The sequence below is a fragment of the Xenopus laevis genome, chromosome 9_10S (assembly GCF_017654675.1).
Source record: "Xenopus laevis strain J_2021 chromosome 9_10S, Xenopus_laevis_v10.1, whole genome shotgun sequence".
In the NCBI taxonomy this organism is placed as follows: domain Eukaryota; kingdom Metazoa; phylum Chordata; class Amphibia; order Anura; family Pipidae; genus Xenopus; species Xenopus laevis.
Window position 1 is genome coordinate 101,221,592 of NC_054388.1, and position 124,145 is coordinate 101,345,736.

Here is a 124,145-nt window from a genome sequence, read left to right on the forward strand (position 1 = left end):
AGTGCAGGCACAAGTCACATGACTGGGGCTACTGGGAAACTGACACTATGTCTAGCCCCATGTCATATTTCAAAATTGAATATAAAAAAATCTGTTTACTCTTTTGAGAAACGGATTTCAGTGCAGAATTCTGCTGGATCAGCACTATTAACTGATGCGTTTTGAAAAAAACATGTTTTCCCATGACAGTATCCCTTTAAGCTGACCTTAAAGGGGAACTATTGCGAAAATGAAAATTGAATATACACTTCCTCATACCGAAATAAGAAACTTTCGAAATACCATCAATTAAAAAATCTGCTTTGCTTCTGAAATAATCAAGTTTATCTTCACTATTCCTCTCTCAGCATCTGTTTCTCTTCAGTCTCTTCAGTCTCTCTTCATGCAGCAGTTGAACGATCCAATATATCTTATATGGGGGCTCCTTTCCCAGCAGATGAATTAGAGAATGTGTGGTCAAGAGGTTTTAACTGCCAGAAATGTGTTTCGAACTTTCATAACCTGTCAAATTTTGTAAAATGGACGTGTTAATTAGGGGGTGTGGCCATACAATGGCAGGTTTTTGTCCCTCTTTTCATTTTTCAAATGTTGGGAGATATGTGTACTTGTGCCACAGGTAATGGTAGCAGGCTAGGCTGAAAGGCCTGACAGGTAGATTCTCTTTCCCATGTTGAGTAGACCAACGCAGACCAACGCAGACAAGCGTAGCTTAAACTGATTTCCACATGACACAAGGTTAACGATAGGACATCCTGCCTAGTATGACAAGCACTATTTTTATCTTATTCCAGGGTGTCTGCATGTTCTCATGAAGAACTGTAGTATTTTAGACATCAATTTGAGGAAGCTATTTTTACATATTACATATTCTCTGCAGAAGGAAAATTCGCTGCCTGGCTGCTTCTCTTCTGCAGGCAGGGCAGATTTTGGTGCAAATTATTGCTTTTTTAGCATCGAAATCCACCAAGTCTGCCTGCACCTGAGCAGAGACAATGCTTCCTGGTTCAGGCAGGGCAGGAGCAGAGGAGCAGCTGGGGAGCAGATTGGCCTGTGTTTCTCCTCTGGCCGAGATCCACAATCATGTGACCCTAGCCTAGGGGCCCTCAACAGACCTGTTGTGGGAAGACAATGGGGCTCATTTATCAACACTGGGCAAATTTGCCCATGGGCTGTTACCTATAGCAACTAATCAGATTGCTGCATTCATTCTTGCAGCTGGCTTTAAAAAGATGATCACTGATTGGTTGCTATAGGTAACAGCCCATGGGCACATTTGCTCAGTGTTGATAAATGAGCCCCAATGTTGACATCAATATGGTCCTTGCACAATGGTTTTTCCAGCCTTCCTGATCAATATCTGGGTGAGCCCCAGTAAGCTACCAACTTGAGTTGTATGGTCTTACTGCTGCTATATTTGTGTAATTTTATTGTGTTCAATTAGTCACTATGATAAAGATATAAAATATTGCACTGTGAAACGCACTACTATTTAGGTGTATGGCACATATGCAGGGTCGGCGGGACACCAGGAAAAAACTTGGTGGGCCCCGCCAGCCCAGATCCGCAATTTGCAGGCTCCTTCCTGCAGCAACCGCCCAAAAAATGTAGTGTATGTGGAGCAGCGGCGCAGCAGGGAGCACCGATGCGCATGCAGCCGGTGCAGCAGCGGGGTCCAGAGGGGGGCCCTGGACAGCAGCCCCAGTGGGCCCCAGGCCCCCCAGTCAATCCTTGCACATATGGCATTTTAATTGCCATTATCCCCTTGTATTGCTTCAAGTTCACTTAAATAAGAAACACTGGGGCTCATTTATAAACACTAGGCAAATTTGCACCTGGGCAGTAACCTATGGCAACCAATCAAAGCTTTGCTTTCATTGTTCAACCGGCAGCTGCCTATAAAAAGCCAGTTACTGATTGGTTGCTATGGGTAACTGCCCAGGTGCAAATTTGCCCAGTGTTTATAAATGAGCCCCATTGTGGGTTGCCCAGCATCTGTAAACAGTCCTCAAAACATGTCAGAATTATACTTCTTATATTAAGTTTAAGACTTTTAGCATATGTTTAGGGGAAGGTTGCTTTAGGGAAAGTGTTCTGCTTTTGCTTTCTTAAAGGAGAAGGAAAGGCTAAAATTAAGTAAAGTTAAGTAAGTTATGCTGCTCTTTTAAAAAAAACACCACATTTCTTTCCTTCTATTGTGTATACATAGGTTTCCTGTTTTCAGCAAAAACCTCCAGGGCTGGGCTTGGGCATGCTCAGTTTGCTCCTCTCTGCTTCCATTTTCCTCCTCCCCTCCTTGCTATAATCTGAGCCCAGTGCTATGAGTGAGCAAGGAGAGACTCAGGCTGGAAGTGATGTCACACCAAGCTAATATGGCAGCTGCTATCCTAAACAAACAGAGAGAGAGTTTCTAGAGCTGTTTATTCAGGTATGGTAAAGCATTCTTCAGAATAAATATAGTGTTATAGCTTTCACTATTGTGGTTAATCTATTGCTTTGGTAGCTTTCCTTCTCCTTTAAAAAAATATTCAGTTGGGCAATTTAACTGACTACAAATGGGATGTGCTTGGTTGATAGACTTGAGGCTATAGAACTTATATTGGTAAGGAACTTCTGTCCACAGTTTTTGTTTTTTTTTAGGAAACAACCTTTAAATAAACACTATTTTGGTAACTCAATGATGCATTTACAAAAGTAATACAATATTATATGACAAGTTTTTTGGTAGGGGAAGACAACTCTCATGGTGCGACTACAAGGGTAACAGGAAACACAGGTAGATATATATTGTATGATATGGAACCAAAAAGAGATGGCAAATTTGTTTTGACAAGCTCAAACAATTTTATTTGAAGAGGAGAATCAGTCCAGAGGCTCATAATAACAAACTGGAAGTATAATTGATGATAAAAAAAAATATTGGATTCATTATTTGGACCAAGGAAGTGTCATCTGCTGCTTACCCCATTCATTTATATCTAAATCTACTTTATATTAATCCAACAAGTGCTGAAGGGGCCTGCGGGGACTTTGTAGGAGGATGCCAATAATCAATGCTTCCATGACGGTTTTTGATAACCCCGTCAAAATCTTCCAGAAGGAATATCTCAATTAGCTCCAGATGTATCTCAGTATAGTGATCCTCCTGCAACAGGCGCAGGGGCCTTCAGCATGTAAGCGATTAACTAAACTTACAGAAAATCACACTAAAGTCAAAACAATTAGAACTTTACCCTTTTTTTATACGCTAACCGTTAACCTTCCAGCCTCCAACTCAAATATCTGACATATATTATCCTGATTGATGTCCTACTAAAATTTAAAGGGTTAAGGTATCCCTTGAAGAGGCTGTATTTCCTTTTATTGAAACCATTTACACTATATTGTTTAATGGACATTGTGCAGCTATATTATAGCAGCATTACTGTCTGGTACATGTACTTATTTAGATTTACACTTAACAACACATTCTTAAAGGGACACTGTCATGGGGAAAAATGTTTTTTTTCAAAATGAATCAGTTAATAGTGCTGCTCCAGCAGAATTCTGCACTGAAATCCATTTCTCAAAGGAGCAAACAGATTTTTTTATATTCAATTTTGAATTCTGACATGGGGCTAGACATATTGTCAATTTCCCAGCTGCCCCAAGTCATGTGACTTGTGCTCTGATAAACTTCAATCACTCTTTACTGCTGTACTGCAAGTTAGAGTGATATCACTCCTTCCCTTTTTCCCACCAGCGGCCAAACAAAAGAACAATGGGGAGGTAACCAGATAACAGCTCCCTAACACAAGATAACAGCTGCCTGGTAGATCTAAGAACAGCACTCAATAGTAAAATCCCATGTCCCACTGAGACACATTCAGTTACATTGAGAAGGAAAAACAGCAGCCTGCCAGAAAGCAGAATATAAAAAAATCTGTTTGCTCTTTTGAGAAATGGATTTCAGTGCAGAATTCTGCTGGAGTAGCACTTTTATCTGATGTGTTTTGAAAAAAACATGTTTTACAATGACAGGATCCCTTTAAAAAAAAAATGTTACTGTGATTGTGTGCAGTTGTGGCAAATTGAAGCACATGAACAAAGACCATGCATCTTTATGTGTCTAACTGGCACTTGTGCATACAAAAATCTATTAATAAATTGTCAAGCTGTTGATACTACTGGTGCATTGTAACATGCTTAGATGGCCTTGTAAAGATAATAGAAAGCAGCATTTTTGACTGTTGCTTCTTCAGTATTTGTGAGATTAGAGGTTGCTAAGGAACAGAACAGCAACTGGTTAAAATGGTTAAAAAAATGGTAAAAATAAGAAAAACAGTTTCAAAATGCAGCAGGGAGACCTATGTTTTAAAAAAAATAAAAATATACGCATACAGACAGTAATGCTGTTTTAAATATAGGCAGTTTAAAGGGAGCCATGGCACACATACATAGGATAAACTCAGTACAATTTTGGTAAATTGAGCATTGCTTTCCCACCCCAACAGTTTCATATAATTTTAGACTATTGTATTGCCTTAATAGGTAGTTTATAGCAGATCCACAAAACGGAAGCCCTCGTGTTGATATCTTAAATAATTAAAACCTACCAATTCACTGGTTGCTTCAGGGAAGACTTTGTGTTCTATAGAAGATTGGTTTAGACATGGAGTTTACATATTTACAATGATGGACCTTCATAACGTAAAAAAGGCATATTTAAACATTTCTCTGATTTGGGATTTTGCAATGCCAGAAGTATCAGAAGAGACTGCAGTAAATTGAGATTTCTCACTTGCCCTAGCCATCTTGGTCTCAAAACAGAACAGTATGCAGCTATTGTATTATTGTTTTTTTTAATGAAATGTTTGTGAAGTTAGAAACCTAGTGAGAAAAAAGTGAAATCCTAATTTGCTGCAGTCTCTCTGAGAGTCCCATCAAGAATATCAGACTTCCTTTTAGATACCTCAAGCGCTTTCCTTAATTCTTTACGAATGACCACCAATGCATTGATCTTTTCAGCACAGAAGGGTTTAAACAGTATCATCTTTGCAACACACCTTGAGGACACATTGTAAGGAGGGCAGAGTCCTCAAGGTCTTCTGGAGCTGATTAACTCCATCACTGAAAGATCACGGGACCTTGTTATGGTGCTGAAACACTTTGAGATTGTTTTGGTGATTATGGTATCTTGAGGGAAAGCAGTTAATGTTTCCTGTAGCGATTTTTTGGAGCCTCTCCGCATCCAGTTACGTCACAGTTGAGTGCCCCGGGTTTTTTACCGAGGCCAATGCTGCCAAGAAGATCTGGTAGCTCATGAGTGATGGCTTTCTCAATCTTGTCTAAAAGACAGCCACCCATGTAGGAGCACTGCTGGGAAAGGAGTTTAAAGCTTGTAATTGGGTTGACCCCAAAGAAATCTTTGTAAGCTTCTTTGTTGGGGAGATCAAACTTGCTGACATTGGTCTTAGCGAGGATGGATTTAAAGATGAAATATTTGTCAGGGTCTTCAATAATGTCCTTAAATACTAGCTCTCCGTCACTAAAAAATGTCATCTTGTCTTTATAAGTATGAAGATAACGGTCCACTAGAAGAGCATGGATGCGAACCCTAATAGCATGCTGCCGGATGAAAGCAATCTTGTTTTCAAGACGATTCTCAATGACCTGTTTGAGATCTTCTAAAAGGGAGATCTCCTCCTTAAGGAAGAGTTCCTTGTGTGTGTCAGGGTGGTAGTCATCTTCCCAGAAAGAGCTGACATAGACTCTTGGTGGTTCTGTTACATTGATCAGAGGAGCCAAACTCCAGAATAGTGCTCCATAAACCCTCATTAGTTCTTGAGTGGCCAAGCTGTCAGCCTTATTTAAGATTATACGGATTTGGGACTCTCGTCCTTTCAGCTGCCGGAACAGCATTTCCAGCTCCTGGCCAACATCTAACTTGGTTGGGTCAAAAACCACAAAGATCAGATCAGCTCGATCAATGAACCACTGGCAAACCTCATTAAATGGGTAACCTACAAAAAGATATTTAAAATAGAGGTTAGACACTATAGAAGGTGTAATTGGCTCTTATGTACTTGTCTAATTGATTTGCTATATTGTATATTCTAAAGATGAAGCTGTAGTCTTGTCAAGGAAGTAATGCTAATTGGTTTCTTTTGTAACATGAAATATATAACTATTTCAAGATACAAAAAAGAAATGTTTAAAATGTTTTCTGTAATGTTATTTTTGAATATTTAAATGGCACTCTAGAAAAAAATGCTGATAATTTAGGTGAAATATTGAGCCATGCAAGAGGAACTATATCACCAACCTCTCTCCTGCTGTTTACGGTTCTCAATGATCCCAGGAGTATCCACAAAAGTAACTCTTTCCAGAAGCTTGTGAGGGATCTCAATCCCGATCAGTTTCTCCAGAAAATTCTGTCCAAATTTCTCAAGTGGGGAAAAAGAGCGGGAACTATCAGCTGCCATGACAATGCCCTCAATAGTCTTCATCTTTGGCCCATGCATCAGGACGGTAAATTCAGAAGTGGTGGGCTCAGCACCTATGAGAGTGATGACAAGGGCACAATAGAAACAAAATTAAGTAGTGTTTATGTTTACATATTACAAATTATTTCTCTGAGATAAAATATACACCCTAAACAAAATTTACCTTCAAATAGTAATACAGATTGAGTATATTAGATGGAGCACAATGGCTTTATAAGCTATATTGGCCTCAGCATCTTCTTCTTAGCATTAAAATGTTATTTTAAATGTGAAGTAATGTGTGACATAAGTGCTAATTAGACAATTACAGATTTGTGTTCATAACACAACAAACATCATTTTGTCACTGGAAAGAGCACAGTTTATTTCTACTGATCATCATGCTTAAAGGAGAACTGAACCCCCTTCCTAATAAAAACTCCTATGCCCTACCCTCCATACGAGGGGTAATTACCGGCTTAGGGGCATTTACTTGTGTTAACACCTGTGTGGGTGGGAGCAGGGAGGGGGGACTATGGAGGGTAGGGGGCAAGGGGGTTTAGATCTCCTTTAAGAGAACATCAATACTCTTACAATAGACTCCATAAATAGGGAAAAACATCTAGAGATTCATCTCTACATTGCTTCAACCACTGATACTTTCCATTGAAGAGTTAATTTCCATTGAAGAGTTGTTTTTTTTATTATAAAAGTGTTATCAGAACACCTGGTTGGGCTTAAACATATACAGTTATGACTACAAGGCCGTCAACTTACCTGTGTACAGCTGATATGGAGTATCATCCAGTCCCAAGAGGTAGTTGACCATGGTGGACTTGCCCACACTCCAGGGACCCAAGAAGAGAACCATTGGTTTGGAAGTGATCTCACCATCTGGTGATGGAGGAAAAAGACTGTGAGCACAAAACCAGGGTGGATATTGGAAATAAAAAAAAAGAACCACAGCAATCTATTCATTTCAGCTCAGTTATTTATTTTTAACCAAGCCCACATATGATAAATGTTAACAGTTGTTAACAGATTTTGCAGAGAAAACTCTCTGCTGAGATCCTTGGACGATGAGATTGATTCATATTACTCCCCATTAGATAGGCAATGATACCATGGAAAAAAAGTGGCTCAGATTGCATCCAAAGACTTCTTAAGGTTGCATCTCGACCTAAACAGTGTACAGTAGGAGAATGCTTATAGGAGAGACCTTCCTTCTGTGTTTACAGACAGCTAGGTAAGAAAATGTATTTTCAAGTAAATACAACCTTTCCATTAAATGAAATGGGGGGCTTATATGCATATAAACTTTGAAGGATAAGACTTGACACTAGTTAGCCTCCAAGCTGTGTTTTCTTTACAGTAAACTATGTTTATATTAGAGAAAGAACATGGGCGAAAAACATAACAAATAAGCAGGAAGCATTTATAGTCTGATTATACCTCATCTACTACATATACAGTATATGGAAGGTTTTATGTATATCTTTATATATAGGGAAATATATAGCTCTATTAAGATACACCATAAACAGCGGGGGGACCCAGTCTGGGGTCCAGAAGCATAGTTAAAGGCTGTTGATTTGCCTACATCAGCTTGCAAGCTTGGAATTAAATTGTTTTTTTTTATTGTTACAGTTATTCTATGCTTGACGTTCTGTGATTTATTCTAAAAAGAATTTAGCACATCTTCAAAAATTTAGTTTGGGGAACCATTAAACATGTGTTGTTACAATATTATAATTTTATATCCAATATATATAAATAAATATATATATACTGTATATATATATATATAGGGCCGCCATCAGGGGAGCACTGCGGGGGGGTGACAATTGTCCCAGGCCCAATGGCTTCTATATTTTAAGGGGGGCCCGGCCATGCTGCGTTTCCTGGTTAGCCGGGCCCCCTTGAACTGCCGAAGTAGGAGCCAAGTTATGCCGAACACCAATTTTTTTTAAAACACGTTGGGCACAAATTTTATTTTTAACTTGGGGGGGCTTGGCTGCTAATGTTTTTTTTAACTTGGGGGGGTCTGGCTGCTGATGTTTTTTTAAACTTGTGGGGGCCTTGACCACAAATGTTTTTTTTCACTTGGGTGAGGGCTGGCCACCATGGTTTTTTTTTATTATTTGTACCGGTCCCTGGCCACCAATGTTTTTTTTTTTACTTGTAGGGAGGTCCAGAAAATGTTGTTGTACGGGCCCTGTGAATTCTGATGGTGGCCCTATATATATATATATATATATATATATATATATATATATATATATATATATATACAAGATGCATTTACAGGTTTCTGTAACACTGTAAATGTAAATCCATGTTGTATATACAAGTATCCCCACCCATTACAAGTTTATAAACTTTTCTCCTTTGTATCTTCTTCGCAGAGGCAACCTTTAGACCCCCCTACAAGTCAGGAATAGAGAAATGTTTATAATAAAAGGACCTTCTACTTTGTTAGTCTAGTTGTGTCTCACATTGGGTGACCATGTTCATTACTATTAGACATCAGGTCCAGTGTATTCGTGTATCCATCTTCATATGGCTTTTCAAAAAGCAACTAGTGCGATATAATAATTGTATTTATAAGTTCATGCAGTTGTTCACACCAGATGAATATTCTGCAGTTCTCTTCAATTGCTGCATATTTACACCTAAGCATTCTACATCTTTCTCTGTCGCTCAAATGTTTCAATTAAATGCTTCCTCTGGTCAATTTCAATGTATAGTGCACTTTGCTTCAACAATGTCTGTAGTTTAAAAGAAGCAGATGTTCCATTGTTTTTTTCTACACAAGGGAGAACATAGAACTTATCTAATCAAAGTACAGACTTCAGAAGCAAAACATTATACATTCTGTATGTTTCATGCACCTTACAACATATTCTGCATTACTCTACATTTATTGTGTTGGTTAAGCATTTTGCTCTTTAGTTTGAAGCTAATTTATTGTTAGTATAGCCCACACCTATTTTCTTTTGGTTCTTTTAAAGCAAAAAAGCAGCCTCAAGGAGAACGAGTGGAGCACAGGTCGAAGGCCATGGTTAGTAATTAAAAAGAAGGGCCAGCCAGAAGCAATATAAAATGATAGCCGTTGTTCACAAAAGTGAAAAGTATGAGGCCAGACACACAAGCTGAGAAGGCCAGGCTGGATACGTGCATCTCTGCAAGATATACCCACCTGCGGCCGAGTCAGCAAGGGTACGTCCTTGATAAGCTGTTAGCAGAGGGGAGGGAAATGACATGTCAGCATACAGAACAGCGAAGAATGAGTAAGGTGTGCAATATGGCAGAGGTGTCCTTAGGGCCAATCTAGTCATTGTTGTTTGTGTGTTCCACTACACCAGTGTGCCTTACAGTTTAATATCCAGTGAGTGGAATAACAGAAATATAATTGGGACAAGCAAGGAGCTGAGAATATCCATCTAGTGACATAATAAACTGGAACGATATATAAAAGATAATGTACCTGTCTGATAAGCATTCTGCAAATGAAAGGGGGGTCATATATATATATATATATATATATATATATATATATATACGCTGCAAATAGTTTCCGCACTCTCAGGACTTATAATTATTTAAAAATTATTTTATTGCAAAGGACTAATGTTTCAGCCTGTCCCCAGGCATTTCTCAAAAGAAAAGGCCTGGGGACAGGCCGAAACGTTAGTCCTTTGCAAAAAAATTATTTTTAAATAATTATAAGTCCTGAGAGTGCGGAATCTTTTTGCAGCGAATAGAGACTTTTTGTTGACTTTGCACCCAGGCGTATCTATCGTCTGTATCGTGAGTGCCGGCAACCTGTGGAACTATATATATATATATATATATATATATATATATATATATATATATATATATATATATATATATATATATATATATATATATATATATCACGTTTGAACAAAGGGATACAGTTTCCCTTATTATCATTTTGAACTTCTACGTATGTCTATAGGTAATGGATATTTTATTTGCAGAGCAACAGTACATTATATTTTCATTACTTTAAAACACTGAATTTTTGTGTTACTGTTCCTTTTAAAGACGCTTATAATGAGTACAGGTTGGGGATGTGCAATGCTGGTGAGGGTTTTTTACGTTTTCTGGAGTTATAGAAGGAGTAAAGTTCAAGCTTGAGTTTTGCCACAGTTTCTTGGTCACAATCATGTTTATTTTTCCACGATTGCAGGTTTTTGCCTTTTTTGTCAATTGTGGAGTTTATCTTTATTGAAAGATAATCCTGCCAACTAAATCCTGCCCAGATCAAGATCGCCATAAAATATTTTGAAAGTGAAAAACAAACAAAACACAATTGTGATGTTACGCTGCAAATCGAAGCAGAACTCAAACACGAACATTATAGATCAGCCCCTAAGTCATAGGGGTATATTTATCAAAGAGTGAAGTTAATAGTTAAGTTCCGCCACTAGAGTGAAATTCCGCCACTTCCCATTCATTTCTATGGGATTTTTATAGGCGTATTTATCAAAGGGTGAACTTTCACTTCACCCATTGATAAATACGCCTTTCAAAATCCCATAGAAATGAATGGAGAGCTGCTGAATTTCACTCTAGTGGCGGAACTTCACTCTTTGATAAATTTACCCCATAGTTTCTCAACCACCCACAGCCATCTGTCCATACTTAATATGCATGCATGGTTAGCATATGTACTTTCTACCTTAAGGGGTAACTATTCTGATGGACATTGCAGGCCTCTATAAAAAAATATATCACTTAAAACTAGCGATACACCGAATCCACTATTTCGGATTTGGCCGAATCCCAGAATCCATCTTGGAAGATTCGGCCGAATAACGAACTGAATTCGAATCCTAATTTACATATGCAAATTAGGGGCGGGAAAGGAAAAAGTGGAACAAATTGGTTTGCTTCCTTGTTTTGTAACAAAAAGTCGCGTGAAATGCGGCCCCCCTCACAATTTGCATATGCAAATTAGGATTCGAATTCGGTTCAGCCAGGCACAAGGATTCAGCCGATTCCGAATCCTGCTGAAAAAGGCCGAATCCCGAACCGAATCCTGGATTCGGTGCATCCCTACTTAAAACAACCCATTTCATAAAAATAAATGCTTTTCATGAAAAATTTACATTTCTGATAGTATGGGATATTGGAAAATGCCAACTAGAAAAAATAGTACCAACGTATAACTTGTATGAAGCAAACCAAGGACAGACAGACATGCAAGGGTACATCAGACAGAATAATTTATTAGTTAGTTAACTATTCATTGTGCAGATATTTGCTTTCTCTGTATGTGAGTTATATTCATGAGAACATGCTAGTTATAGCATAGGTATAGTGAGCTAGGGTATAAAATATCGATATATTAGAAGTCATCAAGGAGTTTGGCTGAGTGCCATCGTACAGGTCATGGAACTCCAAGGTGACATTTAGTATCCTGATATTTTGCAATAGGGGTCCATTCTTTTTTATAATACACATGTTTCAGAGAGTCATATGGTATATGTGATACAAATGACATCACTAAGCACCGTGATGTACGCCCTGTTGTAAAATATGTGGATATTATAAGTCACAGAGGAGTGACCATATAAAAGCACAAGGCCGAAGGCAGAGGTCACTCCGAGGTTACTTCTAATATCCTCATATTTTCCAACAAGGGGTGCTTAGTTTATTATAACACACAAGTTTTAGTGAGTCATGTGACAAAAATGACATCACAAAGCTCTGTTTATAACCGATGACATCACTAAGAGCCATTTATAAAGATAACATTTGCAGGATATTCATGGCTTTTGTGTATTATATAGTGAATAAAGTACCCCCTCTTGTAAAATATAAGGATATTATAAGTTACCGAGGAGTTTCATGACCATATAAAAACACGAGGCCGAAGGCCGAATGTTTTTATACAGGTCATGGAACTCCAAGGTAACTTATAATATCCTCATATTTTACAACTGGGGGTACTTTATTAATTATAATACACAAATTTTAGTGAGTCATGTGACAGAAATTACATCACTACTCACCGTTTATAACTGATGACATCACTACTCACCGTTTATAAGGATATAATTTACAAGATATTCATGGCTTTTGTGTATTATATACTTATATCCGGTAAATGATATCATTATAAACAGTCATTAGTGATGTCATCAGTTTTATATGCCAAGATCCTGGGTGTTATAATAATACCATTTTTATTCATATGAATTGCTTCTGCAGCCCTGACCATACTAAGCTTATTTTTTTATGTATGTGTGCCTGAGGCAGAGGGAGATTGAGTGTGTTGACTTGCTTTAAAATTAATTGACATGGAAATGTAACTAAGGCTCCATGAATTAGAGGTTACTTATAAAGAGAATACTCCCCCTTGAGATTTGTTTTTTTAAAATAATGTTTATCTTTAAGTTTACATTTCCTAGACTTCAGCAGTGTCAGACCACGTAGAGCCCACCAGAGAAGCTGACATTTTTATGGCCAAACTCTCACAACAATTAGATGGAGACCAAATGGTGCCAAATGGTAGAGAGGTTATATATAGACTTATGGTGGAAATAACAAAGGGCTAATGGGAACTTTTACAATGGTGGGCAATGGTCTTGACAATGGGATTTATACTATACTAGAACAGAACAATCTGATACTTTTTGAACAAAGTGTTGCTCTGTAGCCTCATAGAGATATGTGATTGCAAAGGTTCATCAAAGTCTCTGTTTTTAACAGGACAACTCGATGGCTTTCAAATTCAGACCTTTCCTGAAATTATAAGCATTCTTTCTTTTTAATTTTACTATTTTCAGGTTTATGTACCTGCAGTCAATGTATGGCCTGTAAAACAGAGACTCAGAATGTTGTTATAAGAGTTTGTAATGGACAAGTATTTTACCTGTAATTTCATGCTGTCTCAGCTCATTGTATTTATAAGACAGTTCCAGAGGTCTGATGGCATTATGATAAATTTTCCTTAGCCGCTGCAGTGCCCCTGTAAGGAGAAAAGATTTAAAACTGTAAAAAAAAGGTTTGTTAAAAAAAAAATGGTGTACAAGCAGCCATTGTTGACAATGGAATAATCAAAATAGTGATGCACTAGGAATCACTATTTTCTGCACCCTAAAAGATGTCCCTACTGCTGTCACTAAACATGGTGGCATACTTTGAAGCTTTAGAATAGAATAGAATATAAAAAGCTTCAAAGTATGCCACCATTTTTAGGAAGCTTTAAATGTGACATATATGCCTGCAACAAGTGGACAATGCTTTGTATAAAATGTTTTTAAAGATTTTTTAAATGCAATGCACAAGTTGAAACGGGTTGCTAGGACAACCGTTACGAATCCTGAAACAGGAAGTACTCCATAGCCGTTGCTATGACAACGGAAAAAGTAAAAGGCGCACTTGCGCAGAGACATTACTGAAGCCTTGAGAAAGTCCGTCTGAGACGAAACGCGTCGGCTGTGACGTCATCCAAGGAGGCCCGGACACCACACGCTGATCTTGCCGGCAAACCAACATCTTTATACAGCGGAACAAACCTGGTGGAGCTGGGAATACCTTGGAATGACTTTTATACGTGCATACTTCAAAATTCCTTTGTGAGTGTAATTTTAACTTTTTAAATCTATTGTAATAAATTGTTTTACACGATGTCAAGCATATGTCCTTAGATGCCAAACGAGTGGAACATCAACTTCAAACATCTTTAATGCGAGTAAATATTTAAAACGTCTGTAAGTATATTTGTATGTCAGACACAGACGGTGAACCAACATATGCTGGTGAATGGTTGCGGGGTGATTGAACCGCACAGGTGGAGAGACACTTCTTTATTCCCAATATACACAGGGGTGCCATCTACCTAATAAGGAAATACTACACTATATATTACCATTTCTTCTTTTCCCCGAGCTTTTTAGCGCTGGTTTTCCTATACATAATTCTTATTAGAATACATTTATTAAGGTTCCCTGGCCTTGTGTAGTGTAATGTGTTTGCTGCTGCATATACGGCCATTGTACTTTAATTGTACGCCGTATGCTAATTTTCTTTGCTAGCGTAACTTCGAACCACTGATCGTAACATCGCTAGCGCAACTTCACAAACGATTGGTAACTTGTGCTTAACTTCGGATTGTCGTGAATTTGCGCAGCCCTGTCGAATCTACGCCTGCCGAAGTGCGGCAAAGCCAACGCTGGCGCAACTTTGAAGGTCAGTAAATTTGCCCTCATTTGCCCATCATTGTTATTGCCTCATTGTAATATAATAGTAATAATATCATCATGCTCCTTGGAATCAATTGGACCTAATATGAAGTACTTCTGACTAAGGAACTTTCTTGAAAAAAAATTATTTTGTACTGAAATGTCAGACCAAATTTGTGCAATTTTAGATAATAAAATGAATACTATATTGTAATTTTGTAATGTTTGGGTTGTGGGACAGTGGGCAGGTTTTGGGTGGGTTGTGGGACAGTGGGCAGGGTTTGGGTGGGTTGTGGGACAATGGGCAGGGTTTGGGTGGGTTGTGGACAGTGGGCAGGGTTTGGGTGGGTTGTGGGACAGTGGGCAGCGTTTGGGTGGGTTGTGGGACAGTGGGCAGGGTTTGCGTGGGCTGTGGGACAATGGGCAGGGTTTGGGTGGGTTGTGGGCAGGGTTTGCGTGGGCTGTGGGACAATGGGCAGGGTTTGGGTGGGTTGTGGGACAGTGGGCAGGGTTTGGGTGTGTTGTGGGACAGTGGGCATGGGTTGGGTGGGTTGTGGGACAGTGGGCAAAGTTTGGGTGGGTTGTGGGACAGTGGGCAGGGGTTGGGTGGGTTGTGGGACAGTGGGCAGGGGTTGGGTGGGTTGTGGGACAGTGGGCAAAGTTTGGGTGGGTTGTGGGACAGTGGGCAGGGTTTGGTGGGTTCTGGGACAGTGGGCAGGGTTTGGTGGGTTGTGGGACAGTGGGCAAAGTTTGGGTGGGTTGTGGGACAGTGGGCAGGGTTTGGGTGAGTTGTGGGTAGGTTTTAGTATAATGGGCAGTGAGGTAAATCAGTGAAATAGCCATGAATTCTATTACTTATTTCCGTTAATAAGTTACATGTCTGAATACCTCTACTCCAGTTTGTATGTGTTTCACTTACCTGCGTAATCATCTTTTGGACTATCCTCTGTGAGTTTCAGAGTGCTGTCTATGTGGGTCCGGTCCCTTGTAGTTATTTCTTCTGCTTCATTCACATCATCTGTAAGGAGGAGAAGAGGAGGCATTCATGTAAACCTCCATGTAATACTCTGTCAACTGTATTTCATCAGATCCATTTAAACCTCCTTTGTATGCACTAACATGCAAAGTTTCAGTGCCTTCCCCCAACAACTTTTCCCCCTGGGAAAATGCAGTTTTTTTTTTTGCTCATTCAGTAGCTCAAACACACTCTTTGTTTGCCAGAGCAAGGGATGAGCTTAGCTGCTATATACAAGCATTAACCACATATTGCTACTAAAGACAAAAAAGACCTTTCCATCCAACCTTTATACGGCTTTGATCCATTCCACCCAATATAAAATAGCAAGTTATGTCTTGAATTAATCATGCTTTATGAATACCTAGAACTGAAAAACACTACACGGTGGAGATCAACTTGTGAATTTGTCTGCCCCATACTAGGGTTAGTTATAGAGAACTGTGTGGCACTCCATCATTGCATAATTTTCCTGAGCCAAACTTACCCCCAGCTCTATATTTCTTAAAAGATAAGTAAACCTTTAAAATAAGTGAATGTAAAATTGACGAGGGTACTATTCTAAGCACTTTTGCAATGTACATTCATTATTTATTTTTAATTCCAAGATATTAAGGGATACATGTACTGTTAACATGAATGAATTTTGTTACATGGCCACCTGCTGATCAGTTTCTGACCATTCTGATCACCAAGTAGTCAAGGAAGTTGTCAGGAGAAAGAAAGAGGCTGCTCTGAAGTTCTTCTGGATAGGAAAAAAAAATTAGAAATCTTTCTCACATCTTTCCTAAGCAGAAGAACATCAGAGCAGCCTCTTTCTCCTGACAACTTCCTTGACTACTTGGTGGTCAGACTGGTGGGAAACTAACCAGCAGGTGGAGCTGTTGTAACAAAATTCATTCATGTTAACAGTACATGTATCCCTTAATATCTTGAAATTAAAATGAAATAAATCAATGAACAGCATTCTTATCAATTTTACATTCAATTATTTTAAAAGTTTACTATTCTTTTAAGTATACAGTATCTGCATGGGGTGATTCATGAAAGATTTGGCAGATATATCCAAATTAGACACCTCTTTTTTAAACTAGCTGTGCAATTTTAATGAGGGCTTAATATAGATGTGTAACCACTACCCTAAACTAAAGACGGGAGTCTCAGTATCACAGCAACAGAAATAACATTCGATGCAATATTGTTCCTAGCATGAACATATAAATAGGATAACTAAATATATTAACCTTATAATATACTGTAGTATTAGAATTAGTATCAGTATAGTTTGAGTATCATCTTAAAATGCATTAAGGTGATAGTCACTATAGTTTGCATTTCATTAACTTCATTATACAACAGTAAACAATATGAGACAGAACGTATGCATATCCTGTGATGATAATCAATGACATTGAAAGCTCTGTTCCCAGCCATCACCTACTACACCCACAAATTAAGTGATAATTTGCTGAGATTCAATTAACATTGATACATAAGATTCCTAGGCAAGGAGATTAATGGTCTGCAATTAGTTATTCGTCATCGATGATTAGTGTTTTTTTATTCCTCTGGTTTCTTCCGTGGACAAAGAATATTCTAGACACTTCCTTCTGGACAGTCCTCTCTCACATATCCATATAAAATGCATCAATAATAGCTTGGTTGCTATATTTTAGCCTTGGGTTTTCAATATCAATACATTCAAAAGTGACTCTACTAGTTCACCCTTATATGATGTCTCATCTTCTTTGCTATTCTTTTGGTCATCAGAATTCATAAAGGCTTTCTCTGGCTTTGATGGTGGGTCATTAACCACTGTGTTCTCTGGCCGAGATGGTGGATTGTTATGTAATTCTGGTGTGTTAACAACATTTGCTTGATTTAAATTGTTGCTTCCATCTGACTCTGGAACTCCCTTATTGTTGTCTTTTAATGATGAGACATCCACATCATCATTCTTATTACCAAGGGGCCGATTCACTAAGCTTGAGTGAAAGATTCGAATGAAAAAAATTCGAATTTCGAAGTATTTTTTTGGTACTTCGACCATCGAATTGGTTAAATTCGTTCGAATACGAACGAAATCGAACGAATCGAACGAAAAATCGTTCGACTATTCGACCATTCGATAGTCGAAGTACTTTCCCTTTAAAAAAAACTTCGACCCCCTACTTCGGCAGGTAAAACCAACCGAAGTCAATGTTAGCCTATGGGGAAGGTCCCCATAGGTTTGCTAACCTTTTTTTGATCGAAGGATTTTCCTTCGATCGTTGGATTAAAATCCTTCGAATAGTTCGATTCGAAGGATTTAATCGTTCGATCGAACGAAAAATCCTTCGATCGATCGAACGAACGTTTAGCGCTAAATCCTTCGACTTCGATATTCGAAGTCGAAGGATTTCAATTCGAGGGTCGAATTTCGAAGTATTTTTTACTTCGAAATTCGACCCTTAGTGAATCTGCCCCCTAATGTAGTATCCAAATCTACCTGCTTCTCTTCTACTGAAATATTCTCTTCTCTCAGATTATCCTCACCGTGTACCATTTTTCCTTTTGCTGCTTCCTCTTCTGAGGATCCATTATTGGTATTTTCATTCACAGGATCGTCTTTTGCCTGAGAGCCTTGATCATCGCTATGAAGCACCTTTACATCTTTTTAAATTCCTTTGTTTTCTTTATTATGCTGTTCAATTACCACTACCTCCTTCAGATCATCATCCACAGTCTCCATAATTTCCTCCATAATCAAGGCGGTTGTTATTTACAATATCTGTGTTACTATCTGAGGTAGAAGGATCTTTGACTTCTGATAAACCATCTTCCTTATAATTTATGTCATTTTCTGAAAATGTTCGCTCCCCGACAGCATTTACCACTTCATCTTCTGAAACTTGGCGGTTTTGATTGTCAGTGGTAAAGGGTGATTCATCTCTCACTAAATGAGTATCAGTTACATGCTTTGCAGAATCGTTCTTTTATGTTTTTTTTAGACTTGAGATTTTTGCTTTGGAAAACTTCATGGGGTAAATTTATCAAAGAGTGAAGTTCCGCCACTAGAGTGAACTTCCGCAGCTCTCAATTCATTTCTATGGGATTTTGAAAGGCGTATTTATCAATGGGTGAAGTGAAAGTTCACCCTTTGATAAATACGCCTATAAAAATCCCATAGAAATGAATGGAGAGTGGCGGAATTTCACTCTAGTGGCGGAACTTCACTATTAACTTCACTCTTTGATAAATATACCCCATGTGTTTTCCTGCTTTGGTCCACTTGATTCTCATTATGGGCACCTTCTTTATGTGATCTTATTTTCTTCAAGTGGAGAGTTATCCAATTTAACCTGTTCTTCAAATTTAATAGCAGAATCCACTTCATCTGTTTTTGAGGCTTCTTTTTCTTTGGAGCTAACACTTACTGGGTCACAAGAAGGTACCCTTTGCGTAATATTGGGCTGTTTTTGCCCTTCAGCATGTACCTTCATTTCTTCCCCACTCTCTGATGTGTAGTCCTGTTTCATATCACCATCGCTTTTATTAAGGGTAGAAGCAGGTTATTTTCAGCTGGAATTTGTTTAGCATACAGTGTCTGGTCATCCGAACTACGGTCCACAGAGTCTGCTTTGCTCCCCACAAAAGTCCCTGCATCATGGTTTTGAGGATTGCAGTTCTAAACAGAAGACCATCAGTCAGTCTCCAAATGTAGAAGCTTTCCCAAGAACACCAAGAACATGGAGAATTGCTTCTTCGGTTTGGTAGCTGCTGTTGAGATCCATGATCCTCCTGCTAGAGCAGTTGTGGGTTCTTAACCAGTTACTCTAGTATTGAGCAGGAAAATATGCACACGGTAGATTGGGTTCAGCAAAAGATGCTTCCCTTCTCACTATGTTATTAGTTAGTGATATATTAGTCATGGCCAGTTAGAGCACAGTGACAGAACATTGCAGTGGCAGCCAGGGTTTCAAAACCAGGTTAAGGGCAGAGACACACGCTCAGATTCAGACTCGGAGGAAACTTCGGGCGACTTCGGAAAACGAAGTGCTCCGAGTGCCATCCTGCCAGCGATTTACATTCTAGCCAACTGGAAGGCACAGGAAGGCAGTTCGGGGAGATTAGCCACCCTGAAGAAGAGGCGATTTGTCGCCGGGCATTCTGGGCAACTAATCTCCCCGAATCTGAGCGTGTGTCTCTGTCCTAATAGAAAAGCAAGCATGTGGCCAAATAACTAGATGTCCCGGCGTGTGATTCATATAAACCTGTTAAATGACCAAAGAAAAAATTTGATCTGAAAGAAAGATATGTAATAAAAAAAGGAATAACTATCTATCCTAACAATCATTCTGCCATAGTCATTGATAACAGACACAAGATCATTGAAATTACAGTTTAGGGATATGCAAATGGGATAGACAATAAAGGTGTACTATACAGTACTGCTTAGATCATGTTCATAAACCTTAATTAGTTAAAGCTAACATTTACATGTTCATGGAAAAATGGTTTGGCTTGGAATCGTCAACATGTGTCTGCCTTTTTTTTTTCTAAATTGAGATTCTGATTTGTCAGTGACAGCCCCCAACATGCTACTACTTTGCTGATCCTAATGGATTCCTATAGCCAGTGGCATAAATAGATGTTACTGGACCCCACAGCAGATTCATTTTACGGCCCCCAGCATATTCAGATGTTATCCTGTTTTACCAATACATTTTGAAATTGTTCAATAATTTAATAATATTCATGGGGCCCCTATATTATACACCTGCTAACAAAACAGTCACAACACAGGAGTGAAGGGAGTGGTGCATATTGTTAATATAATTATCTCCCTCAAAAGGTAAAGTAGAGGAGCTTCAGGGGTATATTTATCAAAGAGTAAAGTTAATAGAGAAGTTCCGCCACTAGAGTGAAATTCCGCCACTCTCCATTCATTTCTATGGGATTTTTATAGGCGTATTTATCAAAGAGTGAACTTTCACTTTCACCCATTGATAAATACGCCGTTCAAAATCCCATAGAAATGAATTGAGAGCTGCGGAACTTGGCGGAACTTCACTCTTTGATAAATTTACCCCTCAGTCTCCCTCTATTTAGCAAAATAATGCTTAGAAATATACATTTCTTCTTATTAAAACAATAGAGAAAAAGTATGTTCAGCACAAGCAATATTCTTGTTGAACGAGGGAGTATACTTCCCCTTTAAAATCATTGCTGCTCTTATTCTGTAAGATGACTTGGGGGTGGCCTGGTCATCTGTTTTACCCCCAGCTGGTAAATGCGGTCAAAATGAGAATAAATGCTTTTTATATTTGCTTCTTTACTGATGTGTGCTGGCTCTTCTGATTGGCTGATTAGACAGCCATGTGCACCAGCAGGAAAAAAAAATGGTTTCCTCTGCAGCAGGAAGTAGCACATGTTATTCTGGAAAAAAAAACAGATTATATAGTGAATAAAGTACCCCCTCTTGTAAAATATAAGGATATTATAAGTTACCGAGGAGTTTCATGACCATATAAAAACACGAGGCCGAAGGCCGAGTGTTTTTATACAGGTCATGGAACTCCGAGGTAACTTATAATATCCTCATATTTTACAACTGGGGGTACTTTATTAATTATAATACACAAATTTTAGTGAGTCATGTGACAGAAATTACATCACTACTCACCGTTTATAACTGATGACATCACTACTCACCGTTTATAAGGATATAATTTACAAGATATTCATGGCTTTTGTGTATTATATCTAAATAATGCCCGAAGGCTTTACAGGAGATAGGAAAAAATGCTGTAAAACTCAGCTGTATTAAAGGCTTTCCATTGTATTGCCAGCTGTGATTGTATCCAATAACACAGAGTGACAGGAGGTCCTTGTCATACCTTCCTTTTGGAAACATATTGCAGCTGTTTAACTCATCATTTACAACTGTCCTGAGCTGCATTTGGTGGCCACAAGGGATATTTAAAGCGACCAAGGTTTTTTGAACATTCTGAACCGCTCTGGAAAATATGTTGCTAAGGTTATAGTTCAACATTCCATGTTAATACAGATAGAAGTCCCTTTAAAGCTTCCAGAGTTGCTGAACAGGCTAAATAAGCCGTATTCCAATATATGTAATATTTTGATTAAAATAGAGCAAAGGTGAAAAAAAAATATTCTTAAAATGCCTTGTGAGTGTCTGTCTAGGTACCCATTGTACTAACATTGCAGGTTGAAGCGTTGTATTGCAGTGCCCATTGGCCGCTTGTAATTATCATTATCATTGGAGGTATGCTTAGGGTGTAATGGGAAGTGTTGGGGGGGAACAGAGTGTGGTCAAGGCATTCTAGAGGCTTGGCCAAAATCTCCCTATGGGAGCTTGATTCTCTGATATGGTATGTCCATACACTATGACAGGGGGTGCAATAGAATAATTAATAATAATATTTATAATTAGCTTTCCCTTTAATCTCAGGAAAAATTTAAGAAATTATATATAAAAATAAAGGGGCTTTATATACATAGAATACATTATTAACTTTTTCTACAAACCTTATGTCCTTATAAATATGGATAGAAGCAGGCCGGACTGGCAATCTGTAGGTTTTGGCAAATGCCAGAGGGGCTGCTATAAGGTGCCACAGAAACTCAGTATTTAGTGGACTGGTGGTGGCTGTTTGGGCCTCTGTGTACCTGAAATGCCAGGGCTTATTTTAATTCTCAGTCCGGACCTGGCAAAAGGCAAAAGTCTTACAGGAGAAGGAAAGGTTAAAAGTAAGTAAGCTTTATCAGAAAGGTCTATATAAATACACCAGTAATGCTGCTCTGAGTCCTCTGTCAAAAGAAACACTGCATTTCTTTCCTTCTATTGTGTACACATGGGCTTCTGTATCAGACTTCCTGTTTTCACCATATACCTCCAGGGCTTGAGCATGCTCAGTTTGCTTCTCTCCCTCCTCCCCTCCCTGATGTAATCTGAGCCCAGAGCTATACGTGAGCAGGGAGAGACTCAGGCAGGAAGTGATGTCACGCCAAGCTAATATGGCAGCTGCTATCCTAAACAACCAGATAGAGCTTCTAGAGCTCTTTACTCAGGTATGGTAAAGCATTCTACAGAATAAATATAGTGTTATAGCTTGCATTATTGTGGCTTATCTATTGGCAATAATCTGCCTCAGTAGCTTTCCTTCTCCTTTAAATTGACCATTCACAGGCTGAAAAAAGCTACCTGACTGAGTCAGCAATTTATTGGCCCTTGTATGGGGCCAGCAAATGGGTCTCGACACATTAATGTGGTCTAATCATTGGCCACCTGGCCTGGCTAACAATTAAATCAGCCTGATTTGGCCCACGTTTGTGTAGCCAAATCGGGCCCAGGTTGTAAAAAGAGCAGATCTTAGTTGGTAAGCAGCAAACCTCTTGCAATCATTGGAGAGAAAGGACCATGGCCATACAAGGCTCCTGAACATCAAAGGGGCTTGTCCTCGGAGTACAATGCTACAGGCTGGAGGCCAGCTGCCACATAGCCCTATCTGTCTAATCTGCCAGCTAAACTAATAACTGCAAAGATTTAATTAGTCTCATCTAGTACATAAAAAATGTGCATGGTCTTCCTGTCCCTTTAGGTCTTCTTTCAGAATTGAATCAGGCTTTACAGGCTTTACAGACCTTAAAGGGCCCATTTGACGTCCCCAGGTATGCGGATACAACTCATATTCCTGTGTGCTAATCATAGGAGGAAATGTGCTGCTGTGCAAGTCTAGCGGACAAGCATCTGCCCTTTACCAGTGTAAAAATACATTTCAAATGTGCTAACTGGTGTTCTGCCTGTTACACCAGCTAAAGGGTATAGGGATAATCCTGCAAAGAGAGCTGACATTCATGTGTTCTGATATTTTAACTGAGTTCGTTGTGGCCTTCCCATTACTTTTTCCCTTTATCACATTATTTTGTGCTGCTGACATCAAAAATAAGTGTCTCTGCAAACAGGAGGCTTTACACCATTTACTTTCAGTAGAGGTTTGGTCATTAAGCAAAACCACATATGTGACCCTCTATATTTCAACTCCTGTTAGAACTTCAGGCTGCCACTTAGGGCCAATCCCCGAATACCTAATTCCAGACCTTTAGGTTTCAGATCCCCACGATCTGCTGCTTTGGGTGTCGCTGGGAACTTCTGTAGTAAGGGTATGTAGTAAGGATATTTTATGCACTTCCAGAGCTGTGGTACGTTCCCCATATCTCCCAACATTTTGGAAATAGGAAGAGGGGAAAAAAGATTGACCATGCCCATTTTTGTGGCCACATCCCCTAACTGCCATGTTCATTTTACAAAACTTGGCAGGTTATGACAGTCTGAACACATTTCTGTGGTTTTTGAGTTATTACATTTTTTTTGTAATTGCCCCTTAAGCTGCAAATCAGTTTCCCCAAGAGACTTGCTTATCTTAAATTGTTACAACAGTATCTAAGTGCACCTGCCAAGTATTCTGGGCTCTCTGCCAAAAGTCAATTGAGTTTTAGAAACTTTGTATCTTTTGCTGACTGTTCAGTGCAGGTGAGTCAGGACATTTCAGTAATAACCCTGGACTGAGGGTTCAGCTGTCAAAATTTTGATTGTCCCACGAAAAACGGGACAGTTGGGAGGTATGCCTTCCCATGTGCAGATGATGCACCTTAAACTTATGTTATGACTGCCAGCTGTATGCCTGCAGTGAGAAAAAGGACAGAATGGCACAATTGTGGCACCTACAAATGACTTCTGCAAATGATTCATGATTTGCCTGAGCACAACAGTAGGCCCTTAAAATAGAGACATTTTGAAGCATTCCACAACCAATAAACAGGTCATCAAATGAGCCAATCTTTGCTCGAATTGGCCACTTGTAGTTAGCCATAAAAGTCTATTCTAACCTGGGTCAACTCTTGGAGGATTACATTCTTGGGCAAATTTAGTTCTTCTTATGGGAGTTATTTATTAAACTCCAAATGCCAAAAACCCGAAAAACTTTTTGTTACTATAAAATCTGACTTTTTAGTGGAAAAATAAACACGAATTTTTAGGGATTTATTATACTCCAAGGATGGAAAAAGTCAGAATCCGAAAATTTGGCATCTCAGAACTGCTGAGGTTGCATATAAGTCGACAGGAGACGTGCCGAACATATCTTGAGTTTTCTGGTGTAAAATCCGAAAAATTCGTACGATTCATCTCAGAACTGCCGAGGTTGCATATAAGTCAATGGGAGAAGTTCCGAAGATATTTTGATCTGTTCTGGGTTTCTTGCAATAATCCGAAGTTTTTGGGAAAAAATCAGTATTCGGGTGAAAAATCCAAAAAATTCTTACGATTCATTTTTTTCACAATTTTTTCAGGTTTTTTCCCACACAGAAAATTTTTGGAAAAATGTATTAATAAATGAGGGGAAGAAACTTGTGCGGATTTGGTCTGAGTATTTTTCGGAAAATAATGAGATAAATTCGGACTTTGATAAATTGTCCTCCCCATATGTTATGTTGACACAACCAAAACAAGACACCATGGAAGAAATGTCTGATCCACCCCATAACTGTCCTGCATGGGCAGTGTCGGCCTGCGGTGTCCAGGGCTGCTGCCGCCGCTTTCGTAAGTGCCACCACTAGGGTTGCCACCTTTTCTGGAAAAAAATACCGGCCTTCCTATATATTTATCTTTTATACCTATTAATAACATTGGGATCAACCATCATTTTTACCGGCCAGGTTGGTAAAATACCGGCCAGGTGGCAACCCTAGCTGCCACCATCAATTGCAAGTTAAACCACCCCCCCAAGCACATATCTTATGCGTGCCGAGTTTGTGTCGAGCCGAGTTTGTGTCGTGCGAGTTTGTATCGTTCTGAGTTTGAACATGCTGGCTTGTGCTCGGGGGAAGGGCTAGGCAACAGCGCTGCACTTCCTGTAGAAGTTTCCAGCAACGGTTGGCAGGGGCCCACCGGGTTTTCGCCTGGTGTCCCGCCGGCCCAGTCCGACGCTGTGCATGGGAAGTGACAGGAATGAATGCCATCTGCCTGTCACTGCTTGTGTTTGCATTTTCTGCCCGAAATCTGCGTTGTGAGCACAATGACAGGCCAACCTCATTCATTCTTATCAGGGCACATATGAGACAGATCAGCCTTTTCTCAGCTGTCGTTTTCTCACTCACATACCTTAGCACAGTGACCTTCCCAGTGTGCCTTCCTACATATGTTTGTTATTACCAAATCTTTTCCCCGTAGTGCCTGATAGCTACATGTGGCTAAGAGGTTTTAGTGAGCCTCTGAGTACATCAGTACATACAACCTCAACCTCTAATAATACCACAACTCTATTGAAGCAAGCACAAAAACAAACAAACAGCGTTGGTTAAAATAATGGTAATTATGTGAGAACTTTATCACTTTAAAGCTGATTCAGCTGAGAGGAGCTCTCCCACCAGCCTAATGTGACAATCCATAGCAGGTGTCCGACACAGGAACAAAAAATAGCCTCGAAGAAACAGCAGGTCTGGTGTCAGACAGTCCCCGTTGTTGGCACCATATGGGTAATCCCAAACTCCTGTACTTTGGCTGCCAAAGAGTTAAACTGGCCAAATGCTTTAACACCTCGAATGCCAGGGGGTTAAACCTGCACCCAGGGTGACACATGCTTTACATTGCAAACCTATAGTATCAATGATTTTTATTAGCCTTTATCAGCCACAGTGAATAATGCAAAAGCAAAGAAAGATCAAACACAGCTTGTTTGTAATAGCTGATCTAAAGCAACTGTGTCATTGCATTAGTGAATATATATAAATATATATATATAGTCCCAAAGGTGCAAACCATTTACAGGATAGAATACCTGGGTGCCCGAGCCAGCAGGGTAAATGTATAGTTGAAGAATGGCGGCATTCACAGGATTTTCAGGCGAAATAAAGAAAAACTTTTTATTTAACTCGATGTTTCGATCCCTCACAGGGATCTTTCTCAAGAGTTTGTATACTCTTGAGAAAGATCCCTGTGAGGGATCGAAACGTCGAGTTAAATAAAAGGTTTTTCTTTATTTCGCCTGAAAATCCTGTGAGTGCCGCCATTCTTCACACACACACACACACACACACACACATATATATATATATATATATATATATATATATATATATATATATAGTGAAGCCTCAATTCTAAGTACCCGTTTAAGTTTTTCGGCATTTTTCATTTTGTATTTGTGGTCCCACCAATTTGTAATGCATTTCAAGTAATGTTTTCTCGGATTTTACATCAAAAGTTTGTCCTGATGTTCCCAAAACTGCTTTTTTTCTCTATTAATGTTATTTGTGAAATAAAGAGGTTTAAATAGTAACCAGATGTATATTTTGGTTCTGCCTGTAAATGGTGAATTCCAATGAGTCTGCCCCTTATACAGTCCTGCACCAATCACTTATTGCTTTAGGTTGTGTATGTGACTGAGAGTCTTGCACATGCCCCCCATAGTGTAACATTAACACTGCAATGCTTAACCCTTGTTATTAACACAGTAAATATTGTATCTCAAAATAAAACAGACTCCTGTGCTTATATCCTTCCAGTACTTGAAGAAAAAGTTACTTTAACACGTTTCCCTGATTTTACATTTTCCCAGATTTTACATAACTTTTCCTGGTCCCCTGAAAAATGTAAAATGGGGCTTCTACTGTATATCTGTATATATATATATATATATATATATATATATATATATATATATATATATATATATATATATATATATATATATATGATATAGTAGAGAACAGCACTCCATCTCATATGTTTAACCCAGGTGCACGGTAAGGCCTTGACAGAGGTCCCATCCTGGGCCGAAACGTCACGTCGGTTATACATACATATATATAATAATAACTTGATCACCATAGCTCACATTAGTTGATGTTCATACTTGGCTTTTAGATGTATCTAGGATAGCAAATGGCTATTCTCCTTAAATCTTACTCTTACTGGCCTTCACGATAATTCACTAAAATGTGAAGTTTTGTCTCGGCTGCTTAATGCTGGTGACTTTTGCTAACGTTAATTGTGCTGGGCGAGCATTTCATAGCGAATATTCACTAGCGTTCATTTGTGCCTAGCAAAACTTCGCTAGCACTCACAAAAGAGATCGTATAATGCCCTACACATGAGCCCACACTAAAACGACTGTTCCACGTCCCTCAAATGTCTGGGGAAAAATGTTAACACGAAAATCTTCAATAGTTAGGACTTTTGCAGGCAATCCCGCTTAAAAGAAGGACAAGTCGCCAGCGTTTTTACAACTTTAATGCATTTCCGGCAGACAGGATATGATGTCACTGACGTAAGATTGAGGACGATGTAGCTTCATTTTAGCAGTTTGCCTGGTCTGAGGTGGTGAAGGAAACTCTGGCGAAATAGGTAAAGTTCAGTAAAATCAACGTAAGGAGTAACCACGATTCGCCACAGTGGAAAGTCGCCTGGCGATAGAGTGCGAATGACCGCTAGAGATGGTCTCTTTCACTAGCGAATTGTTGTCTACGCCTGTTAGTGTATCAGCGATGTCCATGTGGAGGAGATTTCTGGCGAATTGACGCTAGCGTTAGCCAATTCGCCCTTTAGTGAATCTGCCACTATGACTACTGCTTTACTGATTAAGATAGGTGAGATGAAGAAATAAATAAGAATAATTATGGGTAACAAAATAGCAAGCCTTGGACTGGGCCAGCAGCCTTCATGGGCATTGTCAACCCAGACCTGCTGCCTCCCTGTAGAGAGATTAGATTGCAGCAGTCGCAGGTTTACAGAAGCAAGGAAGAAGAGGTATGTGATAGGAGGAGAAGGTATGCTGGGAGTGGCTGGGGGTTCGTGATGGAAGTGGGGAGCCTCTGTGGCTTGGGTGGTGGCACCTTGAGGTGGCAGACCCAGAAAGGACACCACAGTCCAACACTGAACTTAGCTGTTAGGAAGCAATGCCAGCTGGCAGTAAGAAGGGACATCAAGGTATTGGTACAGGGAGAAATATGGTCATGATTTCATTCACCAGTGGCTTAGGCTCCTGATTGGCTATCACTTTCCCAAGTGAACATGCATAAAATACCACCAAGGACAATTAGCTGGACCACAGACTGCAATTAATACACTCAGGCATCTTAATGTAGCCTACACACACAGTTAATCCTATCCTGCTAAATATGACTTACTTGTGAGTTGGTTCTCATTTACTTATGGAAAATATTCCATCACCACCTCAGCTGGTTTTGTGTCACTGGGAATTTCCCAGGGAAATTATGGGAAAAATAGGGGTCAAGGCTGACTCCTCACAGTTACATTCATTACACACTCTGCATTGGGAGAAAAAAATTATCCGAGTGCGTAGAAATACCCGTCATGCAGATTTAGTTCCTTTCATGCCCTTGTGGCACAGCCTGGCTGAAAGAGACACTGAGACAAAGGAAATGAACAATGATCATTGAAAGATCTATAAATGACGATTAATGACACAGTCAGCAAGGAAGGCTTTTAGTTTTTCTCTGGGTATTAGATGAAGATGCAGAAGGCGAAGAACATTGAGAATGTTGTCTTTGAGTGATGTTAGGAAAACCGAGAATGTCTATACATTTATGCTACCAGAAGGATCTAAGCTCCATATTTGTGACTACCACCCCCCCAAGAACTATATTCCACAAATACCAGGTGAAATTGCTAAAAGAGCAGAAACTTTAAAGGAATTGTTCAGGATGAAAATAAAAACTGGGTAAATAGATAGCCTGTGCAAAATGTTTCTAATATAGCTAGTTAGCCAAAAATGTAATGTATAAAGGCTGGAGTGATTGGATGTGTAACATAATAGCCAGAACACTACTTCCTGCTTTGCAGCTCTCTTGGTTTCCACTGATTGGTTTTCGGGCACTAACCAATCAGTGACTTGAGGGGATGCCACATGGGCCATAACTATTGCTTTTGAATCTTAGCTGAATAATAGCAAACTCTCTGAACAGTTATGTCTCATGTGACCCTCCTTAAAGTCACTGACTAACTCAGAGTTAGAGAGCTGCAAAGCAGGAAGTAGTATTCTGGCTATTATGTTACACATCCAGTCACTCCATCCTTCATAAATTACATTCTTGGCTAACTAACTATATTAGAAACATTTTTTATTTTGCACAGCCTATCTATTTACCTAGTTTTTATTTTTACACTGAACTGTTCCTTAAACGTATTTTTGGAGGGTGCAGTGGAGACCTTTTGGAAATATGTTTTGGAAGGGGGAAGCGGGCCACCTTCCTTATCGTGTTGGATTTTTCCACCTAGGAGCGGGTCATGTTTTGCATGTACAAAATAAACAATAGTCCTAGCTCTGAATGTTGCCATATAAATACTTGGTGCATTGTTTACTCCACGATGGGGCAAATGCAGATTATCTTTTTCATAGCTGCAACACTACTTGACATTACATTCACAACCCCGCAATGAACTGCTGTGTCACACAGTGTGCAAGTCATTATCCTCCTGTTAGTGTGAGTCAACACTAACATTTTGATGAAATTGGCAACTAACTCCATTAAGATATTTTAATGGTTCCTGGTTGCAACTGAGGAAGGGGTTTGTCCCCGAAAGCTTGTGCTTCTAATACTTCTGCAAATAAATGTGTTAAAGGCATTGCCTGGCTAAGCTGATGTGCTTCTTCCCTACTTGGATCATGTTATTATCCCCTTGCCTGCCAGGTACTTTTTTTCTTTCCAGAGGCCCCCATATAGATCAGAGAGCAACCTGAAAAAGTAGATGCGACTGCGCAAGCATTAAGGTCCCTGACATTTGGCGCCATAGAATTTATGATCTATGGTCAGCAAGCGGTTGAACCAGTCAGGTTAGAAGAACAAGTCTTAGATACGTGCATAGGTGACTGCACCCCCCATGGGAACTTTTTATATAGAGTGCCAAGTTGTCTCTTAATAAATCTTATCCATAAAATGACCTCCTGCATAAACAAGGTTTCCCTTTGGGCCCCTTGTGCACGCGTATGATTAATAGCACAGGCCGACGTTTTACAGTCTATCAAAGAAACAAATAAAATATTTACAAGCATTTTAGCCGGCACTAGAATGAAGTGATTTGCTAAGACCTGAAAACATTTATTACCATCTCACAAAGGATTGTCATTTATTTCAATATGGCACGCACACCCTGATGTACTGAGCTTCAACCTCGAGCTTTTGGCTGTGATAGGATGCTGGGAATTATAGACAGTAGTATCAGGGCCGGATTTACATAGTGGGCACCCCTAGGCCCACTCCCTTTCGTCACCCCTGTCCCCTCCAGGGGGACAAGAGCAATGGGGATTGGCGCATGGGAAATTTAAAAAATGATTGTATCTCCGGCGCATCCCCAGTGTTTTTGAACCAATGTGGGTGTGGTTGGGCAGCATGCCGCCCCCCTAAAATCCTGCTGCCCTAGGCCCGGGCCTAGGTGGCCTTTCCACAAATCCGGGCCTGAGTAGTATGGGAGACTGACAAACAAGTGTGCCAATGACATATATTTGTAATATAGTTAACAAATATATGGTTCAGCCTACTCGATACATACAGTAGATGATAATAAGTTGCTCTCACATCCTTGTCTTTTCCAGAGACTACGTTCTCAAAAGCAAGGCATATTGGTGTATACTACAGGCTGTACAGATCTCTTGGCACATCTTCAGATATTTTGGGACCCCATACCTTTAAATGGTTAGGTTCAATCCCCAAGGGCCCTTTGTGAAAACCTCCAGGAGCTAGATATTGCATTGCCTGCCTAGGGAAGGGTGTGCACAGTAATTACTGCTACTTCATGTATGCAACTCCCCAGTGAGATGCTGATCCAGTACAAGTTTTCTCCATCAGAGGTATAACGTCTAAAAGGATATTTTAAATGCTGTGGCTGGATAATTATCTCACTGATGACATGGAGTTAGTGTACCATTCTTTTGGTCAGATATACTTACCACATCCAACTGCAACTGTACATTCGCTAGGGATCATCCATAGCTATCATTTGCCATGCTCTGAGCACAAATGCCACCTAATACCACAAGGGAATACCCTTTCTTTAGCAAGAGCACATCTAACATATGCCAAGCTGTGGGGACCTCTTGCCATTTGCAAGGGATGTGCCACATATCCTGTTACATAATTACTGTTATTAAAACAGATGCTCATACCCAGAAGGAGGGGGTTCCCACATCCTCAGCACACTACAGTAACATCATCCTGCAGTTAATGCTGTGTTTGGGGGGAGGAGTGTTTTTTTGGGGGGGTGCTAGAACTTTCCATAGGGGAGTGCCAAAGAGGTAATTGCCCTGGGCAAAAATATTGGGGCAGATTCACTAAAGGGTGAAGTTGCTAATGCTAGCGACATTTGGCCAGAAATCCCATCCGCAGGGACATCACCAATAAACTAACGGCCGTAGGTTGAGAAGTCGCTAGTGAATGGGACTGTCGCTAGCTTTCATTTGGTGCGGAGTGTGGCTTGCTGGCGAAAATGCACCCTTTTGTGAATTTGTCTCAATGTTAGAAGACTGTGGGGTAGCAGGTACAGCAGGACAAGGTGCTGGTGATAGTAAAATAAGAAGACAACAGTAGAGCAAAATGGTGACTGCTAATAAACAGACCTGGATAGGGTACTTTTTAGGGTTGTAGGGTCTGCAGAAATGTATGTCAACTAAAGACAGAATCCTGGACCCCTCAAACGTATCTATTTCTTTTGAAGACAGCGCAACAGCATGAATAATGTCACAAGTGGAATTTTTACTGACAACACAGGGAAACTGCTACCACTATCGGTGACCACTGGCAACCCAATGCCTTGACTAATATACATCTGCCCACATGAACTGGGACGAAAAATAAGCTTTTGAATAAGGAATGCCATTGTAGCCAAAGGCCAATAATTGGATTGCCTTGTCAGATGGCAATAGCCAGTAAGCCAGCTTATTCCAACCTAGATAAACGTTTCATAGCATTGTTCCATAGCATCCTTTACCTATATCTTTCTGAACAACTCCAGCATACTCCGACATATTATTAAGGATTAAAGCAAGCTGTAGCCACTCAAGTACAGGGAAGGATTCTTAAATCAACTCTATATCTGTTGAGATTCCTACTGTAGTTATTCTGCAACCATCTGGCATTTTTTCACTTTATACAGTAAATATAAATCCTACCCAGTGTGGGACAGGGTAGACTAATATAATGACAGCAGGCAAATTCTCACTGCTTGTGCATTGTGCTGGAGATGCTTATTTTGAGCAAATACAGTAAATAAATGTTTATGTCCCCTTTAAGAATGAGTCACTCATAAACACTGAGGCAACCTCTTTCACCACAGGGTAATCCCACTCCCATCCACTGACAGGGATCCCCGCTGATTACAAGAGCTATCTTGGTCACCAGCACTCACCGGAAGACGTCTCACTAGCCAGAGCAGGTGTCATTAACAAGGTTACAGTAAGACCGGTGGGATAGTTGCCTCACCGAATGTTCGTGTTGTAAAGCCTTTAAATTTGTGAATGGGCAATGGACCGAACCCTTCAGGGTGAAAAGTGACCGTATCGGAGCTAAACTCATAGTCCCCCCACTTTTAAAGCAGACACAATACATGAATATGGTTCTTCCCATACATGTATCTTCCTGTAAGCTGTAGGTTGAGTTCAATGATTCCCAAACTGTGGCTTCCCTGGAGTGGTTTGGACAGTGACAGGGAGGGCTCAGTCTATATGCCAGTTAAATTGGCCCTAGACATCAACTAGCCATGGTATTCAACATATCAGCATGGGATCCAAATGGATGAATATCATAGACATATACATGATATGGCTGCCTCTCCACTGTTCCATTCATTCAGGCCAACATCTCAAACAATCTGAAGACGAATGACACATTTATGGTATGTCCTAAATCTGTATCCATATTTAATCTAAGGGGGACTTGACGTGAAAAAGGCAAACTATGGTCAGATTAATATATATCCATTAATTGTCATTTGTTCACAACTCAATATCTACTGAAACTAGTAATTGCAGCTTAAGCATCTCGGTTTTAACAAAGCTAAGAATTAGTTCATAGTGTGATATTTCCTCTGTACCTTCAACCCCCCTCCCAAGTGCCTCCATCATGCCTTTCGCATTACACCAAATTCACCTCTATTGACTTTTGTCTTTTTTTTTTCGCCAACCCACATGAGATACAAACCACTCAATGTTGATGTCAAAATACATCTGCTGTACTGGAAGGACAGACTATAGACCACCAAAAGGTTCAGCATCTCCAGAATAAGCCCCAGCTGGTTACTGCCGGGGAACATAAAGGCAGAGAGTGAAATATAACCTTAAAAGGATAGAGTCGGTGGCCACAAGTGTGCAGTATGACAGTGTGAGAAAAGAGCAGCTGTGGGCAAATGTGACTGTAGTAAGGGGGGGGGGTTTGAGTTTGTAGGATAAAGATACGTTGACCATGCAGGGACAGAGGAGGGAAGAACTGAAGCTGGGACTGGAGCATAGGGATGTGGTAGTGCTTAGCAGTCAGGTATCTGGTTACAGCAGTGTTTCCATTATTAGCCAGCTCACTAGAATCATTTGCTAGGCATCCTGAGCCCGGGGAACAGAGAGCAGCCTAAAATTAACCAAGGGCAAGCAAGGGTATGACCAAGCCAGTTAGGGAGGGAGAAGTAAGTTACAGACTTTCCAATCATCATGTTTTCTTTTGGATGCTCAAAATCATTTACAGTGAAAATGGCGAGTCTGGCATTTCAGTATAAATAGGGGATAGCCCAGCAGAAGCCCCCTTGTGTTATTTTACCTATTATGCAATAGGTTACAGTCTGAGAATACAGTATCCTGCTACATTGTAGTTACTGGACCCTACAAGTAAATTAGGTAGCCAAGCCTTGAGAACCATTATTAGATTTAACAACTTCACATTAAGCATTGGGGTCCCCTTTAAATTGTGCCACCCCTAGACAGACACAGGGTCTATCTTCTTGATTGACTATTGACTATCTTCTTTTATTGACCACAGGAAGACAACAGCAGAGTTCCAGGAAATATTAATGTACGGTAAGATGGCATCAGTAGGGCATGATGGCAACACAAACACTCTATATCATTAGATGCAGCCATAGATGGGCAGCTTTAGTTATATATATAATTAGGTATGAAAATGTGGCTATGATGATCTGTTTTGCCCTGGGCCCCACCTCTAGTAAAGACAGTCAGGGTATTATTGTAACAGAAGCTGCGTGCAGAAATTCCCAAACCTACATCTGACGCTTGCTCTTTGCAAAAGGTCAAAGAGCCCCCTTTGAAGCCCACCCAGTGAGGACGTTATTGGTTTTCTGTTTCAGGAGAATATATGGGTAGTGATGTATCGCTACACCATGTGGAAAATATATTCCTTTCCACATACCCCCCTACATTCAATAATCCCTGTTGGAATAAACTTCTAATTGATTGGCCAACGGCTTTTGCAGGCATGCTGGGTACTGTAGATGAGGAAACCATGCCGTCATGGGAAATCCTTACTGTCTTTAAATTCTATAAGAAATGTTGGCTCCTGACTTTCCAGTCACATGACTGACAAAGAACTGGCACTATACATTGCCTGGTAATTATAACAATTCACAATAAGCTAACAAACATTCATAATCATGTGGGGAAAAAACTGTCTGTCCCCCGCAGGTAATATATCATCTAAAAGTGGTGGGATCATCATGTAGAGGAAATGATATACATAATAAAGAATTTCCAGTATCACAGAAGTACGGTATAATCTATCAAACAGTAGAGGTCAGATCATCCATAAACCCAACCCCAAATTCTATTCCATGAACCATTAGTTCATAGCAATTTCTCTGGATGAACTAAAGATAGAATTTACTTTGGCAAAAGGTTTAACTTGAACCTGAAGTCAGTTGACTATACCTTGGGCGTGAGATTGAATACTTATACAAGTGATGCGCCATGATGTTGGGGAGGTAACAATACAAATTTTTAATAAAGCATCTGAAAATGTCTTCCTCGCTTACAGAAAATCGGGTTATCGATGCCAAAAGGTCAGTACACCAAGGAACCCCCACCCCAGAACACTAAGATTGACATGAATACAGTGTTCACTAAATATAAATGATAAATTTAACTCTAATACTGTCAAGTGATACCCTAAGCCTGGCCCTGATTCCCCTTTAGCCACAACTTGTGCCTCTCTATGAGAACTTCCTCTAGCATCTGTCATTTTACTCGACTGGAGTACGTCATCTTTCCATTATTATCAGCTGTCATATCCTTAATCCGTATCTTTCAGACGCCAATGTCAGACATAGCATTAAATCTGGCGGCAGAGAAAACTCAGATTTGCCTCCGTTTTGCTCAATTGTGCATTTTGCGGCTGGGGCAGTAGGGAGCCAAAAAGCTCTGCTTACCATTGGCCAAATTTAATTCTTCAAAAGAAAGCAACATGGCGACGGGAGAGCACTTTTTACATTGTATCAGGAACAAGAACATTTTTTAAAACTTTTTTTTACTGTCATTTAGTATTAACCAATTTTAAGATTTTATTTTCCATATGATCATATCTTAGAAATTTTGAGCTGCTGTAGATATATAAGTGCTACTCAGCATAAGCGGTGATGAACTGGTGATACAATTGTGTGAGCAATCATAGGCTTCTTCAGATCACTATAAGTACGCTTTTAGCCCATTTTCCTCCAGACTAGTCGATAATTTAGTCCAGCTTCTGTGGTACGGAGAGCAGGAATTTTTTTGGCCTATGTGGTGGAGGGCTGATAATAGAACGTTGGACCACACCCCTTTTAAACCACACTGATTTAAACCACACCCATTTTATCACTAGAACTTTTAAGACCATGTCTACATTAATGGCGATAACACAACAAAAAGCCAAATGGCTGGTGCTCACTGCAGGGCTGTAGGGATGTGAACAAAAGGGGTGTTACAGGTGTGAACAATGCAGGTTACAGTCTGACTTTAAGTTAAGGTTGCCCGGTTTTTGAAGGGCTGCCTTGGTCAAAACTGCCTGCCCGTTTTTGTTCAAATTAGGAAAACCGGCCAGGATTTCCTATAATTGACGCAGCGACTGGCCAATTGGCGATCACTGTGTCATAGCCCTGCCCCTGACATCACCGTCCCGCCCCTGCTGCATCACAGCCCCGCCCCCTGTCTGGATACCACGGGGCGAAAAGGTGGCAACCCTACTTTGAGTTGTAAACAATGCAGGGGCCAGTTAATCTCAATACTGATAACTTTTAAAGCTTAGACAAGGTAGTCTAGTCGATTTCATGATATAGGCATGTCCAATGTACGGCCCGGGGGCCAATTGCGGCCTGTTTTCAAATTTACACCGGCCCTCAGCCTCCATCATGAAATGAATAATAATGAGGCCCCCGTAGCACAGTGCGATCAGGAATCCCATAGCAGTAATATTTGGGCACATTAGTGAAATGATCTGCCACTTGGTCTATACAGCTGCCTGTGTGCTGAAGGTGTTAGTAATAGACACGTACTGGCACGTAGAGACGCAATGTTTTCGCATACTTCCTTAGGGCTGAAGGTGTCAATAGAGGTACTGACGTGCCGTCACTATGTGCCAGTACGTGTCTATTACTAACACCTTCAGCACACCGGCAGTAGTATAGACCAAGTGGCAGATCATTTCACTAATGTGCCCAAATATTACTGCTACGGCTACTCGATTCCTGTAATTTAATGTTAATGGTTCAAATAATGTCGGGCTGAATGGTTGGCCCCCACACATTTTCACCTCACCAAATCTGGCCCTCGTTGCAAAAAGTTTGGGCACCCTTTAGAAAACAGAAAAGCGGCACTCGAAACGCGTAAGGCAATGTGGATCCATCTCTTGTTGGAATAAATACTTCTTATTCATTTTATCCAGAGTGCCGCATATCTGTTTTCATATATCACTAAGGCACAGCTTGGGCACTGGTGGCTGAGCACCCAGTATTGGAGTGGAACCAAGTGGAGGAAGAAAAGGGGTGAGTTTGGAGCGGCTATTATCTCTGACAGTCTAGTAGTCGATTTGGTTGAACCAGTCTTGGCTATTCATACGCACCATTATATATTCACTAATCCTTTTAAATCCAGACTACAGCAATCACTAATATATTGGCTATAAATCTGTCTTTAACACTGTCCTGTCTCGTTCCTTGTGTCTGTGTTCTACAGTTATTGACCAAGTGGTATGTGCAGCCTTCTGTAATCTTAACCCAGAGGGCCCTAGTGAAGTGCATAGTGGGTGACATTGAAAGGGTACGAGTCTGTTATTGGTTGTACTGGAGAAAGGTGCTAGGAACGAAAAGGCTCTGCAGTCAGAGATGGATTAGTTCAGGGTCAGTTTGAGTAGATCCAGGGAGATCTGATTTCATGAGGTTTTTGGGGGGCATGGGTAGAGACAGAAAATATAATACCATAGTCTCTTGTATAAAGGCAACATGGTGAAAAATTCTATTATTTTCTCAGAGATTAAACAGCAACAGTTCAATGACATTTCAGAGCTTTGTGGATCACGTACCAAACTTACTTATGATATTCCTCTGAAGTGCTGCAATCCCAGAAATAGTATCTCTGTTCTACCAGGGGCCTTCATGCTTTCCAGATTTCTGACTGATAGCAACTGCACCATTTGTCAGGGGAATTTCACATAGACGTATGGGGGGGATCTGTGCAGAATTTAGTATGTGTCCTACTAGTGTTATGTCCCCTGAAACCCTCACCCCAGAATTATCAAATGGAAAATCATAATCAAGAGCTATATGTACAGGCCCTGGCAGACATGATCATTCATGAATTTTAACATTATTTTCCTTTTGCCTTTATAGGCAGGTATCTGCTGAGCAGCAATGGCAAAATGCATCATCAGTCAATTCCAATACAAGGTGGGAGGGGTCTTCAGACTCTTGACCTCTTAAAAAGTGCCCCAACCAACATTATGTGCCATCATTCTAAGGAAAACTCCTTCTGCCAAGAAGGCCTAATGATATAGGTACCGGTATGGGACTTGTTATTCAGAATGCTCGGGACCTGGAGTTTCCGGAAAACTGTATCTTTCTGTAATTTGGATCTTCATACCTTAAAGGGGTTGTTCACCTTCAAACAACTAGTTGTTTTCAGATAGATCACCAGAAATAACGACTTTTTTCAATTACTTTCTGTTTTCTATTGGTGACCCTTTTTCTAATATTGAAGTGTAAAGTGTCATTTTGCACCTTCTAAAGCAGCTCTGTGAAGGGGGGTCGCTGACCCCCCAAACTGTTCTTAATTGATACATTTAGTTGATACATTTCTTGTCTTTGTCCCTGCTGAGCAGAATCTCTGGGTTTCATTACAGGCAGTTGTTAGAATTGATACAATAGTTGCTAATACTCCAGAGATGCTGCTGAGAAATGTATCAACTAAGGGCTAGTCCACACGGGGAGATAGCGACGCGTTTGCGGTCGCGGCGACAAAGCACCGCGACAGTCGCCGCGACCGGCGCAGGCGACAGTTTTGTATGGGCGCCTATGTAAAAACGCCTGTGCTAACCACACGAGGCGATGCGCTTTTCAACAGTCGCCTGAAAAAGCCTGGCGAGGCATTTTCAGGCGACTGTTGAAAAGCGCATCGCCTCGTGTGGTTAGCACAGGCGTTTTTACATAGGCGCCCATACAAAACTGTCGCCTGCGCCGGTCGCGGCGACTGTCGCGGCGCTTTGTCGCCGCGACCGCAAACGCGTCGCTATCTCCCCGTGTGGACTAGCCCTAAATGTTGTAAAATTGTAACAGTTTAGAATCTGCACCTGAATTACTGAGCTGCCAGACTCAAACACCAGAAAGGGACATCAAACTTTAAAATTAGATTTTGGAAAAACAGCAAATAAAATAAAATAATGGAAAGCAATTGAAAAAAGTCTTTATTTCTGGGGAACAATCTGAAAACAACTGAACTGAAAAATAAATGTTTAGAAGGTGAACAACCCTTTAAGTCTACTAAAAAATCATATAAACACTAAATAAACCCAATAGGCTGGTTTTGCTTCCAACAAGGATTAATCATATCTAATGGTGGCCATAGACACACAGATCCTATCGTACGAATCGAGGATTCGTACGATTTTCGGATCGTGTGTGGCGTGTGCCGACATCTTTCGTCCAGCGGAGATCGGTCGTTTCGTCGATAGGTCAGGTTTGCTTTTGACCCGATCGATTCCGCCGGAACCCACGGCACATCGTGTCGAACAATCAGATTACACCCGATATAGCCATGTTTGTTAATGGCATATCGGGGAAAGATCCGCTCGTTTGGCGATGTTGCCAAACGAGCAGATCTTTGCATCTTTTGCCACCTTTAGTTGGGATCAAGTACAAGATACCGTTTTATTAACACAGAGAAAAAGGAAATCATTTTTAAAAATGGGGATTAGTTGGATAAAATGGAGTCTATGGGAGGCGACCATTCCGTAATTCGTAGCTTTCTGGATAGCGAGTTTCCGGATAACGGATCCCACACCTGTACAATCTATCTGTGATCAGAGGACACGCAAAAAGTGAGCTATAAAATCACTAAAATAATCATGATAGCCGTAGTAAAGGGGGTGAATCAAAGCAGGACAATGCGCAAACCAATATATGAAATATAACCAGGGTTGGACTGGGCCGGCGGGACACCGGGAAAAAACCTGGTGGGCCCCCGGCTCTAGTGGGCCCTGCCGGCCCAGATCCGCCACCTGGATTTCTTCCCGGGGCTTCTGCGTCACTGCCTCCCATCCTGCAACCCTCCCCCCACTGCGCATGTGCATACTCACGCATACGCGTCAGCACAGCTTTTTGCCGCAACCAAACAGTGCGCGCGCTGACGTGCATGGGCGAGTATGCACACGCGCAGCGGGGGGAGGGATGCAGGACGGAAGGCAGTGAGGCAGCAGCCCTCAGAATCTGGAAGGGGGCCCTGAGGCAGAAGCCTCGGTGGGCCCCGGACCCCCAGTCCGACCCTGAATATAAGGCATTAAGTTTGCCCAGAAGCAGTAACCCAGTGCAACCAATGAGATGCTTGCATTTAAACAGGCGACTAGTAGATTCTATCTGATGATTGGTTGCTATGGGTTATTGTCCCTGGGCAAACTTAGTGCCTTTTGTTACAGTACCCCAAAAATGTTTACATATAGAAGGACAGTAAGTGACCACTGTGCCGTGCTAGAATAAAATACACCTTTTCTTTTTAAAATAGATGGTTCAATATAAAGATTCTGCCATGCAGCACTATAAGACGCTATACAAACCATTTAATGCACCACTGCTTTATTTTAGAAAAAAATAGAATATAATCAATTACAGGTAAGTGGGGAGAGCCCAAAAGATGAACAAGATAGTCTATGTAAATTGCAAATTTATCAAAGGTCGGATTTATGTGATTTTTTTTTACTCTAATAAATTTGAATATACTCACAACTTGAATGGGAGGTTATTTAAGAAAAACGTCTAATATTCGAACAAATAGTCCCGACCAGAAAATTCAAATTCGAATCGAGTTGACCCTCCGAAAAAACTCTGTCAGGAAGGCAATTAACATATTCAAATGGTTCAACGGACCTCGGCCATTGACTTGTAAAATGAACTCGGCACGGACATTCGAATTCGGGGTTTTAAATGTGTCAAAAAAAATTAGAAGATTAGAAGTTGAATTTGAATATACTATTCGACTCTTAATAAAGCGGCCCCTTAATGTATCCATGGAAGGCATTGCCGCATGAAGAGAAGGGATTGCAGTGACCCCTTTGATATTGAAGTGAAAAGCCACAGTCCTATTGCTTAACTGAAAGCAGTCGGTCATTTAACACCTTCTCGCAGTTCCTACGGTTCCATCTGACGAATTTAATTAGCATTCTGCTGAGAATGTAAAACGCATACTGTTCAGGGTTAGGGGAAAGGACAACTGTAACGCACTTGTACTAAAGCGCCCCTGAAACCTTATACTGCAGTCCGGCCCAGAATTTCCAAGTGTTTCTAATTTCCTGGACAGTCCCTGGTTTTTTGACTTTCTGTCTCTGGTCCGAAAAAAAAATGATACTTGATGGAGATAAAATAGTTTTAAAACATAAGCTAACAAGGATAGGGAGGTCAGTACTTATTATCAGAGAAAATATGGCAACCCCACTAGATTTTTCATAAGAAAATGTAAAAGGTGCAGAAATTGCGACTAGTGATATTTTTCTTCATCTAATGATCACATTTGTGGGCAAAAATATTAAAGGTCATAACACAGATGGAATATATATTAAATATCAAAATTATATTTAGACAGGGCAGGTTTAGGATATTTCAGAAGAGGAATGGTGAGCCCCCATGCTAAGACCACAAGTATTTTTTGTATTATGCACCAGCTGTTCTCTGTATGTAAACTAGAGGCGTCCCAAATGCAGCCTTCTGCCTACTGAACTACAAGTGTAGACCTGAGGGCTGTACTGGGGATGCTGAGTATTGCAGTTTAACAAAAGCTGGAGGGCCACATGTTGCACACTGATGGATTATTAATTTAAAAAACGACCCATTATACACAGGTATACACACACACACACATACACTGCTCAGTAGAAATCCCCCTGCACCCCAAAATACTACAACTTCTTGACACAAGACTGATTCATCTCAGCAGAAAGCTCCATGCTCACCCCTTCCAATCACCCACACTATCCCTCTGCTTTAACGTTTTGAAACCACAGTGCTGAGAATTTTTTTTTTAATTTTCTTTCGTATGAAAAAGGAATGAATGATAAAAGGGGGAGTTCCTACCTGCACCCCCAAGCAGCAGAAGAGCTGTCAGGCAGCAGCAGAATAACCCTGGTCCTCTCATGGTGGCAGCCAAGAAATATGGGATGGTTGGCTCCTCTATATATACAACAGCTGACAGTGAGGGGTGCGGTGGTCACACACACACAAACTGTCACACACGTCACAAACTGTCACACAGGTGGCCACAACTCATTGACACAGACAGATCTCACCATTTGTGACCCTAGTCAGGAATTCAGGGCAGCCACACAGAGCCATATACATAGCATTATATGCAAATAAACACAGCACCACTAATATTAGGTGTAGATTAAGCTAATGCTGTGTATGGATGAAGCCCTGACTTAATTAGATCAGTTCTGACTGCTTGCTATGGGGTTTGCACTGGATGGTGGGCATCCTTTGTAGTGGTAGGTCTCTGAGTAAAAGAGACTTTGTATTAAATTGGTGCTACTAGTTTTGGTGCATCAACTACAACTCCCAGAAAACCCACTTTAGTGTGTATGTGACGGCGCCTTTATTCTAGGCCCATTAGTGATGGGTGAATTTATTCGACAGGCATGGATTCAAGGTGAATTTCCGCATTTTGCCACCTGCGAATTGTTCTGCAAAACTGCTACAAAAATCCTCCCGCGAAAAAATTCGCTGCAACAAAAAAGTTGGGCGTGTAAAAATTGTCGCGCCTCAAAATAATTTTGACGGCCATTGACTTTAATGCATTTCGACAAAAAAAGTGGCACGTGTAAAAATTGCCACGCACATAAAAATTGACGCACGTCAAAATAATTTTGACGCCCATTGACTTCAATACGTTTTGCAAATTTTCGCAAATTTTTTCGGAGTTTCACAAACTTTTAGGCAAATCGAAAGGACAGATTCGCCCATCACTAATGCACATGGGCATATGCAATGTCCACCAGACCGCAGCACACTGACAAATTGTTTCCATGAAGTTCTGTGATTTATTGGCTCATTATCGGTAGACAAAAATGAAACGTTTCGAGTCTCACAGGACCCTTTATCAAGGCTTGATAAAGGGTCCTGTGAGACTCGAAACGTGATAATGAGCCAATAAATCACAAACTTCACGGAAACAATTTGTCAGTGTGCTGCGGTCTGGTGGACATTGGATATGACTTGACACTTGATAAAGGGCTTGTCCCGAAACATGTTGTACACTCCCCAATAAATGGATTTTTTGCAGTTTGACTGCCGCCTTGGATCTGTTCCACATCTACACTACAGTTCTACATATGACTTGATTAACTCATGGCAGATTGGGTAATTGACTGCTAAGCACCTGGTCGCAAGGGAAAAGAAACGGAGGTGAGCGCTTCATTTTTGTGTGGAATAGTGCACATGGGCAGTGATGATTGACGGACTGAATAACATAAAATGGACAGTTGGGGCCCCCAAATTTTTTTGGGGGGCTGAAATGAACTTAGGCCACTAGCCAGCTTTACCATTTGCATCCACCTTGCCTTACTTTATCCCTGTTGTTCTATTATAAGTTATACCTCCATTCCTAGGAAGTCAGTCCTAGGTCTGGATCTCTGGGAAGGCCACAAAGGTCAAAGCCTGGGGTGGCAGGTTTTTAATGGGGACGCGCAGGAGATTTTTTTAAAGGGATCCTGTCATCGGAAAACATGTTTTTTTTCAAAACGCATCAGTTAATAGTGCTACTCCAGCAGAATTCTGCACTGAAATCCATTTCTCAAAAGAGCAAACAGATTTTTTTATATTCAATTTTGAAATCTGACATGGGGCTAGACATTTTGTCAATTTCCCAGCTGCCCCTGGTCATGTGACTTGTGCCTGCACTTTAGGAGAGAAATGCTTTCTGGCAGGCTGCTGTTTTTCCTTCTCAATGTAACTGAATGTGTCTCAGTGGGACATGGGTTATTACTATTGAGTGCTGTTCTTAGATCTACCAGGCAGCTGTTATCTTATGTTAGGGAGCTGTTATCTGGTTACTTTCCCATTGTTCTTTTGTTTGGCTGCTGTACTTGCAGTACAGCAGTAAAAAGTGATTGAAGTTTATCAGAGCACAAGTCACATGACTTGGGGCAGCTGGGAAATTGACAATATGTCCAACCCCATGTCAGATTTCAAAATTGAATATCAAAAAAAAAATCTGTTTGCTCTTTTGAGAAATGGATTTCAGTGCAGAAGTCTACTGGAGCAGCACTATTAACTGATTCATTTTGGAAAAATGTTTTTTTCCTATGACAGTATCCCTTAAATCTCTCACGCCAATCTACAGTGATCCAGACCTGACAAGCAGTGCTGTACTTAGGTCTGGTGCTGCCTTGGCACTGGACCTCAGCACCCCCCCCCATAGTCATGCGCATGAAAGGAGGTTTTTTATGGGAGGGTCAGCCATAATCCAGACCCTCAGTGATTAAAGTTAATGACATCATCATATTGAATGACATAGTGAATGACACATGCAGCGACCAATCATAGCAAAATCAACATCAAGTGTTCTCAACCCTAAAGGATACGTCGGTTTAAATTTTTCTGCAAAAAAAACTGTATTTGATAAAAACTTAGCCATGTTGACAGAAAAAAAAATCTCGGTAAATATCATAATAATTAGATTTCACAAGGCTGAAAACCGAACAGGCAGATGGGATACAGAAGATACAAATTGTAGGTTCGGTTTTGATCCGAACAGTTCGGTTCTTGTCAGGTCTGTTCGGGTTAAAACCGAACCTACAATTTGTATCTTCTGTATACGATAATTTAGTTACCACAGATAAAAAGATCCTATTCAGTATCTGCCATTATATAATTGCATACATAAAATATACAGTCATTTTTGGAACATACAATGCACTCACACATAATCACATGGGATACATGACTGAAATAACACATATGATTGTTGGGCGGGTGGCCCAGCCTGAGGGTGCCCCAAGTTGATATCCAGCCCTGCCTTTGACAAGTGGCATAAATAGGTGCTGGGCCCATCATCTTGTTAGGATCCACCAAAACGACGATTAAACAAACTGTTTCACAACTATACTGGCTGACTAAGCCCTCCAAGCATCAGTATAAACATGTCCAAAAGGAGAGCTGCCATATTGACATGCTAGAGAGATAGTCTACAGAAGAATGGTATTCCATTGAATCTCCCTGGCCTTGGGAATCAGCTTGGCATTTCCAAGTATATAACATAATCAGATAAGAAATGTTCTGCACATGTAACATGTATGTGCAGAGACAAGAGGAAAGATGCAGTACTGAATATAATAACAGGGCATTTTCCTATGAGAGGCATTTCCATTATGAATGCAAATAAGGTTACAGCACATTGATTCCAGCTGTCACTGGCTTAAGGGGTAATTGGACGGTAATTGTTCAATATCCTGGATATCCGCTAGGTGTCACATGAACACATACCAGAGTCTATACTGTATATAGTTACAGTGAGTCTGCTCCTGCCCCTTCTGCTGTGGTATACTGATTCAAGTCCACTCTCAGTGCCACTGGGGAAGAATTCTAGGTCTCAACATAGGATGTTGCTCTTTTTCCTGTCACAGTATTGGTGCAGGTTTCATAATTATTATTGCATTTTTAAAGTTCACTGGTGTGTTTGGTCTCAGGTTTGTTCTGCATCAGCTTTAATGGCAAGGTGTGTTTATAGATAGATACAGATACTGTAGATAGATAGATAGATAGATAGATAGATAGATAGATAGATAGATAGATAGATATAGATGATATATAGATACATATAGAGAGAGATAGATGATAGATCAATAGATAATAGATAGACAGACAGACAGACAGACAGACAGACAGACAGACAGACAGACAGATAGATAGATAGATAGATAGATATAGATGATATATAGATACATATAGAGAGAGATAGATGATAGATCGATAGATAATAGATAGATAGACAGACAGACAGACAGACAGACAGACAGACAGACAGATAGATAGATAGATATGATATATAGATACATATAGAGAGAGATAGATGATAGATCGATAGATAATAGATAGATAGACAGACAGACAGACAGATGTAGAGATAGATAGATAGATAGATAGATAGATAGATAGATAGATAGATAGATAGATAGATAGATAGATGATAGATAGATAGATAGATGATAGATAGATAGATAGATAGATAGATAGATAGATAGATAGATAGATAGATAGATACATATAGAGAGAGATAAATGATAGATAGATGATAGATAGAAAGATGATAGATAGATAATAGATAGATAGATAGATAGATAGATAGATAGATAGATAGATAGATAGATAGATAGATAGATAGATAGACAGACAGTCAGATAGATGTAGAGATAGATGATAGATAGATAGATAGATAGATAGACAGACAGTCAGATAGATGTAGAGATAGATGATAGATAGATGATAGATAGAAAGATGATAGATAGATAATAGATAGATAGATAGATAGATAGATAGATAGATAGATAGATAGATAGATAGATAGATAGATAGATAGATAGATAGATAGACAGACAGTCAGATAGATGTAGAGATAGATGATAGATAGATAGATAGATAGATAGATAGATAGATAGATAGATAGATGTAGAGATAGATAGATAGATAGATAGATAGATAGATATGATATATAGATACATATAGAGAGAGATAGATGATAGATCGATAGATAATAGATAGATAGATAGACAGACAGACAGACAGACAGACAGATAGATGGATGGATGGATGGATGGATGGATAGATAGATAGATACCATGAGGCAGTGGCGCAACTAAAGAAGAAGCAGACCCTGCATTTGCAGGGGGGGCCTTGAGAAAAGGGTGGCCTGGACTGCTTCCTCTATAGCAAACAAGAACCCCCCTCCCCAGCCACTCTCTTACCTGTGGTGGGTAAGTAGAGTGCAAGCCTGCATGAGGCAGAGAGTGGGTAGAGTCGGGAGGGGAGTGTGTGGAATGTGGGCGGAGTCAGGGCATGACGTGGGCAGGAGGATGGGGATCGGAGTGCGCAAGGCCCCTCTGAAGATTTTTTTGCAAGGGGGTCAGGCACACTCTAGTTACTGACGAGAGGCAAGCAATATGGCAGCATTTACATTATCTGGCTAAAAGTACGTGGACACCTTGTAAGGGGTAGGTTGTGTTACTCATGCCAAACATAAAGCAAATAGTATGTATCTGTATGTAACCATTGTATATTTACCTTTTAAATCTGTTTGATAAAGCTACTGTACATAAGGAAAATGTCAGTATTGTAGTCAGAAATGGTGTATATTTTAACATGCAATGTTAAGCAGTCATTATAAGTTATTTGTGACATATTTTCATTTTCTAATGCCTAGTAAAGAACAGCAGTGGGTAATGGCAGATATATTTCAGAGCCTTAATCCAGGAAATGTACTGAATAATGTACTGTATAACATGCCATCCTATAAAATGCAAACTGAACATTGGGAAGAGCAGTATTAGTGCTGTGGAGGCTGCATGTGATCAGCAGATGAGAGGCACATGGACAGACTGAGGACCAGCACATGCAAAGGAAGTGATACAGCAGTGACTGGAGACCTGAGAGGGTATAAAAGGAGTTACAGGTACCTGAGAGAGGGACTGTCTGGACCAGATAGCAGGACTGCAGCAGTGCAAAGACAAGCAAACAAGTTTCTGTGCAGGGAAAGGAGCAGAGCCGGAATAGCTGAGCAGCAGAATTGAACTGCATTGGTAAAAGAGCTGAGAGGCCTCCAGCACCAGAAGCAGGCAATGGACAGAGGATTATTTCAGGCAGCTGTGGAATACTAATCCTGATGGGTCCAGATAATAGGTGAGCAACTGTACCAGCTTGTACCCCAAGTCTTCACATTATCAAGGAATCATTAACCCTTGTTGTCCAATGAGATAAAGGTTTCTTCTAATCTCTTTTGCATGCATGCATTTTAGTCAGTTCTGGCCAGAACTTTGAACTGTCCTCCCAGCAGCATCCTTTCCTTTTCTTCTCAGATGGCCCCATCTTGGAACCAGTTAATGTGCCAATTACCCAGAGACAAGTTTAGCAATTCTTTTGCCAAAGTCTTCAATGGACACTAAAGTTTGCTAGGCACTAGGTTTAAGAACTCATTGTGGACACCACACTTATTAAGTGCCTCCTTCTGTCACAAAGACTGCCACAAACCCCTGCTGTTCTCATCTCATAACCGGAACCTCTTACAACCATTCGATTCAGGTCCCGCAACCCAAGTGACTGTACTAAGTGGGCTCCTGGGTGATGATGCAAATATATAATCCAGTATTTAATGCAGTTTGTCCTCTTATATTAAAGTTGTAGGCACAGGTTCTGTTAAGATATTTTAGGATTACTTTGTATTATTAAAATGTTGAACATTGTTATATGTTAATGAAAGAAAAGGGGTTATCTATAATTCTTCCTAAGTGAAATAAGAAATAGAAGCTAACTGCTATTCCGTGAGTTATTAAGCATGTTATGTATTGTGTCTATATAGTATATGGCTATATCAAGTAATATTATATGCACACTGTTCAGACACTGCTGTGAATGTTAACAGTGGAGGTTATGTCTGTTGGCTACATAAGTAAAATGGTAATTATTTTTTTTGTAAAACCAGTAAACTGCAGTTAAGCTTCCAGTGTTGTTCTTTATTTTTGGTATCACCAATCATTTGGTAAATCAGCAACTGTAAACCTAACAGGGATTCTTCCAACTCCATATTTGCTATAAGGAGAAGCAACATATAAAAGACAATATAAGGCTAATACATTTGACAAAGAAGTAAAGCATATTTGGTGGTGACATAGTCCTTACAACCTGCTTTTCCAACATCTCATTCCAAAACCATGAGTAAAAAATATGAAGTTGTTCTTCCCTTAACTGTTCTACTTTTCTGGGAAGGGCAATCAGGCCTGGTGGGCCCGGTGTTCCATTTCCTCACACAGTATTGCATTTTTACTGTGGTTCCATTATGTGAATCTGTTTGCGGAGATGCCAAACCTGATCTAAAGTGATCCGGGGAGGGGAACCGTGACCATGCTTATCACAACAATGACCCTGCCCCAGTTCCTCTGATGTACCACTATTCCGGACTATATTTATGCACTTCAGGTGATGCTTCTGTGTGTCAATGGAGTTGGTAAATTAGGTGCAAATTACTGTGTGTGTGACCTGCTGCTTGGGGTGATTAGTGGAGAGGGGCTTAAATCAGGGAGATAACCAACAGGGAGACATATCTGTGTATGACCTATTGACTCGCGACTGAATTGTTGACTGTCAATCACATTTGACGTGACCAGCTCTATCAGGGTGGAAATTTTATGAGCTGACAATCCATTCTGTTGCCAATTCTACTCCTGGTCAAAGCTAATTGCTGATTGGTTGCTATTGGTACTAACACTGCTGCAAATAGTGGCTTCATCGGTAAAAAGTTATTTTGAATTTCACATAAGTTTTGCCTTCGTCTTGTCTTACAGGAACCCAATCTGTAAATCAATAAATAGTGTGCGGAACCCCATATTGCCTTTTTGTAGAACGTTCCTTTTTTATATTTAGTAATAAGTTACAGTATATCAATTTAGTAAGCACCCTAGAGATCTGCAATACAATATTCTAATTCAATTACGCCTTGGAAGGGGCATAAGGCAGATGGAAAAACCAAGAACAACGCCAAAACTGAAGTTTATTTGACCCCCTTTCTCCTGAAGCAACTAAATTTCTTCTGGGAATTGGTTCCCGTACCTTATTTCTTATGAGATCTCTATTCATAACCATTCCCACTTCTTGGGCCACTTGAAGAAAGGAAATCAGCATAGCCGGGTGAAAACCGCTGAAACATGTTTTTACACTCTCAGGACAATTGCACATGTGTTTCTTTGTCTCTGCGTTTTTTCCCATAAGAAAATACAACAACAAAATATTGGGAAATGTCTAAAAATTTGCCCTTGATAGATAATGGGAATCCTAGGTTCTTCTGATGTTCATGAGTTAAAGAGGAACTTTTGCGAAAATGAAAATGTAATATTAGCTTCAGCATACTGAACTAAAAAACTTTCTACATTTTTCTAAATCAATTAAAAATTCCCAAACTGACCATTATTCATAGTATACTGAAACCAAAAACTGCACATTTAGAACCATAACTTTGGGCATCTTGAGTTTACTGACTTTTAGGACTAGGGCCCCTTTACATCCAAACATTAAGCCTGGGCAACTAGGCCAAACAGTCAGATTATCGAAGGAAATTGGCGCCGACAGGTCGTAGGACCGTATCAACTAGCTGATATGGTCCTTGATCGCAGGAAAAATCAAACCTGCCGATCGATATGACGATTTTTGGCCAGATATCAATCGGGGGGAGACCCATTGGAAGCCCACACAAGCGGAGATAAGCTGCTGAAGTGGTCTAAAGGACTGATATCGGCATCTTTTTTTTTTTTGAAAGATTATTTTTATTGATTTTATAAACATAAAACAAGTAAGAAGGAAGAAAGTAAAGAAAGAGAGAGAGATTGAAGGGTGGGCATTCCCATTATGATATCGGCATCTTTAATCTGCCTCTGTATGGCCACCTTAAGTGGGTTATTTATAAAATCCAAACTTATTTCATTATTTTCTGAAATATACTCCAACCAAATCCGCACAGGTTATTTCCCCTTACTTATCAATACATTTAACCGAAAAAAATTCGGTGCGGGAAAAAACCCGAAAAAACAGTTGGAAAATTCGAATCGTACAAATTTTTCAGATTTTTCAGATTTTTGCCCGAAAACAACAAAATCTTCAGATTTTTGCATGAAACCCAGCGCAGATCAGGAAATCTCCCATTGACTTATATTCAACTTCGGCAGGTCTGAGATGCTGGATATTCGATTCTGACTTTTTTCATTCTCGGGGTATAATAAATCACAAAAAATTTGAGGTTTTTTTTTCCACTGAAAATTCAGATTTTATAGTCAAAAAAAAATTGTTTGACTTTTTGGCATTCGGACTTTAATAAATAACCCCTAAGTGTTCCTCACAAATCTGACTCTAATTGACCATCAAGCTGCACTGCCAGGAGTATCCAAGATAACAAATAAACATTTTCAGCAAATCTCACTATATATAGCATTCCGTCTGGGCCCTTCAGGCTAAGGCTTTGGGTCAACCTAGGGAGTCCAGACACAGTTTGGGAACCACTGCCAAAAGGGATATTTCATCTGCCAAAACAGCCTTCAAAACTGTAATGTAATCTGCCCTGCTGAAATACACTTACAATGAAGTAAAGGTTTCACAAGTGCCCGGGCTGGACAACTGATGATTTCAGTTGGTGCCTCTGCCAGCGTTTCCTAACAAACACTGAAGACATCTGGGTTCTATAAAGAAATGCCTGAAGACTTTCTTTTCTTAGCCATTGCCTCAAGCCCTGTGTCAAATGCAATTTCAAGAAATGCAAATTAAAATAGAAATCCCGTAAGTTAGACAATTGAAAAAAAAAAAATGTTTAGTAAGATGTTTTGGGTCTATATGGTCTATATAATGTTTTCTTTAAAGAACTGTTAAAGTATGAGGGTATAGCTTGTTGTTAAAGGGATACTGTCATGGGAAAACATGTTTTTTTCAAAACGCATCAGTTATTAGCGCTGCTCCAGCAGAATTCTGCACTGAAATCCATTTTTCAAAAGAGCAAACAGATTTTTTTATATTCAATTTTTAAATCTGACATGAGGCTAGACATATTGTCAATTTCCCAGCTGCCTCCAGTCATGTGACTTGTGCTCTGATAAACTTCAATCACTCTTTACTGCTGTACTGCAAGTTGGAGTGATATTGCCCCTTCCCTCCCCCCCCCCAGCAGCCTAACAATAGAACAATGGGAAGGTAACCAGATAGCAGCTCCCTAACACAAGATAACAGCTCCCTGGAAGATGTAAGAACAGCACTAAATAGTAAAAGCCAAGTCCCACTGAGACACATTCAGTTACATTTAGTTGGAGAAAAACCAGCCTGCCAGAAAGTAATTCCATCCTAAAGTGCAGGCACAAGTCACATGACTGGGGCTGCTGAGAAACTGACAATATGTCTAGCCCCATGTCAGATTTCAAAATTGAATATAAAAAAATCTGTTTGCCCTTTTTAGAAATGGATTTCAGTGCAGAATTCTGCTGGAGCAGCACTATTAACTATCCCTTTAAGGGCAGCAAGCATGGCTGAACTCATCTCATAGTTACAAATATATGACAATGTTGTTGCAGCTATCCTGATCGCACCCTTATTGGTCTTCATATTGGGTTTCCATCCAAATAATACTCTTGTAGCCTTTAGGCAAGATTTCCAGAAGTATCTTGGAGAACAAGGAAGCATCCAAACCAGATACCGCCCAAGATTCCCATCAGACAACTGGAAACTTTAAGTAGGGGTAGGGTACAGTATTAAGGCATATTGGTTGTTATTTGAATTGAATGCTTGATATTTGGGTTGAATGCCTGCTGTTTTCCATGGTGGATGAATTGCTAATGGGAAATATTAAAAGTCTAGGGAATATTTACAAATGTAGCCTCTAGTAATTGTATCTTGTAGTATTGTCACTAGCTTTGGCAGCTTTGTAACACCCATACCTTTTTGCACCACACAAGGCCAGTCTACTAATGGTGCTGTACATGGTCCATAACACGTTTATTTATAAGTTTGTGTTTCCAGCTGTCTCTTTAAGTAGCTTTATATTATGTTTGCTGCATGTGAATGAAGGATAAGGCAAAAGTTCCCAAAACCTCAACCCCCAGTCCATCATGATCTGCTCTTTGCTTTAAGCCTGTGTTTATCTGTTTGCAAGAGCTACCAGTTGTCAGGGAGAGATGGAAGCTGTTTATATTAGTAGAGAATTGCATAGAAACTACACTGCGTATCTTGACAGCGCTATATAAATAAATGATGATGATGATTTGGTCACTGGGCTTTTTTCTAACCCCAACTACTTTTGATGATGTCAATTCCAGGTTTGCAGCAACATCACTTCCTGTTTAATGGTAGTCGGCGGGTTGGAGATCGGGTTGCGGATAAGGCATTTGCTGGTTGGGGTTGGGTAGCAGATCAAAGTGGGTAAATATGCGGGTTGCAGTTCGGGGTCAGGTCCGGGTTTTATAAATTCATTCCACACAGGACTCTAGCCCATGGACTAGCAAGCCCTCCTAGATTATACAGAAGAGCCAGGAGGTTCAGGGGCATTATTAAAAAAAGTAAGGGTCTTATTGCCTTTTTTTAAAATACATTTCTATCTCCTATCAATTATCAGGGGCCAATTTCTGCACAGGCTCCCCTGGACTATAGCATAGGGGCCCAGTGGGATCAGGGACCCATCCAGCTTTTTTTCAATTATAACTTCTATTTTCTTTTCTTTTTATTTGCTCTGCTGGGTCCAGTCGGGTGCACCTACTGGGAGAAGAAGGCAGGCAAGGTGCGTGTGCCCTGAAGGGTCAGATCCAGTGACATCCACCAACTCAGCATAGAGAGCTCAGGGGGGGATCTGCACATGTCCAGACCCAGCAGTAGCCTAGAATGGGTGTTTGTGAATGTAGACTAGGGGCTTCACAACTCATTAATCTGCCATTGTCACTTACATGCAACTAGGCGAGTCCTCTTTCTGCTACTGAACTGAATTTCCAAAACACAGCTCAATAGAGGACTTGCCTAGAGCATGCATGGAGAAGGCAGTCAGAGACCTTACTTTTATATTAAAAGAGAACTCAACACTCCACTAATAAAAACCCCTACCCTGAACCCTACATAGTCCCCTCCCTGCTCCCCCCCCCCGAATAGGTGATAAATCCCCCTAATCCTTTACTCACCTATCAGTGCAGAATAAGCGCTGCAGAGCTCATGGGCACCATCTTCCAACTCTTCAGTATTCTTTGTTTCCTCTTCCTTCCCTTTGGCAATTTCTGTCACTTTTGGCACATGCACAGTTGCTACGAACCGGAAGATTGATCCAACCGCACATGCGCCAATACATTGCTTGCTTTCCAAAGAACCAGAGGATAGCGCCCATGAGCTCCACTGCGCTTACTCTGCACCTATAGGTGAGTAAAGGATTAGGGCCCTTATAGGTAATATAGTCAAATCATTAAAGGTGCCACACTCACACTGAATCGCCTTTTGAAGCATCGGGTGCACAGCTATGTTCCTCTCTGCCAAGGAATATATCCACAGTAAAACAATAAATCCAGCAGCACTCCGATATGTGATTCAATTGTTTATTCGTGCTGGAATAGCCCGAAACATCGCTTTGCTAATGGCACGAATAAACAATTGAATCACATATCGGAGTGGTGCTGGATTTATTGTGTTACTAGGGCCCTTATAGGTGTTATCACCAAGCTAATAAACTTAGGAGGACCAATGATATTGTTGGAGGGGTCATGATATTAGGGGGCTGATTTGTGAAGTTCAAGGGTGATTTTATGATGTCAGTAGGCTGTGATTAGTCAATTTTGGTCCGGTTACACAAGGCTGAAACACAGACAGGCAGTTTTTAGCCCCTAGAAAAGTGAGCTGTCCAGTTCAAAAACAAACAGGTGCCAACCCTAGGCCTTTGGCCTTATGCCTTTGTATGGTCAAGGAACTCCGCAGTGTCATATCCTTAAGCTTTCTAGTAGGGGGTGAATTATCCCTTGTATGTACAAATAGTTTGACTCTTAAAATGAGACTGTATTCTCAAGGGGCCAAAGCAACATCTCAGATCCTGAAGGAGACGGATGTTTAGGTAATAATGTACCACCTGTTGTAAAACTTTAAAATATTGACATAAGAAGCCGCCCTTTGTCTGATACAATACACATGTTTATGGTAAATCTCCTCACAGACTATGAAAAAGCCTAGAGAGTTTATGAAGAGTACCCCTGTCCTGTCTTGGAGCACACACACCACTAAAAATCAAGTGCCTGGATATTGGTGAATAATCAGTGTAGAAGAAAATAGGAAGAGGATAGCACTCATCAGGTGACAAAATTGTTTTATTTCAAGCCCCCTTTTTAAAGACCTGATAAGTGGTATGCTCTTTTTTTTATAGATATTTTTTTATTCATTTATATTTATTTATATTTTAAGTAAATATTGCCCTTATACATATTTTCCCTTGACCCACCATTTATTGTGCTGCCTCGGAGATCACCTGACCAGAAATGCTGCAGCTCTGGTAACAGGAAGAAGTCTGAAAGTAAAGACAGAACTTTAGGGGGAAATTTACTAAAGGGCGAAGTGGCTAACTCTGGCGACAATTCACCAGCATGAAATCATTTAGTCACTTCACCAATTTACTAACGGTAGCTGGCGTAAATTCGCTGGCATAATTTCGCCAAGGAGATAGACTCTGGTGCAACATCGCAATCTAACGCCAGGCGAATTTGCTGCAGCATATACGGCCATTGTACTTTAACTGCACGCCGTATGCTAATTAGCCAACGCTAGCATAACTTCAAACTGCTGAGAGTGATTTCACTGGCGTAATTTCACCACCGTTTGGTACCCTGAGCGCAACTTCGGATCTTCGTGAATTAGCGTTGTCCAGGTGAAATTACTCCTGCCAAAGTGTTGCGATGTGCGCGAAGCGAATTTTCGCCTGTTAGTGAATTTGCCCCTAAGGGTTATGTAATAAAATGCTCTAAGTTTGCCCAGGAGCAGTAACCCATAGTAACCAATCAGCAGGTAGCATTTACTGGTCACCTGTTAGAAAGCAAACATCGCATTGGTTGCTATGGGTTACTGCTCCTGGGCAAACATAGTGCATTTTATTACATTAACTGGTTCATGTGACCTAATATGTATGGTTTCTTTGATTTGTTTTTGTGCCCCATATGCATCGTTAGGATCCCGGGGGGCGGCCCTTATTTTTCTAAAATGGCAGTTTTCTATTTAGGATTACCCAGTGGCACATACTACTAAAAAAGTATATTATTAAGAAAATGGTTTATTTACCTGAAGCAGGGTTTACACATGAGCTGTTTTATGCAATTAAGACCTACATTCTTCGGTGGTATCGTTTTCCTTTAATTTTCTATGTGGTTTTAGGGGTTGGAGAGGGCCCGAATTAGTGATGTGCGCCCTGCTATGACCCGCATCCGCTTCCGGGGGTCCTTTTGTAGACCAATGACGTCACAAAAGGGGCGGGGTGAGCAGACGTGAGACTATAAAACCGGAACCCGGAATTCGGATGCATTTGAAGGTGGCGGGCGGCAGGCCCGGACTGGCAATCTGTGGGTTCTGGCAAATGCCAGAGGGGCTGCTATAAGCTCCCATTGAAAGTCAGTATTTAGTGGGCTAGTGGGGGCTGTTTGGGCCTCTGTGTGGGCTGATTGGGCCTCTGTGTAACTGAAATGCCAGGGCCTATTTTAATTCTCAATCCAGACCTGGCGGAGCAGGAGAAGAGCTCAACCCGCACCCGGCCACCACCCGCGAGGAGCACTGTGAGGTCGACCCGAACCCGCGGGTACCAGGTCAGCCCGCACATCACTAGCCCGAATGTATCCTTTCATCACACAAACACAGGCCGATCTTTCAAAATGGCTGACACATGGAAGCTTATTTATTAAAAGTCAAATTTGGTGGATTTAGAGGTTTTGGAAACCACAACTAAACTCTAAAACTAACAATTGTTATTGAAGTGTGAAAAGATCCAATTGTAAAAAGTCCTGAGCGGTGCTGGAAGAAAATCTGAAAACAATTCCTAGTGAAAACAAAATCTGACAACCGCTAAAAGTCTGAATTGATTTAAAGTGGACCTGTCACCCAGACATAAAAAGCTGTATAATTAAAGTCCTTTTCAAATTAAACATGAAATCCAAATTCTTTTTTTTATTAAAGCATTCATAGCTTTTGTAAACTCGTTTAAAAATCTCAGCTGTCAATCAAATATTTCCTGCCCCTCCTCTATGCCTAGGCATAGAGGCGGGGCAAGCAATTACATTCACTTTCCATTCAGCACTTCCTAGATGTCACTGCTCTCCTCACATTCCCCCAGTTCTCTTAAACATTTGATTGTGTAGCCAGGGCATGGGGATGGACATCAGGTCCCCCATTCTGGTGCACAAACAAGATTCTGAGATGATAAAAGGCTTGTCTTTGTAACAGTGTCCGCAAAATGGCTCCTGCCTGCTTGCTATAATTTTGAGTTCCCGCACTGATGGAAACAATTTTTATATAATATATACAGTGTAATTAAAGTTTATTTTGCTTGACTGACATCCTGATAAAATAGGATTTGAAATACTTTTTTTGGGTGACGGGTCCACTTTAAAGCGGTGCAATAGGATCTGCTCAGCTCCCATTGACTTCTACAGCACGTTGACAAGTGAAAGATGTATAATCTCTGAAAAGCACTGCGGAATATGTATGTGTTGTGTACAATGATTCATGAACAAAGAGTATTTTATTATTTTCATTTGTTCTATACAGCATATCATATCTCTGATGTTCTAATCAGTGGTCCAGATTCACATTGAGTAACAATGATATTTTGTGTGTGAGCTGACACCTCCCCACGACCCACTGTCCTCCCTTCATGAATTGCAATTGCACGTGTGGCTCATATAAATAGCTACGTTTAGTCTGCCTTGAAATCCTGTCACTGCTGACACACAAAGTTGCCATATTTATCCCAATCTCAGACCCCCTCTGTGGGGGCAGCTGTTGCCTCTCTTTCTGTTTCTAGAGATGCGGAATGCCCCTACCCCATAGACAGTTTGGGATTAGCTCCTATGCTTTCAGGCCAACTGCAGATCGGGGAGGGGAGAAGACCCACACAAGGGGATCATATATACAGTGTTTTCCATAGTAGTTTTGTTTTAGTAGATTCTCCAGTAAAGCAGCATTATTTAATACAGTACATGTGCAAGGGCCAAATTATATTAAAATGATGATAATGAGAGCTATAACATTCATTTTGGATAAACACATCCAGTCCATTCAAAATCAGGCCCGGATTTGTGGCGAGGTCACAAAGGCCCGAGCCTAGGGACAGTTCCGATTTTGATAGTTCAGCCCACAGTCCCAGTTTTCTTACTGAAACATCCAGAGTTTCTCTTTGATCTCCTCCATTGATGCCAGAAAAAGATATAACGCTTCTGAAACTTAATTACTATAAGAGGCTTCTTGGCAGAGCACCCAGAACACTCAGCACCTGCACTTTGATACATTTGTAACAATTTAAGATCAGCAGAGATACAATTGTAACTAATAAGATAAGCAAAACATGGCCCGACAACTCACAGAAATGTGTTCAAACTTTCATATTTCCAAATTTTGTAAAATAGACATGGTATTTAGGGGGCGTGGCCACAAAATGGGCCTGGTCAAAAAGTTTGCTGCACTACATGCGCCTGATGTTTTTGTCCCTCTTTACATTTCCCTAGTGTTGGGAGATATGCGCTTCCGAGTGAGTCTGGTGCTAGGACCCTGCAGCCCAGGGGCATCCAAGGTCGAAATCCAATCCTGTTCAAAATGCAGCAAAAAATGAATGTGGATTAATTTGGTACCAGCAAACAGAGGTGACCTTACTCATTATGTGTTTGTGAACACTAAAGTTGACCACAGACATTTCGATTTTATTTCTTGTACAATTAACGTTTTAAGCAATGACCTGAGATTAAACATTGAGATATAAATTGTAGGGTTAAAGTAGGAAAAATGAATCAGATGTTGTGGCCATTAAAGAGACAGCAATTGTACAAAAGTCATGTCTAAGAAATAGTCGCCCATGGATACCGTCAGATATGTGCAAAGATAACATTTACCCGACAAATTTTTTTGTTTGATTAATTAAACGACCAATCGCCATATGAAAATTGTCTAGACGATTATTCTAAGCCCACAGATGGTACAAAAATTGTATGAAACGAAGGGGTAAATTTATCAAAGAGTGAAGTTTCGCCCCTAGAGTGAAATTCCGCCACTTTCCATTAATTTCTATGGGATTTTGAAAGGCATATTTATCAATGGGTGAAAGTGAAAGTTCACCCTTTGATAAATACGCCTTTAAAAATCCCATAGAAATGAATGGGAAGTGGCGGAATTTCACTCTAGTGGCGGAACTTCACCATTAACTTCGCTCTTTGATAAATATCCCCCATCTTTATCTCTATATCTCTGTGTCTTTAATCAAAGGCTTATCATTAGCTGATAATGTGTTCAACACGCAAGGCTACCTCTGTTTGCTGGTACCAAAGAAATCCACGTTCAGGCCCGGATTTGTGGAAAGGCCACCTAGGCCCGGGCCTAGGGTGGCAGGATTTTAGGGGGGCGGCATGCTGCCCAACCACACCCACATTGGTTCAGAAACACTGGGGATGTGCTGAAGATACAATCATTTTTTAAATTTCCCGTGCACCAATCCCCATTGCTCCGGTCCAGATCATGAAAATTTGCACGAATAAAGGGGAGGGAACAGGGGCGACAAATGGCAGTGGGCCTAGGGGCGCCCGCTATGTAAATCCGGCCCTGTCCACGTTTATCTTATTTCTCTGCCACTGATGGACTGTTCATTGAGTGTCTGCTCCATCATACTCAGCACATGAATTGCAGCTGATAAGTCCAAGGAATCTTTATTGCATGTGACCTGCTGCAGTTTGGCTTAGAACTGGGGAGTCAGTTTAGCTTAGAACTGGGGAGTCAGTTTAGCTTAGAACTGGGGAGTCAGTTTAGCTTAGAACTGGGGAGTCAGTTTAGCTTAGAACTGGGGAGTCAGTTTAGCTTAGAACTGGGGAGGCCGTTTGGCTTAGAACTGGGAATGCACCGAATCCACTATTTTGGATTCGACCGAAACCCTGAATCCTTTGAGAAAGATTTGGCTGAATACCGAACCCTAATTTGCATATGCATATTAGGGGTAGGAAGGGGAAACATTTTTTACTTCCTTGTTTTGTGACAAAAAGTCACGCGATTTCCTTCCCCACCCATAGTTTGCATATGCAAATTAGGATTCGGATTCGGTTCGGCCGAATCCAAATCCTGCTGAAAAAGGCAGAATCCTGGCCGAATCCCAAACCAAATCCTGGATTCGGTGCTTCCCTACTTAGAACTGGGGAGGCCGTTTGGCTTAGAACTGGGGAGGCAGTTTATCTTAGAATTGGGGAGGCAGTTTGGCTTAGAATTGGGGAGGCAGTTTGGCTTAGAACTGGGGAGGCAGTTTGGCTTAGAATTGGGGAGGCAGTTTGGCTTAGAACTGGGGAGGCAGTTTAGCTTAGAACTGGGGAGGCAGTTTAGCTTAGAATTGGGGAGGCAGTTTGGCTTAGAATTGGGGAGGCAGTTTGGCTTAGAACTGGGGAGGCAGTTTAGCTTAGAACTGGGGAGGCAGTTTAGCTTAGAATTGGGGAGGCAGTTTGGCTTAGAATTGGGGAGGCAGTTTAGCTTAGAACTGGGGAAGCAGTTTAGCTTAGAATTGGGGAGGCAGTTTAGCTTAGAATTGGGGAGGCAGTTTGGCTTAGAATTGGGGAGGCAGTTTAGCTTAGAACTGGGGAGGCAGTTTATCTTAGAATTGGGGAGGCAGTTTGGCTTAGAATTGGGGAGGCAGTTTGGCTTAGAACTGGGGAGGCAGTTTAGTTTAGAATTGGGGAGGCAGTTTGGCTTAGAATTGGGGAGGCAGTTTAGCTTAGAACTGGGAAGCAGTTTAGCTTAGAACTGGGGAGGCAGTTTAGCTTAGAATTGGGGAGGCAGTTTAGCTTAGAATTGGGGAGGCAGTTTAGCTTAGAATTGGGGAGGCAGTTTGGCTTAGAATTGGGGAGGCAGTTTGGCTTAGAACTGGGGAGGCCGTTTGGTTTAGAATTGGGGAGGCCATTTGGTTTAGAATTGGGGAGTCAGTTTAGCTTAGAATTAGGGAGGCAGTTTAGCTTTGAATTGGGGAGGCAGTTTGGCTTAGAACTGGGGAGGTCGTTTGGCTTAGAACTGGGGAGGCCATTGGTTTAGAGTTGGGGAGGCACTTTGGCCTCTCTCCAAGCTGCATTGTTATGGTCACATCTTTTGGGCCCCCATATATGCTGCATGTTGAAATGCCCAAAACAACTAAATCTCATTAAACATAGTACAGGTCATATATCAACACTGGGCAAATTTGCCCGTGGGCAGTTACCCATGGCAACCAATCAGATGGTTGAATTCATTGTTCTACCTGCAGCTGCATGAAAAAAGCCAAGCACTAATTGGTTGCTTTGGGTTACTGCCCAAGGGGAAATTTGTCCAGATTTGATTAATTTGATTTGATAAATGAGCCCCCCTTGTGTTAAGTATTAACCCTTTCATACTATACATTTTAATTACTGGTGAGTTTCTCTTTTTTATATATTTATATACAATATGAAACGTGCAGCTTTCTGTAGAAGACCACTCGGACCATCATTTTTTACAGCAGCTTTTTCTATTTTGGTAACACCGGTTCCTTTGAATGGACACAGGTGGACCAGTTATGAGAAGAGCCAATACTGCTGATACACATTGCACAACAGAACACAAAAGCAGTCTTGCAGTACAACAGAGGTGTGTTATATGAAGGTAGGAGGAAAGCTCTGGGAAGCTTGCAGTGATCATGTTTCATGTAATGAGGCTGCTCCCTGCTGGTCACTTTTAGTACTGACAATTTGCTGACAACATTTTGAAATTAATATCAGTGAAATATATCCCAGTAAGAAGTGTAAAGTAAAGTAGACGTTACCGTGCAAAGTCATTTTAGGACATTTTTCATAAACATAATGAATGGTGGACTGGGCTGCAATAGGCAAAAACCTTTTACTACAGAGACCCACTCTCTTTGCTTCGGCTTTCTTCTTGGTTTCTATCATATACCCTTCCCTTCATCTTAGTTCTTAGTTCTCAAACAGAAATGGGAATGGTCATCCAAGACTAGTGGGTGAGTTGGGCCCAGGTGTCAGGCTACTGACACCTGGGCCCAACTGGAGTTTTCCTGGGATCTCAGTGGTCCAGTCCAACACTTACCATAATGAAACTGCCTACCAGTGCCCCACTAGACCCACTATATTCAGTACTCCTGGACCCCATAAAGGATGCCGGTACGTCCAAACTTGCTGCCGACCCCTCCAACCCCGCTGACCCCACCGCCGACCCCACCCCTGACCCGCCAACCCCATCCCCGACCCCACCACCAAAAAAAAAACCATTGTCCGAAATGTAAGCAACAAAAAGACTTATTTCACTACTTTTGGAGTTGTCCTAATGTATACAGAGTATGGCTAACCTTGGAGAAGTGTTTGAATCTCAAATTTAAGCTCTTTATTAAATTAAGCCCAAAATCTGCATTACTACATCTGGATTCTCCAGGACTCGTTCCGAAGGAGGCGACCCAAACCCCTAAGTGATTTATTGCTCAACCTAATTTTGTTGTTTACAGCCGCTACTAAGAAATTATTGTTCTTAAATTGGCTGTCTGAATCCACTCCTTCTTTACCAGATATACAGTCCCTTTTAAATCAACTCTGCTGGCAAGAAGCGATAAGGATTAAATCAGCAGAACCCCATCTAAAAAGAAGATTTATTGAAACTTGGTCAATATTCTGGCACCAAATTGATTCCAGCTTTACACCAAGTATTCTTGGCTTGTTACAGTTATAATTTTCTTGTAGAGGTTAATCTGATGTGTTCATAAAAAGTAGTTTTCATTCATTGTAAGATTGTAACAGTTATATAAAAACATTTAAATAAAATATTTTTTGCACCGACCCCTGGGCGCAAACGGTGATGCACGCGAGCGTAAATTTGCACATGTGCACAAAAGTACCGGTTCGCGCATGCTCGCGCTCAGTCAGCGCGAGCCCGGAAAAGTTGCCTAGGGCACCTGTTGGGGCTGGCCCGGCCCTGATTACCAGGCTCCAGGTCAAATAGCCCATAGCAACCAATCCGATGCTTTTGCAAACACTAGATGCTTTCTGCTGATTAATAGGAACTCATCTTTAAAGGGATACTGTCATGGGAAAAAATGTTTATATCAAAAGATTGCTGCTCCAGCAGAATTCTGCACTGAAATCCATTTCTCAAAAGAGCAAACAGATTTTTTTTTTATATTTAATCTTTAAATCTGACATGGCGCTAGACATATTGTCAGTTTCCCAGCTGCCCCCAGTCATGTGAATTGTGCTCTGAGTGATATCACCCCCCTTTCCTCCCCCCCAGCAGCCTAAAAACAGAACAATGGGAAGGTAACCAGATAGCAGCTCCCTAACACAAGATAACAGCTGCCCGGTAGATCTAAGAACAACACTTAATAGTAAAATCCAGGTCCCACTGCAACACATTCAGTTACATTGAGTAGGAGAAACCTGTGGTAATTGGACCAGGGCTCCCAAGAAACGCATTGATTATTGAGGGCTACACGCCAACATGGATACTCCCCAACAATGCTGAACTACAACTCACCTGCACTGAAGTATACATATACCATACATATAGTAGGACCAGCTCTCCTGGGAAGTGTTTGATGAGCCTTTTTACTTCTCTCCTTTCTGTTTATATTACCATAGGCATGGGCCTTCAAGATCGATACCTGCCTGTAAACCTGATGGGACCTAAAACTGCAAAACGTATAAACCTGTACTAACAGTTCTCCAATCCCATTGTTCCACCCCCAATATTTTGTGTATTCAGTTACTGGTGGGAATAGAATTACAACATATCCAGGCATTTTGACTGTACTGTACTGTATGTCGATTTAACTCTCCTGAAAATAAGGAATTCCTTAAAGGGATACTGTCATGGGAAAAAAAAAAATTTTCAAAATGAATCAGTTAATAGTGCTACTTCAGCAGATTTCTGCACTGAAATCCATTTCTCAAAAGAGCAAACAGATTTTTTTTATATTCAATTTTGAAATCTGACATGGGGCTAGACATTTTGTCAATTTCCCAGCTGCCCCTGGTCATGTGACTTGTGCCTGCACTTCAGGAGAGAAATGCTTTATGGCAGGCTGCTGTTTTTCCTTCTCAATGTAACTGAATGTGTCTCAGTGGGACATGGGTTTTTACTATTGAGTGTTGTTCTTAGATCTACCAGGCAGCTGTTATCTTGTGTTAGGGAGCTGTTATCTGGTTACCTTCCCATTGTTCTTTTGTTTGGCTGCTGGGGGGAAAAAGGAGGGGGGTGATATCACTCCAACTTGCAGTACAGCAGTAAAGAGTGATTGAAGTTTATCAGAGCACAAGTCACATGACCAGGGGCAGCTGGGAAATTGACAATATGTCTAGCCCCATGTCAGATTTCAAAATTGAATATAAAAAAATCTGTTTGCTCTTTTGAGAAATGGATTTCAGTGCAGAATTCTGCTGGAGCAGCACTATTAACTGATTCATTTTGAAAAAAACATTTTTCCCATGACAGTATCCCTTTAAGGAGAAGAAAACCTGTGATCATGGAATGATATTTCCATAGGGGGACAAATATAAAAGAGTCAGCCGCTTTTATCCATCATTGTATGGACATTATTTTCATATCCTGTAGGTGGCGCTCTCTCTGCATCCATTAACATTATTTCCCACTCTTTGCTGCAGAGCTCAACATACAGCAGCGACTTCAATAACGAGAAATTAGCTGGTCAATATCTGTGCCCCGCCCCCCACAGGAATGCTGAGCTAAAGGGATCCGATTGTGATTTTAATGGTATCGTTTTTATTAATACATGACACCATGTACATTTCAAATGTTTTATTCCAACTTATGCTACAGCACCCCCTTAATGTTTGCAATAAGATGGTCTCGGAAACACTAAGGGGCAGATATCTTAAAGGTCGAGGTGAAAAAATGGAAAAAAAAAATCGAATTTCAAGCTATTTTTTGTGGGAATAGTCCAAATTTTATTCGAATTTGAAAAAAATTCTAAAATTCGAATATCGAAATTTATCGTGTACTGTCTCTTTAAAAATTCGACTTCGACAATTCGCCATCTAAAACCTGCCGAATTGCTGTTTTAGCCTATGGGGGACCTCCTAGGACCTATTTGGAGTCAATTGGTGGACTTTGAAAAATCTAAGTTTTTTGGGGGGGAAAACTTAGAATCGAATTCGATCTAATGCGCTATTCCTTCGATTCAAATTCGGCCGAATACGGACCTATTCGATCGAAAATGGACCTATTCGACCAAAAAAAAAAACTTTGACTTCTTTCGGTTGGTCTTTTTGAATTCGAATTTCAACATTTTTTCAAATAGAAATTCAACCCTTGATAAATATGCCCCTACTTGTATGAGGATACCGAGTGCAGAACAATCCATGGGAAATGATAACCTTGGCATAGCCTTTCATTTGAAATCATCAGATGAATTAAGGAGTGGCACCAAACTAGCCCCACCCTTATATGAACAGAGGGTAACATTGGTGTGTAGGTGCATCTCAGGTCATTTTGCCTGGTCATGTGCTTTCAGAAAGAGCCAGCACTTTAGGATGGAACTGCTTTCTGGCAGGCTGTTGTTTCTCCTACTCAATGTAACTGAATGTGTCTCAGTGGGACCTGGATTTTTACTATTGAGTGTTGTTCTTAGATCTTGTATAATAAGTAAGTGCTGGTGCAATAAATTAATTGATTTAGTAAAATTCCCCTCTTAATAAATAAAGTGACTCAGTGCTATGCTGGTGATAACCCTTGAGGATTGCTAATAAGCTTCTAAATCAATTAATAATTAATACCTCTAAATCCTGTATAAGAATAAGAACCAGTGACCAATTGATGTTATGAAGTGCTTCAGTGCTAATGTTATTGATATCAATTCATCCAGTAGGAATTCATAAAATTGCTCCGAACACAAGGAGAAGTAGGAAAATGATTTAATTAGATCAGGGGTCCCCAACCTTTTTTGGACCGGGGACCGGTTTTGCGAGGGATGGGGTCGGCAGCAAATTTGGACGCGCCCAAGGTTTAACCCCAAGGTTAAATTAAAAATGGTATAAACCTGTGCCAACGCGCGTTTCGCAAAGAGCTTCTTCATAGGATCACTTGCAGAGTAGCTGTCCATAGTAAAATCTCTCCAGATAAAACTCTTAAAGGCAGAGACACGCTCAGATTCAGGGAGATTAGCCGCACGGTGACAAATCGCCTCTTCTTCGGGCGACTAATCTCCCTGAACTGCCTTCCTGCTGGCTAGAACGTAAATCGCTGGCGGGATTGCACTCTGACAGGTTCGTTTTTCAAAGTCGCCTGAAGTTGCCTCACGAGTAAACTTCGGGCGACTTCAGAAAACGAAGTGCTCCGAGTGTCATCCCACCGGCGATTTAGATTCTATCTGGCGGGAAGGCAGTTCAGGGAGATTAGTCGCCCGAAGAAGAGGCAATTTGTCACCATGCGACTAATCTCCCCGAATCTGAGTGTGTGCCTCTGCCCTAAAAGGGGATTTAGGATGGGCGTGGTCTAGGACTAATACCCGCTCTGCCCTACCATAAATGCATTCAGATTTACATCACATCCTGTGCATGAGTATTTAAAGTGATACGGACACTAAAAAACCGTTTTAAAATTAATGTACATTATGGGGGGGGGGGTATCAAAGGCATCAAATTTTAGAATGTGAATTTAGAAAAATTTGATTCTATTCACAATTCAAATGGTATATTATTTATAAAAAAAAAAAAAATCTGAACGTCTAAAATTCGATCAAATAGTCCTGAACTGAAAATTCTAACTCCAAAGAAAAAACAAAAAACCTTGAATATTGCCTGTCAAGTTTTTTTTTTTTATCCCATTGGAGTCTATGGGCATTGTTTTCACAGCAAAAATGGGACCTCTGCTATTAACTTCTACATTAAGAAGCATATTTATCAAGGGTCGAACTGAGAATTGAAAAAATGTCGGAATTCGAATTCAAAAAGACCAACTGAAATTGAGTCAAAGGTTTTTTTTTTTTGGTCGAATAGGCCCGTTTTTGATCGAACAGGTCCAACAAAAAACTTTTCTAAAAGTCCACCAATTGACTCCAAATAGGTCCTAGGAGGTCCCCCATAGGCTAAAACAGCAATTCGGCAGGTTTTAGATGGCAAATGGTCGACGTTGAATTTTTAAAGAGACAGTACATGATAAATTTTCAAATTCAAATCGAATTTGGACTATTCCCTAGTCGAAGTGCACAAAAAACAGCTCGAAATTCGATTTTTTTTTTCATTTAAAAATTCACCTCAACCTTTGATAAATCGGCTCCTAAGGGTAGGACTACATGGACGTTTTCGGGTAGGAGTACATGGACAAAACATCTGCAACAAGTCGCATGTATCAGAAATAAGGTAAGAGATAGAAATGAATTTGCAGCGTTGATCCGATGCGACGGTCAGATGCAGACGTACGTCTTACTCGGCAGGTTTCAGGTGGCGAATATTCGGATTAGACCGGTTTCCAGGGTCAAGGTGTGATAAATCTCACATTCAAATTGGTCCTTTGAAATTTTACGTTTTAACCACTCAAAATCTACCCCTAAAAGTTAGTCTTGCCTTTTTTTTTTCTTGAAGATAGATCTGCTTTTAGAAGTTATTTTTAATCCTAAACCCTACTGCCCCCTCTCAACCTATCAAGATAGGATTTCTAATGCTAACGGACCACTGCTGCACAAACATGGCAGCCCCCTCATAAAAAAGCATGGGGGGGGGGTCAGATAAGTTATATAAATATCTCGGGCAAATACTTTTATGACCAAATGACTGCATGCTACAGTATGTCATGATAGATGCAAAAAGGTTTAATTTCTGGTGTTAGTATCCTTATATAATAAAGTTGAAGTGTCTCTGCGTCCAGTCCCTGTGTCCGTGGGATTGCGCTACTGCGCATGTGCCCCACGGACCGGGGGATTGGGGGACACAGTAACGGGTGAAGAGAACTGGGGTGTAACAGGGGTCAGAAGAAGAGAACACAGTACAAGAGGGGGTACAGGTATAATGAGTTTTGGGGAGACACAGGGGGATATGAAGGAAACAGCAGGTTAAGGAGGGGGCAGCTGATAGAGGCGCAGGGGAAAGACTAATACACCAGTGGGATAAGGAGAAGGTGTTTGGGGAGAGCCGCTGTAGTAACGGGGTCCCGGGGTTAGTGAGGGGAGTAGGGGGTATAAGTGGGCAAAGGACAGGCTACTGAATGTATTTTAGAGGCGCAGTCGGTAACAGAAGAAATTAGAATTTACCTTTCCGAGCATTTCCTTGAGTTGAGCTTCTGAGACAGCCATGGCTGGCTCTCCCTCTGACTGTTTGGACTTTCCCGGAAGCTCCGCAGCTGTCACTGATTTCCTGCTTTGGCTCTGGCGTCACTTCCCTGGATACAGCAGCCCGTTCTCATGGAAACTGTTAATGTTCTCTCCTGTACCCCCTATATCCTATATAATAAAGTTGAAGTGTCTCTGCGTCCAATCCCTGTGTCTGTGGGATTGCGCTACTGCGCATGTGCCCCACGGACCGTCTCTGGCGAATTTTTTGTTTTTATAAATGTTTGACTACATATGTTCTAGCACCCTTTAATTTAACGGGCTTAATGTCTAGTCTCTTTAATAATCAGCTCTGTAGCACCACTTTCTATGACTTTCTTTTCAGCTGGGCTATTTCCACTGACCCACTAAGCCCAAAGCCCCCTTAGCATGTGCAGTGCCACGGACACTCAGGAGCCAACATAGAGGCACATTTATCAAAGGTCGAATTTCGAATTCATGAGATGTTTCTGAAAACTCCCCTAAACACCCATAAATTTGGAATTCGATCAAATCGAAATGTATTAAAAAAAAAATTAGGGATGCACCGAATCCTTTGCGAAGGATTTGACCGAATACCGAACCCGAATTTGCATATGCAAGTTAGGGGAAAACTGTTTTTACTTCCTTGTTTTGTGAGAAGTCACACGATTTACCTCGCCGACCCCAATTTGCATATGCAAATTAGGATTTGGTTCGGCCGGGCAGAAGGATTTGGCCGAATCCAAATCCTGCTGAAAAAGACAGAATCCCGAACCCTGGATTTGGTGCATCCCTAAAAAAAATTTGAATTTTTCAAACTCGGATGAATTAAATTGACCCAAAAACTCAATATAATTAGATTCGTATCTAAAAAAACTCTATTCTCCAAAAAAACCTCAAATGTCAGGAAGGCTGAAAACTCCTCCAGATTGATCCCTGGACCTCTCCCATTGACCTAAACAGCAATTCGGCAGGTTTTAGGTGGCGAATAGCCGAATTCGAGTTCTTAAAGGGTCAGAGAATGATAAATCTTGAAAAGCGAAATAGAATTTTTTTTTTTTAAAAACAAATCTAATTTAAATAATTCCGTCGAATTTGACCATAAAAAAAAAAAAAAAAAAAAAAAAAAGTGAAAATTAGAATTTCAATTCGACCATTGATAAATCTGCCCCCCCCCTGGATCATTACTGTTATATGGCTGCTAAACTTTCAGTGGGTACAGCATTTCTATTCATATTCAGTTTTGGCTTTAGTTCTCCTACCAAATATCGCATTGATGTGTGATACGGCATCTGTAGAGCAGGCCTAGGGCTATATTTATATATATATATTTATATGAAGAGGTCGCCACAGTCCGCTAGTGAAATTCCTCCACTCTCCGTTCGTTTCTATGGGATTTTGAAAGGCGTATTTATCAAAGGATGAACTTTAACTTTCACCCATTGATAAATATTCTTTTAAAAATCCTATAGAAATGAATGGAGAGCGGACTGTGGCGACCTCTAACGTCACTCTTTGATAAATGTACCCTAAAGAGTGTATATGAGAGCCAGGACAGGTTTTCAGAATAAAACAGGCAGGAGCACAAGCTTTGTAAAAAACAAGGTACAAACATTTTATTCTGTTTCTTTACAAAGGCGACGGCCTCGCAGGGTTTTTTTGTTTTTTTAAATGTCACTTTCTTAACAAAATATAAAATAGCTTCTCTTTCTCCATAAACACAAGAGCTGAAATGGTAAAAATAAAAAAAGAACAAAACAAAAACAATGACAGGAAGATTTGCCCAGACCCCACAAAGAAATAAACTGGGGGGGGGGGTTTAAAGGGACAGGGCCATAGCGGGGTTGCCCCCCACAAAGATCTGGAAATGAACATGTTGCAGCATTAAATGTTTTAGGTAGTCGCCCGGCGACAAGTCACCTCTTCTTCGGGCGACTAATCTCCCCGAACTGTGCTTCTTTTTCCGAAGTCGCCTCACGAGGAAACTTCAGACGACTTCGGAAAACGAGTGTCCGGCAATTTAGATTGTAGCTGAAGGGAAGGCTTTTCGGGGAGATTGGTCGCCTGAAGAAGAGGAGATTACATCTCCCCAAATCTTGCGTGTCTCTGCGCTAAAGGGGACCAACGGTATCCCTCAGAATGTAGTGGATGCTAAATTCATGCACTTACTTAAAGGGGTTGTTCACCTTTATATTAACGAAGTATGATGTAGAGGGTGATTTTTTAATCATTTTTTATCCTTTATGGTTTTTTATCATTTGTTATTTAGCTTTTTTTATCTCTCATTTGCAATTTCAGCAATCTGGTTGCTATGGTCCAAATTACCCTAGCAACCATGAATCGAATGGGAGTAACTGTAATACGAAAGGGTCTGAATCGAAAAAGAAATATAGGAGAAATAAAAATAGAATAATAAAGTAGCAATAACAAAAAAAAAAAAGTTGGGGTCAGGGACGCCCATTTGAAAGCTAGAAAGAGTTAGGCAAATATTTCAAAAAACTATTAAAAAGAAATAATGAAGGCCAATCAAAATGTTGCTTAGAATTAGTCATTCTAGACTTACATACTATAGGTTTAATTTAAAGGTGAACCACCCGTTTAAAGAAGTCTTTTTCTTATAGGGCAAGTACAGTGCAACCAACTGGCTCACGCCACTAACGTTGTGATTGACTGATAAGGAAGATGTTGGGTTGAGCAGCGTTATTCATCTCTCCAACATTCTCCAGCAGGAGTCAGTGACAGGAATGAATACAGAGAGAGGAAAATGAATGAAGCAGCTACTGCCACTCTGTGGATATAAATATTTCCCCTTTAGCTGTGGCATTAAATATGTCTAAGGAACACTGTACTTTATTGCTAATGGGGTGGAGGTTCAGTTAATGGATTAAGGGCCTTTACTCACGGGCGTTTGAAGCTTGCTCCGGTTTTATGCGTTCAGCCGCAGGGGAGTAGACGCGCAGCATACTGCATCCCAACCTGCGTTCGGCGCTTACATGCGTCTGTGTGAGTACAGCCCCATTGAAAAGAATTCAGCGTGTCTACTCCTGTGCCTGAACGCATAAAACCGAAATGCAGCTTCAAATGCCCGTGAGTAAGGGCCCTTAAAAGCCATGCATTTGTACATTAAATGCAATCCTATATGATGTGCAGATGATCCCATAGAACCCTGTTTGTTAACCTTGCGTCAGAGTCCAGCGACATCTGGGCGCGCGAGGGTTAAACACAGGGGGCGTACCTACAAATCGTATGTAAACTCATGCGAGAAGTTCCCAACACGATGTTCCAATATGTTCATTTGCAGAGGGGAGAAGATGAACTGAAGTTGTATCCGCTTGCCCCCTCGTGAGCCAATCATTTGCAGAAAGCTTCCTTACAGAAAAACAGAGAACTCGATACAATGAGATTTAAGTGCTTATGATTTGGGAAGGCCAAAATCACAACTTCAGTGCTACCAGCGGAAGGGGAGCAGACTCAATGAAACCCAGAGCACAGCGTATGTCGTGTCACAGGTTTCCTCGACTAGTCTGCTCACCTTGTGCTGGAAGGCCAGCTTTTATAGTTCCACCTCCTTGAGCCAAGGTTTTATTTCAGCAGCTTAAGTCAGGTTATCCAATCCTTGCCCAAGGAGGGGAATACCCAAAACCCAGCCTATATTGTACAGCTGCCGTCTCATCCGTTAAACACGGGCCCCATGAACAATCCCCTTCGTTCGATGGCTTATTTATCATCAATTCAGCATGTTGCATGCCTGCTTAGGAACAAGTGCAGTCTGCAGCATGCATTTGTGCTGATTACAAAGCCGTTTTCAATGTGGCCATGTTAACGGTAAGAGGCGGCAACGCTACCTGCGAGGAATAGAGAGGTGAGATTATGCACCTTTGCACCACAACAGTAGAAATGCCCCATTTGTCTACATAAACAAAAACCAGCATAATTGGGGTGGTGCCTTATTAGAGTACTGCAGTATATACCATGGTATAAGCTCTGCAGTAGTGATGTGCGGGTCGTTAAACCTCAACCCGCCCATTTACAGACCCACACGGGGCAGGTGCACGCCTATAAAACCTGAAATCGACAGTTTAAGGTTGCAAAAGGTGCGCAAACGTTGGTCCAAACCCGCGGGTAACAGGCCGGCCTGCACATCACTCTGCAGCTTAAAATCTCGACAGACAAAACCAGGGGTCGCAATGTACGATACTCTCCCCCTCGTCCATGTGGTCACAAAAGATATACAGTATAAAAGAAGAGGTAAAGGCAGAGACACACGCTCAGATTCGGGGAGATTAGTCGCCCGCCAACAAATCTCTTCTTCGGGGCGACTAATCTCCCCTAAGTGCCTTCCCGCTGGCTACAATGAAAATCACCAGCGTGATGGCACTCTGAGCGCTTCGTTGTCCGAACTCGCCCTAAATTGCCTAACGAGGAAACTTCGGAAAACGAAGCGCTCCGATTGCCATCCTGCCGGCGATTTTCATTCTAGCCGGCGGGAAGGCAATTCAGGGGAGATTAGTCGCCCCGAAGAAGAAGAGGTTTGTCGCCGGGCGACTAATCTCCCCGTATCTGATTGTGCGTCTCCTCTGGCCGAAAATGCAAATTAAAAAAAGAAAGAAAAAAAAGGGGGTTAGGTTATTTAAGACGCCTTTTTTTTTTTTTATATCTATGAAGAGACATTTGCTTGTATTGTGTAGCTGTTAACCCCATTATTTTTAATCGCAGGGCTGACTTGGGCAACCTGCAAACTTCCAGATGGGGTTGAACTACAGCCGAGAGTTGTAGTTTAATGTGATCTGGAGTTGCAACAGAACAGACACTCCTCCAGTAGAGCCGAGCAACAAGTTTACGCTGACCCGTTGGTGAAGAGAGTTAATAAAGGGTACTCGTCGACTAAACATGAAACATAGAAAGCAGCAGTTCCTCCATGAATTTAGATGTCCAACACTGTAAACAATGGATACTGTTGGTAAATGTAAATGTTGCTGGAGCAGGGCTAGCAGCACATCATATTCAAACTACCAGGGCAGGTTTCATATAAGCCTCAATTCTGAAGGTTCTTACTTCTCCCTGCAGCGCTGAAACCCCATGTAGGATTAGTAAGTGGCCAAAATACATTCTAGCAGTTTCATTTGGACAAACAGCGCTACAACAGGGATTCCATGTAGGCTCAGGTGACGTTTTAAAACACTGGTGGCGGCAATTGCTTTGGCACCCAACAATGCGGCAAACGGCTAACCTTCGTCCATGAACCCAGCTTTAATTGGCCAACACCATATTGGTGAAGATAAACCATGGCAGCAATGTAGACGCAGCACAGGCCAGTGCAATTTCCGTGGAACAGGCACAGGCCTGAAGGTTAGCGATTTGCCTAATAAATTTAGTTCTGTTTCAACATGTTCCCAAGGGAACAGTAGGGGCTGATTGAGGAAAATTAAGTGAAGGAACTGCTGCTTTATATAGATCTGCAAGCTCCCAGAATCCCTTGCAGCTTTATCAGAACAGAGCAGGGGCAATCCCTTAGTGCTTTAACCCTCACTCCATGGACATCAGCCTTATTACAGTATCTTTGAGGCCAGCATTACATGCTGCACCAGTGAAGACCCTATTGGTTTTGGGGAGGTGGCTAGCAAAAGAGGAAGGCAGCCAAAGATGACCCCCTTTTGTATTTTGGTAGCCGTGTTCCCTTCGACTACTCCCAGTCTTTCATCTTTCCCCATAGGGTGGGGGGCAGTGTATGTCAGGGGTCCCCCATTGCATCATCCTTGATTTGATCTGCGTCGCTGTCATCGCATTCTGTGTCAGACGCAGTGTCCGATTCTCCACACGGACGAGGCGCGTTGACTATAACTGCTCTCCTCAGCTCTTCTTCCTGCAGCTGCTTCTCCTGTGTGCCCTCAATGTGCTGTATTGCCTGACAATCAAATATAAAAGAACATTAGTCACACAAAAGGAAATGATGTTCAGCAGGGCCTATCCACCTTCCATAAAAGATGATACTAGATCTCTCTTTTCTACCTTGCCTAAATCAGTGTCTACTTAAGATACCCCAAAGTACTTGTATCCTATTCAACTTGTGGGTCAGTTTATGTCAGTATCCTATCAATTCGAGTGTCAGTATCCTATCAATTCGAGCGTCGGTATCCTATCAATTCGAGCGTCGGTATCCTATCAATTCGAGCGTCGGTATCCTATCAATTCGAGCGTCGGTATCCTATCAATTCGAGCGTCGGTATCCTATCAATTCGAGCGTCGGTATCCTATCAATTCGAGCGTCGGTATCCTATCAATTCGAGCGTCGGTATCCTATCAATTCGAGCGTCGGTATCCTATCAATTCAGGCTAAGCACACTATTCACGCTTGGTTTCCCTTTGAGTTTTTAAACCTATGGGAGAAAAGCTAGAAGGGTTTCTCCCTTTCCCACTCACCTGCACGATTGTGTCCAGATTTTGTCGAGATGTAGACACAGAACTGATTACAGAGGAATGTCCCATAGTCACAACGTTGACGTGGTGGGAAGGCGGAGGAGGGGCAGGAACAATAACTGTTGGGTGGTGAGTGGGCGCCAGCGGTAGATGAGGTGGCAAGAGCTATTAAATGGAAATAAAAATTGAGTTCAGTTAACATTGATTACCTTACAGAATGTATCCATAATAAAACAATGACAGTAACACTTTATTCTATCATCATAAGTAGATATGACTTTTTTGCATGAAGAGGGCGAGAAGTAGGGGGACCTGAGAGCTGAGTTCCAAGCTCACCTGAGAATGAAGATGCTGCTCTTCCCTGTCTATATTTTTGAGCTGCTCTCCTGGGGTCTGTCCCCCATCCTCCTGCTGCTGGATTTGTTGAGCTATCGCCTTCAGTTTCTCAGGGTACATGTGAGCTTCCAGGGCCCGTACCTGCCAGCCAAATCAAATAAGTGGTCAGGAAGGTTCCCCTAGAATTACCTGGGCATTTGAAATATTCATGTGGCATTGTTTCCACTTAAATGCTTCAGCCCTTACGGAGTGTGCCATGCTAGATGCTGTAAATAATTCACTCTACAATATAAAATTTTATTCCTGAACCAGCAAGTGTTTTTGTTTTAGTTGTAATATTGGTGTGTAGGTGCATCTCAGGCCATTTTGCCTGGTCATGTGCTTTCAGAAAGAGCCAGCACTGCTTTCTGGCAGGCTGTTGTTTCTCCTACTCAATGTAACTGAATGTGTCGCAGTGGGACCAGGATTTTACTATTGAGTGCTGTTCTTAGATCTACCAGGCAGCTGTTATCTTGTGTTAGGTAGCTGTTATCTGGTTACCTTCAATTGTTCTTTTGTTTGGCTGCTGGGGGGGGGGGAAGGAGGGGGTGATATCACTCCAACTTGCATTACAGCAGAAAAGAATGACTGAAGTTTATCAGAGCACAAGTCACATGACTAGGGGCAGCTGACAATATGTCTAGCCCCATGTCAAAATTATTTAAAAAAAAAAAAATATATATATATTTGCTCTTTTGAGAAACAGATTTCAGTGCAGAATTCTGCTGGAGCAGCACTATTAACTGATGTGTTTTGAAAAAAAAAACATGTTTTCCCATGACGGCATCCCTTTAAGAGAAATATGATATATTTCAGCAGGGTGTATGCGTGCCCTTTATGCAATTTTGCCTTCAGCCAAAACCCTTTGTTCTCTGCAGCTCTTGTAACTGGTCAAAGCTTACCTGCTCTTCCAGCATCATCCGCACAGAGCGTTCTTTGTCCAGTTGCTGCCTCAGCTCAATCATTTCCCTCCGCAGGTCATCTGCTTTCTCTTCCTCCCAGATATCAGGAGAGCCTATCCCCTCATCTTTATCTTCTGCCCTCCGCCTCTTTGGTGAGGAACCATTAAACTCCTGCCAGAAACAGAAGGAAGCATGAAGCTCTGCCATTGGCTCATAATCACTGACCAACCAGCATGCAAGCTGTAGTGACGTATACAGGAAGTGGTCATACACAAGTTTACTGGGACTGGCACTTCCTGCACCGGACATTCACTTACATGGTGCATAAACAACTTTCAGACATTTACAAACATCTCCAATCCTACCGGATTGAAGGACAATCAACATGGTAATTATACATCCAAATAGTCAAAATTGCCCAAACTGTCATATTAAAATCGGGTCAGCTTAAATTTGGGTGTCTAAATTAGTGGCGTCAGTGTAGTTTTTTAATGTACGGAGACAAACATTTGCACCTTGTCCTTACCTGTATAAACCTCTTGAGCTGTGTGTTCTGCTGCAATAACCTAGTCTTCTCTTGCTCCAAAGAGAATATATATTCTGCCGTCTGCTGTAGGATTGCGGCCTACGGAGAAAGTTGTATTAGGCTAATGAGATCAAGTTTCGGCAGGCTGGCCAATAAATAAGAGCTTTTAGTGCAAAGGCATGGAAGACCATTACAGGTGGGTACACTAGTGGGTTAAGAGATTGCTGCTTAGAAATTCTTATTTATGCTGAACCTGGGAAGATTATCTTAGCAAAAGAGTTAATTTCCTTGTACATAAAGAAAAATGCAGTGTTCCTGGGCAATAGATGAGCTAAACGGGCATGTTTTAGTAAATATTTACCAAATATTTCAATAAGTCAACCTTTCTTATTAAGGGAAAGATAAAAAAGGCAGACTTCATCATGACCTACTTTGCATCTAAAAGGTTAAACAACCGATGATCAAGCAGGTGGCACAATGCAACTGGGCCCTTAATACTGGTAACGTGCTCCCTGACAATGAGAACAATCATTTTATACATACATGTAAGCACGGTGACGTTTTGGAGCAAAGCATTGAAAAAACAAACTGTAGGGGCTATAAGGTTGGACTGCCCTAAACTCCAAGCAGCCCTCCCATTCAATAAAGTCAAATAGGCAAAAAATGTATTGTACTCACTTGCTTTCCCACAGTCACACTCCCTTCCCAGAGACTATTATCCCCACTGTTACTATAGGCACCATCTCTCCCTACTATACCTGCTATCCCACAGTCACACTCCCTTCCCAGAGACTATTATCCTACTGTTACTATAGGCACCATCTCTCCCTACTATACCTGCTATCCCACAGTCACACTCCCTTCCCAGAGACTATTATCCACTGTTACTATAGGTACCATCTCTCCCTACTATACCTGCTATCCCACAGTCACACTCCCTTCCCAGAAACTATTATCCACTGATACTATAGGCACATCTCTCCCTACTATACCTGCTATCCCCTCCGTTCCCATAGGCTATTATCGACTGTAGTTGGTGCAATCACAACCCCCCAAATATACCTAGGAACTAAAGTAGTTTCCGCTTTGGATCCCTTAAATCACCTCCGACACACAAATGAGAATTATCTACTTTTGAGCTGCTTTCTTTACTCACCTTGCTCAATTTTTCCCCATCAGTGTGTGGGATTAGAGTTTTCAGTGACTGGAAGCCAGAATTGATACTTTGCATCCGGCGCCTCTCATTGCTGTTGGCAATCTCTCTCCGAATCCGCCGCTCTTGATCTCTTTGGGTTTCTGGGGTTAAAGGGATGTTGGCGAGGCTGCGGAAGGAAGGTCAGATTATTAAAAAGTCAGAACGCAAGTAAAAGTGAGGTATAATAGTGTATATCCAGTATTAGTCCATACTATGTAGCTCAGAGAATAAACCCAAATACTCCAAGTCTACATGCAATTTAAGGCAGTCCTACAATACTGCTATGTGACCGCACAGGGTAGTTGTGGAATTTGTTTTATTGTCAGTGCAGACTAGTTTGATGAAGTCGGAGCAGCTCACTTGTAGTCTGTGCATAGTGTGACCCATTAATGGACCTCTGTGTGTGGCCCCTCTTCGAAGGGAAAGGAAGCCGGATCTGAGGACTACCCCCCCTCCCCTCAGGGTTTTGTAATTACTTCCAGATGACAATGGGGAGGGGGTGAGTAAGAAAGGCAGCTGAACCCCTGGGGGGAATAAGGGAGGCGTCTTGAAGAGGAACTCTTGTTTCCTGCCTCAGCCAAATCTTTTCCCTTCTTGATAGGGTTAGTCATATAGTGGGATTAACGAGAGGACAGCTAAGGGTAATAAGACACCTGAGAGAGCAAATACGATAAAAGAGAACAATAAAACCAGGAGGAACACTCCATTATTCACCAATTCCTTTGCAAGCCATCCGGTCTACCGTTGGCTCCTAGTACAGGTATGAGATCTGTTATCCAGAATGCTCGGGGACCTGGGGGTTTCTGGATAAGGGCTTTTCCCGTACTGCGGATCTTCATACTTTAAGTCTACTACAAAATCATGTAAACATTAAATAAACCCAACAGGCTGGTTTTGCCTCCAGTAAGGATTAATTATATCTTAGTTGTGATCAAGCTACTGTTTTATTATTACAGAGAAAAAGGAAATCATTTTAAAGATTTTGGATTATTTGATTATAATGGAGTCTATGGGAGATGGCCTTTCTGTAATTCAGAGCTTTCTGGATAACGGGTTTCCACTGTGATGCTACACTAACCGGACACAGACAGCAGCCAGAGAAATCTCAAAGGCAGATGCAACACTGACTGCAATAGTGGCAGCAATAAAGCCTGACCTTACAACAAGGTCACATCAATTAGGGATGGGTAATTAGTCATTGCCTGTGTCTGGCAGAAAACAAACAAACGGGAAATCATGGGTAGTTTTATGTTGATGGAATAGTGTCTATTTCACCCACTGCAGTTCCAACTGAAATACACTTGTCACCCCGGTGCCATAGCCCTTACACTGCTTAGCTGTTTTAATGGGGTCGGGTAAACGTTAAGTTTGCAACTTTTTATTTGGGCTTCATTTTTTCTATTTTTAGTTTTGAATTTAACTTCTTCAGGCTCTTTCTAGCTTTTAAATAGGGGTCCTCGTAAAAAAAAAGTGCTTTCTAAGTGCAGAAATTTTGGGAGATTAGTCGCATGACGACAAAACTCTTCTTCGTGGCGACTAATCTCCACGAACTGCCTTCCCGTCGGCTAGAAGTCGGCCCGAAGTCCCGCGAAGTTTCCTTGTGAGGCAGCGTGTCTCTGCCCTAAGGCTACAAATGTGTTGTTATTGCTACTTTTTATTATTAGGTACTCATCTTTCTATTCAAATCCTCTCCTATTCCACTCTTTTAGTATTATTATGTATTTATAGAGCGCCAACATATTGCGCAGTGCTGATTCAAATCAATGCATGGTTGCTAGGGTAATTTGGACCCTAGTAACCAGATTGCTGAAACTGCAAACTGGAGAGCTGCTGAATAAAAAGCTAAATAACTCAAAAACCATAAATAGTAAAAAATGAAAACCTACTGCAAATTGTCTCAGAACAGCACGCTCTACATCATACTAAATTAAAAGGTGAACAATCTCTTTATAAGCCCTTCTATAACTTTGGCAGAGAGTAGAACACAGACAAATATAGAGTCCTGCAGCGGGTCGGGTACCAGCAAAACCCTGTGGGTTGAAGTTCTGGGTACGGGTATAGACGTGGGTTGACGGTTCTGTGGGTTTGTGGGTCTGGCCGCAGGTCTTCTCAATAGCGATTTTCACTACTTTTTTCTGATCACGCCTACTTCCATTGATGTCACTTCCAGTTTACAATGACAGCACTTCCTGATTCTTGATGGTCAGCGGGTCTGGGTTGCGGATAAGGTACTTGCGGGCCGGGGGTCCAAGCGGGTAAGAATGCGGGTTGTGGGAACGGGTTCCAAAAAAAATGGACCCCCACAGGGCTCTACACAAATATTTACATAGATATTGGGGGGGGAGAGTGCCCCTCTATATAGAAGTAGGGCTGGCTCCGTAATGTTTAGCATTACTGTTTGAGCCTAAAAATCTGCTGCAGCGACTACAAGTGGACAGTAAATTAAAAAAAAAAAAAAAAAAAAAAAAAAAAAAAAAAACTGTGTAATTAGCATTTAACCTTTTAGTTAAAAAGCAAATGTGACATTTATGGGTTTATAGACACAAGCAATTCTTAACTTGGTAAGTCGCACGTTAGAACCTAGATACACATGTAGCACCTGGTTATATTTTGCCTCCATATTTGACATGGAAAAGTCCCAGCTCAGACGAAGTGGCAGAGCGGTTTAGTACGATAGACTGATGTTTGAATACATAATTGCAATTGGTCTCAAGATTTATGGCTTTTTAAATCATTTCAATTAACTGGTTGTACAGCTCAGTTGTGTGAAATTGCTAGTTGTAAGGGGCCTGAAACTTAAAGGGGTTGTTCACCTTCTAACGCTTTTTTCAGTTCAGTTGTTTTCAGATAGTTCACCAGAAATAAAGACTTTTTCCCAAATACTTTCTATTTTCAATGTGCAACTGTTTTTCTAATATTTCACCTTCTAAAGCAGCTCTGGGAAGGGGGGGGTCGCCGACCCTGTAAACCGTTCTAAATTGATACATTAGTTGATACATTTCTTATCTTTGTCCCTGCTGAGCAGAATCTCTGGGTTTCATTACAGGCAGCTGTTAGAATTGATACAATAGTTGCTAAAACTCCAGAGATGCTGCTGAGAAATGTATCAACTCAATGTTGCAAAATTGTAAAAGTTTAGAATCTGCACCTGAATTACTGAGCTGCCACCTCAAACACTAGAGACAGGCATATTCAAACTTAAAGGATGTTGTTGATGTTCTTCTGCTTAGGAATAAAATTAGAAACCTTTCTCACATCTTTCCTAAGCAGAAGAACATCAGCCTCCTTCTTTCTCCTGACAACTTCCTTGACTACTTGCTGGTCAGACTGGTAGGAAAATGACCAGCAGGTGGCGCTGTTGTAACAAAATTCATTCACATTAACAGTACATGTATCCTTCAATATCTTGGAATCAAAACAAAATAAATAATGAATGTACATTGCAAAAGTGCTTAGACTATCCCCCTCATCAGTTTTACTTTCACTTATTTTAAAGGTTTACTTATCCTTTAATATTTTGGAAAAACTGTAAAAAATAAATAATAGAAAGTAATTGAAAAAAAAAAGTCTATTTCTGGAGAACAATCTGAAAACAACTGAAAAAGTGTTTGGAAGGTGAACAACCCCTTTAAAACAAAAAAAAACAAAACCAGCATGCCTTCACACACTAACAGAAGTGGTCATACCAAGCAAGATCTACGCCACGCAAGAAAAATGGTTTCGTTATTTTGTACGGGACTAAACACATGGATGGAAATCGGATATAAATTCCAGTTGTGAATACAGGTACAATCTTCCTCTGACACACAACTGTGCAGACATTTGATAAGGACTTAGATTGTGAGCTCCAGGGAGCCAGTGACTGATGTACAACGTCTGTATAGTACTGGCGTTATATAAATATAGAATAACGATTAGAGCATGCTGCAACTCCTCCCTACCCCTCTCAGATAGGTAAGGCGTATCTGCACAGTGCAATCACATGACAGAATTCTCAAACACAAAACATGTTGTTCCTGACGGACTGGACCAAATGGCCGTCTGGTCATGTGCTTTCAGAAAGAGCCAGCACTTTAGGATGGAACTGCTTTCTAGCAGGCTGTTGTTTCTCCTACTCAATGTAACTGAATGTGTCTCAGTGGGACTTGGATTTTACTATTGAGTGTTGTTCTTATATCTACCAGGCAGCTGTTATCTTGTGTTAGCTGCTATCTGGTTACCTTCCCATTGTTCCGTTGTTAGGCTGCTGGGGGGAAAAGGAGGGGATGATATCACTCCAACTTGCAGTACAGCAGTAAGGGCAGAGACACAGGTGAAGATTAAGGTTGCCACCTGGCCAGTATTTTACTGACCTGGCCGGTAAAAATGATGGCTGATCCCAATGTTATTAATAAGGAAAAAAGATAAATATATAGGAAGGCCGGTATTTTTTTTCAGAAAAGGTGGCAACCCTAACGAAGATTTGAGGAGATTTAGTCACCCATCGACAAATCGCCTCTTCTTCTGGGCGACTAATCTCCCAGAATGGCCTTCCCGCTGGCAAGAATCTAAATCGCTGGCAGGATGGCACTCAGAGCGCTTTGTTTTCCGCAGTCACCAGAAGTTTCCGAGTGCCATCCCGCCTGCGATTTAGATTCTAGCCGGCGGGAACTTTTCAAGGAGGTCAGTCGCCCAAAGAACAACTACTCTCTCCGAATCTTTGTGTGCATCTCTGCCCTAAAGAGTGACTGAAGTTTATCAGAGCACAAGACATATGACTGAAGGTACCTGGGAAACCGGCAAGATGTCTAGCCCCATGTCAGATTTCAATATTAAATATAAAAAAGAAAATACAGATTTCAGTGCAGAATTCTACCGGAGTAGCACTATTAACTGATGCATTTTGAGGAAGAAAAAAAAAAACATGTTTTCCCAGGACTGTATCCCTTTAAAAGGAAATGGCAACAAGCAGTTTGGGGTGAGTTGAAGTTGAAAAACAAACCGCAACATCACACCATTGCCTGATAGCAAACAGAAATTGAAGCAATTGGGTCTTCTAAGGGCAGATACACGCACGGAGATTCGGGGAGATTTAGTCGCAGGCGACAAATCTCTTCTTTGGGCGACTAATCTCCCTGAACTGCCTTCCCGCCAGCTAGAATGTAAATCTCCTGCAGAATGGCACTCGGAACGCTTCGTTTTCCCACAGTTGCTTCACGGGGAAACTTCGGAAAACTTAGTGCTCCAAGTGCCATCCCGCCGGTGACATTCTAGCGGGTGACATTCTAGCGGGTGACAAGTCATTGCTGGGAGATTAGTTGGCGGAGGAAGAGGCGATTTGTCGCTGGGCGACTAATCTCCGTCAAATAGCATCGTGTGCCTCTACCCTTAAAGCCGCGTCCAGGGGATTTTTAATACAAACGCAGTGTGTCCAGTGTAGATTATCAGCAAATACTCAGTGGGATGTGGGAGAATCGTGTGTCAGGGGATGATTAAAATTAACCAAACGCACAGCTGTTTTTCGTGACTAGAAATAAGTTCCCTGGCCCTGCATAAACTGCGTCACATCTGGCTGTGCTGACTGGAGATTGTGTCCCTGAACGATCACTCCGCCACCATATTTATTTACCGTTTGAAACAAATGGCATTTTTATGAATTACATCTGAATGAAAACAGATTGGAACACGTTTCAGTTCACGTCACACACGCGCACTGCTTTACAGGCTGCGGCCGCATCACAGGCCAGCGCGCATTTCAGAATCACTTCAAAGAAATTCCAATCCCCCAGCTACATGCGCGGGTCACGTGACCTGCTTCTCTGGCCATGCTTTGTGCGGAGCGAACGCATGGCCAGCACACGGACTACACTTCCCGTCGCCCAGCGCGCCTACGAACTACATTTCCCGGCGTGCCCCGGCGCTCAGGCACTCCTACTCCAGGCGGGCTGCACCGTCACGACCAGGCCCGTCTGCGCTGTTTTCTTCCTCACACACGCGCCTCCGTATAGAAAGGGACGGGCGGCAAGGTCACCGGAGGGGTTTCTCTGATCATAAACCCACAAGCCGCATACATAGCGCAGGGATATCTTATCCACCCCCACCGGGCAGTGCGGCCAGACGAGTGAGGAGGGGGCGTGTAGCGCACACAACCTGCAGCGGCTTCCCTATGTAAATCATTCTATTCATCTTGTAACCAAGTGCCTCCCCCGCTATTGACACTGTATCTCGACTGCCAGCAGCCCCTGTTACGACTGGTTGGAATTTGCAGCTGAATAAATAAAAATAAAAAAACCCCTTCTATTAAGGGTAATATGGGAGTCTCGCTCCAGCAGAGTAGTCCATGTGAGAGGAGGGGTGTGCCTGTCCCTACAACACAAATACTGCACAACGTGACCTTGTTACACACATACACACAATTCCAACGTGATCACCGGGGAAAAGAAGTTAATTCAACCCCCCCCCCCAACAATACAATTGGTACAAGCGGGTAATCAGCCCTATTGCCAGATGTAAATGGAGGGAGATCAGCTGAGCAGACAGGAAGTGTGCGCGGAGCTCAGAGAGACGGTGACACTAGCACAGGGGTAAATCCCCATTAGCAGCCGCCGCCGTGTCCCTGTACTTGTGCCAGTGTTGTGCCTGTTGGCTGCTCCCAGTTCTGCAGCATGGCCGGAGCAGCACCACGTGGGTCTGTTTGCAACTGACAAATGTCTCCCCACCCCGTGCCCTTTAATAACAAGATTTCCCCCCCCCAGTTTGCACTTGGAGTTGCCCCGCGTGTGTGCGCGCTGATGCGGATAATGCTGGGGTGTACTATAACCGGGGGATCCCCGCGTGTATGGAACCAGCTGGCCTTCCCTGCTCCCCCGCCTCCTGCAACGCAAGGTGATCCCGGGGAGATCCGCTCACCTACCTGCACAGCCCCCCGATCACTTCTTTCTCCGTCTTCCTGAAGTGCTGCAGGGAAGGTACTTTCTGCGCGGGCATCATGAAATACTCCATAGCAGTCAGTCAGCAGAGATGCCCTAGATTATCCAGCGTGTACCCCTCCCGCCCCCAGCCAGGACCCCCCTCTTCTCTCTCCCTATGGAATCGTCCTTGATCAGCTTATTGATCAGCGGCGGAGGAGTGTGAGGGGATCCGTGAGTAGTAGTGAATAGGATGTCCCAGCAACTCGGGGGAGGTGTCTGTCTGTCTCTCCTTGTGCTCGGCCTCTCTGTGTGTCTATGTGTGTGTGTGAGTCTATGTGAGTGTGTGTTTGCAGCTGATGTCTGTTGCAAGGCGGGAAACAGCTGGTGAGAGATCAGAAACAGCTCCCCTCCCCCAGCCTAATCCCAGCCCTTCTTCCGCAGAGTAAAGCCATTGCATGTAAACAAAGGACTATTTGCCGGCCCGGGCATGGCCCTCTGCTCACACACACGGCAAACTGCGCAATGATCTGGCGCAGGCAGCGGCCAACTGACACCTCTGGGGGATATTTAGGGCAGGGGGGTATTTGGGGGCTCCTTATATCGGGGGCTGGGAAAGATGTGAATGGGAAGGAGGGGAGAGATGATCCGGCTGCGTGCGCCACGCTTGGGTGATCAGTCCCATCAGCTGACAGTTTGGCTCACACAGGACAAGAAAGGAGAGACTGGAGCTGCACATGGTCACTGGCTGCTGCATCACCCCTTTAACCCCTGCAACATCTCTTTAACCCCTGCAACATCCCTTTAACCCCTGCATCACACATTTAACCCCTGCAATATCCCTTTAACCCCTGCATCACCCCTTTAACCCCTGCATCACCCCTTTAACCCCTGCAATATCCCTTTAACCCCTGCATCACCCATTTAACCCCTGCAACATCCCTTTAACCCCTGCAACATCCCTTTAACCCCTGCATCATCCCTTAAACCCCTGCATCATCCCTTAAACCCCTGCATCATCCCTTAAACCCCTGCATCACCCCTTTAACCCATGCAACATCCCTTTAACCCATGCAACATCCCTTTAACCCCTGCATCACCCCTTTAACCCCTGCATCACCCCTTTAACCCCTGCATCACCCCTTTAACCCCTGCATCATCTCTTTAACCCCTGCATCACCCCTTTAACCCCTCCATCATCCCTTTAACCCCTCCATCATCCCTTTAACCCCAGCAACATCCTTTTAACTCCTGCAACATCCATTTAACCCCACCATCATCCCATTAACCCCTGCAACATCCCTTTAACCCCTGCATCACCCCATAAAACCCCTGCAACATCCCATAAAACCCCTGCATCACCCCTTTAACCTCTGCATCATCCCTTTACCTTAACCCCTGCAACATTCCTTTAACCCCTGCATCATCCCTTTACCTTAACGCCTGCATCACCCCTTTAACCCATGTTGTTACTACTGCAACAAGCACAATGCACCCCAAACTCATACCAACAGCTTTTATATTCATGTGTGTGTGTGTAATGAATGCACAGAATGGAACGTTCCATGTCTATGTGTGTGTGACACTGCAGGAGAGCCACAGCTGATGCACACAATTTAGTCTCTCGCCAATCACTCTGCAGCATCATCACTGGTTAGGCACAATTCTATCTATATTAGGGATGCACTGAATCCAGGATTCGGCTCAGTATTTGGCCATTTTCAGAAGGATTCGGGTTCGGCTGAATCCTTGTGCCGGGCCGAACCGTAACCGAATCCTTAAATCATGTCACTTTTCGTCACAAAACAAGGCTCTCTTTTACCCTCCCCCTCAATGATTTGCATATGCAAATTAGGTTTTTGTATTCAGCCGAATCTTTCGCAAAGGATTTGGGGGTCATATATATATCCCATTCATATTCCAGTCTCTCATTCAAACCACTGCCTGGTTACTAGGGTCATTTAGACCCTGGCAACAAGATAGGTACTGAAATTCCAAAATGAATAGCTGTCAAACAAAAAGCTAAATAATATTTAAAAAAAAATACAAATAATCATAACATTTTTATTAGGGATGCACCGAATCCACTATTTTGGATTTGGCCGAACCCCCGAATCCTTTGCGAAAGTTTCGGCCTAATACTGAACCCAATCCAAATCCTAATTTGCATATGCAAATTAGGGATGGGAAGGGGAAAACATTTTTTACTTCCTTATTTTGTGACAAAAAGTCATGCACCTTCCCTCCCCACCCCTAATTTGCATATGCAAATAAGGATTCAGTTCGGCCAGGCAGAAGGATTTGGCCGAATCCCGAACCGAATCCAGTCGGACTGGCCTACTGGGATACCAGGAAAACTCCCGGTGGGCCCAAGTGTCAGGGGCCTCTTGCGTCTAACCATTTAGCCTATTACATGGTCATTCCCTATTTCTTTATGGGGAAAAAGAGGCTTAATAATGGAACAATAGAGTATAGTAAATAGATATAAAAGACTTGGAGAATAAAGAGGTTGAGTGAGTAGAGGAGGAATAATAGTTTGGAAAGTGGGCCTGCAGTCTAAGGTTTTCTGGTGGGTCCCTGGTATCCCAGTCCGACACTGGGTGCTGGGATTTTAAGATGACAACCAGGGCCCTGCAGGTTACACATCCCTGATTTAAGTTGTGTTTATTCTCTGGCCTTCCTGCATTGCCCTGGCTCATATTTTAACTATTTCTGACTCTGTAGTGTTAATACTATTGTAGAAGTGAAAGAACAAGGGGCTCCATTCTGTGCAGGGAAGTCACACTTGCCCGGCTGCTGAGAGAAACCTGCATTAGCTGCAGAAAGTGTAATTGTAGTGGCCAAGTCACAGGGGTATCAAGAGGGCCACAGAGCTTCGGCAGAAGAAAGAAATGTATGACAGAAGAGGGATCGGGAGACTGTGTATGGTGGTGGTTTCCAGACATGGGGTGTGGCTGGGAGAATGGAAGTGGGAGTGTGGATCAGTGGATGTGCGTGGGTGTTGTTACTATGCAGGACAGGAATGCTGTTGATCCTTAGTTGAAAGTGAAAATACTGTACCATGCTAGGGCAGCCATCACTGGGGCCTGTGAATAGTCTTTCTCCGGAGCCCCTCTTTGTATTCCCTGTGGGAGGGCAGTGAGTGTCTGTGGGTGATTCGTGATCAGTAGGAGGTGTCAAACTAGTGAGCAGGTTGCACTGGGCCAAGTAGTGTTGCTTCAATCACAATCTGATGAGTGGAATAGTCAGTGGAGTAACTACCATTCAGCAGCTCAGCACTGTGTTTTCACCATTACTGACCCCTTGCAGCCCTTAAAAGGAATATTTAAGCAACAGATAGTTTATTATATATATCATATTAAGTGGCATATTAAAGAATTTTACCAAACTGGTGTATGTATATATATACATATATACATATATACATATATATATATATATATATATATTCAAAGAAAAAAGACCGCACTCACAGCCCTTGTGGCTTTTTTTCCATCCAAGTCCTGTGAGTGCGGTTTTTTTTCTTTGAATATATGCAAGTTTTACCAGCACCTAGGCATTTAACTTTTTCATTGTGGAGTGCACCAGTTTGGATTCTTTATACATATATATATATATATATATATATATATATATATATATATATATATATATATATATATATTCATATATTCATATATTCATATAGGGTTGCCACCCGGCCACCCAGTCCAGTATTTTGAAGGGCTGCAGTCAAAATAGCCTGCCCGGTTTTCTAAATTTCCTATAATTGACGAGGCGACCGGCCAATCGATGATCGCTGCATCATAGCCCCTCATGTAACGGCCCCACCCCTCCATGTCACTGTCCCACCCCCGCTACATCTAGGCCTGCCCCCTGCCTGGATTCCACGGGGCAAAAAGGTGCCCTTTTACATTTCTTACTTTGAACCCCCATTTCGTGATGGTCTGTGTGCTACCTCAGAGATCACCTGACCAGAAATACTACAACTCTAACTGTAACAGGAAGAAGTGCTGAATCAAAAGACACAACTCTGTCTGTTAATAGGCTCATGTGACCTAAGAAGTCTAGTTTGTTGGTTTGTTTGTGTGCACCGTGAATCGTACGATCCCAATGGTACATACTTCTAAAAAAGTATATTATTATGAAAATGGTTTATTTACATGAAGCAGGGTTTTACATATGCACACCTCCCAAGTGTCCCTTTTTTGGAGGGACAGTCCCTCTTTTGACAGCTCAACCCGCAGTCCCTCATTTGTACTGGAAAGTCCCTCTTTTCTCTGCACTGAACAGCCAGAAAAAGAAACAAAGTTTCTCACTTAATTGGCTTTTAGCAGAGAGCCCAGAACACCTAACAGGTGCAAATAAGATACTTTGTAACAATTTTGAGACACAAAAACACAGTTTAGATAAGGAGAAATATTTTCAAACTTTCATAACCTGCCAAATTTTGTAAAAAGAACATGGTAATTAGGGGGTGTGGCCACAGAAAGGGTGTGGTCAAAAAAATTGCTGCGCTATGTGCGGAAAAAAAAATGTTGTCCCTCTTTTTACTTCCAAAATGTTGGGAGGTATGCATATGAGCTGTTTTATGCAATATCTTTTTATAGAGACCTACATTTTTCAAGGGGGGGGGGGTATAGTTTTTCTTTAAATTACCTGTCCACTGCAAAAAAGCCAGTCGGTGACAGGGGAGCAGTTGGTAAAGGGCTTCAAGAAATAGACCACCAACCAGTGGCAAAACTTGGTAGCGTGGCTCCTCCCGCCAAAAACTCTACTGAGGGGGCATGGCATCAGCAGTCCTCTTCTCCTGGCCCCCCTCCCAGCCTGTTGCACCGCATCTCAAGGACCAGACCGCAGCGCTATTTTGAAGGTAAACAGGGTCACACTGGAGCATTGGGTGCCCACCAGGTTCCAAACCATCCCCCCCTCCACCTGCGCATGCGAGAATGCTGGCGTGCCAGCAGAGGGCTGGGGCAACCGGGTTTTTTTCTCAGTGTCCCACCGGCCCAGTCTGACCCTGGCCCGGCTACACAAGGGGGTACAGGTGGACAGCCCTGCATTAGTATATATGGATCTCAAGATAATATCCCACTTTCCAAGGCCACAAAGGCCTGGGCCTAGGGTGACATAAACCAAGGGACGGCATGCTGCCCAGCCACACGATTCATTTGCTAGGTGCTTGTGCTCTGGTATGAAAAGGATGCGCATGTGCACAATCCTGTGGGGGTGACAGAGGACGCTGGCCTCCGGCCGCTGTCAGGGTAAATCTGGCCCCACAGTTTGGAGGTCTGCCTGTTGCAAATTCCTGATCTAAATGTTGTAATTTGGAAGACACAGGTTCCTCAGACATTGGTCGGAGTGCTGTTAGTCCAGTGGAGTGTCAGGGGGATGTCTGTTCCAGCATCTGAAAGGGGAGAAATTAAATCAACTTCACAAAATTGCAAATGGAAATAATCGGAAAAGCTTTGCAGATGGTCTTGAATTTTCTAATACTTGGGAGGGAGAGTTAACTGCAAAATTCCACCTGGTTGCTAGGATCAGTCACTCTGGCAACTAGAGAGCATAACGGCCAGCCCATTTAAATTAAACACCCGTCCTTTCACCACCACCCCCAAAAAAAACAAATGTCACTGTCTACATCATACTAGAACTTTGTGGTATGAAATTAAAATATTTTCATTAAAAGTGAATTTTAATTAATTATACAGAAATATTAAATATAAACCCAAGGTCATAATTTGACAATTCACATGATTTGGCCAACTAGGACCCCACCACCAATTCTGTGTCCATATAAAGACACAAGGCTACAAGCTGAGTTATACAGGGAGTATCACTCATGTATTATAAGGGATAATGTACCCCCTACTGTAAATGATAAGGATATTAGAAGTCACTGAGGGGTTCTGTGACCATATAAAGGCACAAGGCTGCAGGCTTAGCTATACAGGGAACTCTGAGTATCACTCATGTATTATAAGGGATAATGTACCCCCTACTGTAAATGATAAGGATATTAGAAGTCACTGAGGGGTTGTTCTGTGACCATATAAAGACACAAGGCTGCAGGCTGAGTTATACAGGGAACTCTGAGTATCACCCTTGTATTATAAGGGATAATATACCCCCTACTGTAAATGATAAGGATATTAGAAGTCACTGAGGGGTTGTTCTGTGACCATATAAAGGCACAAGGCTGCAGGCTGAGTTACACAGGGAACTCTGAGTATCACTCATGTATTATAAGGGATAATGTACCCCCTACTGTAACTGATAAGGATATTAGAAGTCACTGAGGGGTTCTGTGACCATATAAAGGCACAAGGCTGCAGGCTGAGTTATACAGGGAACTCTGAGTATCACTCATGTATTATAGAGGGATACTGTATCCCCTACTGTAAATGATAAGGATATTAGAAGTCACTGAGGGGTTCTGTGACCATATAAAGGCACAAGGCTGCAGGCTGAGTTATACAGGGAACTCTGAGTATCACTCATGTATTATAAGGGATAATGTACCCCCTACTGTAAATGATAAGGATATTAGAAGTCACTGAGGGGTTCTGTGACCATATAAAGACACAAGGCTGCAGGCTGAGTTATACAGGGAACTCTGAGTATCACTCATGTATTATATGTACCCCCTACCAGGGGTGTAACTAAGCAGACCCTGCAGCTGGGGGACCCAGGAGGTATAGGGGCCACAATAAATATTGGTAAAACAAGTCAACCTCTTAACATTTTGAGGGCCTGAAAAATAATTTTCTGTGGGGCCCAGTAATATCTAATTACACCACTGCCCCCTACTGTAAATGATAAGGATATAAGTCACTGAGGGAGCTCTTGAGTATCACTCATGTATTAGAAGTCACTGAGGGCTTTTGTGACCATATAAAGGCACAAGGCTGCAGGCTGAGTTATACAGGGAACTCTGAGTATCTCTCATGTATTATAAGGGATAATGTACCCCCTACTGTAAATTATAAGGATATTAGAATTCACTGAGGTCTGTGACCATATAAAGGCACAAGGCTGCAGGCTGAGTTATACAGGGAATTCTGATTATTATTAATGTATTATAATGGAAAATTAAACCCCGTACTCACTGTAACTTAAAAGGATATTAGAAGTTACTGAAGAGTTCTGTCGTCAATATTCTTAATAATTTTCAGTTGGAGATATCCATTATATTATTATCTATATAAAAGCAGAATACAAAAACTTTCCCATTATGCCCTAATTATATTTTTCTGTGTGTAATAATAAGACAGTACCTGGTACTAAACTGCATCAATCCATACCCAGGATTATGTGCATCCCTATTTAAGTCACATTCCCTAATCATTGTCTGCTTTGGGTTGAGGTGTCTAACCAGTGTCTACTTTGGGTTGAGGGGCCATGCCCAGAATTTGCAGCTAAGGGGAGTGGAACATTGTAGAAAACAATAAAAATCTTCAGTGAGGAGACCAATGTATGAGCCTACAGAGCTCAATGTTTTTTTCATATAATTAAATACTTTTTTTTCATAAAGGGCACCTGTTGTGTAAAAATGTTATCCCCAACCAAAGGTTCGGCTAATAGAGCCCACATTCCGGTTGGGGATAAATTTTTTTTTTTTTAAAAAATGCCCCCGCCAGCGCTAGGCTGCCCGCACTGGGAAGGAGCTCCCGATGTGAGCAGCTATGTCCAGTCACTCGCATGCGCATAATGAAAAACTGCCCCAAATTGCTCATTATGCACATGCGTGTGACGTCAAATGCGCGTTATGCTCATGCGAGTGACCAGACATGGCTGGTTGCACCGGGAGCTCCTACCCGGTGCGGGTAGCCTAGCGATGGCGGGGGGCATTTTTTTTAAAAAAACTACTGTTGTCCCCAAACAGAATGTAGGCTCAATTAGTCACACCTTTGGTTGGGGATAAGATTTTTACCCAGCAGGTGCCCTTTAAAGGAAAACTTTACCCCCAAAATGAATATTTAAGCAACAGATGGTTCATGTCATATGAAGTGACATATGAAAGAATCTTACCATATATATTTAAGTAAATATTGCCCTTTTACATCTCTTGCCTTGAACCACCATTTCGTCTGTGTGCTGCCTCAGAGATCACCTGACCAGAAATACTGCAGCTCTAACTGTAACAGGAAGAAGTGTGGAAGCAAAAGACAGAACTCTGTCTGTTAATTGGCTCATGTGACCTAACATGTTTGGTATGTTTGTGTGCACTGTGAATCCTACGATCCCAGGGGGCGGCCCTTATTTTTTAAAATGGCAATTTTCTATTTTACTACTAAAAAAATGTATTATGATGATGAAGCAGGGTTTAACACATGAGCTTTTTTAAGCAATATCTTTTTATAGAGACCTACATTGTTCGAGGGGTATAGTTCCTTTAATACTTGGCCTGCATATTGGTGTGCCAGCCTGATTTATGGTGCTCACAGGTTTCCTGACCTTACTGTAGGTGTGGCTACTCATTTCCTAGTTCATCCTTGTAACCGCATCTCTGTCCTCAACCCACAAGAAGGCATTATTTTATTTTGCTCTCATTTGATGATGGAACTATATCTATGTTACCTACAAAAGAAGAATAGGAGTACAGTCACACCACACTAACATGCAACAAAACACGCCCTGTAATGTGCAATTACAAGAACCATGAAGAAGCTGGGAAGGTTTCCAAAATCCAGAGCCAAAATGTCTTGCCTTTCATACAGTATACAGAGCAGAATATCCAGCTTGTGGCTCTTAGTTGTTACCGAATAGGGGCATAAGAGCAAGATGGAGCACAGGTGAAATTTAGTGATTTTTCCACTTTCTCCTTCCCTGCCCCTAATTTGCATATGCAAATTAGAATTTGGTTCGGGATTCGGCCGAATCTTCCAAGTTGGATTCGGGGATTCGACCGAATCCAAAATAGTGGATTCGGTGCATCCCTAGTAGGACTGCATATACCAGGAAATTTAAAGGGATACTGTGGGATAGCATGCTTTTTTCAAAATACACCAGCAGACTTCTGCACTGAATGTTTTTCAAAAGAGCAAACATATTTTTTTTATATTTAATTTTGAAATCTGAGGACTAGACATAATGTAAGTTTCCCAAGTTCCCCCAGTCATGTGATTTGTGCTCTGATAAACTTCAGTCACTCTTTAGGGTGGTGGCAGACGGGAGATTAGTCACCCATCAACAAATCTCCTCTTCTGTGGGCGACTAATCTCCCCGTACTGCAATCCCGCCAGCTAAAATACGAATCGCTGGCAACAGCCTGCCATAAAGCAGATCCTTCCTAAAGTGCTGGCTCTTTCTGAAAGCACATGACCAGGCAAAATGACCTGAGATGCACCTACACACCAATATCACAACTAAAAAATACACTTGTTGGTTCAGGAATGAGAGTGAATTATCTGCAGTGTAAACAATGTAATCTAGAAATAAAAACTACACTTGAACCATGACAGAATTCCTTTAAGGAGGGTCCCAATAGTGCAGTAAAGCTCAAAGCTAGATAATGCACATACTCTGCAAAGGTTCAGCATTCGGTATAAGAGATCCCACGAATAGATCATGAAATGTCAATATAATAAATGGGCCTTCTTTAGGGCTCTTACTGATGAGCTACACTCCCCTGCGTTCCGTTTTTCTGCGTTCAGCCGCAGGGGAGCGCAAGAATAGACGCATTAAGCTTTTTTTAATGGGGCTGTACTCACAGAGGCGCATGTAGGCGCCGAACGCAGGAAAAATGCAGCATGTTGCGTCTCAACCTGCGTTCAGCGCCTACACGCATCTGTGTGAGTACAGCCCGATCGAAAAAAGCTTAATGCGTCTATTCCTGCGCTCCCCTGCGGCTGAACGCAGAAAAACGGAACGCAGGGGAGCATAGCTACAACCGCTCGTCAGTAAGAGTCCTTAGTGTTACAGGGCCACAGGTTGGACAACTAATATAGAACATTATTTGACTCTACCTACTGACCCCAATTTTCCTATTTACAATTGCTCCTGTGCCTTCTCAAATAAGTGCAATGATTCCAAACTTTATATTTAAAGGGGTAGTTCACCTTTGAGTTAACTTTTAGTATGATGTAGAGACTGATATTCTGAGACCATTTGCAACTGGTTTTTATTTTTTATTATTATCTGTATTTTCTGAGTTATTTCGTTTTTTATTCAACAGCTTTCCAGTTTATAATTTCAGCAATCTGGTTGCCAGTGTCCGAATTCCCCTAGCAACCATGCACTGATTTGAATAAGAGACTGAAATATGAATATCAGAGGCCTAAATGTAAAGATGGGAATAAAAAGTAGCAATAACAATAATTTTGTAGCCTTAAAAGCGAAGTAAAGCCTAACTAAAGAAGTAGCTAGAAATGTTGTACATTATGTTTTGTGCTTCTGTACCAGCCCTAGGCAACCACAGCCCTTTAGCAGTAAAGATCTGTGTCTCCAAAGATGCCCCAGTAGCTCCCCATCTTCTTTTCTGCTGATTCACTGCACATGCTCTGTGCTGCTGTCACTTACTGAGCTTAGGGACCCACTCACAATATACAGTACACATAGAATAGAAATGTCACAATATAAGGCTGATTAGTAATTAATACAGATAATTACTACATGGCAGCACATAAACCAGTGCAATTAGCATCAGAATTTAATAATCAGCAAACCTGTAGCATCAGCTTATATTACAGGGGAAGCTCATTTTCTGCTGGATAATTAGTGACGACCCCTAAGCTTAGCTTCTCAACAGCTGCTCAGAGCCCACTGAGCATGTGAGTGTCACAGACACTTTCCAAGATGGTGACCCCCCTGTGACAAGTTTGAAGTCCTGGATCATTGCTGCTATTGATAAGCTGAAACTTTAGGCTGGTGCAATAAGTTCTGTATATAAAATATGGCATTATTATCCATAGTCATTTTTAGGATTTAATTCTCCTTTAATTGTCCTATAAACTTGAATACACTGGGCACATTTATAAATATCTGACATGTTTTATTTGCATTGGAATTTGAGTAAAAATAACATTTTGCCAATGTATATGTTTGTGTTAGACCTTTCCTGCACAACAAAAGTGCATTTTCCCATTATTTACTTTCACTGAAAAGTATTTGCTTGCGTAGAGGTGCCACAAGTTAGAAGAGAATTGCAGCTGATTTTCCTGCATTCAAAATGTAACTTAAAATATCTTTTTTTTAACATGGAAATGCAGAAAAAATAGCACTGATAATTGTACATTGCAATAACATAGTATGTTTTTTTAAAATGTTTCCAAGTGATAGATTTACTGCTTAATGTTTACCCAGTCTTGAAAAAGAATTGATATATTTTTTAGTTTCAGGGATGTATTGGAGTAGATGTGAGGATGGAAATGGAGTTACTCAAATTTTGCAGGTTTGAGAAATGATTTCGTCTTCTATCTCTTATAAATTGCCATTTCAGTCTCAGTTAACTACAGTAGAACCCCCATTTTACATCCCCTGATTTTAAGTTTGCCCTCATTTTACATTGTTATTTTGTGGTTCCACCTCTATATTTTGCATAATACATTTCCCTGATTTTACATTTTCCTGGATTTTACACCATTTTGTCTGGTCCCCTGAAAAACGTAAAATGGGGGTTCTCCTGTGTTTGAATAATGGCACCCTAAGCCAGTACTGGACAATTCCATCAGGGGCAGCAGCTCTTCTAACTTCCAGCGTTGGAGCGAGTGGAGGAGAGGCCACATCGCTAGTGCAGTGAGCGCTATTGGTTACTGGCGGCTCCGTGATTCTCACCTTGCCTCATGGTCGGAGCGGCCCTGTTTCTCTGGTATCTTACAGCAGCCACTCTGGCATTTTCCATAACCCACAGATTGCCAGTCTGGGCCTGTTCACAACAATCAGTGTTGGACTGGGATGCCAGGAGCCCACCAGAAAACCTTAGACCGTGGACCCACTTTCCAAACTATTCCTCCTCTCCTCTTTATTTTCATAGTCTTTTATCTCTACTTACTATACACTATTCTTCCATTATTAAGCCTCTTTTTCCCATAAAGAAAGAGGGAATGACCATGAAATAGGCTAAATGGTTAGAAGCAAGAGGGGCCCACTGGGAGTTTTCCTGTTATCCAGGTGGGCCAGTCCGACACTGACAACGATAGGGCAGAGAGAGCAATTGCAAGGAGCTGAATTTCCTGTTTAATGGGAGTGACAGGCAAAAATATTTGGGGAAAAGGGGGTAAAACAATTGTATTTCTTTTATATACAGTGGTGTGAAAAACTATTTGCCCCCTTCCTGATTTCTTATTCTTTTGCATGTTTGTCACACTTAAATGTTTCTGCTCATCAAAAACCGTTAACTATTAGTCAAAGATAACATAATTGAACACAAAATGCAATTTTTAAATAAAGGTTTACGTTATTAAGGGAGAAAAAAAACTCCAAATCTACATGGGCCTGTGTGAAAAAGTGATTGCCCCCCTTGTTAAAAAATAACTTAACTGTGGTTTATCACACCTGAGTTCAATTTCAAAGGTTATAAAGCCATTTCTAAAGCTTTGGGACTCCAGCGAACCACAGTGAGAGCCATTATCCACAAATGGCAAAAACATGGAACAGTGGTGAACCTTCCCAGGAGTGGCCAGCCGACCAAAATTACCCCAAGAGCGCAGAGACAACTCATCCGAGAGGCCACAAAAGACCCCAGGACAACATCTAAAGAACTGCAGGCCTCACTTGCCTCAATTAAGGTCAGTGTTCACGACTCCACCATAAGAAAGAGACTGGGCAAAAACGGCCTGCATGGCAGATTTCCAAGGCGCAAACCACTTTTAAGCAAAAAGAACATTAAGGCTCGTCTCAATTTTGCTAAAAAACATCTCAATGATTGCCAAGACTTTTGGGAAAATACCTTGTGGACCGACGAGACAAAAGTTGAACTTTTTGGAAGGTGCGCGTCCCATTACATCTGGCGTAAAAGTAACACAGCATTTCAGAAAAAGAACATCATACCAACAGTAAAATATGGTGGTGGTAGTGTGATGGTCTGGGGTTGTTTTGCTGCTTCAGGACCTGGAAGACTTGCTGTGATAGATGGAACCATGAATTCTACCGTCTACCAAAAAATCCTGAAGGAGAATGTCCGGCCATCTGTTCGTCAACTCAAGCTGAAGCGATCTTGGGTGCTGCAGCAGGACAATGACCCAAAACACACCAGCAAATCCACCTCTGAATGGCTGAATAAAAACAAAATGAAGACTTTGGAGTGGCCTAGTCAAAGTCCTGACCTGAATCCTATTGAGATGTTGTGGCATGACCTTAAAAAGGCGGTTCATGCTAGAAAACCCTCAAATAAAGCTGAATTACAACAATTCTGCAAAGATGAGTGGGCCAAAATTCCTCCAGAGCGCTGTAAAAGACTCGTTGCAAGTTATCGCAAACGCTTGATTGCAGTTATTGCTGCGAAGGGTGGCCCAACCAGTTATTAGGTTCAGGGGGCAATTACTTTTTCACACAGGTTTGGATTTCTTTTCTCCCTAAATAATAAAAACCCTCATTTAAAAATTTTGTGTTTACTTGTGTTATCTTTGACTAATAGTTAAATGTGTTTGATGATCAGAAACATTTTGTGTGACAAACATGCAAAAGAATAAGAAATCAGGAAGGGGGCAAATAGTTTTTCACACCACTGTATATAAGATGAGTTGGTACAAGGGTCCCTGCACTGCCTGTTAGGTTGTCACAATGGTTAAATTCGCTAAATAAAGCACATCAGGCTGAGGAATACAGAGGCAGGGGCTTAAAGGGATACTGTTATGGGAAAAAATGTTTTTTTCAAAATGAATCCGTTAATAGTGCTGCTCCAGCAGAATTCTGCATTGAAATCCATTTCTCAAAAGAGCAAACAGATTTTTTTATATTCAATTTTAAAATTTGACATGAGGCTAGACATATTGTCAGTTTCCCAGCTGCCCCCAGTCATGTGACTTATGCTCTGATAAAATTCAGTCACTGCAAGTTGGAGTGATATCACCCCCGTCCCTCCCCCCCCCAGCAGACAAACAAAAGAACAATGGGAAGGTAACCAGATAACCGCTCCCTAACACAAGATAACAGCTGCCTGGTAGATCTAAGAACAGCACTCAATAGTAAAAACCCATGTCCCACTGAGACACATTCAGTTACATTGAGAAGGAAAAACAGCAGCCTGCCAGAAAGCATTTCTCTCCTAAAGTGCAGGCACAAGTCACATGACCAGGGGGAGCTGGGAAATTGACAAAATGTCTAGCCCCATGTCAGATTTAAAAATTGAATATAAAAAAATCTGTTTGCTCTTTTGAGAAATGGATTTCAGTGCAGAATTCTGCTGGAGCAGCACTATTAACTGATTCATTTTGAAAAAAACATTTTTTCCCATGACAGTATATCTTTAACTACAGAGGAAGCAGACCCTGCGGCTGCAGGCATTCCCAGGAGATATAGGGCCCCATGAGGCCCTAAATAATGAGCAATTTCAACATATATTGGTTAAAAAAAGGACAACCTCTGGTTATGTTGGCGGCCCTAAAATGAATTTGCTGTGGGTCCCAGTAACATTTATTTACACCACTGTATAGAGGCTTGTGTGTTATACAGATGTCACATGTTGCCTGTCCTTGGTCAAGGCCTATATTCTAAAATAAAAACATATTTTGCAAGAAAGCTTAAAACAACCACCAGTATATACAGTCGATAGTCCTAAATACAATAACATCTAATTAGCATTATAATTAATGGCCGACTGATCCACTACGTATACCAGCTGTCATGGGGGCCCTGCTAGCATACAGCACAGGGATTACATTACACATTTACAGTAAAAGGCTCCCAGGGACCGTCCCAAATCTTGCTCTACCCTTCCACCCATATCCCCCTCCAGTATATCATGTGGTTCTTTCTGAATGAGTGGGAGGCCTGTGAGAGCGTTTATTTCGCACTGTGAATGTCTCTCAGCAACACATTTATTGCTCATGCAAGCTTAAATTGTTGGGAACTAACACCTCACGATAAAGATCTCAGAATAGATTTGAAAGGGATATTGTATGCCTACACAAACATATATATATTGATAATAAGGGGTCAGAACTGAGCCCCCTGACATCTAAAGGCACGAAGTGACACACACAGATCATGTTACTCGGAGGTACCTTTAATATGCCCATATTCCATTGTAGAAATTATATAACAACATACAAGTTGTCTGGAGTCAGACACAACTGATATCATTAAGAGTTGCTGTCAATGAACACTATTTATGAGATTTGTTTACAGGTTATACATGGATAATGTATATGCACTTTATAGTTAGGTCTATTGTAAAACACTTTGTTCTCAATAGGTGTAACTGTTATTTAATATACAGTAGGTATTTGAGCCTTGAGGTGTATTATAAGGTATACCCGGTTATTTGTTGGTAAGTACAGGGAATAGTGTTTATAGGATTTCCATGAACAAATAAAGGTACAAGGGCTGAGTGATTTTATATAGATCAGGAGGGCACATTATTTTTCATAATATATTTAATTACATATTTAATATATATTTCATATATTTAAGTCAAATTACGATCACTGATTACATAGGGATTTATATACCCCTGTTGTAAAATGTAAGGATATTAGAAGTCACCAATTCAGCCTTGTGCTTTTACAGTGTTGGACTGGAGACCCAGGGCTGTATTTATATATAGGACCCCGAGGGCCTGTGCCTAGGGCGGCACAGTTTAGGGGGTGCCTATTTTTTTCTGTCTTGTTTTTTTTTTTAAAAAAAAAAAAAACCTCCCCACCCTCCACCACGATTTTCCATAGGAAATACGGTGACCGAGTTGAGGGGATGAGCGGTAGGGGGTCCGATGAAGACTGTGGAAGTGACGTCACGAGCACGGGGCACTGATGTCACTTACGTGTCGCGTGACGTAGTGTACAGCGTAGGGGCGTGTTTAGATCCTAAGCCTAGGGTGGCATCGGACCTAAATACAGCCCAGTGGAGACCCTCGGGCCTACTGGAGGACCTGACATCCAGTGCAGCCAACACCCACCCCCACCCTACCCATGTACTTTGTACAAAAGCACAAGGCCATATGGAACCCCACATTGACTGTGGTAGTGATACATTACCCTCTATATATTTTAGAAGGTTATTCATGACTCCAAAGTATTATTGATATAGGTCAATCTGTGGGTGACTGGAAAGGGTGGTGTGCAGCCTTGAGGGTGTGTCTCTGGGAGCAGTGGTGTAACTAGATGTTACTGGGCCCCACAGCAAATTCATTTAAGGGCCCTCAACCAGAGGTTGTCATGTTTAATCAATATATGTTGAAATTGCACTTTATTTGGGCCTCATGGCCCTATACCTCCTGGGCCCCCCTACAGCCGCAGGGTCTGCTTCCACTATAGTTACACCCCTGTCTGGGAGTATCTCTACATAGCATTGTACTTAATCACAGGTCTGTTATGTGGAATATGAAACATGTATAGACTTCAGTGCCTCCCTGTGCTGGAGGTGGGTACCTAGGTTGGTGCTGTGATGTGTAGGTGGGGAGGCAGTCATTATTAGGTGTATGGTTTATGTCAGCAGCTGCAGAGCCGACAAACTGAATAACTGTGAGCGGGTTAAGGTCAGTAGCATAACTAGATGTTACTCTGCCCCACGGCAAATTCATTTTAGGGCCCCCAATTTATCTGGTTTCCAATTAGGGTTGCCACCTGACCGGCATTTTACTGGCCTGGCTCGTATAAATGATGGTTGATCCCAATGTTATTAATAGGGAAAAAAGAAAAATATATAGGAAGACCGGTATTTTTTTCCAGAAAAGGTGGCAACCCTATTTCCAACATATATTGAAATTGCTCATTAAATAGGGCCTCATAGGGACCCCTATACCTTCTGGGCCCCCTGCAGCCGCAGGGTCTGCTTTCTCTGTAGTTACGCCCCTGGACTTAGGGTAATTTCCATGTAAACGTTAGGTTAGAGGAGAAGGGTTGGGTGTAACATGGTATGTGTGTGTAGTGGTGCGAGCCTGCTGCCTGTGTGTTATTGAGAGCCACTCCTTTCCCCTGTGTGCTGCTGAGAGCGAGGAGAGAGGGCTCTGCAGCAGGAGTTGCCCCCCCCCCCTCCTATGGGCTGAGACTGGGAGGGATAAAGAGGGGGGGGAGGGAGGTGGAGATACCCCTCTGCTCCCCTGCAGCCCCTGTCTAGCTGGCTGTGCGCATGCGTAAACCCTGCAGCCCCGGAGTGGTGATTTGCTCTGGAACTGATATTGGAGGGTCATTCTCAGACAGTTCTGCAGGGCTGCAATAAATCACCCTGCACATTTCCACTCCTCCCTCCCTCTGTCTGTCTCCCTCCCTCTCTCTCTCCTTCCTTCCTTCCTCCCATCAGCTTGCCACCTCTCACTTTGCAGCCTCTTCTCTCCCTGCTTTCCCAACCCAAACCCCCCACCCTGTCCCCTACACTCACCCTAGAACACTGGGCATGAGATATGCAGCCCCCCTTTACCCTGCTCCTTCCTGACAGCACCACTGCCCTTTATCTCTGCACACTGAGGGGGTTCAGCTGTGCCAGGGAATAACCCCCACCCCTTTATTCCACATCCTGTCACCCCCATTAATCCCTCCATTCTCCACATCAGGACTATAGGATTTGCCTGAAAAAAGGGGGGTGCACATTACCCTACTGGATCTAAAACAAGAAGAACTCAAGAGCCCTCCGCTAGACAGGGATCCAGACTGCTTTCTTTTTGGGGGCAACTTGTATCCTTTTCAGGAATCCTGTAATTAGAAAAAAAGGAAAGGAGTGCCATTTTTCAGGGTGAATTCTATTGGAAAAGCCTGGCATTTTGGAAAGACCAAAGAAGAAAATAATTTCAACCTGCAGAAGGTGAGAAGGGGACGGGGTACAAGTGCTTGGATGGGGGGAGGGATCGTTATGTATCAATACCTACCCCTTGGATGGTACTGGACCTTTAAACAATAGGTCTCATTTAGATTTTTCATGTATATATTGTTCATGTGTGCTTGGACTTTGGGCATTTGTGTCAGGGTGTGTATTTGGGAACATTAGAAGGTGGTTTATTTGGCATGTCTGGACTGGTCCTTTAACTACTCCGTGCCTTATTGCCCCCGTCAAGCACAGGGACCCACCTTGGGGGAAATATTACAGTGTAGCTGTATTTGTTGGAAAGGTACGTGTGTGTTATAGTTGTTACAAGGGGAGACCTGTCACACCATTATACTGGGGGGAGGGAGAGCTGTCACATCATTACACTGGTGGGGGGGGGGGAGTTTGTGAACACCCTTTGTACCCCCTGGTCAGCGTGACATCATTATTGCTAGGCTCCCTTGTCTGCATTTAAAGCGGGACATCCGTCCAGGTAGGTGGGAAGGTGGCCCCCATGGCAGCACCGAGTTTTAACTATTAGCCCTTGTATGGCTTTGTTCCTGTTGTTAAAATAAGATATACAGAGTAAGGCTTTACATTGCAGGGAAATGGATGGTGGGTAGTTGCTCTAATACCCAGATATAAGAGGAGGGTGGCAGTGTTTGGCTGTTGGGTTCACTTTATAATGGGTGTCATCCTGTCTCTGTGCTCTGGCAAATGTAAGTTTCCTCTTTTCTGTTATCAACGAGAATGTGCTATTGTGATTGCTGTAGGGCCTGGGCTGTGTTGGACCAGATGGGGGTGCATGGGGGGTAATAATTACATGATAATTATAGTGCCTGGGCTGTGTTGTACCACATGGGGGTTCCATTGGGGTCGTAATTAAATGACAAATTAAGTTCCATGGCTGTGTATCTGAAGGGGGTGCTTGCGAGGTGATGATTATGTGTCTGATGTTTGACAAGTATAATGTCTGGGCTGTGTACCAAAAGGGGGTGCGTGAGGGTCATGATTAAATAATAGTGCCTGGGCTTTGTATCAGAAGGGGGTGCTTGGGGGGTCATAATTAAGAGACAAATATAGTGCCTGAGCTGTGTAACATAAGGGGTGCTTGGGGGGTTCAAAATCAAGTGACAAGTATAGAGTCTGGACTGTGTATCAGACAGGGGTACATGGGGGTTATAATTAAGTAACAAGTATCGTTCCTGGGCTGTGTTTCATAACGGGGTGCTTGGGGGTCATGGATAAGTGAGAAGTACAGGTATGGGATCTGTTATCCGATGGGACCTTCTGGATAAGGGGGTCTCTCTGTAGTTTGGCTCTCCATACTTTAACTCTACTAAAAATAATTTAAGCGTTTATTAAACTCAATAGGATCGATTATATCTTAGTTGAGTTCAAGTACAAGGTACTGTTTTATTATTACAGAGAAAAAGAAAATACGTTTTTGCATGATTTGATTAACATGGGAGTCTGTGGTAGACGACCTTCACGTAATAAGGATCTGTTTGGGTTATGGGTTTCCAAGACAATGGATCCCATACCTGTATAGTGTCTGGGCTGGGTATCAGAAGGGGTGCATGGGGGTGAAGATTAAGTGGCAAGTATAGTCCCTAGGGGGTGTATCAGAAGGGGGTTCATAGGGGTCATGATTAAGGCTGTCTATCAGAAGGGGATGGGGATTATCAAAAGGTGTGTATGTGGATTATGATTAGGTGCAGGTATTGGTACATACATTGCCCAGGCCAGGTGTCTGGGGATTATAATTAGGTGACAGTTATGGTGCTTGGGCAAATATCAGAAGTTGTCTGGGGATTATGATTAGGTGACAGGTATAGTGCCTGGGATATGAATCAGAAGGGGTGGCGGTGGGGATTATGATTAGGTGATTAGATGATGGATATAGTGCCTGGGATGTGCATCAAGACAAAAGCGACCTGGTAAATGTACTTCATAGGCATTCATTATAGAGGGAGATGTATCTGTGTTGGGTGAAGGTTACATCTCCCCAGTCTGTGTATTATAAGTAGGTGAGTGACATATTGCTTGACATGTGTGTTTCAGGGGGAATGTTAATTGAGACTAAGTGCAATAAGAAAAATAGTATATTGCTTGTATATTGAGGCCTCCCTCAGTTGCCCAACATTTGGTCAGTTGATAACAAAGTTACAGATGGTAAGTGGTCACCTATCTGTGTATCAAGAGGAAATGAGTGGTAGGTGCCATGATGCCTGTGTATTAGGAAGATGTGAGAGGTGCGTGTCTTTATGCCTGTGTATTTAGAGTGGGGAGAGGCAGGTTGTTTAGAATGAAGAAGAGGTAGATGCCTTGATGTCTATGTATTGGAAGATGATGGGAGGGCAGTTGCCTGGATTTTTGTGTATTAGGAAGATGGAGGGTCTGCTGCATGTGTATAGAATGAGTGAGTAAATGAGAGTTAACTCTTCTTATTTTTGTGTATTGTGTGTGTGTGTGTGTGTGTGTGTGTGTTAGGGGAGCAGGTGCCTTGATATGAGAATGTCTTTGTATTAGTAGTAGGGGAGTTAGATGACCTGTGACATATATATTAGAAGCAGGTAGGTACCCTGACTACTATGCCTGGGTTAGAGAATCTATGCCTTTATTTCTTTATATAGCAAAATATTCTAAACTATATGTTACAGGGATGATTTTTCATGAAGAAGGTCACAACTTATCTGTGTATTACACATTGGCTGTACCCAGGCTAAGCTAATCATACATGTGTCCAGCCTATTCCCATACCTCCCAACATTTTGGAAATAAAAAGAGAGCCAAAAAAGGTGCCGTGAAATATTTTGACCACACCCATTTTTGTGTCCACACCCCCTAATTACCATGTTAATTTACAAAATTTGGCAGGTTATGAAAGTTTGAACATATTTCTGTGGTTTTTTTCAGTTGTTATAGTTTTGCTAATGAAGGTAAATTGCCCTTTAAGCTGTGAGTCTAACTTTTCCCAAGGGGCCTGTTATCTTATATTGTTACAATTGCTTACTTGCTTATTTCAAAATTGTTACAAAAGTATCTTAACTGCTGCTGTAGCTGTTCTGGGCTCTCTGCCACAAGCCAATTAAGTTGGAGACATTGTTTCTTTTTCTGGCTGTTCCGTGCAGAGAAAATCAGGACTTTCCAGTACAAACGAGGGACTGTGGGTTGAGCTGTCAAACGAGGGACTGTCCCTCTAAAAACGGGACAGTTGGGAGGTATGTAATGTCCGAATTTTTTATTTATTTTAATCCCTAAAAGTCAGACCAAACTAGAATCCACGTTTGGTCCTTATTTGTAAATAAAAAAAATCACGATTTGATCGGATCAGGGATAAACTCTAAAAAAATCGAGTGCAAATCCAAATCATACGTCATACGTTTTTTTCCAGAATTGTACATCAAAAAAGGAAATGAACAGCACTCTGGCTAAAAATGTATTGCCTGGCATTCCAGTCGATGAATAGGCGTTTTTCTTTCTTTCTTTTATAACATGTACATCCACTGGCTTAGTTCATTTTAGTTAGTTCTTGTTAGTTTTCTTGAATGGTATACAGTTTTGATAATATCATGCCATTGTATCGAATATAACATATTCTTTTCATCTGCATAACATATGCAAAATTCTGATTTCATTTGTTTAATATGAAAATAAAATAAAATATTTTCAAAATAAAATAAAAATGTAATGCAGCAACCTGCGGATAGGAAACGCGTTTCGGGAACAACTCCCTTAATCATAGGCTTGCCGTTAATTAATTAAAGGTGACTTTTTTTTACACGATATTTTTCCCGAATTTTTTGGGCTTTTTCCAGAAAAGCCTGACTTTTTCGTATTTTTGGCGAAAAGCCTGAAATAGTTGGATTTTCAGGCTAATTCCAGCACAGAAACTTCCAAATAGGATAGGGACCTCTACCATTGACTTATGTACAATCTCTGCAGGTCTGAGATGTCGGATAATAAATCTAGAAACATTCGAGTTTTTTTCCACTAAAAATTCTGATTTTATAGTAAAAAAACAACATTCTTTTGAGATTTTGTAATTCAGACTTAAATAACCCCCTTAGTGTTCATGTACAATTTTTAAGAGAACATTTTACAATTATCTGTTGAAAGGGCCCTGCCATGGACAACTGCCACCCCCATTGCAAACACCTTTCCCCCCCGTGCACTGCCCAACCATATACCTCTGAAATTTCTACCACAAACCGATCCCCTCAGGCCACAAAAACACCCCCCTTTTTACATGGTTGGGATAAAAGACACACTACGGCCCCCACATTTCATGACACATTGTGACCCCTTCCCCAGCTTGCCCCGCCCCTTTTGTGACATCATCGGCTGGGAGGCACGGGTCTATAAAAGGAACCTGGAAGTCGGGCTCGGGCTGGCGTGGGTGGAGGGAGGGTGGATGGCGGGTCAATCTCCAGACATTTTGGGGGCCTGAAAAATAATTTGCTATGGGGCCCAGTAATATCTAGTTATGCCACTGCCCACTTGTAACACACACACATATATACTGTATATATATATATATATATATATATATATATATATATATTTATTTATTTTTTCCATATGTTCCTATTTTCAGCAGGCCCAAACACAAGCAATATTTGTGTACACCCTTTCACTGTGCCCTCTGGGTCAGTACTCACAAGACCAAATTCCAACACAGAATAGATTGATCAAATGATTTTTTTTTACCGTTCAGCATTTTTGTTTATTCCTGTGGAACTGACCCAGAGTACAGGGTGAAGTTAAATAACTCTTCTGTGCAAGCAATAGAATTCCCCACACACAGAACCCAATTATAAATGCCTGTGGGTCCGTGAAATTATTCTTTGCACTTCTCACTTCCTGATCAGGAGATTGGATGGTTCTGTTTATGGTAGGCCTACATACTGTATATAGTAGCCGACTGTTATGATTCCCTTGAAATTACACAGCCATCAATAGATGTGGCTCTATCTCTAGTTCTAACAGACTACCTTGAGGTCCCATTGGGGAAAAATGACCTTCTAGGGCTTGTAGGTCACTCTAGATACCCAGCCCCATGCCATTGGGATGTATTGGCCAAATAAGACATATTATTAACATTACTTCCTTCTTGGTTCCCTTGAAGACTGGAATCAAACATGCAGATCTGATGTATTTATTACTATCACTGTGTGTGTAGTGGGAATCAATGAAACTGATCATGAAACATGACTTAAAGGGGAAGTATACCTTGTTCAACATGAGTGCAATGTTGAACAAGGTATACTTGTGCTGAACATACTTTTTTTTTTATATTGATCTGAAGGTTGCATTTTTGGGTTGGCCAATAATCCAGTACCTATGCCAAAACTGGGTGACTGGTAAGTTCAGTTTCCAATTTGATGCCATCTCAGCCCCCAACTTGTATGTGTATGTGAGGTTGGGATTTGCAGGCTTGGAACTGACTCTGGTGCTGAAATGGGAAGCTCACGTGATACATTGACATGTGGTACATAAATTGGTTGTCTGTCTTCTGACCTTATTGAGTTCTTGCAGGTTTTCTATACCCTCTAGTCATGTGCAGATTGACATATTGTTGTCCTACTTCATACTCTAGAGCAGGTCATACATTTAAAGATCGCCAAATGAGTGGATCCAATAGATGTGCACCTTGAGGTGGACAATATCAACCTGATCTGATGATTTGGCTCTCAGACCTAAGGAATGGATTTTTAAAACTGCCCAATCAGTATCTGGCTCATTTTCTGGCAGATATCTATTTGGCAGGCCTCATTTGAGGGCCCTATACGCTGTCAATAAGATACTGATTTAGTTGGGAAGGGCTGAATTGGAAGCTTTTGTCCGTGTATGGCCACTTCAGCCTACCTTTTCCCCCAACCAACATGACTCACCGTGCCTATCCACTCGGCCAACTCTGACATCATCAGATGTGCTACTTTATGGACTTTTTATGCGGGCAGCATGCCGCCCCCTAGTTTTTGCCGCCCTAGGCCCCGCCCTTTGGGACTTCCCACAAATCCAGGAGGGCCCTGGCACAGCGTTAGGTTCACAATTTGTTGCAATAGTACTTCATCAACCAAACCAATCTGGCACTGGTTTTGGGCCCATACAGAATTTACTGTATAACCTCATGTAACTGACTGTCACCCTAAGTGGGATATGCCTCAAACTTTGTCCCTTTAAAAACAGAATGCATAAAGTTCTGCTATTACAGAAATAACATTTAAGGGTAATGGCACCGTATGTCACCTAAATAATACAGCAGGGAGCATTTTAGAGAGATCATTGCCAGTCCTGCAATTGCACTAACATTGGACAATCTGTGTCAGTAAAAAGTTAAAATAGAAAACCATGATGGTATACTGACATGCATTCCGTGCACATAGGGAACGTGTCAGAGTTTCTTTCAATATACTGGGAAGCAGGACTGGAACTAGGGGTAGGCAGGGTAAGTCATGCCCAGGACACAGATGTTGTGGGGGTTCAGTTTTGTGCAAGTGAGTAAGGGTGAAACGAGGAAACGCAGGGCCCCATATTCCTCCTGGGACCCCAAGCAGTTGCATTATTTGCTTCCTCTATAAATATTCCCCTGACCACACAAGTGGATAATGGCCATAACAGATGTTTCAGGGGTCCAAAAATGGTGCTTCCCCTTGGCCTCACCCAGTCTGATAACCCACAGAGTGGCAGTTCTAAGTATAAACATTGTAGGGTTGCTGGGATAGCAGACACAATGGTGACAGTAGAGCAAGATGGAGTCATGATATATCATTGTTTCAGGGGCCCATCTTCTTATATATGAGTTGGTAAGGATATTAACCAGGATGGAATACACCTGCCCATCTTGCACAAAGGACAAGACTTTTATATAGAAGTTTTCAAAGGTGCTGTACTTTAATCCTATTCCAAATCATGGGCCTAAACATCTGACCAATCACATTGTGCAATTTAACAATATCAGATAACTACTCAGCAATGCATTGTTGCAGGTGAAAACACATAGCTGGCAGTATTTAGTTGTGTGGTCCATTTGTCTGGCAGTGTTGGCTATAGTGTTGTTTATCTATAGTATTGGCAAAATACTCAGCAGCACATAGTGGGCAAACACAAAACCTGTACCACAGCTTTCAAAACTGTGGTGGTTACTATATATATATATATATATATATATATATATATATATAAATATACTGAATAAAATACCCCCTATTGTAAAATATAAGATTATTATATATTATTATATAAGTATAAGTCAACGAGGAGTCCCTTGATCATATAAAACAGGTCACGGAACTCTAAGGTTACTTTTAATATCTTCATAATTTCCAACAAGGAGTATATTATTTATTATTTTTAATTATTTGCCTAATGTTTTTTTTCCAGCTTTCAATTACTGTAAGATGCATTTGCTTCTTAGCTCCACTGCTATAGTTGTCCTGGGAGTATTGGGGGACCTCAGCGGTGATCACAAGACACACTAACAAAATGACCTAGAAGGGATATATATGGGTAAACTCATAAAGTGTGGTCCAGGTACATTTAGGGCCACCATTGGGTGGTGGGGGCATGGGGGCTACCAATCAGAGGCTTCATGGCAGAGGGGAACCCCAAGAGAGGCATGGTTCACCTTTAAGTTAACTTTATTACATTAAAGAATGACTAATTCTAAGCAACTTTTCAATTGGTCTTCATTATTTATTTTTTATAGCTTTTTAATTATTTGCCTTCTTCTTATGTCTCGTTCCAGCTTTCAAATTGGGGGTCACTGACCCCATCTGAAAAACAATTGCTCTGTAAGGCTACAAATGTATTGTTATTGCTACTTTTTACTACTCATCTTTCAATGAAGGCCCTCTCCTATTCATATTCCAGTCTCTTATTCAAATCAATGCATGGTTGCTAGGATCCTAGCAACCAGATTGCTGAAACTGCAAACTGGAGAGCCTCTGAATAAAAAGCTAAATAACTCAAAAACCGTAAATAATAAAAAATGAAAACCAATTGCAGAATATCATTCTCTACATCATATTAAAAGTTAACTCAACAACTCCTTTAATGCAGAACACGGGGCTTCGGCAGCCCTATACAATACCCAATGCTGGCCTAAAAGTAATTAGAGCCCCTTTTCTTTCTATATACATATTTACTCATTAATCCTATTGGTCCTAGTGTGGCTTTCACTTGCCACTGTCTCCCGTTCATTTCATGGGGAGATGCGTGACAGAGCCGGTACCAGCATTCCTCCAACTTAGCCATTTTAGACTGTAAGCTCTACTGGAGCAGGGACAGACATGAACAATGAAATCTTCTGTTTCTGCTATTGGTGATATATAACAGGGATAATTGGATCCCTTCCCAACTTTCCTCCTACTCCTGAGGAATCTGCTTCCATTTCCCAAACCACCAGGTTTACCCAAGAGCTTGTTTATCCGCCTCTCCCTCCCTCACTCACTGAATGTTTTTCTGCCTCTTCCTCCCGCATCCAAATGACTTTTATTTTTGCTTCCTCTTTCCATCAAGGTATTTTTTGTGTGTGCCGTTGGTGAGAGAGAGGGGGGCCCTCTGTGTGCTTAGTACTTGCTGCTGCACCGCGTACTAGTAAACAAGCCTCCGAACTACGGCCAAGGCTCCTTCGCAAAGTTATTAGCGGTGTTTGCTCAATGAAATCACAAAAAACGCACTCCGGGGGCTGTTTTTAAATTGATGTTTTTGGGAGTAATATTAAAACAAATTCTTCTTGTTTTGCCATGTTTTTTAACCGTAGGAGCAGCCGGGAATTCCTCAGGCAGTGAGTAGGCTGGAACGTGTGCTAGCAATCATCCGGAGTAATGGGATACTCTCTGAGAACCCCCACATGTTTGGGCCTAGTCGCTTTCCATAAGCTGGATGAACAGTCAGGGGCATTATGTATATTGCCAGTGATATATAGGCAGGCCCGGACTGGCAATCTGTGGGTTCTGGCAAATGCCAGAGCGGCTGCTCTAAGTTTCCATAGACAGTCACTATTTATTGGGCTGGTGGGGGCTGATTGGGTCTCTGTGTACCTGAAATGCCAGGGCCTATTGTGAATCCCAGTCCGGGCCTGTATATAGGCATACCTCCCAACTGTCATGTTTTTCGCAGGACAGTCCTGACTTTGACAGCTTTTGAACAGCCAGAAAAAGTTACACCTTTTCTAAAACTTAACAGGCTTTAGGCAGAGATCCCAGAATACATTTGTAACAATTTAAGATAAGCAAAGGAACAATTTAAGACACACAGGTCTCTTTGGGAAACTGTGACTTAAAGGACCATTCACCTTCATTAGCATAACTGTAATAATACTTAAACACCATAGACATGTTCAAACTTTCAGTACCTGCCAAATTTAGTAAAATGAACATGGTAATTAGGGGATGTGGCCACAAAATGGCATGGTCAAATATTTTTGTGCCTCTTTCTATTTCCAGATTGTTGGGAGGGAGGTATGTATAGGGCAGAGGAAACTGAATTTGCAATGTATGGATCAATGTAGACAGGCCTTTGCTAGCTCCATGTTGCCAGAGAGATAATGGTTATAAGATCAATCGCTCTGATTAAAACATGGAAGTGAATAAGGAGTTGGATTCCGGTGTTTTGTTTCAATGTATCTTGGGTTTCAGCGTGCAGCCCTGTGAGCTTGTTGTATTGTGGGGAGAAGGAATTCTTGGATGGATGCAGGGAGAGGGCAGGAGACATGTTGGAACTCGCAGGGATTTGGTGCCTAACAATAAGTAATATTGATTCACATTGGGAGGGCCCTTCAACCCATTGCCTCATTTTTGACCATTAACCCTCTGCTTGCTTCAACAAGCCAGTGCTATGTAGAACCACAAGAAAAGAAGTAAATCACTCATTGGTGGCTGCGGATTACTGCACTGTTGCAAGTTGAAAAGGATACTGTCATGGAAAAACATGCTTTTTTCAAAAAACGTTTTGGTTAATAGTGCTGCTTCAGCAGACTTCTTCACTGTTTTTCTCAAAAGAGCAAACAGATATTTCTATATTCAATTTTGAAATCTGACATGGGGCTAGACATGTTGTGATTTTCCCAGCTGCCCCGAGTCACTTGACTTGTGCCTGCACTTTAGGATGGAACTTCTTTCTGGCAGGCTGTTATTTTTCCTACATGTAACAGAATCATTCTCAGTGGGACTTAGCTTTTACTATTAAGTGTTGTTCTTAGATCTACCAGGCAGCTGTTATCTTGTGTTAGGGAGCTGTTATCTGGTTACCTTCCCATTGTTCTTGTGTTTGGCTGCAGGGGGGGGAGGGAGGTGGATGATATCACTCCAACTTGCAGTACAGCAGTAAAGAGTGACTGAAGTTAATCAGAGCACAAGTCACACGACTGGGGGGCAGCTGGGAAACTGACAATATGTCTAGCCCCATGTCAGATTTTAAAACTGAATATAAAAAAATCTTTTTGCTCTTTTGAAAAATGGATTTCAGTTCAGGATTCTGCTGGAGCAGCACTATTAACTGATGCGTTTTGAAAAAAAAACATGTTTTCCCATGACAGTATCCCTTTAATGATTAAAGAATTAATAAATAAGCCCCTTTTAGGTCATATACTATTGTCATGTACCAGAGGGGCCCTGGGCAGATGTCTTGTGCTACCCTAAGGCAAGTTTGGATGTAACTGGTGGGGGTGCTGCAGAGAGGAGCAGGTTGAAGCCATTTGCTGCACAAAGAACACAAGGTGCTGGGATCCCCTGCAGTCAATTCTGCAATATGGGGCTGTGTATAGGCGAGACATACACTGGGAGATATGATTGTTTTAAATGATGAATGGTCAAAGAGAGAACAATAAACCATTGATAGAAAGAGAAACCTTTAAAGGGGTTGTTCACCTTCCAAACACTTTTTTTTTTCAGTTCAGTTGTTTTCAGATTGTTCACCATAAACAATGCTTACCATTTTTTATTTTTTACCGGTTTTCCAAAATTTAAGTTTAAGGTTTACTGTTCATGTCTCTGGTGTTTCAGTCTGGCAGCTCAGTGATCCAGGAGCATCTGGTACAATTTACTACATTTAGTTGATACAATTAGTATCTGGAGTATTAGCAACTATTGTATCAATTCTAACAGCTGCCTTTTTTATTGTGGCTAATCTATTGTCAACAAACTGCTTCTGTAGCTATATTCTCCTTTAAAGGTTGGAAAGGCTGGGAAGGGACTCAATGCACCGAAGTGGTCCTTGCCCAACAGGACTTGCTAAATTGATATGTGGATAATGTTCGGTCATATTGATGCCAGTAAGCTGCTGACTTGGTCTGGAGGGGTCACCAGTGGGTGCAGAAGGAACCCTGTGCTTTATACCTCCTGTCAATAACAAGTGTCATATGGGAGTGTCCTTTGCTTTGTATGGGTGTCTATATAATCGGTGCAAGTAACAACTATATAGACTATGGATTTGGTCTATGTGTAGGAAAAAGGGTAGGTAGCCTTTCTTGATGAATAATGCCACTGACACAGTCAGGCAGAGCATGCTGGGAACTGTAGTTTAGCACTACCCTGCAGGACACATGGTTGACTCCATACGATATACTGTATATATATATATATGTATATACTTGACCCCTGCCCGAAGCTCAGCAGTCTGTTCCATTTTGCTTTCTCATTGTCTGTCAGCCCCTCTCCCCTTTCATTCTCTCCCCTCCCCCGGCTCACAGCTGGCTGGACACTGTCACCCTGTGTTGTCTGGTGGTGACCCCGGCTTAGCCTTCTGCTAAGGGCGGGGGCCCCGGAGGAAATACCCTAAGCCTGTGAATAGAATTAGTCACAAATAAACGAGTGATTCACCAGAGTCCATGTAGTGTATCACAGGTTGGGTTGTGTGTTAGTGTTCAGTGCAAGTGGTAGTAGTGGCTTTACCTCGGCTCATGCTGTACTCCCTCCGGCCCCTGCAACCCTCCAGCTCTGTTTCCTCATGTTTTGTCCTCATTTTTTCCCTTTTCTTATCAATCTGCGTCCCTTTCCCACCTCTCTATCACATTCCCTCCCCCCCTCCCCAATTTTTCTCTGTGTATCGCCCCTTTCTTTCCCCCCTCCCCCGCTCCCCACACTGTGCTCTCAGGCCTTCAAACATTCCTCAGTGTCTGGCTGTGACTGGCTCTATGCCCAGGATAAGGGGTGGTGTGGGGTGGGGGGACACGCCTTTATCCCCACATGGCACTAAATAGGTGTCCCTCCCTCTCCCAAAGTCCCAGAGGAGGGGTGTGTATGTAGGGGGGGGCTCCCATGCTCCCCCTGTTGCTCCAGGAAAACACACGTGGCAGCGGAATACACCCCTTCACTGCCTGGGGCACTTGTCCAGATGGAGTTGTTTAACCATTACACTGCCAGTGAGGTCAATAACTCTCACACTAGAATGAATCTCCGTCTGGCTACTGGTGCTAAGTCCCAATTGCATGGAGGGGGTTAATAAGCAAAAGCAGCATTGTGTGTGTGGGCAGTATGTAACTCTTGTCCCCTGTCTCCCTACAGCTGCTGTGAGGGCTCCCTGCGGCCATGCACTCCCTGGATGAACCCCTGGATCTGAAGCTCAGTATTTCCAAGCTGCGGGCAGCGAGGGAGAAACGAGAGCGGATTGGTGCAAATGCCAGAAAACGATCTGTGCACCATGAGCTGATGATCCGGGATGATGGTACTACAGTTATCACCCCCATTTGCTCCTCACCCCCACCAGGTACCATACAAACACTGATGTACTATACATTCCTGCCATTTGTTTGCCCCACTTTCACCTAATCCTGCTGCTGTGCATTTTGTTCCTTCTGTTTGTTCATGTTGCCAGTGCCCTTTGACTTTGTGTTGGCTTTATACAAGTCCTTGCCCAGTCTGTGCCATTTTACCTGGTGCTGGCACTTCCTGCCTTCATTTTGCCTCACCCCATATGGTTCCATCACAATTAGACACTTCCTTCCTTCTGTTTGCCCTTACCCAGTTGGTGCCATTTTACCTGGTGCTGGCACTTCCTATAAACAGACAAATGCGATGTGGTCCACATCAGAGCTCACCCGGCTTGTGTGTCCTCTTGCGAGATGTTGACTACTCCAAGCCGATACACTTCTTTAGCACAAAAAGGTGCCGCATAACTGGACCATATTCCGGACATCTTGCCTAGATACTCGGCACTTCCTCAGAGTTCCGAGGAAGAGGAAGTGCAGAGTATCTAGGCAAGAAACGCGAAAGTCCAGCGCACCCACTGCACAATAATTGTACCACTGAGTGTGTATTAATAAAGCCGCTTTTAAAGAAAATAATTGGCCCTCTATGGATGTCCGGCCTTTATGCTGACACTTCCTGACTTCCTTTTGCTTCACCCCAGATGATGCCATCACAACTAATGCTAATCATTTGCTCTAGAGACTTCCTTCCTTTTGCCTCACCCCTGATGGTGACATCACAACTAGACACTTCCTTCCTTCTGTTTGCCCTTACCAAGTCTGTGCCATTTAACCTGAAGCTGGCACTTCCTGTTGTCTGTTTGCCTCACCCCAGATGGTGCCATCACAACTAATGCTACTCATTTGCTCCAGACACTTCCTTCCTCCTGTTTGCCCTTGCTCAGTCAGTTTTCTTTCACGTGACATTGGTACTAAGCACCACCATCATTCATGTGCCAGCAAGAAGAATGAACTTGGTGTATTCCTCTGATACAGTTCTTGCGTATGCCTGTAATAATCCTTATCACTCTCCTTTGTTTTGTACAGGGTTTCGGTATAGAGATGGAGACAGCCCCCCATTTTCCTCTCCTCCCATTGTGGACCTCAGCCTTTCCCCACCTTCTGGGACTGACTCCCCCAGCCGTTCATCATTGTCCCCAGACAGAGCTGCAGGGGACACTCTGAATGTGAGTTTCCCCAGTGATGTTTCTATAGTATTGACCGTTAGCAACAAAGCTTCCACCTCTGCCGATCCACTGTCAATGTCTGTGGTTGAGAGGTTGTAGATTATTGGTGTAGGTTTTGGCACATCGATTCCACATTTAGTAGCTCTGCAGGCAGCCAGTGTTTTAGTGCTGGCTAATAATGCAGGTTACTAATTCTCTTTCCTTATTGATTAACTACTTGAGGCCTGATGCACCTTCCTGCCCAAATACAGTAGTGTCGCCAGTCTGTATTCAATGTATTTGGCCCCTGCCCCAGTTAGAACCTAAGGTTCCTATCACAGTAACACACATTATTGTCAGTGTTATCAGTAGCCAATTCATCTGCCTGTGTATGAGTATGAGCAATCCTTGCAAGCATGTGGAAACTACAAACTCTTTGCAGATAGTGCCCTGGAATTAAAATGAGGACCCCAGAGCTGTAAGTTACTAACCACTGCAGTTTATCTTTCTCTCTTGTTTAGGACAACCCATTGCTTCGCTGCGGAGGGGATTCCGCTTCCAGCCCTTTCCAGTTCTTTTTGCCTCTTGGCTCTGGACTTCAGCTGCCCCCTTCCATGTTTATGTCCCCCCCCAAAGAGAACAGGCTTTCCCTGGAGTTCACAGAGCAGAAACAGCTGGTGTGTCAATGGGCGAAGGTAATCAGATTTTCCTGCTTTGCCAGACTGCCCCACCCCCACTTCAGCTCTAACTACACCTCCCTTACAGGATTTTTCTTCCCCCCCCCCCTCATACACCTTCTGGTGTCCCAATTGCATTCTCTCATGCCTTTTCTTTTAATATTTGACTACCCTTGTTTTTCCTGTTTTGCCTTTTCTGCTACTGGGTTAAATCTAATTTGCATTCACCTTCAGCTATCCATTTATTTTATTCTTTCTAAGGGCTCTTACACACGGGTGGTTTTACCTGTGCTCCCCTGCGCTGTGCTTTCTTCCGTTCAGCCGCAGGGGAGTGCAGGAGTAGACGCAGTCAATTATTTTGAAGGGAGCACATGCATGTATGTGCTGAATGCAGGTGAAATGCAACATGCTGCGTCCCAACCTGCGTTTAGAGCTTACATGCGTCTGTGTGAGTACAGCCCCTTTCAAAATAATAGGCTGCATCTACTCCTGCGCAGGTAAAAACTGCCGTGTGTAAGGGCCCTTAGGCTTAATGCACACTTTCTAGTCTGCATAATTTTGCCTGTTGCATTTATTCCATATTCAGAGTTTGGCATAAAATTCACCTGATTTAGGGTTGAGGTCACAATAGGCAAATGAGACTAAAGCTGGCCATAGACGAAAAGATCTGGTCGTACGAATCGAGGATTCGTACGATTTTCGGACGGTGTGTGGAGAGTCCTGACATTTTTCGTCTGGCGGAGATCGGTTGTTTGGTCGATCGGACAGGTTAAAAGATTTCTGTCGGCTGCTGCTAATATCTCTGCGTGTATTGCCAATCTGACGATTTTCAGTGGGAGACTGTCACTAGCTTTTGTCGGACATAACTTTCGTATGATTACTGTCAGGGGCAGAACAGCGGCTGATCTGTTCTTTTACTACTTTATTTGATCTGAATGGTTAGTGGCAGGTCGGGAGACGGGGAATTCCGATCATTCAAATCCAGATCTTTGCATCTATGGCCAGCTTAAACCTCTTCTTATGCCATCAACCTAAGTCTTACCTCTCATCTAATAGTGCAATCGCCTGTTCGAGCTCCTGCAGGAATTGGTGGATCATGTTAATGATTTCCACGTCAAGCCAGAGAAGGATGCCGGATACTGCTGCCACTGGGAGGGCTGTGCCCGCCGGGGGCGAGGTTTCAATGCCAGGTGAGTGCATAAAGAGGGACAAGTTGATATAATTCCGTTGTAGTGCTCTGTGTGCTCTGGCACAATATGTACCATTAACAGTTAGGTACAACTCCTCGCACACCAGACCAGACTGTACACATAGTTACATCAAAAAAGGTGGGCATTGTGTATTTTGAGCAAAAACTAGTTTTTTTTCAATTTGCACCTTTGCCCCCCTTCATAAATAAGAATGTATTTACCTTTAAAGGAACAGTTCAGCATAAAAATAAAAACTGACTAAATAGATAGGCTGTGCAAAATAAAAAAAATTTCTAATTGAGTTAGTTAGCTAAAAATGTAATGTATAAAGCAGGCCCGGCCTGCAATCTGTGTGCTGGCAAATGCCAGATGGGCTGCTATAAGGTCCCACAGAAAGTCAGTATTTAGTGGGCTGCGGGGGCTGTTTGGGCCTCTGTGTACGTGAAATGCCAGGGCCTATTTAAATTCTCAGTCCGGACCTGGTATAAAGGCTGGAGTGACTGGATGTCTAACATAATAGCCAGAACAATACTTCCTGCTTTTCAGCTCTCTAACTCTGAGTTAGTCAGTGACTATAAGGGGGCCTCATGGGACATAACTGTTCTCTGAGTTTGCAATTGATCCTCAGCATTCAGGTCAGATTCAAAATCAACAGATATGACCCATGTGCCCCCCCTTAAGTCACTGATTGGTTACTGCCTGGTAACCAATCAGTGGAAACCAAGAGAGCTGAAAAGCAGGAAGTAGTGTTCTGGCTATTATGTTACACATCCAGTCACTCCAGCCTTTATACATTACATTTTTGGCTAACTAACTATATTAGAAAGATTTTTTTATTTTGCACAGCCTATCTATTTACCCAGTTTTTATTTTTATACTGAACTGTTCCTTTAGGGTAAGGTCACACTGGGCATTTTGGGGAGATTAAGTCACCTGGCGACTAATCAACTTGTCTTTGCGGCGACCAATCTCCCCAAACCCCTTCCCTCAATCTGCGCTGCTAAAATGCCTCGTGAGGCAACTTCAGCTGTTTTTGTCTTATTTGAAATAGGCAGAAAACATGTTTGCTCCCCCATAAACTTTATTGTTAATTAGTTGACAATCGCTCGTGTCAATTTATGGGGGGCTAGAGTGTAGGCAGTTACTGTTTGGGGCAATGGAGGGATAGTTGCAAGCTTTGCAATCACCTTGTCTGCCATTGCCCTAAGGGTTTCATTTTATGTTTTTAAGCAGAGCTGGTTATGAGGAAGCCCCAGTCAGGCCTCCATCTGTAATAATGGGGCCGCATAGTACAAATTTAGCAGGGTCCACCCCCAATTGGTCCTGGGTTGTGGGATCTACCATCAAATAAAAATGGGTTGCACACACCACACTTTTGATCTACACAGCCACTCCCCAATTGTGCCAAAACTCCACCTGTGATCCATCCAACCCACCCACTCTCCCATAAACCTGAAACCTTTTCATGTCCTTCAATTTGTGATCTTCCATCTTGGGGCCCCAATCTGTCACATGTCTCCTAACTGCAATACCCACCCTGTAACCATCTGATCTGAACAGTACATACTTGTGCCTCCTTTTAGTTAACAGTTTGGGTCCTAAAGTCACATGTGCCTTAATTAGGGGCTGGAATTTAATTGTATATAAATACATCACGGCATAGTCAAGTGTGAGAGTTAAAGTGGCGCTGTGTGTGTGTGTCTTACAAGTGCAGAGGTGCGGCTGACACTGATTGCTTATTTCCGGCACATGGTTTTTTCAATGTATATTTGCTGATCGTTTACATAACCAAAATACACAAAAAGAAAAAAAAAAAGGCAAGTTGTGCAATGTGGCCTTTGAAAGACGGATTACGACAAACATTTTTTTTCTCTCTCTGCCCGACACACCAGCACCTGGAATCTGAGGTATTGCAAAACACTAGGAAGGAATGTGGGTTTAGTTGAGCAATCAGGAGTGCCTGGCTCCCAAAATTCAGTAGAGAAAAGTCATGGATTTAAAGAAATTTTCAATAGGGTACAATTATGCTCATGTTACACCCTTCAGGGTATTTTTCCATACAAGTAGAAACTGTCAGTCATTGTGTGTTAATGTTACTCAGGTGCAAGGCTGAACTCTGGACCCCCTACTCATGGCCTCAGTAGAAGCAAACCTGAAACTTTGACATCCAGGCTGGTGATCTAATTCACTTACAGGGGAATGTAATAAAAGTCACAAAGAGCAAAACAATTCGCACCAATAAGACTAAAAATCCATATCTCGCAATGTAATATTGTTCCTTAAACTGTTATTGCATTGCGAATTTTAATTGCGCACTCATAAGAAGTGCTTGAAGGTGTCGTAATCTTTTGGAGCAAACATAACGACTTTTTCAGTAAGAAGTTTTATTACATTGACTGCGCATTGGCGCAAACTCTAAAATTCGCAAACAGTCTTTCACTGTCGGAAGTGGTCGCTAAACAGTTTCCGGGCTCGCAAAAGCTATATTAAATTCGCACAAAGCTAAATTTGTTCGCGCAAAGGCATAACTTTTCACATTGCGAATAGTTTTTCTGTTAGCGATTTTTATTACATTCCCCCGTTAAAGTTTAGTAAAGTTCTTCTGTGCACCACGGAGGGAAATACATGGTGTGTACTCAGGCCTGGATTTGTGGAAAGGTCATCTAGGCCCGGGCCTAGGGCAGCAGGATTTTAGGGGGGTGGCATGCTGCCCAACCACACCCACATTGGTTCAAAAACACTGGGGATGTGCTGGAGATACAATCATTTTTTAAATTTTCCGTGCGCCAATCACCATTGCTCCTGTCCCCCTGGGAGGAACAGGGGCAATGAACGGCAGTGGGCCTAGGGGTGGCCCACCTCCCGACCCCACAGGTCCGCCCCCCACCACACAGTAAAAAAACAAACAAAAAAAATTGGTGGCTAGGGTTCCCACATGTTAATAAAGATATTGGTGGTCAGGGCCTCCCATAATAAAAAAATGTGTGGCCAGGCCCCCCCCATTAAAAAATATTGGTGGCTAGAACCCCACATGAGAAAAAAACATTGGTGGCCAGGCCCCGCCCATTATGAGAAAATTGGTAGCCAATTAGGTGGGGCTTGCGGTGGGTGCAGCCCAGGGGGCCCAGGAAATTTTGTCGTATGGGGCCCTGCGATTTCTGATGGCGGTCCTGTGTGGCTGAGACACTTGACTGGGGTGCCAGGAGAAATAATTTATAAACAACGAGAGTGCAGCATATATGTAAAAGTGATGTGTTTGCTTTAGAAAGACAACTATCATTTATATAAATAGGCTGCTGTGTAGCCATGGGGGCAGCCATTTAGGCTGAAAAAGGAGAAAAGGCTCAGGTTATTTGTTAACAGATACACTCTGTGATCGAACACAATGGTATTCAGCAGAATGCATCTGTTATCTGCTTTGTAACCTGAGGCTTGAATGGCTGCCCCCATGGCTACACAGCAGCTTGTTTATATAAACTATAGTAGTACTTATCTGTTATCTACTGTGTATCCTGTGCTTGAATGGCTGCCCCCATGGCTACACAGCAGCTTGTTTATATAAACTATAGTAGTACTTATCTGTTATCTACTGTGTATCCTGTGCTTGAATGGCTGCCCCCATGGCTACACAGCAGCTTGTTTATATAAACTATAGTAGTACTTATCTGTTATCTACTGTGTATCCTGTGCTTGAATGGCTGCCCCCATGGCTACACAGCACTGTGTTTATATAAACTATAGTAGAGTTTCTAAAGGAAACACACCAGTTTTACCAGTGCAGGAAAACAGTGTCGGACTGGGGGGCCCAGGGCCCACCGGGACTGTGGCCGCCGCTCGGCATGCATGCATGAATGCTCTGTGCGAATGGTGGCGCGCATTGTGGAATCTGAATGTCCGGAGAGGGGGTCTGGCCTGGCGAGGGCCCATGAGGGTCCCACTGGGTTTTTTCCCGGTGTCCCGCCGGGCCAGTCCAACCCTGCAGGGAAACACTACATTATATTTTAATTACTTTAAAGCACTTTGATTTTTTGGTGTTAATGGACCATTAAAAAATGTGCCAATGGATTTTGCAGGGGTCCTTGAATTCTATTCTGAATTGGTTACGGATACGCTAATTAATTAGTATTACTGTATGTGACAGGGACAGGTTCATAGACAGCCATGTGAAGTGGCCCTGGACAGAGTGTGATTGATGTTTGATATCATTGCAGGTATAAGATGCTGATCCACATTCGGACCCACACAAACGAGAGGCCACATTGCTGCCCCACCTGCCACAAAAGCTTCTCACGGCTGGAAAATCTCAAGATCCACAATCGATCCCACACAGGTCAGTCACCCCTGCCCACCACAGGTGGAAGGATCCTAGCCCCAAAGTGCACATGTACAGGCTGATTATTCTGCAATCCAGACGGGTCAAAGGCCAAATACTCATTGGCCACAAATTGGAGGAACCAGTATTCTAATGGTGGCTTCTCACAGGCAATTCCTGTGTGATTTAATCAGTCAGCAATCCATGGGCATATTATATCAATCATTTAGCCTGGTTCACAAGGTGGGGTGCAGCTCCATCACTTTCTGCCAGCTAAAAGCTCCACTTATTCACTTCCACTTCCACTGATGGGAAGAGCTGAATTGGCCATGTTTACTCAGAAATGACCACACAAACAGGGTCAGACCTATTTTGTACCAGTTCAGGCCCAAGATTTACAGATGATCTGTTTGAGCTGTAAGGGAGCATTTATATTACCCATATACTGTAGATGTCAGCAGCTGTACCCCTCCCCAGATTCTTGATTGTCCTTAGGACAGCACATCAAAGCCAAGCTTTATCTGACCCAATGATAGGCTACAGTTGGGTTTCCAAGGGACCGGGAGAAACATGCATGGATTAAATATCTTCTATTCAGGGCCATTTTCCACATGAGACAAACATGAATAGTCTGCATTTAAGGCACATGAGTGGACTGAAGTTTAAGGGCAGAGACATACTCTCAGATTCAGGGGGGTTTGGTCACCCAGCGACAAATCTCCTCTTCTTCAGGGCAACTAATCTCCCCAAACTGACTCCCGCTCGCCAGCGGGATAGCAATTGGTGGGATTTGTTTTCCAAAGTCACCCGAAGTTTCCATGTGAGGCAATTTCGGGCGACTTCGGAAAACGAATTGCACCGATTGCCATCCTGCCGGCGATTTACATTTTAGTTGGCGGGAGGCAGTTTGGGAAGATTAGTCGCTGGGCGAATAATCTCCTCGAATCTGAGCATGTGTCTCTGCCCTAAGCGTTGTCACAAATATTGACTGAAAAATGGCATTTGTAGTGTTTCGCAGATACGGTCACCTTGCTTGTATTCTCCACCAACCACAGATGTAAATAATTCATTATAAAGATGATTTTCTTTACTGTTACATATGAAAGTCATCTGTGTGGGAACAATAACCCGCTCTGGGTGCCATGTGCCACTATATTGTTCCGAACCCCTCAGTGTCTTTAAACAGTGAGATGCATTTGCATGTGATTGTGCACATAGAGTAGAATTCAGCCATCGTGACA

The 124,145-nt window shown here is 41.9% G+C and overlaps 3 protein-coding genes and 1 long non-coding RNA gene across 8 annotated transcripts in view; 2 read left to right on the top strand and 2 right to left on the bottom strand.

The window, feature by feature from the left end:
- Positions 1-2,821: 2,821 nt before the first annotated feature.
- Positions 2,822-42,618, bottom strand: LOC446267 (sarcalumenin). 2 transcript variants are annotated; one of them, XM_018239251.2, is made up of 7 exons: positions 42,517-42,618; positions 15,603-15,701; positions 13,372-13,467; positions 9,661-9,696; positions 7,239-7,355; positions 6,302-6,535; positions 3,942-5,999 (listed from the first exon to the last, which is right to left on the bottom strand). In XM_018239251.2, exons 1-7 carry the CDS (start codon positions 42,575-42,577, stop codon positions 5,188-5,190), a joined length of 1,455 nt encoding a protein of 484 aa, XP_018094740.1. In that variant the 5' UTR covers positions 42,578-42,618; the 3' UTR covers positions 3,942-5,187. The 2 variants fall into 2 exon arrangements, with proteins under 2 accessions (XP_018094741.1, XP_018094740.1); XM_018239252.2 differs by lacking the exon at positions 9,661-9,696 and having other exon boundaries at positions 2,822-5,999.
- Positions 42,619-47,435: 4,817 nt separating this feature from the next.
- LOC121399087 lies at positions 47,436-49,148 on the top strand. The gene is made up of 2 exons (XR_005964743.1): positions 47,436-48,330; positions 48,447-49,148. It is a non-coding gene; the product is annotated as an uncharacterized LOC121399087 (long non-coding RNA).
- Positions 49,149-70,258: 21,110 nt separating this feature from the next.
- tfap4.S (transcription factor AP-4 (activating enhancer binding protein 4) S homeolog) lies at positions 70,259-85,483 on the bottom strand. 3 transcript variants are annotated; one of them, XM_018239255.2, is made up of 7 exons: positions 84,972-85,483; positions 78,045-78,210; positions 76,889-76,987; positions 76,363-76,533; positions 75,422-75,562; positions 75,089-75,250; positions 70,259-74,573 (listed from the first exon to the last, which is right to left on the bottom strand). In XM_018239255.2, exons 2-7 carry the CDS (start codon positions 78,117-78,119, stop codon positions 74,400-74,402), a joined length of 822 nt encoding a protein of 273 aa, XP_018094744.1. In that variant the 5' UTR covers positions 78,120-78,210; positions 84,972-85,483; the 3' UTR covers positions 70,259-74,399. The 3 variants fall into 3 exon arrangements, with proteins under 3 accessions (XP_018094744.1, XP_018094742.1, XP_018094743.1); XM_018239253.2 differs by having other exon boundaries at positions 84,976-85,479; XM_018239254.2 differs by lacking the exon at positions 75,422-75,562 and having other exon boundaries at positions 84,976-85,472.
- A 17,070-nt stretch (positions 85,484-102,553) lies between these two features.
- glis2.S (GLIS family zinc finger 2 S homeolog) overlaps positions 102,554-124,145 on the top strand; it is a 25,673-nt gene continuing 4,081 nt past the window's right edge. The window contains 6 exon segments of one of the 2 annotated variants that reach the window (NM_001088623.1): positions 102,554-102,865; positions 115,378-115,579; positions 116,607-116,746; positions 117,247-117,420; positions 118,459-118,592; positions 122,804-122,922. In NM_001088623.1, the coding sequence (NP_001082092.1) occupies positions 115,402-115,579; positions 116,607-116,746; positions 117,247-117,420; positions 118,459-118,592; positions 122,804-122,922 (745 nt within the window). In that variant the 5' untranslated portion in view covers positions 102,554-102,865; positions 115,378-115,401. 2 annotated transcript variants of the gene reach the window in all.

Coding starts and splice junctions, on each gene's coding strand:
- LOC446267 (XM_018239251.2), bottom strand. CDS start 42,577: ATGAGAGGACCAGGGTTATTCTGCTGCTGCCTGACAGCTCTTCTGCTG. Junction 15,702..42,516: donor TCTGCTGCTTGGGGGTGCAG/GTAGGAACTCCC, acceptor TCCTCCTTACAG/ATGATGTGAATGAAGCAGAA. Junction 6,536..7,238: donor TCCATATCAGCTGTACACAG/GTAAGTTGACGG, acceptor TCACTCTCATAG/GTGCTGAGCCCACCACTTCT.
- tfap4.S (XM_018239253.2), bottom strand. CDS start 85,064: ATGGAGTATTTCATGATGCCCGCGCAGAAAGTACCTTCCCTGCAGCAC. Junction 78,211..84,975: donor GTGATCGGGGGGCTGTGCAG/GTAGGTGAGCGG, acceptor TTCCTTCCGCAG/CCTCGCCAACATCCCTTTAA. Junction 74,574..75,088: donor ATCTGGACACAATCGTGCAG/GTGAGTGGGAAA, acceptor TTTGATTGTCAG/GCAATACAGCACATTGAGGG.